This window comes from Dreissena polymorpha, chromosome 2, assembly GCF_020536995.1.
Source record: "Dreissena polymorpha isolate Duluth1 chromosome 2, UMN_Dpol_1.0, whole genome shotgun sequence".
NCBI lineage: Eukaryota > Metazoa > Mollusca > Bivalvia > Myida > Dreissenidae > Dreissena > Dreissena polymorpha.
The window spans coordinates 72,008,172-72,152,350 of NC_068356.1; the positions used below are offsets into that span (position 1 = coordinate 72,008,172).

Below are 144,179 nucleotides of genomic sequence, written 5' to 3' on the forward strand. Positions count from 1 at the left end.
GAAGTTTCTTTGTCTACAGAAACGTTAATCGAGTATCATGTCAGAATATGAATTTGCTATTGGACATTTAGAATTTTGCTTTCGTTCTGACCATGTCGAAGTTGCTTTTGTCGTTTTAGTTGATATTCGTAATGCTTTTGATCTCAACAAAGGCTGTTGTTTTACAAACGCAAACACCTCACAGCATCTCATTTCCGTATGTTGATGTTGTTGGTGCTTTTCCTGATATTGTTGATGATGGTGATGATGATGATGATGATGATGATGATTATGATGATGATGATGATGATCTTGATGATGATGATGAGGAGGAGGAGGAGGAGGAGGAGAAGGACGACAACGACGACGACGACGACGATGATGATGATGATGATGATGATGATGATGATGATGATGGTGGTGGTGGTGGTGGTGGTGGTGGTGGTGGTGATGATGATGATGATGATGATGATGATGATGATGATGATGATGATGATGATGATGATGATGATGATGATGATGATGATGATGATGATGATGATGGTTGCGACCTTAATTACTACTTGCGTCAACGTAGACAAGTGAAATGATAATGCTTATGTTCATAACATTTGAGGCTTTATCACTGTAATAGAACACCTGAAAAATTAGTTTCTAATTAGTCGCCATTTGCATAATAAGAATAGACAAACTTTATAAATTACATAGCATTGTTGAGTCTTTGTTTCCACAAGTCATTATTGTCAAATCTGTGAAAAAAAAATGCTTCTAGTTATTCACAGGTGCAAACATTTATAACGCTCGACAAGTCTTATTCTTCGCATCTTCTCTGAAGTTTTTATAATCGCACTCAGGCTTGTCATAATAATAATGTTTTGCTGTTACCCGCATGGACAACAGTTATTAGCAGATGCGATATCATTTTCAGCATGTTTGTGATAAATATGATGCTGCATTGCTTTAGCGATTGTTTCGATCACACGCTATAGCGAATTCATGGTCTATGGATAACATCCTGGCATCACATTTCAGGGGTTACAGGTTCGATTGCCGCCGCACCTTACAAATTAATCGCCGTTCTATGTAGAACACAGTATTAGTTCTGAAACGGGGTGTTTTTCTGTAACTGGGCTTAATGAATGTGCGAAAAGTGTCGTCCCGGATTTTTTTAGCTTGTGGAGTCCACGCAGGCTAGCAGGTACGACACTTTCCGCTTTTACTGAATTTTCGTTCAAAGAAGTCTATTCTTAGCACAAATTGGGTCGTCCCCAATTATACTATATAAACTGAATGGGCTAAACTGGGACGATATTTAACGCAAATTCATTAACCCATTTATGCCTAGCGTCTATAAAAAAAGGCCTTGGCAAACAGCGAAGACCCAGATGAGACGCCGCATGATGCGGCGTCTCATCAGGGTCTGCGCTGTTTGCTTAAAGGAATTTCTGTAAGAAATATTCTTAACATAGAAATAAATATACTAGACATCCCTAATTTTGGAAATAAATTGATCTTATTTAGAAGGATGGGAAAGTCTACTAGGCATAAATGGGTAAACGCAAATGAATTAAGCCCACTTTTTTCAGAACGCTCCACTGATGTACTCGATCACCCACAATCGGGTGGCCGCTCAATCGGATTTGACTGTATACAATACGACAGGACCACGCTCAATTACTCCGCGATAACCGTTTTACTTTTGGTCCATTTAAACATAACTAGAAAACTGAGCGATTCATATTCAATACACTTCACAAAAACATAACGGGGTACTTTATCTGAATAAAGTTGATCGTATTGTATACTTTGTTCAGGCATTCGTGCGAAAAAGGAGCATAATTAGTGTTAATGCCATGAAACAGCAACAAAAATGAAAGCATGGAACGTGATTTAACTAACAGGTGAAGGACGAATTTTAAATTATCGAGCGAGGATACATCGGATATAAGTACTCATTTAGAACTCGGTACACTCAGGCTACTAACATAGGCCACATATGACGATACTATTGGGTAAGTAAATACTTTTGTTCATATTTACTTATGTTGCAAAAAGCTTTATAGGACGAATAGTAAGTCAATCTTAAGTCATCTATATGTTGGTTAATATGCTGCCATTAGATGAATGCGAAGATTCTTGCTGAAAATAACAGTTTATGATGCAATAACTTATTCATAGCTGCCACGCACGTACTATTATTATATTGAATATTATATTAGAGAAAATATAATTAAATACTAAATTGTTTATAATTAAATACAAAAATTATATAATTATAATATAATTGTGTAAATAAATGAATAACACATTAAATATAATTATATATAATATTGCATAGAACTATATGGAATATTATATATAATGGCATTAATTTTCCTCAAATTGTTCCTAATGCGACCAGTTGATACATACTTTGTGGTCGTCAATTTTTATGTTCAATTTGTTGTTACATAAAACTGTCAATATTATAATCTATTCAACAACCATATTTATGACAGGCATAGTATTATTAACCAATTAAATATTCATACACGGTTTTAACTAGACGTTCATTTTAAAAAGCTGTGTCGTTGCTGTTGTTTTTTGCATAATATGCTATTCTTTTATTAGAAACGTATTATATATTCCTGCTGTAAAACTGAATGCTGTCAAAACAGATAATTCATTTCGTATTATTTACATGTACATTTCCTTTACATTTGATATTGGGTTACGCCTAACTAATACATTATAAAAAGTCACGAAATTTATTTGCCGAATTATTTATGACCTTCGTGTCTGCTTAGTTATGTCAATTTTCTATAATTTATATAATTGATCTTCTTTTATATGTTTATTTTTCGATGTATCCCAAAAAAAAAAAACAATTCCAATATCAAAAAAATGCGTTCTTTTTAGAAGTAAGATATTTCATTACAATCATAAATGAATCACTTTAAATTATCGTTATGGCATTTCAATAAAAGGATACAAAGGACGATCAAGAAATGTTCGACCCAGATGAACCAAAAATATATTTAAGAAACCTGATATTTAGTATATAAAAGTGCATGCAATAATATGCAATGCGCGCATATAAGACAGCTGTGTAGAGCTTTTGTTACGGATAAGGATAGAATATTTTCAAATGTATTGATGAAACTCCACCTCAGTCATGACCGATATACTGAGTGAAAGCTTAAATACCTTTCTTAAACTTATATTAACGTGCAGCTGCGCATACATTATCCTTGTAGTTATTATGTTAATTTTCCTTAAAAAACATACTATTACGATCTTTATAACTAGTATATTGAATGTATAAAACCTGATTTACAGATGATTTGGTTATTATTGCAGTTCAATTCTTCTGCTAATATATTTATAGCACAATATGTAGGCAAAGAAAAAGTTAAGAATGTACTTCCTACCAATCTGACATACAGCGTCTCGTCGCATTATAAGGGTGCAGAATCAACGGGGTTTTCAGGAGTTTTCAGGGGTTTTCAGGTTGGACATAATGTAAACACACCGTTAAGAACTTAGTTTTTATTTAAATATCTCAAGTTATTGAAATGCATTTGCAAAACTCATAAGTGCATAAAAGACAGGGATTTTTTGCAGTTTGTGCCGATATCTTTAGGTATAAGAATAAATCATTGAATACGTCTGAAATCGGTGAACAGTTCACGTTTCGTAAAGCATAACCTTGCACTACACATGCATATTAAATAAAGAAATTCTGATGTACATGTATTTCACTTTACCATAAGCAGCATAAAAATCGATCGTTTATGCACTAATTGAAATTCTTAAGATTTTTTTTATGGATATTTGAAAACAAAGCACCACTTACCGGCGTTTTTGCATCCATTAACGTTTAATTGGGAACCCCACAAAGTCACGTGATCCTGCACCCGATTATGACAACCGATCGGTCAGCCCGAGAACGTTGAGCGGACCGAAACCGATGGAAGCCAAAGAGCCGAAGTAGTCCGTGCGATTGCTTTACATAAGCCGAATATTTAGTGTACATGTACTTTCGTGAACAGAGTATGGAATAAAACAAGCATTAAATATAAAGCTTTTGTCATTTCATTATTTCGCGCTAAATATTCAAACTGCATGTTAAAAAAAAACAAATAGATTTACTATTTTAGAACTGCGGTTGCAAAACACCAAATAGAACTGAGCGTATACCCTATTTGAAGGTGATGGGAAACGCTACGCGGTAATTTTCTCAATCTCTCACTTAGTATCAACTTAAATATCGACCAATTGTAAGTTTTTTGTATGCAACAATATGTGGTCAACAATGGCACATATTTACGATTAAAGATAATATACAGTTAAACGATTTTTCTGTTTGTAGAATTTGCCTGTTTCCGTACTGTTACAGATCTACATGACGTTCAGCGTCGCATACGTAGGCTTCATTGGAAATGTATTTTAACATGAAATATAAGTCTGTTTGTGATTGGTGTGGTCATCAATATATTTGAAAACACAATTGTGCCAGCCAGTTCCCCCATGGTAAATAATGAAATTAGAATAGAATATATCCCGTGGGTTCATGTCAACACGCTAAAACATCATTCGTTGGTGTGCGCTTAAGAACTACAGTTGCAGTATTTTATTCGCACTCATTTTATTAGCTCGGCTGTTATCGGAGAAAAGCCGAGGTATTGTCATAGCCAGCTCGTCGTCCGCCGTCCAGCGTCTGCCGTCCGCCGTCCGAGTCGAGCTAAAACCTTAACATTGGCTCTAAAATCAAAGTGCTTCCACCTACAACTTTGAAACTTCATATGTAGCTGCACCTTGATGAGTTCTACACGCCACATCCATTATTGGATCACTAGGTCAAAGGTCAATGTCACTGTGACCTCTAATATAAAACTTCAACATAGGCTCGAAAATCAAAGTGCTTCAACCTACAACTTTGAAACTTCATATGTAGCTGCACCTTGATGAGTTCTACACGCCACACCCATTTTTGGGTCACTAGGTCGAAGGTCAAGTTCACTGTGACCTCTAATATAAAACTTTAACATAGGCTCTAAAATCAAAGTGCTTCCACCTACAACTTTGAAACTTCATATGTAGATGCACCTTGATTAGTTCTACACGCCACACCCATTTTTGGGTCACTAAGTCAAAGGTCAAGGTCACTGTTCTTCTCGCCACTTACATTTCTTCCTTTTCTTCTGGCAAGCTTTCATTTATTCAAAATGCTATGCGGTGCTCTTGTTTTATTTGTAAGCATGGATGACAAACGTTAAAATTAAATGAGTTGAACAACAAAGACAATTGATTAGTTGTGTGGATAATTCTCGAACGAGCATAATCCGTTGACCATAATTTCATAAATCATATCAATCGCCAAATACCTATATTTGTTTTTGTCTATTGACCTTTATGGAATCCCTATTGAAATCTTAAATAAGTTGTTATTTATCGCTGAGGCGTTATTTGTCTTGTATAACCTAAAACAGAGTGCAGTTTTGTAATGAATTAGGCCATTCGTACGTTAGCTAGATCAAGTTGTGGCCCCAGTTATCATTCAATCAATAGGTTGCGTACTATTTTGTACTAAATAAATCATGAGTTCTTTTAATCGATCGTTCAATTGTTCAAACGCAATGCCGATATCACATCTCAGCTATCCGGGTACGATACGATAGCATGAATAATTCTATAATCTCGTAGACTGCCATTGTGATAAAAGATAAATAAGGGTATACGATTACTATCCCTTACCGTATGATTTCCCATTATGAAAATTATATAAAACAAGATGTGTTTGTGAAACACTATGTCCCCCCATTTATTTGACCTTTGACCTTGAAGGATGACCTTGACCGTTCTCCATTCAAAATGTGCAGCTCCATGAGATACAAGTTATGGCCAATGTTAAATTTTGACGCAAACAAACCAACAAACCAACAAACAGACAGGGCAAAAAAATATGTCCCGTATAGACTGGGGGGGGGGCATAAAACATAAATAAATAAAAAGCATAACCATGCCGGGCATGGTCTACGGAAGTATATCGACAATCAGTTAATGATATCATGTGTCACTATGCTGTTATGAAGGTCTGAATACAATATGAACACGTTTTGACAGATGTCAAAGCAATCGTTTGTGAAAATATCGATGCCTTCTCGATATAATAGTGTGTTGTCATCAATAATGGGCCTGGTCTTTTGTCATAAAATGATTTAAATATTATAAATGATAAAACTATCAATAATTACTGCTCACCTTGAAAACGACACTACATTTACTGTATGTCATTTTATTATACTAACTGTGCGTTAACAACAAACATTTATACATGTACTGTAGCGTGGTGTTTGAGTAATTTTATACTCTAGCGGAATACTGGATTGCTGCATCGGTCATTATCTTAGTTTATTATTATATAATTTGGAATAAAATGTGTTTTAAAGTGTAACATTTGAATTAAAATAAAAACACGCGGTTTACAAACAAGTTAATAAATCATCATATGATGAAATCTATGAAATAGATTGCAATAAAGTCTCAAAAACAGAAAACTCCAGATCAGCTATCGTAATGCGCTTCTTCTAATAAATTATTATGAATTAATTGTAGTTTTTTATTGACTTTTATGTATATATGTTTATTATAAGAAAATTAATATCAACCCAAAAAATCACAGCATGCATTAGCTATAGAGCACACCGGGTGATTTCATGTCCAAAAAGATATTTCATCTTCAGTCCAAAAAACGTTTTATCATAGCCTAAATAGACGTTTATGGTCAGTCCAAAAATACGTTTCATCATCAGTCCTAAAAGATGTTTTATCTACAATCAAAAAAATCACATTTTATCATCAGTCTAAACGACGTCTCATCTACGTCCAATAGACGTTTCGTCGTCAGTCCAAAACAAAAAAGACGTTAACACCATTCCCCCCCCCAAAAAAAAACAAAAACAAAAAACGTTTCATCTGAAGTCCGAAAAGACGTTTAATGTACAGTCCAAAAAGACGTTTAATGTACAGTCCAAAAAGACATTTAATGTACAATCCAAAAAGACGTTTAATGTACAGTCCGAAAAGACGTTTAATGTACAGTCCAAAAAGACGTTTAATGTACAATCCAAAAAGACGTTTAATGTACAGTCCGAAAAGACGTTTAATGTACAGTCCAAAAAGACGTTTAATCTACGTCCAAAAGACTACTTATCTACAGTCCAAAAATACGTTTCATCTAATGTCCAAAAAAGACGTTTCATCTAGAGTACAAAAAGACGCTTCATCTAGAGTACAAAAAGACGTTTCATCTAGAGTACAAAAAGACGTTTCATCTAGAGTACAAAAAGACGTTTCATCTATAGTCCAAAATACGTTTCATCTACGGTCTAAAAAGACGTTTCATCTGCGGATCAAAAATACGTTTTATCTAGAGTCATAAAAGATGTTTAATCTACAAACCAAAAGAGACGTGTCATCATCAGCCCAAAAAGTCGTGTCATCATCAGTCCAAAAAGCATTTCTTGAAAAGGAATAAACGGAGATTCATTTCAAACTAGCCCAGCATCCATACTGTTTCCATAAGTTTTACTGCGATGTAACTTATTTTTATTGCATGTCATTTGCCTGCGTCAAAAAAAAATAAAGACGATAAAACACATCAATTGAAGACTAGTTCGTCTCCGTTGTCCACCCCTGCCACACATTAGCTTGGGTGGTAATAATGTAAATATTTTGGTAAATGCGATGAGGTAGAAACATTTCCGGTAAATATCGTGGCAACTAGGTTACATTTCGGTATCTAACAACACATCCGCGACATAGCAGGCGATTATGCGAGAATGTGCATCACAAGACGAACGGTTTCATGTATGACCTCATCCATTTTCACTCTCATATGAACAACAAATATCTTTTTATTAAAGTTATTATATTAGCAAGTGATACTGTGACGTCATTAGAGCTATAAAGAACGTTTACGATAAAACGAACGGATTATGTAATTTAAACAAATTTTGAAAAGCAGCAGCAGTAAAAAGTTTCAAATAACTCTAACAAACCAATTTGTTTACAAATAACGTGTATATTAAATGTTTAGCAACAACGTCACATAAATAACTGGCTCTAACAATTAACGGCCGTTACCTTAACTCTTTCAGTGCTGGAACCGAATTTTGAAGGCCTTTGCAAACAGTGCAAAACGTGGCGTCTCATCAGGATCCAAACTGTTTGCTATTCAGAGAGTATTTTTTGAAAACAAATCGAAGAAAATGCTTATTATAGAAATTCAGCAGACAACATTTTAGCAGACGACAAATTTCCCAGCATGCAAAGGGTTAAAATGTTTTGAGCAATCTGGCGCTAATTCGAACTAAACCTGTTTATTTTAGCTCTACTGAAAAGAAGGCCAACGGCTTATTTGAAACGCTGTCTAGTTCGTTTCCTGAAACTAGTACCAGTACTTGGTGTCTGTGAGAGAGATCTAAAGAACGCTCCCACGGTGGGGATCGAACCCATGACCCCTCGGACGCTAGGCGGCCAACATATCCACTACGCCACCGAACATTATTAGAGCATATCATATTTTATATAAGCAATCCACGTACTGTCACAAAATGTATCGAGAACAACATTAACACGCCAAATTAGTCAATAGTTTTGCGTGTGCAACGATGTTTAATTTTATCAATTCCGAATGATGATAACTTATAAACGAACCAAAAATCAATATAATTATATGTCTTATCGTTATCATCTGTCCTCGTGTACGTTGTTCTTTTTTTGTCTGTGACAAAAAGTTGGAAAATTGTCAATTCGACAATAATGTGAATAATTCCCTTAAATTAGCAAAAACTAGATCGCTGCTGGATAATTATATGATCGTTATTTTGTTAGTTTGTTAATTCTCCTCGTTTAAGTTTAAGGATTAATTTATGTCGTGCCGAGGTTTTAATCTCCTTTACTTATGGCTTTTGGTCGACCCAACCTCACAGAACAATAAAACATATCTGAGATCTTTAACAGGTCGATAAACATTTAAGTATTTATTGAATGAACAATATAACAACTCATGATTGAAATGGTGTAACCCTTGTTAAAGCGTGTACTGTTCATGTATAGTTACGTTTTAGTGCATAAATACATGTACCATTTTTGAAAGGTTTTCTTGAAGATTATGTACCTTCCTATTTTTGATTTGCGACACGTTTTTAAGCGTCACAGTTTCTTCTTAAAGTGACGCGCGCTCCGGGAAAACGGGGCTTAATGAATGTAATGAAAGTAAAGTGTCTCCCAGATTATATTGTGCAGTTCGAATAAGGGCGACACTATTAACCTAGATAAGAAGGGTGTGTAGAGGAGACATCCTTTAAACGAACAAGCTCCGTTCTAACGCTGCGTTGTACCTATAGCATCTTCCGTGCGCACAGACAGCAAAATCATCGTTATTTTTCTAACACGTGGACTCTTCATTTCGCATGTCACTGGCTTGTTACTCGCTTTTGGTGAAAGAAGTTGTCGAGTTAGACATTTAAAATAGCGTACATGTCCGACAATGACTCGACCCATTTCGCTTATTGAACTATTCACTGGATCGAATAAACGCCCTTATGCAGTTTGAAGTGGTAAGAGTCCATAGTGTCGCAGTGAGATTATACATAGATTTATACAGATTGTATACGGCGGTCAGTTAGTCATGATTGTAAAGGTCAAGGACGTGACAGATAGAACAAATATCATCATACCAATCTTTGTAGAGTGAACGTGAGAAACCGGGGCTCGGATCTTATTTGGCGCTCTGACGGCTGACCAATGTGGCATTATACCTGTACTGTTATGGCAACTTCAATCTTGCGAAGCATACTTGTTTCATGAATGTTTCGTACATAGGGCCTTTAAATATTTGTTGTAAGATTATTTAACGGTGCTCTTAAAATGTTTGCTATTCTCGACGACCCGATCCCGCCACACAGAAAATTGCTCAGATTTAATACACCATGCACTGGACACTTAGATGGAGGGTGGCAAATCGTGATGGTGGCGATGCTTTTTGAAGTTCGAACAATAATATAATTTTTGAAAATATAGTACCGTAGAATGCGTTATAACTTCTTTTGGATGATAAAAAACATAGCGATGTAGTTGCAACGCTTAATTTGCAACTATGTTTGGCTGATAAATATTGCTTGAATTTCAAAGCGTTAAAAACTTATCGGAATCTAGATAACATTCCGGTAATTTGCCATACCAATTTTATCTCGTCGAATGCAACGGCATCGGATAATATTAATAAATATACCGCACGAATATGTACTTAACATTCCAGTTCCTACGTAGTTGTAGTAGTAGTTGTTATTGTTGTTTCTGCTGCCTGTGTTGCTGTTATTTCTTGCTTGCAAAATTTCGATTGTTATCACGAGCTACCTTTATCAGCCTTTCGTTGTTCAAAGTCTTTATCGTTAATCTATTAAAGTCTTTGAAAAGAAGTTTATGATAAAAACTTAATTACTTCAACATAATTTGTATTTGCGATATTACATAATTATATAAGTATTTGTCGTTAAGGTTAAGAGGTTATTTTTGATAGAGCCAAGTTTTAATCTTCTTAGAGGGTTAAATCCACCACACCCCGCCACACAATGCCGTAGATGAAATATTTGACAAGTCTATAAACATGTAATTATCGACGGAATGAATAATGCTGTCGATATAATAACATTTTGTTACTGCGTTGCTATTCATTTTAAAACAGGATAAATGCGTGTTCATTACGTTATACTTCATAAATCTGCGTGCCTTTCTGAACGACATTATTGACAATTATGTATGTTCTTTTTTTATCTTATTAATTTGACAGCTTCTGAAATATTCAGCCCAAAAAGTCGTGTCATCATCAGTCCAAAAAGCATTTCTTCGAAAGGAATAAACGGAGATTCATTTCAAACTAGCCCAGCATCCATACTGTTTCCATAAGTTTTACTGCGATGTAACTTATTTTTATTGCATGTCATTTGCCTGCGTCAAAAACAAATAAAGACGATAAAACACATCAATTGAAGACTAGTTCGTCTCCGTTGTCCACCCCTGCCACACATTAGCTTGGGTGGTAATAATGTAAATATTTTGGTAAATGCGATGAGGTAGAAACATTTCCGGTAAATATCGTGGCAACTAGGTTACATTTCGGTATCTAACAACACATCCGCGACATAGCAGGCGATTATGCGAGAATGTGCATCACAAGACGAACGGTTTTATGTATGACCTCATCCATTTTCACTCTCATATAAACAACAAATATCTTTTTATTAAAGTTATTATATTTGCAAGTGATACTGTGACGTCATTAGAGCTATAAAGAACGTTTACGATAAAACGAACGGATTATGTAATTTAAACAAATTTTGAAAAGCAGCAGCAGTAAAAAGTTTCAAATAACTCTAACAAACCAATTTGTTTACAAATAACGTGTATATTAAATGTTTAGCAACAACGTCACATAAATAACTGGCTCTAACAATTAACGGCCGTTACCTTAACTCTTTCAGTGCTGGAACCGAATTTTGAAGGCCTTTGCAAACAGTGCAAAACGTGGCGTCTCATCAGGATCCAAACTGTTTGCTATTCAGAGAGTATTTTTTGAAAACAAATCGAAGAAAATGCTTATTATAGAAATTCAGCAGACAACATTTTAGCAGACGACAAATTTCCCAGCATGCAAAGGGTTAAAATGTTTTGAGCAATCTGGCGCTAATTCGAACTAAACCTGTTTATTTTAGCTCTACTGAAAAGAAGGCCAACGGCTTATTTGAAACGCTGTCTAGTTCGTTTCCTGAAACTAGTACCAGTACTTGGTGTCTGTGAGAGAGATCTAAAGAACGCTCCCACGGTGGGGATCGAACCCATGACCCCTCGGACGCTAGGCGGCCAACATATCCACTACGCCACCGAACATTATTAGAGCATATCATATTTTATATAAGCAATCCACGTACTGTCACAAAATGTATCGAGAACAACATTAACACGCCAAATTAGTCAATAGTTTTGCGTGTGCAACGATGTTTAATTTTATCAATTCCGAATGATGATAACTTATAAACGAACCAAAAATCAATATAATTATATGTCTTATCGTTATCATCTGTCCTCGTGTACGTTGTTCTTTTTTTGTCTGTGACAAAAAGTTGGAAAATTGTCAATTCGACAATAATGTGAATAATTCCCTTAAATTAGCAAAAACTAGATCGCTGCTGGATAATTATATGATCGTTATTTTGTTAGTTTGTTAATTCTCCTCGTTTAAGTTTAAGGATTAATTTATGTCGTGCCGAGGTTTTAATCTCCTTTACTTATGGCTTTTGGTCGACCCAACCTCACAGAACAATAAAACATATCTGAGATCTTTAACAGGTCGATAAACATTTAAGTATTTATTGAATGAACAATATAACAACTCATGATTGAAATGGTGTAACCCTTGTTAAAGCGTGTACTGTTCATGTATAGTTACGTTTTAGTGCATAAATACATGTACCATTTTTGAAAGGTTTTCTTGAAGATTATGTACCTTCCTATTTTTGATTTGCGACACGTTTTTAAGCGTCACAGTTTCTTCTTAAAGTGACGCGCGCTCCGGGAAAACGGGGCTTAATGAATGTAATGAAAGTAAAGTGTCTCCCAGATTATATTGTGCAGTTCGAATAAGGGCGACACTATTAACCTAGATAAGAAGGGTGTGTAGAGGAGACATCCTTTAAACGAACAAGCTCCGTTCTAACGCTGCGTTGTACCTATAGCATCTTCCGTGCGCACAGACAGCAAAATCATCGTTATTTTTCTAACACGTGGACTCTTCATTTCGCATGTCACTGGCTTGTTACTCGCTTTTGGTGAAAGAAGTTGTCGAGTTAGACATTTAAAATAGCGTACATGTCCGACAATGACTCGACCCATTTCGCTTATTGAACTATTCACTGGGTCGAATAAACGCCCTTATGCAGTTTGAAGTGGTAAGAGTCCATAGTGTCGCAGTGAGATTATACATAGATTTATACAGATTGTATACGGCGGTCAGTTAGTCATGATTGTAAAGGTCAAGGACGTGACAGATAGAACAAATATCATCATACCAATCTTTGTAGAGTGAACGTGAGAAACCGGGGCTCGGATCTTATTTGGCGCTCTGACGGCTGACCAATGTGGCATTATACCTGTACTGTTATGGCAACTTCAATCTTGCGAAGCATACTTGTTTCATGAATGTTTCGTACATAGGGCCTTTAAATATTTGTTGTAAGATTATTTAACGGTGCTCTTAAAATGTTTGCTATTCTCGACGACCCGATCCCGCCACACAGAAAATTGCTCAGATTTAATACACCATGCACTGGACACTTAGATGGAGGGTGGCAAATCGTGATGGTGGCGATGCTTTTTGAAGTTCGAACAATAATATAATTTTTGAAAATATAGTACCGTAGAATGCGTTATAACTTCTTTTGGATGATAAAAAACATAGCGATGTAGTTGCAACGCTTAATTTGCAACTATGTTTGGCTGATAAATATTGCTTGAATTTCAAAGCGTTAAAAACTTATCGGAATCTAGATAACATTCCGGTAATTTGCCATACCAATTTTATCTCGTCGAATGCAACGGCATCGGATAATATTAATAAATATACCGCACGAATATGTACTTAACATTCCAGTTCCTACGTAGTTGTAGTAGTAGTTGTTATTGTTGTTTCTGCTGCCTGTGTTGCTGTTATTTCTTGCTTGCAAAATTTCGATTGTTATCACGAGCTACCTTTATCAGCCTTTCGTTGTTCAAAGTCTTTATCGTTAATCTATTAAAGTCTTTGAAAAGAAGTTTATGATAAAAACTTAATTACTTCAACATAATTTGTATTTGCGATATTACATAATTATATAAGTATTTGTCGTTAAGGTTAAGAGGTTATTTTTGATAGAGCCAAGTTTTAATCTTCTTAGAGGGTTAAATCCACCACACCCCGCCACACAATGCCGTAGATGAAATATTTGACAAGTCTATAAACATGTAATTATCGACGGAATGAATAATGCTGTCGATATAATAACATTTTGTTACTGCGTTGCTATTCATTTTAAAACAGGATAAATGCGTGTTCATTACGTTATACTTCATAAATCTGCGTGCCTTTCTGAACGACATTATTGACAATTATGTATGTTCTTTTTTTATCTTATTAATTTGACAGCTTCTGAAATATTGTTAACATTCACTTTGTGAAAACAGAGCGATCTTAGTTATTTTGGAGCGCTTCAAAAAGTCTCATCTCTATATCCGTTTTGCTCATATTGAATTGCAAACGCTGAGTCATTCGTATATATGGACATTTTCCCGATATGGAAACAATTTGAAAACCGCGGGAAAATCAGAAATGTTACATATACTAAAATGAAATAAATTTCTTTTAGGTATTTATGCCTCACAAATAACGTGACTATTAACTAAATAAACTATTAATATCTCCCATTTCGTTAAGGTGTTAATGAATGTACTTCTACAATTTACATATAAACGTTGAAGGCAAGATCCTTTTTTATTGTAATTCTAAAGACATGTGTATGTCTGAATTTAAGTTAAGCTAAGTTAACTTGGCATTTAAAAAAGACATCCGTATCATCAGTATGTTCATGAAAAATAAGACACGTGAAAGATACAAATGAATTCATTTACTCACAATCAACAACGACGCGTTTTGGCGCTTGCTTCTTCAAAACTGATATTCGTGGTTTAAACATCGCATGTAAAATTAAGAAGGGCACAGTTATCAAACCGGTCTTCGTTCACCGCTGGACTGTTCGCAATTAATCGACAGCAACGCTTGTGACAGATGTTGAAATTGAACTAACTGTGCCCATGACTTTATATAACGGCGATCCGTCGCTTGTGAAATACGCCGAGATTGGGCTTCGCACGCCTATTGCCTGTTGTGACCGCCGAATGCAGTTCTTGTTTCATACACCAAAATCCGAATGCGCACGCTCTGGTTTGGCGCGACTGGAGAAATACACGCTTGTCCAAAACGTTGAAACCTGCCTGAGAACTTTGGTCCCTGGTTTGTTGCAACCGTAAAACGCTTGTTATAGATCTGGCCTGTTGTCAACGAAAATGTATTCCTCGCTCCTCATTGACGCTGACGATGTGACCTGATAGCATTCCATTAAACCGGCAATGACTCGGCACTTTTCGCGCAGTTTTTACAGTTCATTCACATTTTCGCACTCGTTATCCATGTTTTAATCAGCATATTATATCGAGTGTCCGGCGGTCAGTGGGTGGTGATATGAATCGTTTGGTCGGACAGGTGACAAGAATAATATTATTATATTGAATGGATGAACGAATGAAAGCAGGACTTCGATCTTAGCCTGACTATGACTGACCTTCGCGGAATTTCATGGGCGCTGTTATACCGACCTAAACCTCATTAGACATACTAGTATGTGTGTATGATTTCTTAATGTGGCCTTGGTTATATGACGAGAATTAAAACTTATTCCCCGAGACTGGGCTATTGCGATGAGCTATTCCTCAAATCGCCTCAAACTGGGCTATGCGATGAGCTATTCCTCAAATCGCCTCAAACTGGGCTATTGCGATGAGCTATTCCTCAAATCGCCTCAACGACGCTTTGAGCGACGAAGGCTTAAACATTTAACAGACGATCCGTTATATTGTGGTGCTGTATATATGCAAACAATAAATGATTGCTATACTAAATATTCAATCGTGAGTGGCATTGAAAATTCGAGGTTAAGAGGCGCGGGTCGCTTAAGAGTGATAAGCTTATTGACGGATACATTGTAAAATAAAAATAAACAAGGGTTATGTGTGGCCTCTTTTTATAATCCGCGTTGTGGAGTGATAAGTATTTAACGACAGTTCACGTGAGACGGCTATCAAATCTCGTACACGGACAACTTTCGGCGAGCGTTGAAATCTGTCCACTGCCGCCTAAAGCGCGTGAGTCTGATTGTTCATTATAATAATAATAATAATAATAATAATAATAATAATTATTATTATTATTATTATTATTATTATTATTATTATTATTATTGTTATTATTAATTGTATTAATATTTTATGATTATTATTATTATCATTATTATTATTATTATTATTATTATTAGTAGTAGTAGTAGTAGTAGTAGTAGTAGTAGTAGTAGTAGTAGTAATAGTAGTAGTATTATTGTTTGTATTATAATTGTTGTTGTTGTTATTGTTGTTGTTGTTGTTGTTATTATTATTATTATTATTATTATTATTATTATTATATTATTATTATTATTATTATTATTATTATTATTATTCGTAGTAGGAGTAGTAGTAGTAGTAGTAGTAGTAGTAGTAGTAGTAGTAGTAGTAGTAGTAGTAGTAGTAGTAGTAGTAGTAGTGGTAGTAGTAGAAGTAGTAGTAGTAGAAGAAGTCGTAGTATGAGTATTAGTATTAGTATCATCATTATTAGTATTAGTATTAGTATCACTTTTAGTACATGTATTAGTATAAGTATTAGTACATGTATTAGTATTATCATAACATTTAACAATATTAAGCTATTGTTAAGCGAATATATCTTTCACAATAGGAATTGCAATATCAAATTTTATTCAATGTTGTATAACCTATTGAAAAAACATAACAGAGTTAAACCAATTTAGAGATAATTTCAAAGTCTAGTTGATCACAACTAAAAAGTTGCCCATTTAGATATTCGACTTCAATAAGAGTTTCGATTTATATCGGCCCCACGAATGTGAATTACGCGTGAATTAAAATTGCAACTTCTGTCCGGCTAGCGCACTAGTTTGTTGGTGCACGCTTCTCAGCATGCCGACCCGGGTTCGTATCCCTCGCGCATTTGAGTTTTGATGGTTGTTACCAAACCGGAAGTGATTGATGGCCTTAAGCCGGTAACTATTGTTTTCCCCACAGCGTTTGACCTTTCCATTGAAAATTCAAAAATTAAAAGCTTGCAGCAGCTATGATTTTATTCAAATTTATTCCCATCTTTAGTGACTCTCTAGTAAGTGACAATCACCCGAGAAGGTCTGAGATTATACGGCCTCACGAACCACATATTGTATGCATGGTTCAGATTTTTTTTTAATATAGTTCATATCCATACGGAAACATTGATAATTAAAAATGTTGTTGTTGGTGTTGTTTTTAAGCGTTAAGTTTTTGAATACATTTACATGTATATGGGATATTTATCCTTATTTTGTGTGTTTACTTTCTTGTATGCCCGCCTGAATCGGTGGTTCAGTCGATACTAGAAAGGAAACGATCAAGGAGATGAAAGTTCGATTACATTTGAGATCCTTTGCTTTCAATTGATGAAGTATCCTTGAACAGACCGGATTTGCCGAACAATAGACTTTAGTTGTACTTTACAAACAAGGGTTTTTGCAATGTATTTATTGATTATCCTATTAATCGCTGGTTTTATTTACCATCCAGATTTAAGAAGAATATATTCACGTGTTCTAATCAATATGGTCTAAGGTCTAAGTTTGCTCACTTGTTGAAAGTTCAAAGCGGTCACGTTTTGTTGCGTAAGTTATAATTCCTCATGTTTGTCCACGTCATTATTTAAACATGTTCTTTTAGAGATAGAAATGTGCTACAACACGTTTGGAAGCGGGCGGTGTTTCCGACGCATGTTAAGTTGTTGTTGTTTATATAAAACAATAAGGACAAATAATAAGGGCCAACCATGCATGTAAAAAAGCTAACTTAGCATTAAAATTACATAACATACAATGGTCAGATTAATCGCCGTAGCTCATATCTTAAAGGGGCCTTTTTACAGATTTTAGCAGGATTTGAATTTTGTCATAAAATCTTTTATATTGATAAATGTAAGCATTGGATCTAAAAGCTCAAGTAAAAAAAAAAGAATAAATTTAAAGAAAGAGTAATCCTCATCAGGGCTCGAACTACTGACCCCTTGAGTAAAAGTCTATCGCCTAGACCACTCGGCCATCCGTGCTCATACAATGAGTGATGTATTGTATACTTAATATAAGTAATCCTCGTAGTATCACAAATTTTAAACGCTTTACAATTTTCAGGTTTTAAAATCGTCAAAAGATGCATAGGGCATGGTAAATGTTCAGCATTACTGTTTCAGCTGTTTCCGCTCAAATATATGCGAAAATGTGCGAATCTGAAACACAGTTTTTTAATTTTGTCAATTTACTAAAAAGTGGAAAGGCCCCTTTAAGGGTTTACAGGCCACGAACAGAGCTGTTGAAAACGACTGACTTTGGCCAGTACATGGCTTTTTACATATGTCATTTTGATATCTTCAAATGGGAAAAACGTAAACTTTCTTTTGAGGAACAAAATATTGATTACAAGATATTGCATATCAGAACGCATGCGCTCACTGGAATACTAACAATTTGGTCGTAACCATACATGACCCAGTTCCCACGACTAAGTAACAAGTGGGAACGACGTAACAAGTTCGTGGGAGCGACATAACTAGCTCGTGGCAACGATTCAGTAAGATGTGGGAACAGCTTAGTGAGAACGCCCATGCCTAGCGTCTGGAAAAAAAAGGCCTTTGCAAACAGCGTAGACCCAGCTGAGACGCCGCATGATGCGGCGTCTCATCTGGGTCTGCGCTGTTTTCTTAAAGGAATTTCGGTAAGAAATATTCTGAATATCGAAATAAATATACTAGACATCCCTAATTTTGGAAATAAATTGATCCAATTTAGAAGGATTGGTGAGTCCACTAGGCATAACTGGGTTAATGGCGTGGACTTTATACATGTAATAAAAAGGAAACACTTGTGACCGAGATAACTAACTCATAGCATCAACACAATTTACCAATCTGAATACACGCAGTCTGAAAAGCTAATTAGGTGATTAAAATGTTTGTTTCTTTAAGTGTCATCCTCGCTATAAATGATTGTACAGCTTGACTTATGAGACGTTACTAGCTGCTCGATGGGCAGAACGTGTCCCGTGTAGGGCTCAAACCTCCCGCTCCGTAGGGGATCGCATTAACCACTTGGCCAAGCAGACGGTTTGAAAAGCATTTCAAAACGCGAATCTGTTCGAAATATGTCAGCTTCGTTTGTATCCGTCACTTGCGTTCAAACAACGTGTTTCGTAATAAGCTAACTCACCACTTTAAGCGAGATTATACGATTGTTTATATGTGTTAAATTGTAATATATTTATAAAATATTTTACAATAACACATAATAGGCAAGAAAAAAATACATTGGAGACGAATTTCATAAAATGCAGAAAAGACAAATTAGTGCCCCGAGCCGATTCCTACAATAACCGAAGTATTCGTCTTTTTAGTTAGTGTTCGTGTGTCGTATGAATAGATATTGTTGCTGGAATTTAAAATGAATCGTTAAATTAAATTGAGATTCACATCGTAAATTAGACTGTACAGACATTTTCGATTTCAGAATTAAATATCTGGCTTATTTCGCATTTTTTCTACACTGTTCTTCTTAACTTTTATTTTAATTTATATTGAAATATATGTTTAATACGTTTTTTACACATGTTATATAAATTAATAAATATTTGACAAAATCGTATAATCTCGCTTTAATGATCTAATTCAATCGACTTGTTATATCGTTACCGCGAGTTAGTTTACCTGTTTCCACGAGTAACGAAGTCGTGCCCATGAGTAAGCCTGGCCCCTACCACGGCGTCTCATCAGGGTCTGCGCTGTTTGCGTAAAGGAATTTCTGTAATATAGAAATACATATACTAGACATCCCTTATTTTAGAAATAAATTGATCCAATTTATGCCACTAGGCATAAATGGATCAGAGCTAGGCGTGGATTGTATTGCGCTCTACATTATGATTGTTTTGTTGTTGTTGTTGTTTTGGAAACTGTGAAATACAAATAATTTAATTTACGTTGAATCTATAATTAGTTCATGTCACTTAAAAACAACTAATAATATCACATATAACATCTGCATTTTTGTACATTTAAATAGTACATGTCAACTGGTTTCAACATTTTTTATCGTTGCTTATAGATTGGAACAATTACCAGCTTGAAAGATTTCGATCTACTATATTAAATTGTCTGCATTTCTTTTTATAGATTTTGTACGGTCAAATTGACATTTTAAAAAATAACGCTGTGTCATTAGGCCATTTTAATTTGATCACAAGTTTAGCGCCCTTGGGCTCGATTTTTTTCCAGACGCCTGTAAAACACAGACACACGTCAATTGTGTCAATATGAACTAAACAGCTTTGGAATACAATAAAATCTAGGAAAATAGAACACATTAACATAAAGACCCTTTATACCAACGTAAACGTTTGTTTGCCTTTTCTTACCAAGTTTATAGTTTCGAAAAAATATCTGAGACGTAAAAGTTTTGTATTGGCCTTAATACTTGTAAACGTGAGATTCTAATGCCAAACTATGCACGTTAATTGGCCGTCGTCGCCAATATTTGTAAAACATAACAAATGACCCGTGTAGTTTTCATATGATATTTTATGAAATGATTTAAAATCAGGTCATTAATTTAAATTAGCTCTCCGTAAAATAAGAATACGACTTTTCAATTTGTCCACACGGGTCAAGTGATCAAACGGGTGTCAAGGTCGTTTTTTTATAATGGCGATATGTCATATGAATTTAACACCAAGGGTTGTTCCAGTTTGTCTTAAAGGGGCCTTTTCACAGATTTTGGCATGTATTGAAGCTTGTCGTTAAATGCTTTATATTGATAAATTTAAACATTGGGCATAAAAATCTCCATTAAAAAAAAAACAATAATACAATTCAAAAAAGGAAAAAAAAATAACTGGGCTCGAACCACTGATCCCTGGAGTCCTGTAGTAAAAAGACTCCCGCTTAGACCACACGACCATCCGTGCTCATGCTATGAGCCGATGTATTTTTTACTTATATAAGCAATCCTCGTTGTTTCCCAAAATATAACGACAACAACAGAACTCTCCAAATTATTAAATCGTTTCGCGTTGCAACGCTTTATAATTTTCAGGTTTTCAAATCGTCAACAGATGCATATAATGAATATTTAAGAGCATGGTTAATGTTCAGTATTACTATTTCCTCACAAATATCATAACTTAAACGAAAATTTGCGAATCTGAAACAACATTATTTAATTTTGTCAATTTACCAAAACGTTAAAAGGCCCCTTTAATACGAAGCGAAGCCTTTTTCACTGATATTCGTAATTTAGAAAAATGTACTTTAATGGATTCAATAACAAAACTGTTATATTTAAAATAGTTGAGATTAAAACATAAAAAGATGAAAATAACAAACGTGGATGCCTTGTGTTTCGACACGGGACCATAGCGGCAAAATACCGACGTCGATTTGAAATTTTTAGCGAGGCATCATTTGCGGTGTCATTGAGTTTTATACAAAAAATCGGTAACCAGAAAAAAAGACGGCTGTTTGTGGAGAGCATGTGAACGGATCTGATATATGCATACGAACATATGCACATACGACGTATTGCGTACAATACCATGCTCCTTTGTCACATTCATGAATCGGTTGCGACCATGAGTCGTTCAAAATTAGTTTTGTATCCCCTAGGCAAACCGAACTAAATGTGTTTGCCCAAATAAACTTTTTGTTGGTATTCCAGATCGAGTAATATTTCTTTTTTTTTCAGAAAGTCACTTAAATAACAATGAAGTGTTTGATCAAGTTATCTTCATTCGACCTTATATCGGTAATTTAATTATATATCAACTAAAATTAACTGAAGAAAGCATGTAAAAAAGACGTCTGAAAGATTCTGCATTTCATTGCATGTTCTTATAAATTAATTATCATAACAAATGCAAAGGGATATAACAGTTTAGCTGACCCACCAACCCTGGTTATGATAGTACAAATAATGACTACTAGTATTTCTGTTTGTCTCTTCCAATCGTCTTCTGCTTGCTTGTCAGGTCAATCTGCATTACGTTTCAACGTTCTGAATTAATAAAACCAACTTTTGCCACAGGAAATGTAACTGCTTTTGTTAGACCTTATTGTTTCAACGGCATTTCTTTATTTTCGTCGCACGGACCTCAACTTCTGGCGCGGGGCAAGCACTGAAAAGTTTGTTCATACTTATTGAGTTTTTCATCTGCATTAATAATAAACAACAGTTTTTAGTTAATTTGCGAATGAATAAAATTATATCATGGCATAAACCCGAATGGTACAATATGTATTCACATCTGGTTGCAATTAAGCTGAGTGGCATTTAGTAAATGCGTACATACGTGATTTGCTCATAACTGAATATGGCAACAGACGCATCTAGTGTATAACGAAAAAAATCAAGTTATTAAAAAAGCCGAACTTCTGAAAACGGAACATTTACTTTAGCTGGCCATTTTACAATTTCTACCCACGATTGTAACCTATTTTTATAAACACTTAATAACGCGAAAGTGTTGCGAATCGCCTGTGCAGGAATTGTGATTTACCGTGAAAATCTTATCACTGAACGATTTTAAACGATTTTTTAAAGCGTCATCTTTACTTTGTACCTACGGTTAAGTGAGTTTTTCAAAAATCAAACCACTACCGGAGTAAGGTTATTACGTGATTGTCATCACGTGTTTTCATATAAAATACAATATACAAATGTTGACAGCATCTAAAAAATATGTATTCCGTATTACATAAATCGAATTCGTGAAAACAAAACTAGTTCATACAAAAACCACTGGGTAAAGTTTGCGATAGAGGTCTAGTCGATTGAGGGGAATGGATTTGGTAGAAAAGCTAGAAAATACACTAATCAAAATTTGCTAAGGATCACTTTTTACTTTTACATTATCTTCAATTTTGTATAACGTTAATTTTAAATTGTTATTTTGCAGGTTTTGGTATTAGAATGTGTGTTTCATTTTATTTTGATGTATTGATTTATCATTGATGCGTGACGCTGGCTGAAATTAGAATAATTGCGAACACGAAATAATTTTGATTCGAAAGTTGCTTACTCGGCCATGTCCCGTTATTAATCCCCATCAAGCATGACAGTTATAAAACACGTCCTTAATCAAGACTGATGGTACGTGACGGTAGAATAGTTAAATCACCTCGATGACACGGCAAAATACCCTATAACAGTATCGGTAACTTTTGGTCGCATAAACAATTACCATAATGGGTTATTTAAAACGTGTTATCGTGTAAGGTGACACAGCAATAACTAACATCGTGTACATGTGACACATACATTATACTGTGAGTCGATATAACACCGAATGTGGATCACATATTTGTTGTTATTGTTGTTTTACCGGGAAGTTATTTGTTAAGAAACACAGGAGTATGTCAAACAAATGATATTATTTTTGATCATACATCGGTACAACGACACATTTCAAAGTAAGTGCTTTTTGCCTTTATAAATATATGGACATCATAATATTCATATCGTTTACTGTAAATGTAAACAATAAATTATTACATGAAATTGAATAATTACTTAACTTTTCGTGCACTGTAACTAAGATGTTGCCATCGATACGCGCTGTCGTTTGTATTGCAGATATATGTGTAGATGTCCGAGTTTGCCGTTAAAGAGACAAGTTCCCAATTTTCTGTTTAATTTTGAACGATGGCACTGCATGCGTCAACTTATTGTAACGAAATAGATCGACAGACGCAAGCAAGGGAGCTGTAAGGCTCAATATCAAAACGCGATAAATATTATATTAAATATGGTTCCTTAAGTAGTTCAAACCGGTAACCGCCCCAACCTCTTGAGCAAAATTTGATTACCGGTAATCATTATTCGTATTTATTATCCCCTGCCATAGGCAGAGGGATATAGAATTGGCGTACGTACGTCCGTCCGTCCGTACGTACGTACGTATGTCAATCCGTCCGTTCGTCCGTCTTCCTGTCAAAAACAAAATGTTTTGGATATCAATTCAAAGAATTCGTTTGTGTAAATACATATCGTCTTTAAAAAAGTAACAGCATTGTTTTACATGTGGTCAGAAATTCAGCTGTTGAGAGACATAATTATACCAAAACTAGACCCGTTACATCATTCCAAACGTTACAAACACTCTCGAATTTTCTCATCTGTTTGTTAAACTTCTGGAAAATCAGCCAATAAATTTGAAAAAAAAAATCAATTTGTCGAAAATGACTCTTTACAAAACATGACGCAAGGGTAACAAGTTCACTGCATGTTTCCTGTTGACGCGATACATAGAGGTTATTTTAAAGCAACATTGACCTATCTACATTATTTATAGAAATTAGATATCAAGTTTGTTAAAATGACAAAAGCATTAAATTCGTATAAGGACCAATCCATGTCAACGGGTGTGATGACGCGCGGTACGGAAACGTTACTTAATATTTACTTTAGATTTATAGTGTATTTTTACAGACGCGTAGTTTTTAAAATACTGTACTATTGTTCAATGAAAAATAAAATGGTTGAACGAAAAACAACAACTGAAAAATCCCCAAACGGAGTTTGAAACTGCCCAAAATGATATGTGTTTAATTGAATTTGTGGGATTTGCGTGTTTTGTTAGTAGAAGATGATCAGAGAGTTATATATTAGTAGTTAACCGTGTGTTGTATAAAAGTGGTGCGTGTATTTACACGTATTTGTTTTAAACAAATACTGTTATATGTTTATTATAAAAAGATGCATCATTATTAATGACCTTATCATCAAACTGTTTATTGTGAGAATTTAATGATTTTATATGACATTCTTCAAGAACAATAACACATGTGTCAAATAAGAAGAATTATTTACGGTGAATCAAAATGTAAATTATTATATGTGCGCAAGTCTGATTAATATTAACATTTCAAAAACTTTTTGAAAATGAGAAAAATATGTTTGGGAACATATTGAATTCAATAAAAAAAATTAAGACTCGAAATGTAAAGAGCGAAGGAACAATTTTCTGCATTTCTGTGTTGAGGAAAGTACACTTTATTTTCTACATGGCGACAGAATTCCAGTCCATGAATTATATTTTGAATTGACTTGCATCACTACCATGTCTGCTACTTACATCCGGGTTATAATCAACGGATACGTGTCCTTTAGTATTGTGTTGGTTTGTAGAAATCCATTGTGTTACAAGAGATCCGTTACCGTTGCTCTATTAACCCATGTCCAGATATCAAATTGAGCATCGCGTTACTTCAGTTTATCATGACTTTGGATCGCTATGACATTGACAACAAAGTTATACTTGATTCCCTTTTTACTAAAGGTATCGGTAACACAGTTATGTGTGTGTGAAAGATCAAGACGGGCATGGACCATTGTCGGAAGTTCTAATTCCCGTACCATAATGAACAATCAGTTTGTGAAGCCTTCTGGTTCGCGGATCAAAAGTCTCTATACCGCTCAAAATCAACGAAAATTTCGTTAAGTATTTCGTAAAATAAAGTTAACACCTTAACAATCAGTGTTTCTTATAGCAATAGCCGAAATTTCAACGCTAGATGTGGTATGATTACATAGATTTTTGTAGATACAAAATGCTCGTTTTTATTTATTTGTGGCCACAATTAATTTCCGCGAAAATATCTATTCATACGACACACGAACACCATATTAGTGTTCATGTGTCGTATGAATAGATATGCAAAACAATAATAAAAACGAGCATTTTGTATCTACAAACATATATTTTACCAGACCACATCTGGCGTTGAAACTTCGGCAATTGCCATAAGGAACACTGATTTTTAATTGGTAAAGTTTATTTTACGAACAATTGTACGAAATTTTCGTTGATTTTGAATAGTAATGTTATTTTAAGAGTCCCAATACAATGTGTCGGGTGTTTTTATTATTCAGTTAGAAAGTGCCGCCTTATTTACGAAGCACGTTGGTGAAAAACACGACCGAAGACAAATTAATGCTGAACGCTTGGATGCAAATTAAACGACACGTTCTAGTTGTCCATCACGTGCATCCGGGAATGGTTGATTCCGGTATTTGTTTTGGCGTGCGAACGTGATGGAACGGTTGACTGCGTTTTGCAGACTCACCCTTTGAACGCCGTTGATATGTGCGAGTGTCATGTTTCCGCTGCCGTTTGACTATTCTGTTAACCAACAAGCGTTGCGAATGTAATTGATTTAAATATTCATTTGATACGCTATCATATGATACGCTATACACATATATACACATTTTTTCTCAATTCATCATCGCTTTCTTGAGATTTGTGTCTGCTACTTTTTTTATCGATTAACATTAACGTGATACTGTTTGCAATGGCATGCATTTTAATTAACCCATTTATGCCTAGCGTCTAGAAAAAAGGCCTTTGCAAACAGCGTAGACCCAGATGAGACGCCGCATAATGCGGCGTCTCATCAGGTTCTGCGCTGTTTTCTTAAAGGAATTTCTGTAAGAAATATTCTAAATATAGAAATAAAAATACTAGACTTCCCTAATTTTAGAAATAAGAAGGATGGGAGAGTCCACTAGGCATAAATGGGTTAATAAACGCGGAAATGGTATCATGTGGGATACTATAATAAACTGAACTGTTCAACAGAAAGTATTTAGATACATTACGTTAATGGTAATAGAATAATGAAAATGTTCTTTATCTCGTTTATAATTTAAAATAATTTTAACAAAAAGAGCGCGTCAACTGTTACTGAATTGCAAGCGGCGTGCATTAAATCCGTCGCACAAAACGTGGGCTTACAGTAAACGTCGACGGACGCTTACGTCAGGTATTGAGAGTCGCTTCCGGCGGCTGGTATATTGAAAATATTAGATGTAAACGGTCTTTTCTAAGCCTTATATAAAGGAGTATTGGTCGACCACGTTAAGCCGTGATGAGCATGGTTTGTTAGTTTAGTGTGCCGGAAGCGTTTTTCCTCTTTCAGAAAAAGCGATTCTTTATAATTTAAATTACCACATCGAGGCACTTTCGCCTTTTTAAGCGAACGGATAGTGGTTGAATAACTTGTGTTTCGATCGGCGTTGTTTTTATTTTACTAAAAGTTCATGTTAGTATTTCCGGTGTTGTTTGTTAATATTGCGTCTTATTCTTTTAAGTACGATTAATCTATATCGAAGTAAATGAGTTAGGAATATTTCACTTCAATTATGCATGCGTGAATCTAATCCATATGGCGCTCTTATATAAGCTTTTGGCATGTATTTCAGTTAAGAATGCTTTTTTATTTTGGAAGAAATGTAACGAAATAAATTGCATGTGCTCGTTGGTCGGATTAGTCGAGACCAACAACTTGTTTAAGGTCGTAAACGGAATGATGCCAACTTTATACAAAATGGTCACGAAACTGATTGTAACTGCATGAACGCACGCCTTGTTGGGTGCTTATTGGCGATAGTTCTTTCGTTCTTGTGGAAGCATCGACATTTATGCCAATGACACAATTTCAACATTGGATAAGGAGCGTTTTCCGTTTGAGGTGGTTTCTTGAATGCCAGTAATGTTCAAAGTGAATTGGTGTGATTTGCGCGTGTTGTTGATGGAAAATGATTAGAGAGTAATATGTTCGTAGTTTACATTTTGTGTATAAACAATGTGCGTGGATTAACATACATTTGTTAAAAATACGTTAAAATTTTTGTTTTAAAGGGTTAATTATTGTTAATCACCTTTAAAAGGTGAACTTGATGATATTGTATTATATTCTAAGAGAACATAAATACTCGTTTCAAATGAAAATAATTATATCAGCGAATCGAATTGAAAATGGCTATATGCGTGTGATTCATATTTGAATGTCAAACACTTTTTTGAAAATGGAAAACATCATTGTTAAGAACTTAACCCATTTATGCCTTGCGTCTAGAAAATAGGCCTTGGCAAACAGCGTAGACCCAGATGAGACGCCGCATGATGCGGCGTCTCATCAGGGTCTGCGCTGTTTGCTTAAAGGAATTTCTGTAAAAATATTCTAAATATAAAAATAAATATACTAGACATCCCTAATTTTGGAAATAAATCGATCCAATTAAGAAGGATGGGAGAGTCCACTAGGCATAAATGGGTTAAATTATATGAACAATAGATTGACGAGCCCTTTGGTTTAAAAGAAGAAGAGCAAGGAAAATGTTCCATTTATTATAAAATGACAACTTATTTTATTAAGAGAATTTATTTTTATTACTAAGCGGATAATGTAAATACTTTTTTCATAACGAGAAGACAACTGACCAATACAAAATACCAGCATTCTTGTTTTGGACTTAAAAATGTTTAATTAAATATAATAAGCAGGATGATTTATATTCGCATAGAATAAAAACTACCAAACGAAACAAAATAGCTGGTCAAAACTGTTGTATTGCAGATGAACCTGCGACAGAGGAACGTAGGTACCGGAAATAGCGTAGACAACTCAGCAAACACGATGAGCGATCCAATATCCAACGGAAACAAGATAAAAGACGTCGGCATATTGCCGTACATTACACCAGAAACAGACCGACACACCATTTCGGAAAAGATCGGAAGCCATGGTATCCATGGTAACAAGTCGCCCTCCATTTCCTCTCTGGACAGCAACGCGCCCCTCGTTTCAGACGTCGATGACGAAGCGGATGTCGGCTGCTGTGAAAGCGAGAGTAACGCATGTTTGGCGGGAAAGTTTTTTATCTGCATCGCGTGCGGGATTGTGTTCGGCATCATGTTCGTGAAGAGTAGAGGTAGGTTTAAACAATATTACCTATTTATGCCTAGCGTCTAGAAAAAAAAGGCCTTGGCAAACAGCGTAGACCAAGATGAGACGCCGCATAGTGCGGCGTCTCATCAGGGTCTGCGATGTTTGCTTAAATGAATTTCTGTAAGAAATATTCTAAATATATAAATAAATATACTAGACATCCCTAATTTGGAAATAAATTGATCCAAATTGGAAGGATGGTAGAGTCCACTAGTCATAAATGGGCTAATTACGTCCATTTATGTGTATGTTCCCTCATGCTTACGTATTTTAATCGGACCCAATCGTCTGTACTTTGTCCACCCGTCCGTTTGCTCGTTCGACCAAGGTTAAAGTAAGACCAACATTTTGAATAACATGGATCACAGCTCCCATAAATCTTGAACATTTTACTACTGGTAATATGTGCGTTGAGCTAAAGTTGCCATAAGCTTTTGTAGAGCCGCCATTAAAACAACGAATGACTTAGGGAACATAAATTCATTTGCAGTTTTACGGCAAGTACAAGTGGAGAGTTGACCATGTTTATAATACATATACATGTATACACATGTACTTGTATCTGAAAAACATTCACAATCTGTAATTACACACTTACCCGGTTGTTAGATTCAATGTATTATGACTGTTATTGCATTCGTGTAAGTTAGCCTCATTACTTTAATGGCAGTCACTTCGAACGTTTCCAGATATTTTGCGCGAAACGCGTTTCGGTGAAATAAAAAAACTTTATAGCGGTTCCCATACGCGGAGATCTGGGTAAAAAGCCTTTGTTGTGTAAAGGTTAGAGCATAGGCTTACCGCTAGAGGTCCCGGGTTCAGATCATGCGACAGTCAAAATTTTGCTTTAAAGTTTTTTTCTTGCTTTTATGATTATTTGGACTAAACCAAATACCGAAGTGTTGTAAATAAATACATTAACTAAATTACGCACTTTTTAATATTGTCTGTCGGCATGGTCGAACGAATATATTCTCTTGAATCTATCTACATAGTTTAATGATATGGTAAGGTTTCGATGAGTCGGTGCGATGTTTGATTGCATTGGGTTCCGTAAGATGTTGTCCATAACCAGATTTTGCCTGCGCAGACTTATATTTATTAAAAAATGACGTACTTATCGATTTTCTTTTATTGGTTAATGATTGTTTTTATTTATGTTACATACAACTTTTATTACCTCGTGGAAAACTACGTGATTAAAGAATGAATCGCTGTTACATCCAAATATGTACAGTTTTGTTTCTTTGTCAATTATTTGACGCATTTGTTTGTTCGATTTTAAACTATGCTTCGAAAGTCTGGGGCTATACTAAATCTAAGGAGCTTGAAAGAATACATTTGAAATTTTGCAAACGATTATTAAAGGTTAGACTTAACACATGTAATGCATGTGTTTATGGTGAACTGGGCAGATATCCCATGTATAAACACAGATATGTCCCTATCATTAAATATTGGTTTAAGATATGTAGATCTGAAAATATCATTATTAAAACCATATATATTTTGGCCGTCTCAGATTATCATAAAGGCTGTCATAATTGGATATTTAATGTTAAAAAAATGTTTGATGATTATGGTTTAAGTTATGCATTTGATGATATAAATACTATTAATATTGAGATTAACTCATTTGTAGAGGAATTTAAACGCAGAGTATATGATAACTTTACACAGGACTGGTATAGAACGTTAAATAACAGTTCGATGTTAGATGTTTATCGAAATTTTAAAATCAATTTTGAATATGAGTCCTACTTAGACATTTTACCAAGAAGTATGAGATACTTTTTCACCAGATTAAAATTGTCAGCCCTGTCGGACCGTATTTGGTACAAAAACGAATATGTACAAGTTTGTACCATATTCGGCCGAATATGGTACAACTGTCTAATTGTACCATATACGTATCTGCAGTTTTGGGGTAAAATGCCTGACCGAATATGGTACAAACTTGTACCATATTCGGATGAAAAATGTACCACATTCGTTCCGAATATGATACACACTCATCATCGTAATCATCATCATCATCATCATCGTTATCTCATCATCATCACCATCATCATCATCATCGTTATCTCATCATCATCATCATCATCATCATCATCATCATCATCATCATCATCATCATCATCATCATCATCACATCAATTATCAACACCCCAATGATCATCATCGTTGTTATCTTTACCAACACCACCATCATCATCACCATCAAAACCAACATCATCATATCCATTATCATGATCGTAATGGTGATCACAAAAGTTTTTTTTGTGATGATAATGACAGCGATGTTTTCGGTCGATAATGAGGATGTTGTGATGATGATGACGACGATGAGAATATCATCATCATCATCATCGGCCAATAAACATCGCCATCATCATCATCACAAATATGTTGTTATCATCATCATCATTATCATCATCGTCGGCCGATAAACATCGCCGTCATCATCATCTAAAAACTTATCATCATCATTATAACCATCATCATCGTCCGATAAACATCGCTGTCATCATCATCCCAAAACGTTTGTTATCATCATCATCATCATCATTATCATCATCATCATCATCATCATCACCACAATCATCAAACCCCAATCATCATAACCACTGTCATCATCATCACCACCACCATCATCATCACAATTTTTTTACCATCATCATCATCACAAATGTTTTGTCATCATCATCATCACATATTCATTTTACATTTTGTATTTTATAATTTGTTTCATTCAAGAGATTCAACAAACTTGTACTTTTTTCATTTATTGGTATACTGACAGGATTTTTCAAAGTAATATTGAAGAACATAGAACAGCATTTACATTTTAATCCAACTGTAGCATTTTGACAAGACATAATATACATATATACATTCATTTTAGTAGCAGCCAAAATATCCCAAATGTGCTTCGTAAAAAGTTACCAGTAAATGAGCAAATGACAACAAATTTCCGGTAGAAGAACATAATCATCAATCACAAAAATAACATAACAGGTTTCCAAACACCGATATACATGTATATTTCACCTGTAATGTCTGTACATGACATCTATGATATCATACCAACCGATTCCACTAACACGCAAACGCAGCCATGCGTTTGCCCATTTTGGCCCCTTGATGATTTCTTTTATTGCCGAAATAAGACCGCTGTTTCTGCCCGCTCTTGTTAATAGGAAACGAACGCTAACAGGATTTCTGTTACTAGTATCTAGTCCAATATCCGGCCGAATGTAAATTCTAGGTGTTTGCAAACTCATTGACCTTATTAAATCTCTAAAGGGTTTGCCGACCTTCGCCAACACAAACTGGATTGACGGGTTTGATTGTATGCAGAACTTAAAAATTTCAACTTGAATGTGAAGTGGTAACATCAGAAATGGAAAAGTCGTTCGCTTCTGTGCCCTCCTATTGTTTATCATATCTTAAAGCTCTTTCAGGGCTGAACACACAGAGACGTCACCGTTGTCGCCAGAGTCACCGTTGTCGCCGGAGTCACCGTTGTCGCCAGACGCAGCGTTGTCGCCGGAGTCACCGTTGTCGCCGGAGTCACCGTTGTCGCTGGAGTCACCGTTGTCGCCGGAGTCACCGTTGTCGCAAGAGTCACCGTTGTCGCCAGACGCAGCGTTGTCGCCAGATGCAGTGTTGTCGCCAGACGCAGCGTTGTCGCCGGAGTCACCGTTGTCGCCAGACGCAGCGTTGTCGCCGGAGTCACCGTTGTCGCCGGAGTCACCGTTGTCGCTGGAGTCACCGTTGTCGCCGGAGTCACCGTTGTCGCAAGAGTCACCGTTGTTGCCAGACGCAGCGTTGTCGCCAGATGCAGTGTTGTCGCCAGACGCAGCGGTGTCGCCGGAGTCACCGTTGTCGCCAGAGTCACCGTTGTCGCCAGACGCAGCGTTGTCGCCTGACGCAGCGTTGTCGCCAGACGCAGCGCTGTCGCCAGAGTCACCGTTGTCATACGACTGTTCTAAGCGTGATATTATGTCCTTGTACACGCGTTGATTGATACGGATACTAACGTAATGCATGCCAAATCCTTCTGGGAAATACCCCAATGCAATTGTTCCAACATCACCATCGAACTTTCCATCTGCTGACACAATTGATGAGTGTTCTAGTCCTCGGGTAGAAACTACCAGGCACTGCAAATTATATTCTCTCATAAGTGCAATGAGCGTGAGGTTGTCGCCGTATGTCCCATTCTTAGACATATTCTTAACGTATTCATCAAATGTTTCATCATAGACAAAAGTTTCATAGAAATATCTGTTTTCTACAATGTGATGGACTGCTTCCTTACGTAAAGCATCTACGTCTTTGTATATACCAATTTTACCAAGTTGATGCGATATAGCAGCAAATTGACAATTTCCATCCGGATTTGGGTCCATGGCAATATTCACCCCATCCAACAACTGCAGATTTTCATGGTGTGTTAAAACATGATAGTACTTAGTTCTGTGATTTTGTTTCTCTGAGCGGTTCTGTTTTAATGAATGTTTTTTAATTTTTCGTTGTTTCTCTAACGCAACAGTTAGGCTAGTCATGTTTTCGACCCCAACCGATTTGCTTACGAATCCAAGTTCGGGTTTGTTCGGTACTTGAAATGACACGATATAAACACCATTTCGTTTTACTTTTTCTACCTTGCCTTCGATAACATATCTTTTGGTTGGCACCCTGGATTTTCGAAAGGGATAGCGAATTAATACTGTCTCTCCTACTTTGTACTTGCTTGGGGAAGTTGCGTTTTTCAACAGCGACCTGTAAGCCTTTTTATTTGCTCGCCGTATGGTTTTCTTTATTTCACGAGAACTATGACGTTCTTTGGTAAAAACATGACTTCTTCCGTAGTAGGCTTCAAAGGGCGTGAGACCCCCAAGAACTCGTTTGAAACTTGTGTTTATGGCATAGGCTAAATCTTGAAGCCCTTCGACCCAGTTAAATCCACGTTTACTTTTTGTTGCAAATAGAATCTTGGCCTTTATAACACTGTTTGACCTTTCACACTTGCCCTGTGATTGAGGATGATACGGCCTACTATTGATCATTTTGATGTTGTACTTGTTCAACAAAAGTTTTATACTAGGGCCTTTAAATTCCAGTCCGTTGTCACATTGGATGATGTCAGGGGCAAGGTTAACCATCAACACGTCCTCTAATACCTTTGCAACTTCACGCGAACTCTTCGTTTTCAGGGGTTTTGGCATAACGTACCTAGAATAAACGTCCACGACTTGTAGAATATAACTGTATGTGGACCCCTTGTAGCTAACACTTTGATTTTTCATGTTAATTATGTCAATCTGCCATCTTTTGCCTGGTTCCTCTTCTGTAATTGTCTTTGGCTTTGGCTTGTTTGTAAATCTCGGATACTTCTCATGGTAATACTTGCTATTGTACAGTATTTCAAGGATAGCTTGTTCCGAGAACCCCGTGTAATTTACTTTCAGTTTGTTGTAAATAACCCTTGCTCCACATCCTTTGTTTTCCATGAACATCTTCTCAACAAATCTAGGAAGATCTTCTTTCACAAGGACTTGCTTTCCGCCACACAATAAAGAACCCCGGTCACCAAGCTCGAAGTCCTTACGTTTTCTAATCATGGCCAAACAATTATTCTCTTCAGGTGTCCGTTTCTTCACAGGGACATCGAACGATCCGTTTAAACATCTGACAATAATGTCGTACTTCGACCTGGGCAAGCACCCTAATTGCTTCCTTTTTCTCCTAATTGCTTCCTTCATCTGAAATAATATAATAAGTTATTATACATTTATACTTCATTAGTTAATAGAGCTTGTATTGAACACCGCGTGTCGAAAACGAATGTCTCACGACATGAGCTGAGCTAAAATCACTCGTCTGATAGCTCCGCTAAAATTTACAATCCGAACTTCCGGGCAATATGCGCAATGAAAGTAGCAAGTACTTCATGTAAAGTTTCATTGAAATCCAACCGAATTCAAATTCAGGGGAAAAATAGCGGGCAAACTTATGGCGGTCAACGGACAAACGGTCTGTAGAAACCAATGCTACGTGGATGGAAGGGATATAAAGAAGGGGCCCTGGGGGCCTAGGTCGCTCACCAGAAGTCACGACTAGGCAGGGTTCGAAGGTCAAAGACCTATAAACTCCATAAAATTTAAAATGTTCAAATCTACAGATTACAGGAGCTCGATCTGATTTTGGTGGAAAATACACTTTCGAAAAAATGACTGTAGCTTAAATATTTTAGCAGTTTAGGAGTTACGCACCCGGAAGGAATGCCACGGACAATTGGATAGACGTACGGACAACTGCAAATGCACTCTGAGGGGGGGGGGCATAAAACATAAAAATCAATGCATGTTAAAACATCAATGCATATTAAGACAACTGAAAATTAAAATTATGTACAGTACTTACTGTCAAGAATTCTTTTGAAGTTTGAAGAAAGTTTGGATTTCAATTCTTTCTAGTCGAAAATCACAACTTTTCTTGCCGACCGCCAAGTCAAATATGGTTACTGACTTCTGAGTAAGACTCGTGTGCAAAATTCCCGCCTTTTTAAAGCGGCACGTTATCAAAGAAAAAATCGGAAACTTCAAAGCTTTGTCGGCTTCTCAGCAATATGACGTCGGAACGACAAATCAACTTTACAAAGTAATGTTTAGGAATACAGTCACACCTGTCTAAAGCAGCCAGTCAAACATCCTTATTTTTGGAGAGATATATTCATTTAAAAGAGCTCAAAATCTCTTAAATCGGATTTTGGTGAAAATACACTTTCGAAAAAAAAAGTTTTAAAAATTTGAAAATTGCTATTAATGATCTCCACGAAAGTATCTGGCCCGCCCGGGAATCGAACCCAGGCCGCCTGCGTGCCAATCTGACGCGCAACCGACTGAGCTAGCCGGCGAAACAGTTACACAACCAGCAAAATCCATGTAAAGTGTGGTTAGGTTAGCTGTTTCTGTTACTGCTAGTTACGACGACGACGACGACGACGACGACGATGATGATGATGATGATGATGATGATGATGATGATGATGATGATGATGATGATGATGATGATGATGATACTTTTGTCACTTCCAATATTAGGTTAATACAATGTATTTGAGTTTGAAAAAAAGTTTACACATCGGCAGACTATTTCATTTATAAAGAAATACATAATTTATGTACCATATACGTAGGCCATTTTCATTTTTATGAGTTTTTTTGGTATGTACCAAATACGTTTTGGCGAGCATAGAAAAACTTATTCCAACCGAATATGGTACAATGTTTGTACCATATTCGGTCGAAAATTGTACCATCTTCGGTCCGAGTATGGTACATTTGTACCATATTCGGCCGAATATGGTACAAATGTACCATATTCGTTTTTGTACCAAATACGGTCCGACACAGCCCATCCACTACATATTCAAACCGGTCGTTATGCAAGAGACGTTGCTAGAAATCAGCGATACTGCATGTGTTGCAATTCGACCGATATTGAAGATGAATTTCATTTTATTTGCATTTGCCCGGCGTTTAAAAACATTAGAAAAAAATACATAAAAACATTTCATTACAAAAGGCCATCTATGTTTGAATATTTAAGTTTATTAATAATAAAATAGAACATATAAAAGTATGCCTTTTTGTAAAAGAATCACTTAACGTACGAACATCTATTATTAACGCAATAATGCTTTAAATGTTCATCCTCTTTTCTTTTTTTTACTTTTTTTTTCTTTTTTTTTCTGTTGTTTTTATATATATTTAATTTGTACTCACTTCACTTTGTTAGCTAAGTAAATGATTTGTAAATATGTGTAAAACTTTGTGCCTATCACAATTGACATTGTACTGTTTTCATTATGTGTTGTTGACGATGTACATTGTACGAGTCATAATAAACTGTCTGTCTGTCTGTCTGTCTGTCTGTCTGTCTGTCTGTCTGTCTGTCTGTCTGTCTGTCTGTCTGTCTGTCTGTCTGTCTGTCTGTCTGTCTGTCTGTCTGTCTGTCTGTCTGTATGTCTGTCTGTCTGTCTGTCTGTCTGTCGTCTGTCTGTCTGTCTGTCTGTCTGTCTGTCTGTCTGTCTGTCTGTCTGTCTGTCTGTCTGTCTGTCTGTCTGTCTGTCTGTCTGTCTGTCTGTCTGTCTGTCTGTCTGTCTGTCTGTCTGTCTGTCTGTCTGTCTGTCTGTCTGTCTGTCTGTCTGTCTGTCTGTCTGTCTGTCTGTCTGTCTGTCTGTCTGTCTGTCTGTCTGTCTGTCTGTCTGTCTGTCTGTCTGTCTGTCTGTCTGTCTGTCTGTCTGTCTGTCTGTCTGTCTGTCTGTCTGTCTGTCTGTCTTTGTTGAATCGTAAACTAAACTTAAATTTTACATAAATTTTAAATTCAATTTTAAGATTTCATTTGCTTTTCTTTAAGTTGTTGCTACGTATTTAAAGCTCACAAATCAGTATCTGTGTTCGCTCCCAAAACTCTTCAGCCCTGTAAAAGGGTTTCTTATTACGTTGCTTACATATCTATGTGTACCGCTTATTTAAATATGAGTAGAAGTAACGCCTCATTATTCTAACGTAACTCATGATTTGGAATGCATGTCAGTAAGTTTTTCCCTCCCTTCATCCCCAACCCCCTTACAAGCGTAGCTCTTCGATGTTAATAGCATGCCCTTAAAAAGGCCTTGGCAAACAGCGTAGACCCAGATGAGACGCCGCATGATGCGGCGTCTCATCAGGGTCTGCGCTGTTTGCTTAAAGTAATTTCTGTAAGAAATATTCTAAATATAGAAATAAATGTTCTAGACATCCCTAATTTTGGAAATAAATTGATCCAGTTTAGAAGGATGGCAGAGTCCACTATGTATAAATGGGTTAATGACGAAATAACACCAATCATGCGCCGTTGCATATCAGAAGTAGTGATTACTTTTTAAAACAGACTGTATTTTCCATGAAACAGTCAATTAATGGATCGGTTACTTAAACTCCACCTGCCTTCATTACATTTGGTACAGATTTCATTATTTTCAGTAACACTTGTAAAATGAGGAACAAAAAAACGTGTTATGTCGAGTGTTGTGCCGCAATATAAACTGTTAAAACGCGCCCCTTCCATGTTTTCCATCTTTGCATTTCTTGTAAACCTGCTAATAATAGTTCACTTGTAATAAGAGTGTGCATGTGTGAGAGTCTGTTTTTTATTTTACTTATTCCACTTTAAATTTAACGTCTTTAAGTCCTTTTAAAGTAAGCGCTCCTGAGAGTGTCATCGTGTGAAATTGCTGAGTCATGGGTTTAAGTAATTTAGTCCCGTTCACTGGAGTATATTGATAGATACGCTGTAGTACCTGTTTGTTAAACGTGAGACGGGTCGTGCGTATCTAGTTTTCACGCTACCTTTCGTGTGTCGCGAGAGTGAGTCGGCTAATTCTTGCCCGCTACCGTTGAAAGGATGAAACTGAAATAGATGAGATTATATAGAAACACGACACAGTGGGAAAAGTGGGTTTTCTGATGAACGGAAATTTATTTGAAACGGCAGCGGTTGGAATGCAACTGAATATGCTATATCAAACGTACAAGACAACACCGAAGGAATGCACCTGCATGTAAATGCTACGATGCGAGTTTGAATAACCGCAGTTACATTTCTTCGTCGTTGATAAAGGTGGCGCTGCGATATCTCCCTTCGCAACCGGAATTTGGAAGCATATGACCTGAGATTGGTGAATGCGAACTACATGTACATGAATTAGTGATCAAAATGGTTATCGAAAACGTGTATCTGGAAAACGTAACTCCCGATTCTTATAGTCGCAGACTAGTTCAATAGTTTTCTAACCGCGATCAGGCTGTGAGCACACACAGTTTGCGACGTTTCGAATACTCGGTGCAATGATTTTGGAGGACTTTTTTGTTGAAAGTTCGAGCATCTGCGTCGCAGAACATATCCCCTTGTGTTACAACGTAGCAAATGACCAAACTGCCGATTTGTTAGAGAGGATTCAGATGCCATTTATGTGGGTGCTCTTCGGTTTAGTCGAGTCGTTTTAAATTGGTAGCGAAAATTGAAATTTCACTGAGTACATATGTCTGCACGTGTGGTGTTACAGTAAACAATTGTATTACCATGTTTACTTAAATGCAAAGTATTACGTTTTACAATACATTTTTGAAATACTTACGTACTGATTATCAGGCGTTTTAGTATTTTGATCTTGCAGTTATAAGGACACCAATACAACGTTGATGCATATACAATGGTGTTAAAAAATCAATCAACTTACCTTAATAAGACAATACGTCAATGGTCACGCAATGAAGCAAAATCACCTCCGGGTATTTATTGATCCGTGAAACGCGTCCCCGGGGCTCGTCATTTATTCGTAGTTGCTACCAGAAACAAACATTGGTATTGAAAAAATATATTAATGACGCTATTAACCTTTTGTTGAAAACATTATGTTGGGTGCTTTCAAGTATATAATTAATTGGATTAAGCGACTTAAGGCGCAATAAAAACACCACGCTTTGTTTGTGGAATATATATAAAGGAATATATATGCAATCATTTATCATCGAATACAATAGATTCGGTCGGTATTTGAGGTTGGAAGTAAACATCTATGTGGTTTATATTATAGGAGTAAACTAACAGTGATAAATATTTCTTTCTCGACGGTGAAAGTGTTTCATCAGTCGGACTACAAATCATTAAGGATGCCTATGGTGCACAAGAGAAGGGAAAGTTCGTTAAGGCATTTGGTGTTTACATTTTAATTATTAATTATAGTGTGGCCGTGTCGACTAAATGCAAAAATTCTTACTGAGAAATGGTGATGTCGAATATCAAGTACGCGGAACTTCGTGATTTCTTTCGTGACGTGGCGGTCTTTTGAGTAAAAGGGACAATAGGAACATAGAAGGAAACTTTCGATATTTTAAGCCTTATTGTGCACATGTATACAGGTACCATGCCATGTTGGTATTGCATGTAAAGGTTCGATAACTCAGTAGAATTAAACCGAAACACTAAAACGTGCAAAATTCTTACGATACTTTGCGAGGTGCCGGTTTATTGGCACATGTTCATAGATTTATGAATACCGTACCTGATCCCAGTCGGAATATATATTTGTTTTTATGCCAGTGTAGATAAAACAGATAAAAGGTTAAACTAAACGGAAGATAACACTCGATTTGAACATTCCACCCAGAGTTTTGTTGAGGCACAAACAGATTCAATGAAACTTACGAGTTAAACTGGATAACTGAATTCTGCAGCCTTGTCAACGTTTAAGGTATTATAAAACATGTGAGTTTTGTGCTGTCGATGACCGTTAGAAGACGTGCAAATATGACCGATGGCGGAGAGGAGCATTCGGTCAGCGCACCGGAAGTTGACGTGTCAGATATTCTCGTTAGGACGGTGGAACCGGAAGGGGTCGCGTTGGGCGAAGACTTTGTGAACGAAAAGGAACGGGTGGCGAAAGGACGCTGCGTGTTGGCGCTCAAGAGTTTCCTGTGTATCGTGTGTGGCGTCGTGTTTGGAATATGTGCCCAGAAAGGCCGGGGTAGGAAGCTTGTTTACCAGTCTAAGAAATTTAATCGAAATCCGTGAATTCGTATACGCAGAAATCCGACCTCATATTTACATATATGTGATCAAGTTATACTTGTTTATGTAGTATATTGTTGTCATATATAAGCACTCGAAATTAGTTGCAATATTCAAACGCCCAGCTATAAGACAATTATCTGTAAATTTAATTAATTTTATACTTAAAGCAATTACGAAGAAAAATATACTCAAATATACTCGACATGTGCTAGTGATTCAAAATAATAATACTTCGGAATTTCTTATTTGCAGCGCTAGTTTTCCATGTTGGCTGTTCTATGACGCGTGGTTTCATGTTATACAATCATCATATCATTTTATCGTCATCAACATTCACCATAACCGCCGTTTTAAGCATTACCATCTTGTTCATATTTTGACTGTACCGTTTGCATCATCACAATTATTATCATGATTGTTGTTTGCATTGAGCTATCTTGAAGAAACTTTTGATATAGCAAGCGTGCATGAAAATGTGACGTGTCGAGTCACTGACACTAAAACTATTTAAAAAATCAGTCTTCGCTCAAGCACTTGTTTAGTTTTGACCAAAGGTCTATAAATACACACACAATTTTTCTTGATAGAGGTTTCTTTTAACGGAGATATTACCCTTTCAGCGCTGGAACCGTATTTTAAAGGCCTTTGCAAACAGTTTGGATCCAGATGAGACGCCACAGAATGTGGCGTCTCATCGGGATCCAAACTATTTGCTATTCTGATAGTATTTTTTGGAAAAAAATCTAAGAAAATGCTTATTTTAGAAATTCAGCAGACGACATTTCAGCAGACTACAAATTTCCCAGCATGCAAAGGGTTAAATAGTGTCTGTAGGTTGCTTACATAAAGACCCAGCTCGGAATTGTATTAAGAGCCTATTGGGTCAAGTTTAAGGTCACTGTTACTAAGAATAGAAAAAAAAATCAAATATTTGGTCGCCGGTAATTATCTTACTTATGCATATCTGGATGAAACGTCGGTGGAAGAAAGCATGCATGGAGACCTAGCCTGCTATTGTATTTTGGAGAACCTTATTTGGGATTGTCGGGTAACGATCAACGTCACAGTTACTAAACCGGGAAATACCTTACCCTCAATTACCTCAGTGTGAGTGGAGGTGTTGCTCTGACATTGTATGTGTTGGTAGCTTACATGCAGCCCTAGCATGGGGATTCATTAGAAGCCAGACGATTTGTGGCCAAGGTCGCTAGACCTAAAATTAGAAAATCAGCTGTCAAAGAACATGAGTTTGGATGGAGATATTGTGATGACTATCCCCATCTTGGTATTTTACATCCGTGTCAAGCTTATGATTCCATTGGGAACAGGTTGATCCAGATCCAAAAGAGAAAAACAGTTTTCCGTCATTGCCTGAGTTTTTATTATGTATTGTTCCGAAATGTTGTACGCAGGTAACTTACATGAACACTTAGCTTGTGATTGCATTTTGTTAAAGTTTGATTCCACTAGTTTCTTTAAAACACAACTGTTTTCTACTAAATATATTGTGTTTGGATAAAAGTACTGAGAACACATTTTCTGTCTAGGTACATAACATGCAGAATTTAATTGGGATTGCATAATTAGTAAAGTTTAATTGATAACTTAAAGGCTTAAAATTCTGGTTTCGTTGCGTCGCCGTGTTTTTGTCACTAATAAGATCCAAATCTTTATGTTGTTTAAACCGATTTATTTAAGATTGGTTGCATCGAGAGTTTAATTCTTTTGAAACGCTCTCGAGTCCATTTTCTGGGTAGAACAAGTACTTGGTGTGTTGGGGGGATATTTCAAGAACGCTCCCACCGTGGGAGGCCCTCCCGTGACCTCGCGCGGACGACCTACAGCATTGTTTGACTAAATAGACCATTATGAGCGTAATCAATATTATTATTGTTATCTACAAAACGTAAACTTGTTCTCACCGCGAACATATCATTATTTTACACATGAAATAAATGCACTGTAGATCTTTGAGCACGCTATATATTACATTCCTCGACGTTTATTTACCTTCTGCAGCTGTTGTACTTTTTTATTCACTACGCTAGTATAGGTCGCATTGTTGCCGCTTACCTTGAAGTAAAATGATTTATGTTTTTAAACGCTCCATTAATAACGCTACTACCGATTCGCTCTGTGCGTTCTATGAAGCGATTGATAGGTACTACGTGCCTGGAGTGGAGCAGTGGGCATGCGCGGGAATTTCATTCATGAAACCCAATGAAACGCATTATTCGTAATTATTTGGATATTATTAACGCACAGTAATTACTGGTAGTTATTGTAAGTAGGCTGACATGGCACAATTGGTATACAAGGCTCATGCGGCTATGACCGCATTTAACCTCTTATGTTTTTGACTGCATTATTCAACGATAATAGGAAGATATCTCCTTACATGACGTTACTGAATTCACTTAATATGCGATATTTCAGTGCGCCGCGATCATCAACCTACTCATTGTCAATTTAAGTGAAAGTCAACACCTATTTATATATACATGTAAATTGAAATCGGACTGCAGAGGCTAATCTGGGACCAAACTTGAGGCACATGTGTAGTACATAATTGTGAACCACAAAAAATACGGACAAAACTTTTCTTTCCGATATCGATAGATCTTGGTTAAATTGTTTTCAAAATCTTACAAGTTTCAAATTAAAGCCTAGCAAACGTTTGTAAAGATTTTGATAAAACTTAGTCATAATTGAATAATTTTGTTCTCAAAGGTCTCGTTTTGAAGAAAGTCTTCAGTCGAAATGTAACTTCGAAGTCCAGTTCAAGTGTAATGCTGGGTTTTCTGAAATTAAATGGTTATAATCAAAGTCAATTATGAATTATGTTTAGAGTTCTGCAAAACATACGTGATTTTATTTTATTTTGTGTCTGAAAACAGAAGCATCAACTTTTGGGTGATTCTCTCCATCTTCATTCTAACAATTTCTAAAAGAAAATTGATTTCAAGAGAATATATTTTCTCTGAAAATATACGGAATAATGTGTCTATAGCATACAGGCGGGTAAATGAACGGGCTGATGAACATAACGGAAGTCCGATTGCTATATTCACCCTCCCTCCTAACAAACCATGAAGTTGTGCGATGGTAAAACAGATTTGCTAGTTAGAATGTATTCACCCATTTATGCCTAGCGTCTAGAAAAAGGCCTTGGCATGGTGCGGCGTCTCATCAGGGTCTGCGCTGTTTGCTTTAAAGAATTTCTGTAAGAAATATTCTAGATATAGAAATAAATATACAAGACATCCCTAATTTTTGGAAATAAATGGATCCACTTTAAAAGGATGGGAGAGTCCACTAGGCATAAATGGGTTAAGTATCGTTTATGCGGTGTTGTGCATTTTGCCGCGTTAACGGTGTCCTGTGTATGCGGTGACAAGCCTTGCATGGGCAAAACCTGTCACGACCATACGGGCTCAGTCCGGGATCACAAGAATTGCATCATCTTTATAACACATGAAGTAAAAATCGATCTTCCACACTAAGAAGACATAGTTTCTATTTTGATTGTATTATTTTAACCCCAGAGTCAAATTTCGACTAAAGATCGTTCTATTCTTCGCTGTTTGTTGTATGAAAGATTTATTAACACATATATTCAGAAAGCAATCTTAAAAATGACAATATTGAATGAACTCCTATTTTATTAACAATGAGCATGATTATATACGACTGATTTTATTTACGCCCAGACAATATAGGCGGATAACCGTAAATTGTATCAAAATATCGGTCACACTATACTAAACACGTTCTGTTGCTGATAGTGTCACTGGTATTTAAACGTTGTATCATGACTCGGCAATTTTTATCGCACGCTGACAAGTTATCAGGTCATTTTATCAAGCTTATGACAAAAGGTAACCCTATGTATAGTAACAGTTAGTTTAAAAGAAATGCACTATACAGAAAAGTATTGGACGGATTTCGTTTCTTCAAATCTCGTCACACGTATTCGTTTATAATATTTTACACACAATTGAACAATACAATAATTACAACTACTACATGCGTTTCCTTGTATGTGCTGTTATGACTAATACAACTATCGAAATGTCAACCATGATGAATTATAAATATTTTGTGAAAAATTTTCGCTATGAAAATCAATATGATTGATCTGTAATGATTACATTTAGATATATTTAAGCACAAGCAATAACACTTCCGTTTCATTTGCAACGATCTGTATTTTCCGCAATATCATCGTGGCAATACCTGTAATAATAAGTATTATTACTATTTTAGTTATGTTAATAATGCAATTAACCCATTCATGCATAGCGTCTAGAAGGCCTTGGCAAACAGCGTAGACCTTGATGAGACGCCGCATGATGCGGCGTCTCATCAGGGTCTGCGCTGTTTGCTAAAGGGAATTTCTGTAAAAATATCCTAAACATAGAAATAAATATACTAGACATCCCTTATTTTGGAAATAAATTGATCCAATTTAGAGCATAATAAAATAATAAAAATGGGCATTTTATTTAGAAAATTCACGTATGCGCCAATCAAGATACGTTCGCATTCTGGCGTTTGTATTTGAATATCATATATGTCCATTGAATAGGGAAAGTCGTATTTTAATTGTATATATGACTAATTTTTGTCAAAATATTTATATGTATTTTATGTATTATGTAAAATTGCTTATTCGAGTTGTACGACCAAAGTTCTATATGTATGATATGTTGGCTGAAGCATAACTCTTACCAGCTAATAAGCAAAATTATGTCACATTTGTACTTAGAAAATTCAGTTAATCGTTTGCTTGCAACTATATTCTATGTATCTGTACCTACATCACATATTGCACTGAAACGTTCTATAAGTTATCATGGCCTTAACAAACAATTACTGACCAATACTTATAACTGTGACAAGCTTTTGAGCAGAATCATGCCCTCTTGTGTACTTATCAATATCCAGTTACGGTTTGCTTGCAAGATGAAATGTAGGTTAATGTTTGCGTACATTAAGTTCATATCTCTGTTTTGTGGATCATCATGCGAAGCTACAGACCAAGGCCCATAACTCAGACCCGAAATTAAGCAGAATTAAGCCCCTTTTGTACAACAACTCCTACCTCTCGCTGACATTGATAACTAGCATGTGATTTAATCGGTCAGTTTGGTCAAGGTCAATGTCATTATTGCAAAAATATATAGGCCGTGCTCTGTGCAAAGAGGGTTTAATGCTTGTGCGTTAAGTGTCGTCCCAGTCCGCACAGGCTAATCACTGTAATCAGGGAAGTCACTTTCCGCTTCTATGATATTTTTTGTTTCAAGAAAGTCTATTCTTAGCAAAAAAAACTAGTTTAGGCGGAGAGCGTCGTCCCTGATTAGCCTGTGCGGACTGCACAGTTAATTCAATTGAAGGCAGTTAAATAATTTGGTAAAAAAAATGAAAATCCAAGGTATTTTCATTTCTTGTGTTAAGGCATATATTATAAATTTTACATCAACTATATTGAAATTCATTTCCAAATATGTCTTTTTTGTAATTTTATACGGTTATTGACAGAACACGTAGCAGGAAGAATAGTCTTGGGCCAGCTCTTGTTTATTCTGCTTTTGTTTTGCTACTATAAATATTTTAAAATTTTCAAAATATATAATATTTGTTAGTATTTTTTATTTTTTTTTAAATCTGTGAAAAAAATCCCTTACAGTTATGACACTATAAAATGTATTTTCTTCTGAACGATGCATTATTCATTCATATGTGTGAAACATTTGGTAATACGTGCGCAAACTCATATTAAAAATATATTATTTTCTCTCTTCAGTGTTTGAGCCGAGGTCAATACGAGGACAGATGGTGTTTGAGAACTTTATAATGCTCAAGATGTTCCTTTCGGCCGTCTGCTCAGGTGAGTACTTTCGGTAGCCCCCTTTTGGGCACACGAGTCTTGTTCTGAGAAAACTGGGTTTAATGCATTTGCGTCAAGTGTCGTCCCGGATTAGCCTGTGCAATCAGGGACGACACTTTCCGCCTTAACTGGATTTTCGTGTAGAAGATACTTCCTTTAAACGAAAAATATCACAACAGCTGAAAGTGTCGTCCCTGATTAGCCTGTGCGGACTACACAGGCTAATCTGGGACGACACTTTACGCACATGGATTAAACCCAGTTTTCTCAGAACGCGTCTCATATGGTCTGGTCGCACGTGCAATCACTTGCACACGTTTGATAACCTGTTTTTGACGTCTCATGTGGCCTCGAAATATCTACAATTACAACATCCGGTCGTAAGCTTCTAGCTTATATGCGCGGTCACCACTTCCGGATATCGCGTACGTTTGCAAACTGATGCTACGCGACAGAAGTTCTGTAATCAGCACCTGTGTGATAACGGATACAAGATATGTGGTCTATTTATGATAAATGGTAAGCGATAGGTTAGTAGGGGATGACTTGGCGATTTTCTTTGTATTGCGAGGGATTGTTAAGTCAGATGTTGAAATCAGTGTCAATGAAGACGGCGATTCATCGTGATTACAGGAAATTTGGAATGATTTAGTACTATATGAAATTGTCATCAATGTCGATTTCGTAAAATATATTACTTATCGACCGATTTATTATATTTTTATACGCCCGTCTATGACGGGACGTATTATGGTATACCCCGCGTCCGTCTGTCCGTCCGTCCGTCCGTCCGTCCGTCTGTTAATGTCGTACGCTACGTCAAATATCCTTTGACAGATTTTCTTCAAATTTTAACACAATCTTAATATTGATAAACCCTGATCCCCTTTCGTTTTTGACGGAATTCTGAATTGTCGTTCCAGAGTTATGGGACTTTGTTTGTCAAAATTTCGTGATTTCATTGAATGTCCTACTGTAGCTCAAATATCCTTCGATGGATTTTTTTCAAATTTCAACACAATCTTAATATTGATAAACCCTGATCCCCTTTCGTTTTTGACGGAATTCTGAATTGTCGTTCCAGAGTTATGGGACTTTGTTCGTCAAAATTTCGTGATTTCCATGCTCATGTACTTATAAAATAAACCATGTATTCAAATACAAATAAACTGAAGTAAAAAAATGATTCAAAGGGTTATTTATTACCTTACTACTTCATTGGCGAACGACGGTCGTATCATGCGCTCATGGCGCAGCTTTTATTGTCAAATATCCTAAGTCAGTGAGTCAAACATTTCAGATGATTTCTAACATGTATGCCGTTGCAACTCGGTTATTGCTCGACGACCGCTTTATGACGAGGTCAAAGAGTGAGCTTTTGTTTTTGCCGATCGATTTTCCGCATCTCGTCTTGCACAGGTTACTAAGTCAATCCACTTAAAGCCACATATAGTAACCTCTATGTATTGAGTGAAAGGAGTTATTTGAATAGACCAAACAAATGTACTTCGAATATAAATATGCAGACCTAGTTTTCAACTATATCAACTTATCACATTTATGAATACAAGAGTCAACACTCGACGCCATTGGCAGAATAAGTTCGTGTTATATTTTGTTGATACTTTATCATTCGCCTTATAATATCGTGTTAAAACATAATCATTTAAATGTGTGATATCTTTTTGAAACTAAATCATTCACACGTGTGATATTTGTGGAAACTTTATCATTCACACATAAGATAAATGTGTTGAGACTGAATCATTCCCAATTGTTATATCATATTACAAATTCTTTGATATCCTTGCCGAGTTGTGAACACGTCGAAACACATAGTATAACCACAGTTTTATGAAAATCACATGGACTATTTTCTTCAATAAAATATTGCGTCACTGCTTAGATCAGATCGAGTATCTCTTGCGTCACTGTTTTAGGTTCGATCGTGTATCTCTTACGTCACTGTTTTAGGTCCGATCGTGTATCTCTTACGTCATTGTTTTTGGTCAGATTGTATATCTCTGGTGTCACTGTTTTAGGTCCGATCGTAAATTTCTGACGTCACTGTTTTAGGTCAGATCATGTATCTCTGATGTCACTGATTTAGGTCAGATCGTGTATCTCTGATGTCACTGTTTTTGTCAGATCGTGTATCTCTGATTTCACTGTTTTAAATCAGATTGTGTATCTATGATATCACTGTTTAAGGTCAGATAGTGTATCTCTGATGTAACTGTTTTTGGTCAGAACGTGTATCTCTGATGTCACTGTTTTTGTCAGATCGTGTATCTCTGATGTCACTGTTTTAAATCAGATTGTGTATCGATGATATAACTGTTTAAGGTCAGATAGTGTATCTCTGATGTCACTGCTTAAGGTCAGATAGTGTATCTCTGATTTCACTGTTTTAGGTCAGATCGTGTATCTCTGATGTCACTGTTTTAAGTCAGATAGTGTATATATGATGTCACTGTTTAAGGTCAGATCGTGCATCTCTGATGTCACTGTTTTAGGTCAGATAGTGTATCTCTGATGTCACTGTTTTAGGTCAGATCGTGTATCTCTGATGTCACTGTTTTTGGTCAGATCTTGTATCTCTGATGTCACTGTTTTAGATCAGATCGTGTATCTCTGATGTCACTCTTTTAGATCAGATCGTGTATCCCTTATGTCACTGTTAAGGTCAGATCGTTTATCTCTGATGTCACTGTTTTAGATCAGATCGTGTATTCCTGATGTCACTGTTTTAGATCAGATCGTGTATCTCTGATGTCACTGTTTTAGATCAGGTCGTGTATCCCTGATGTCACTGTTACAGTCAGATCGTGTATTCCTGATGTCATTTTTTTAGATTTGATCGTGTATCTCTGATGTCACTGTTTTAGATCAGGTCGTGTATCCCTAATGTCACTGTTTTAAACCAGATTGTGTATCTATGATGTCACTGTTTTAGGTCAGATCGTTTAACACTGACGTCACTGTTTTAGGTCAGATCGTATATTTCTTGCACTATTTTAGGTCAGATCGTGTTCAGTATTATATCGGTGCTGCCGCCCACCAAGTCCATCTTCCAGAAAGCGGTGGTTGAGTACATCGCTTGCTTCACACAGAAGGGAATCCTTACGAGCGCCCTGGGAGCCTTCGTTCTGGGCATCGGAATGACGCTGTCCGCCGCGGTTAGTAATCCCCCGATCGTCGTTAAGACATTATATAGAAGATCTTGACTCGTTTTTGTATTTTGTAAGTGAACAAATGTGATTTTTACAGATGTTCGCGTCCAAAATATGTTCAAGAATGGCAAAAATGCCAATTTATTTTTATGAAATAACTTTATTTAGGAAATAAATTACTAAAATAATCGAGGATGGCTTATACGTCACTTGTCTGGGTGTATTAAGGGGTCATGATAAACTTTTCTGTTAACCATTGCCTTGTTAGCTGAGAGATACGTTTTATGAACTGCTGACTTGAGCTTTTTTTTAAATTTCGCCTCAAGGTCGATATCTATTGATTTGCCTCGACGCTTAAAATTTCCATTAAGACTTGGAGGCGTTGAATCAATACGCTGCAGTTATACTGAACCAATATGTCCGTGATTCCATTGCATTTGATTTTACGTATTTAATATGATTAGCTTGTAAATAAACGAGAGCGGACGTGACATTTTAGATAATATGTTTTATTTTCTTGTACTCGTATTTATTTGATATTTAAATGTCACGTCAATGGTTCCCGTCTCGCGAGGAGACATCCAGGAGCTAACGCCCATGAGTAAAATAAAGAACGTACAATCATACACTCGTCCCATGAGTAATGATTTATCGACGTGTTACAAGTGCATTATAGTAAAACTTAAACAAATCGTGTCAAATATCATAACGGGTTATAGAAACAAAATGAAGTTCTTTCAATAATAATCACACATATATATATGTGTGTGTGTATGTTCCTTGTTTGTAAATTAACAGTTTACATGTATTATATCTGCGTTATTGTTTGAAAATAATAAGGTTTTCTAATTACACTGAATGCAACGTATCCAACATTTTAATATAATTATCGTAAAGTGAACATCACGTGTTATTAAATTCGTATCACTTTTTGTTGTCTCGAAGTTCAACGTTAGACCCATTGACGCAATTGTTTGATACATGATTTATCTATATAGTTGGCATACTGAAACTTATGCCTTTTGAAATCTGTGAACATGTATGTTATTGTTCTATGCTAGCGCCATAGAAATATTTTTGTTGTCATTATTATTATTATTATTATTATTATTATTATTATTATTATTATTATTATTATTATTATTATTATTATCGTTATCATCAACATCATCATCATCATCATCAGCAGCAGCAGCAGCATTATTTACATGTATATTATTATGATAATAGTATTCGGAGTTGAAATAGTAGTATAAGTAGGAAGAATATAGGAAGCAGTGGCAGTAGCAGTGGCAATAGCAGTGACAGCAGCAGCAGTAGTAGTAATAGAATTAGTTAAAGGAGCAGTAGCAGTAGTAATAGTACTCGTGGTACACTGTTTGATTGTATTGCACTGGAAAGCAAGCTTGCCTGAATTTCTATGAGTACTTAATACAAGATGCTTTATCGACGAGCGATTACAGAGTCCAATAATCGATGTTTAACCAAATTTCACTCCCGTAATATTAATTATTAACTTCAAATGTAAGAAATGCCATTACGCTGAAAAGTGCATTGATACTGTTCAATCGCACGATTCATACAAGCGCGCTTGCAAATAAATAGTGCTCTTCGTAATAAGCAAAATAATGAATAGCCCATTAGCATTTCTGTTATGTCACCATACCCTGGCAAATTGATGGTGTTGCTTTATAATTCTGGAGCCTTTATTACGATTTTTGTTGTTGCTGTTGTTGTTGTTTTTGCTGCAAATTAATACGCGAAAAAATAAAACATAATGTAATTGCATTAGGCTACTTTGAAGGTGATTGTTTTTGCAATTATGTCTTCTGTGGTTATTGTCGTTCATTATCAACTGAGGGGTTTATCAGCGTAATTAATGTAATCAACGATTTAAACAAGCCCTACAGAATAGTCTCCCTTATAAAGGTCCTAGACGCACATTAATAATTTTGGAGCGACTGTCTAGAGGCTAGATTAATGTAGGCATTAATGTTTGCGTCCATGCCCGTATATCAATGTCCATGTGCCAAAGTTGTGTAGGAATACATCGGGGTGTCATTATTACGTATACAAATTGCCAGCGCCGTTAAATACTGTATGAACCAATGTCCGGGTCGCCATATACAGTAGTAAACAATTTCCGAGCTGTCAAATACTGAAGGATCAATGTACGGAACACCATATTCTGTAGGAACCAATGTCCGGGCTGTTGTCATTACGAAAGCAACACTGTACTAACCATTGTGCTAAAAAGATATGTGTAATCCGAATTGACTACTTAGAATAAATCAAACAATAATATCTTGGTATTTTCAGTGTCCAGGAATGGTTCTTGCTCAAATCGGCTCTTGGGTGCCAAACTCCAGTAAGTAGATTGCTTGATCATTAGTGTTTGTTATAACTGTTTTATTTTTGTGTTTTCCATTGTTTCTTTCCCATATGTTTTTGCCTTACGTATGAACGCTAACGCATGCTTGCATAAATGAGGTCACATTGACACGTGCTTTAAATTAGTTTTGCTGATTTTGTCTCTCGTGTCCAATATGTGCAGTTGTTTAAAGTCCCCGTTCGCGGGATATATCATTGTTTTGCATATCAATCGTATATCGAGAAATAAACTTTACATAAATTCATTGAAATATATTTTTATCGAGGTTGACATCGAAAACCTGGTCAAAATCGGTTTTGAATCGATAAAATAATATATAAATGATCATAAATACATGCAATAGGCGAAAATCATTGCAGCGTCACGAGTTATGCAAATTATATCTATATTTAGCTTTCGCTAAACATTATTAGCATATGGAAGATAAATACATAGATTTAGCAAAAACGTAGCGTTGCAACTCAGTTTTCGTCTGTAACAGATGTATTTGCATTTGTTCTTACCTTTTCTCCGCTAAATTCGTCCGTATCCGCAATTTTGTTTGTTTAGGTTTGAATTTACGTATCGAATCATGCATATGAATTAGGACGTTTTCGTACTTTACCTTACTCGACCCCAAAATAAAAATCGCTATATTGTTTGTTTTCAACCGATTTCAACCGGATTTTCAATGACATCCTCAATAAAAAAAACTTTTATCTTACGATTCTACCCATATATATCTCCGCGAACGGGGACTTTAATGCTTTTTTACCATAAACTGATGCGCTCTTCCATTAATGATGTTAAGTTTAACTCAAGTATTGCGAGTGATTTTTACACGTTTTATATTGAATTATTTACTTTAATTTTTACACGTTGTATATTGCAGTATTCACACTGATTGTGACACGTTGTATGTTCCCCTTATGTTGATCATGGTATATTTTAGTATTCACGCTCATTGGGTGTCTGGTCGGGGCCCTCACGTACGGGATGGTAGCCCCCTATATCCAGAAGTTAACAAAGCCTACCAAACCATTCAAACACACGACGTACGTAATTGATTATGTACACAAGAGTTTATTATAATTTTTTATATTATTACTGTGAATATGGATGATAATATTATTATTATTAATGTCGATACATATAATAATAATATTAATGTTATAATTAGTATTACTATTTATTTATTTGTATTAATATTTCAAATGTAGTAATTTATTATTTTATGTGTCACATGTGATTTTTTAAATTTGCATGTAGGTAGTATTGAAATATGGCCTGTTTTTGTCATCAAAATTACATGTGTATTGTATTTGCTTATAACCCCCGTACCTCTGATTACAATAGGGCAGTAGTAAGTTTCTGGCATCAGTATAAGTACTTTGCAATGGTCAACCCGTTTAAGTCGTCCAGGTATAAGTGCTAGCAGTTAAAACTAATACCGTTGTACGACTGAAAGACTGGCACAAAACGCCGCTAGATCGATCAAACAAACAAATCGAACAAACACACAATTCGTAATTCACCACCGTGTCTTATATAATGATCTTAATAAACTCATTTAATTATCAAAGCTCCTTTTGTACCTTTATATTTATAATTGCATATATACAGAAACGTGGTATATTGTTCTCCATTGCTAGTTCTGTTAAAAAGCTCCCAGATTGCTACATAGAAGTAAGTAAAACCGGCCACAAGCTGATTAAACGAAAACTTCAAAATAGTATATCCGGTCATATGTTTAACTGAACCTTATAAACGGTCTTATGGACACACTCCAGTCACTTGGGTCAGACACTGAAACAAACATTGCCATTGGTGCGTGTTGTTGTTTTAGATTCTCCGAACTTCTCCAGAAAATTGTATTTTTTTAAGTATGAGTGGTACATTTGAGCATCGTTTTGGAACAACCTGGGCCAAACGCATGTTCGTAAAATGTCGATTTGTCTCTGCAGTCGGCGCACAGGGGCGACACTTCGCCTAAACTCGATTCTTGTTTAGAAGAGAATGCATATAAAAGAAAAAAATCCTAAAGTGCGGAAAGTGTCGTCCCTGATCAGCTTGTGCGGTGTGCACATAATTTTCTGGGACGACCTTTTACGCTCATGCATTAAGCTCTGTTTTCCCAGAACGAGGCTTATTTGTGCTCGCTGTTTCAGAGTGAACCAGACGTTAAAATGGCCGTTCATAGCAGTTGCGTTACCTATGGCGGCAGCTCTATTGGCAGCGATCGTCGTACTCGAGGTGTTCTGGGACTACAAGAAAGATATTGCCAATATCAAAGTGAGTTACCAGTCTCGTGCAATCTCCCGCGCTGTTTATACGAACGCTTAATTTTCGGGTCTGATCACGGACGAAGGTGCGCGTGTGCAATAAACTTCATGGCATGCGCTGTGAACTTTGATAAATAAATAGCTTTGCAAACCTACGTTGGTTTTATGCAAATTTTAGTAAACATGACACATCTTCTAAACGGTTATTAAACTTTTCCATGCACCTAATAACAAAGGCCATTCACTTTTCAAATATTACTGTCTGTTTACAGACAGAGAACAAAATTACCGTTGACAGATTACAGAATGTAACAATGAAAGGACAAGTATTGCCTGACAGATGGATATTTTAGAAACTGTTACCAATTAAGATGACATATACTATTAAATATGATTTTGACTCCAATAATTTACTGTTCCAACGCCGATAAACAACGATACATAGTATTATACTTATTTTGATATCCGCCTGCACCATAATCATCGCTACTGTTGGTACTGTTTCAGCGCGCTCCACCACCGTACTCCAACATAGTGACCGCCGTTGCCTGGCCACCGTCCATCTGCGGTGAGTTATGACGTCACTGTATGATGAGAACAAACACATCACACAAAGAAGTTATAGAAGAGTCCTTAGCCCGCACATTTTAACGATTCAATTGGGCACGCCGTCGTTTTTATAGATATAAGCATATTGATAATTATTATAGAGAACGTTTTATCTACCTTAAGTTCTTAATGAAACTGACAGAAAATTCATCATCACGAAAACATAGTTCAATATTGGTGTATTTTTTGTATTTGCCGAACTGTTTTTCGGATTAAGTTATTTTAATTAAATTGCCATATTTAAGTATCCATATTTAAATAATCGAGATTTGTTTTCTGAATAAAATTCTCTGTTTTAGGCTATTACTTATTATCTTTAAGTATACGAAGTTACTTTTCCATCCGAATTTTAGTATCCGAATTGAACAGGTTGCAGGTGCTATTATACTTGTTATCTTTTACTATAAACCCATGTTGCAGGCGCCATTATTGGCCTGCTTCAACTGCCCCTCGTGTTCACCGTGCACGACACAATGGGCGGGTCGTCGAGTTACGTCACCGTCGTGTCCCAGTGGGTTGTCACCGAGCGCCTTCAGACGATGTTCCCCTACCTCAGAGACAAGCGTTGTGGACTTGGAAACTGGTGGCAGGTACCGGGCGCTTGTTGTTATTGTTTTTGCTGTTGTTGTATGTTCTACGATCTCGCCCCGTTTCCGACGGTTGATACTTATCATAGGGTGATAGATCACACCAGTGTTTAATTGTGACAATTATTTATAGTTCTATACGACTGAATAGGCATCATGTTGATAATCTTACTCGAAGAACTTAATAGTTTTGGTTTGGAAAAAAAACTTGAAAAAACTTGATAAAATGTTATATGTATTCTACACTTATTTTCATGTCTAATAAGTATTAAGGATGCGTTCCACTCGGCAAGAAAGGTAAACGCAAAATCATTTAAAGGGGCCTTTTCACGTTTTGGTAAAATGGCAAAATTGAAAAAAGTTGTTTAAGATTCGCAAATTTTCGTTTTAGTTATGATATTTGTGAGGAAACAGTAATACTGAACATTAACCATGCTCTAAAATAACCATATGTTGCATATGTTGACGATTTAAAAACCCGAAAATTATAAAGCGTTGCAACGCGAACAGAATTAATAATTTGGAGAGTTCTGTTGTTGTCGTTGTATTCTGTGAAACTACGAGGATTGCTTATATAGAGTATATAATGCATGATCTGGCATGGCATCCGGAAGGATGGCCGAGTGGTCTAAGTGGTAGACTTTTTACTCCAGGACTCCAGGGGTCAGTGGTTCGAGCCCTGCTGATGGTTACCTTTTTTTAAATTTTATTCGTGATTTTTTTCTGGAGCTTTTTATATCTAATGTTTACATTTATCAATATAAAGCATTTTGTGACAAACTTCAAAACATGCCAAAATCTGTGAAAAGGCCCCTTTAAGATGTACATTGCTTAATTTAAATAATTTGACAAACAATAAATGCATATATTCTAATTAGGAATCTTGTAGTCCTTTTGATTTGCTAAATCTCGTTCTCATGTTCATACCTTTTTCGCATTTTCAGGTGTTTTACGTGAGCGGCGCGATTGTCGGCGCAGCGGTCGCCTCCCTTGCCTCTAACACAATAGCTACCTCGCAGGGCGTCAATCTGCCGACGGCGCTCGTCGGCGGTCTGCTCATGTTGTGGGGCGCGCGCTTCGCTGCCGGCTGTACCAGGTACGCATTTCGCTGGGTCAGATTATTATTTGATTATTCGTTTTTATGAGTACATATATACGCCCACAGTTTAGAGGGGTCAATATTGGAGTTCATCAGTCTGACTGTCGGTCTGTCTAACTGTCTCAAAACTTGTCCGGACTTAACAGAAGGTTTGGCACGCCATGCGGCTACCTTTAATATCAAAGCAATACTCAGAGGTCAAACTACAGCAGATTGTTTTAGAAATAAGGCTTGGTTACTCTATAACCTTGGCATTCAACAGTTGAATTTTATAAGACGGTTTTCGCGTAAAACAATCACATCAAAGGTCATACTTACAGATCGAAAGTCAAAATGCAGCACTGGTTTTCAAGTCTTTATGTATATCGTTATGAAAGCTAATTTAGGGGGGGGGGGGGGGGGGGGGGGGTGGTAATAGACTCTTTGTGATAGTTAGACATGTTGGAAAAGGGCTTGTATGGTAGTTTATGTTAATTACATGAACTAAATACTTGTAATTATAACCGCAACAATGCCGTAAAAGGTCAATGGTGTAACATATTGATAACGAATTATCTCATTAAATGCACATATTTGATGTTGTGAATATACTAGTATATACTTTTTGTTACGTGAACATTTGAATAATACAAATTTAGTTATGCGAAGAAAAAACGTTAGAAACCCCGTCAATGTTCCAATCGACTAAAAACTAAAACTGTGCAAATATTCAAAACAGATTATGTCTACATGTATTTTCTTAACCATATTTTTTATGGTTAAGAAAATTATCAAAACTGTAACTCCGGATTTAGCTAGTTTTTGCGGGGAAAGCCCTTATAATTTGTGGGTACAAACAAAGCTAAATAAGATAAGCTTTTCCTTAAGTGTGTAGAGCCGAATAGCAACTTTTTTGTATACAAGTCATATACTCACTCTGCTAAACTTTTTCCAGCGGCCATGGTCTGTCTGGAATGGGTCTGCTAGCCTGGCTCTCCTTCATCGCGGTGCCGGCGATGTTCGCCGGCGGCATAGTGACCGCGTTCTCCATGCAGGCGACAGGCGCCCTCTACCACTACGTCAACACCACCCTCGACGTGTGAAACTCCCGCTATATCACACCATATGCAGTGTGCACATGTCTTCATAGACACGTGACATCATTTAAATATGACGTGAATTATGACGAGAACCAATGTTGGGAACACCGAATGTCTATAAATAGCTTGATTTGAATCAAGACTGTTGGTTGGTTCGTGGATTCTGTATTACCAGTGCAAGAACTTCGTGGTGTGATGAGTCCATTTATTTGACACGCGACACAAACGGCACGTTTAACCGTCAACATGGAAATCCCAGGCGTCTATTAATAGCGCGTTGGAATTCAAACTAATTAGACTTCATACCAAATACTTCTAGTAACAAGTTCTGACGATGAATGTTAAAATGACACACAAGAACGTACTCACTCAGATTAAATTCTTTAAAACTGATCTTTAGTGTAATACTATACAGTTGTTACAATCTTTTCTAACCGATACAATCCTGCTCTGTTCCAGTTATGAGACCATTTCGGAGCATCGCCCTGCCATTTTCTTCTTGAAGTCTTTCATTTGCTTTAAATGGCACTCTTTAAAGATTGATAGTATGGTTAAGATTGAGTGGGGACAAGATTTCAACGAACAAAATGGCCACTTTGGAACAAATGTGGATGATCAGCAAATGTTATTTGATTGCGGGTATTGATGTATCGATTTATCATCTTGGCGATATCGCTTGTAAATGATACAGTGCAATGTATAGATGACATTAGCGAATATAGGCTAGCTTGTATTGGGTATATTGATATTCTAGAACACTAGGACGAATAGTCAAATATAAAACTGAACATGATCATGTTAGAATTATAAAGATATAAACATGATAGTACACTCATGCCTACATTAGTTCTTATACTGGAATAATCGTGTCAGTTTGTGTAAATGCCCAGAAACACGTGGTGTATCGACATCAAAGTAACCTTAAATAAATCATCGCCAATGTACTCTGAACTCTGCTGTTTCCGAACAACGACGTGCTTTTCTCGCACAATTGTTTATGTACGAATGCTCTTTCATATTTTGTCTATTGGGTTGGCGCACACCCTGTATCTTGCCTGAAGCATGTTTGGCGCGCCATCGTGATCATCTGTTGATATTATACGTACCTTTGTATTGTAAATATTCACTGCATGCCTGTTATAAGATTATCTGATCTATTGTTTTCTTGTATTATCATTTGTTTTTCCATTATATAGACTAAAGGACTAAACTCAGCCATCAAGTATGTTCATATAGTGACCAACATCATTGTATATGAAGTTTTAAATAATGAGTTGTAGTAAGATAACTAAATTGTTTTTAAAAATAGGTTATTTAAATCGTTAGTACATTACATAATTATATTCAAACCTAACTTGAATAACCAAATTCTATTTTTTCACTAAATATCATAAAATATTTTGTTAAAACCTAAATTACATACAAAAATGTAATAAAACCTAAATTGCGATTTCGGCGTTCTGTGAAAACGGTATATCCAGTCTAAGTATTGAACAAATCAGATTGGTTGCTGAAAGTGTTTTTTTTTTAAACTGTTTAACAATTGTTATTTGAATGCGGGTATTATCATCTTTATGATACTAATCAATCACATGTTTGTTTTTTTTATATTGATTTTGTTTGTTTTACCTACACATAAATAATGCCATTAGCATGTACATTCTGTTCGATAAAACCGTGTTAGTGTTAGTCAATTTTTATTGAACATTAACTTCAACTACCGGTGGAGTTAAAAAATATAGTATTTGTTTCATCGCCATTTGATGTATATACCTGAATACTGTTTGAAGCGAAATTCATAAATATGATGAAAACACGTATTTTTTAGAAATCATAACATGCCTAATAAAAACAACAAATTAATCGGTATATAAAAATGTTTTGCCAACTTTGCATTGCCAATAACATTAGTAACAACTAATGATATTACGAATACATGCAATTATTTTGTGTTTTCCTATTTTCGCGATGTACTTTCGATTTCACATTGCGAAATTGTATTACCGAATATACTGAAAATATGAACTTTTTTTAAGCAATGTTATATACCAGTCGTGATATTTTAATAAATATAAACTAATAATTGTAAAAAAATACGGCATTTTAGAACTATTCTTTTTACGTCAATCTGGTTGACGGGCCCTTTAAATGGCATTTAATCTGTAACGTGCGCACAATTTGGCCATTTTTTGCTTCTGATAGGTTCTGATTATTATACACAAACTGTGATAGTTTGTTAAGGTTACAATCGAAAATGAAGTCTTTCGTAAAATGGCATATTTGACCTTTTTCTGTAACAACTCTAGTTGTACTGATGGAATCTGGTATCGAAGTAACCCCAATCGAGAGTTTATGGTTATACATACTTATACATGCAAAGGGTAGTTTTGATTTTTAAACAAAACGTCAAGTTTTTATCTCGAAAACTGTTCTCTATTGTTGACCACAGACAACGCCAGAAAGGTCCCCTTTACAAACAGCTCATGCTCAAGTAGGGTAGAAGTTTATAAAATGGCGACATTGGATGAATGGCTACGTGCGACCGTGTGACGAACTTTGATGACTGTATTTGTAAGTGCCTGTATCAGCGTTGTAGTGCCTTGCAAAAAAAACTCAGTCAATTAGACGGAAAACCTCTTGATGCGGACTTTTCGACTTTGGGATATAGGCACTGGACGTTCAAAAGTTTATAAAATTGCAAAATTTGATGAATTGTCACGAGCACGTGATGCGATGAACGACATAGAGGTAAATCAGTTGTGTAGCTGTTTGGGTACTCTTAACCCATGTATGCCTAGTGGACTCTCCCATCCTTCTAAATTGGATCAATTAATTTCCAAAATTAGGGATGTCTAGTATATTTATTTCTATATTTAGAATATTTCTAACAGAAATTCCTTTAAGCAAACAGCGCAGACCATGATGAGACGCCGCATCATGCGGCATCTCATCTGGGTCTACGCTGTTTGCAAGGCCTTTTTCTAGACGCTAGGCATAAATGGGTTAAAGCACGTTAAACTCTCTAGTGCGGGAAAACTCTTGTAAACGATTTTGGACACTGCTACTTGTCTTGTGCAGTGGACGGACGCCTTGACGAACAGGGCCTGTATTTTAATCTTAAAATGTTCTACATGAGCTCAAGTGAGCAAATCGGTTGAAGTTTTTATCAGATTGAATAAAATAACACATGTTTCTTTACCTGTAAATCGGCTCGACTGGGAACATTCGCTAACGTCATACACATGTATGACATGGTTGTCCGAATGCCATAGAACGGTATTTTGGTTACAGTATACCTAATATTTTTGGTGAGCATTGCTAAAAAATGAACATTATTTGTTTAAATACACAATACTCTGTATGGTTACTCGCCATTACTTTATTTTTGATTAGCTCTTTGCAGATATGCCAGGAACATATTGTTGTGTACTTTGAATTCAGTTTTGCTTGAAGGTTGGGTACTACATGAGACTTGGACATTTGGCGGTACACCTTCAGCAAGTGAAGAGTATTCGGTAAAAAAGATGTAAATCAGTGAACTTTGATTCGCATCGAGTTCTTTCTTACGTACCGCATGACCTATCTTTTTCTTGTTTAAATAATTGCGGCTTGGAATGCTCTGTCAGAAAAAGTTTCTATGTGCAAAATATTGACTTTATTTTTGTTTAAGTTGTTTCTTTTACATTGAATTTGACGAGGAAATTTTCTAGAATATTGTGACCTTTACTGACTGCAAAATATTAAGCCTTTGGACATGAAACACGCAAACATAAATAGGTAAGATACTCTGGCTTACAAAAGCTTCAAATGTGTGAACATTAATATCGCATTAATTGCATATAACAGTATTATTATTCATCTTGTTTGCGAGTTGAGTTATCGAACCCGGTTTGAAATTCGGCATTAATCACATTATGTTATGATCTAAATTCTTTTCACTTAAAATCCGAAAATCATACACCAAATGTTCGTTCTTCAATATCATTAATTTCTTATGATAAATCAGCGGCTTATTCTAGTATTGGTATGTAGACAACTGTGTAAAAAAATAATGCATGTTTGAACAAAACGTTATCAGCACGAAGATATATGCTTAACCATAAATCAGCGTTTGTTTACACACCCGAAAAATTGTACGTGCGTCGATCCAATAAATGAAATACATGAAGTATAAAATGACGCAACTCTTGCAAACAAGATCGGAATTAATTGCGTTTAACCCTTAACCCTTTACCACTTAGATATGTATTTTGACGCATTTGTTGTCTCTTAGAAAGTTACATTTAACTAAAGGCCTTTCTTACTAGACCCTATTGTTAACGTTTTCAGATCCAAGTCTCAGATACTGATGAGCAGCAAACAGCATAAAACCTGAACAGACTGCGAGTAACTCGAAGGCTGTTCTGGTTTTATGCTGTTTGCACATAGCCATTTTCACTTAGATTCTAAGTGGGAAAATATTAAATAGTTTCATATTTTAATGCGCACGATGTAGCAAATAGTTTAACAACAGTTTATTAAAGGTCAAACTTATTTTTAAACTACACATCATCAAAAAAGATAATTGTATGATGAATTCAGGACATCAAAAGATACACTAGTAATTCTAGGTTGACTTGCATACGGTTGCGCTGATGAATGTGGAAGATTGAAATATAGTTGACAAAGGGAAGCAATACGATTATACTGTGCAACATTCACATGAATTGGTGTCCTGAAAATCCAACGAATTATTCGGCTTTATTAAAGTAACACTCCCTCATGTCGCATAAGCAAATCACATTTGAATTGATTCGTTTTACTTTTCAGTCCTCGCCTTTGGAGTTAAGATTTATGCTCACGTGCTATGTGTGTGTGATGTATTAAAGCTTATGATGCTATTGTTTTTATTTGAGAATGGACATTCATCCTTGAACATTAAGGTGCAAGTAAGTAACGTGTCGCCGAAAGAAAGTGAGTAAACAAGTTGTTAAATTGTATCCATATACGCGATCATAATTATGCGACAAAAAGATCAAAGTCGCTGAATATCCGATGTCAATTTAAGAACAATGTAATGTTCTTAAAATTATGTTATGCAAGGGTCAGTTATGCCTCCGCTCATGTCTATGCGACGGCGTGCATGTTCGGTGTTAAAAACGTGAAAAATGAGTGCCTCCGGTTGGGATGTACACTTGTATCTTTTTTTAACAAAGATTATTATTATATGTTTAACAAAATATATATTTCACATTTCACAAAAAAAAAATATTGTCACAAAAAAGGCCAAATATATAATTACCAAGATTTTTCAAAACGTATATTTTTCTCTAATAGATTTTGTACTCTTTTTCAACAAAACATACTTTGTATAGAGATTGTTTATTAAGTAATTATTCATTACACGCCTCTGAATATAATAATTGAATTGCCACGGTCGACCAGTCGGGCAAGGAATGGCTCAGTGACAAGCACACGAGTGTGTTGTGTACACAATTCTTTTTATTCTTCCACATCAGTGAAGGAAGGGATTGTTTATTAAAAGTTCTTGATGGGCTGCTACGTTGACCTGAGACAGGCGTTTAAAACATTGACTGCTGCGAGAAAGCTTGGGCACTTCCGCCGGTCCCCATGAAGGTCGACATCCCGAGGGCGTCTGGACAGCACACTCCTCGCCCGAAACCTATACCGACGCACCTGTTAACAGGCGAAACGAAAATTATCCTTGTATAGACCTGTTGAAAGATCGGTAGTCTCCGAAGCAACCTCTTTTTGGAGATGCACTAACAAACGAGCTCACGATACATCGTGGCGCTTTGAGGTTTTTGGATTTCTTCAGCAATTGTCTTTCGGTCGTTTTAAATGCGTCGCCAAAAAGATGTGGCTCTAAAGTTTTCTGGCCGTGCATTGCATATTTTTTGTAAAATAAAATCATATTGTTATGTTTGAATTTGAGAAAACATAATCCTGTATTGTAAACAAAATCATGTTTCAAATTTTTCTTCTGATTTTTTTTTCCATCGCATACATTGTTTGCATCGAAATCGTACAATTATGTTAACCTTGTTCAGACAATGCACACTTAAAATGTTTCAAAAGCAATGTACATGGGGAAATATACCATCCTCACTGCACAGATACAAATTGAACATATATATATTGTCAGTTCGATATACGATTTTCATCGTATTTACTTGATTCAATTTCCACATGTCTATCTTACAATGTAGCCTACGTTTCTAAATAAATGTTAAAAGTATTATGGATAAATGGCAGATATGAACAGAACGCAAGTTCATAAAACACTTTACCGTTGCCCGGTGGAACATGGGTTAACAGAACCGCAATATGCTGTTGGTCGGGTGTCGCCTCCACATGGACTCACGGTGCGCGTCGGTTGCTCTACCGACGTTTCCGTTGCGCTTTGAAAGCCCGTCGTGTCCTGTGATTGAAATGCTCCTCCCTGTATGCTGGTTCCGCCACGACTACCGATGATTCTGCGCCGGGCCGCTTCAAATGCTACTAAAGCCGGGCTGCTGTTCTCTGGCAAAAGATATTATAAAGTACTATTTATTATTATTATAAATACTATTTTTCTTCTTATTCGTCTTATTCTCCTTATTTTTCTTATGCTTGTTATTAAAATCATTATAATTATTATTATTAGTATTTTTATTATTATTATAATAATTATTATGCTTATAATTATTATTATTATTAATCATTTTCATTAAAATTATCATATGCGTTGTTGTTGTTGTTGTTGTTTGTGTTCTTTGTGTTGTTGTTTTATTGCGTGTTCAATATGCGGCAAGGGGATGATACAAGCCAAAAAAAATCGAAATGTCAATTTTTGAAGCAAACAATATTAAGTTATTAACAATGATATACATTTAGCCCTAGAAATTGCTAAAACAAAATGCGACAGTCGAATGAAGTTTGTTACAAAGTCAGTTCATTTCATGTTGTATGCCATATGTTCTCATGAACTTATATCCGGTCTTTATCCCTTATTACCACATCCGGGTCTGGTGACCTGCGGACAGCAGAGCCCCATGTTCATCCCCTGAGACCCTACCGCCTCGCACGTGTGACACGAGCCGGGGCACGTGCTGTCCTGACCCGGCGTGCATTGGGTGAATACACCGCTATTCACCATCGGGTCATCGCACGGCGCTAAGCGATGAAAAACAGAATCAGAGGTTATAATTGAAACAAAATCAATAAATATATATTTAAACTTAATTGATGAAACTGATTCGTTTTCAAAGCTCCAATCTGGCACTGCAACTACCTAAATTCTACATTCACGTTCCTCAAATTTTAAATAATTATTGGCCACTCAGAATGATCGTTACATCTGATCTGTTATTTTCATTGGCTCAAATTTTCCACATTGTGAACAAGATAACCCCAATGATTTTTAGCTTTCCTGGGGCCAGTTCGTGGGTTCCGTTTTGGTAGAATGCCCTCGCATTGGGGATCAAAGCACCCAATCGCTGGACGACTGTCAACCACGCCACCGGACATGGTCCAATGGTCCAAAGTCGAAATTTGACTGGCCAATTACGCTCTTGTACATTTTATGTTAAAAGGGTGATACAACGATGGAACGATATTTATACGTGGGAAATAATTTCATTCATAAGATAATAAACTAACAAAAAGTTAAAGATGATGCTCTTGTTAAAAAATAAGCATGTGACAATCATTTTAATGCGATTATAATTAATATATTGTCCAAATAAACTAACAAAAAGTTAAAGATGATGCTCTTGCTAAAAATAAACATGTGACAATCATTTCGGTGCGATTATAATTACCGTATTACATTTACAGTGGACGTCAATGACAATGAACGTGCTTTGATCAGTGGTAGTTTTCATGTTGTTCTACTGAGCCATGTAATGTAAGCACGTCTGTATCACCACATAAAATTAATGTTTGACTACGGATTCTACTGAATATCGAGACATGAACTTGCTGTATTTTTCCAGTGCACTTAAAATAAAAACATACACACCAACCCGCTATTGATTTATAGATACCAGCATAGAACGATAATTAGAAGCTTTATTTAAAGCTAACATGACATCACATAAATCAATTTCATCGAGAAAAATATGTTAATGTTTCGGAATTATTGCCTCTACGTTGTTTACGTGAGCTTTAAATTTTTGCTTCGAAAACGCATACAATATAACATAAGAACACCAATGTATCAAGAATATCCCGCAATTATTGACGGAGCAAATGGATTTTGGTATAAAGGTGTTTCAGCATTGTAAAATGTTTCCCGCTTGTGATCGGAGGGCGTAAGTTTCTCTTTCTGTAATTAAAAATGATGCTTCTATATTTATTGAACGTTTTAAGTCATAAAGAGCATGGGCGCTAAAACATCATTAATTACAAAAGTCGGAAAACTGCTTCATGAGTGTTCGAATGGCTTCCCACAACATATGCCTCAATGTCCGGGATGAACTACGCACCAAGTTGGAGTATACAAAGAACTAAAGTAAATGCGTTTAATGTATTAAACTTGAAACGAAAGACGATATTTATCACACTGCTTCACGTTCCGACCTGCGCCTGGTGTTGTCGCATCCCAGCAGCAGTACCGGTGGTCTCCCCCGGGACTGAGGACGCACTGGGAACCAGTCGGGCACTCAATGGAGCCGCGGCCGCCGCCGCACGTGAACCCATCTATCCTGCGGTCCGCTGGACAATTTTGCCCCAGGGCGTCTGAAATAAGCCGAGTGGAGAAGAAGTACAGCGCATCGCACATTTCAATTATGTTCTATTAGGACAAGTAATTAAATATTATCGCGAACAATCTGTCTAACAAACATAAACTGCTAAATAATATGTTAATATTGGTGGCGAAAATTATGTTTTTGTACTGATTTGCTTTTTTTCGACTTCAAACATCTTATTGAAATGGTATCTCTTAGTCTTACACGAATATCGGTGATACAACGAGCAAAATAGTGACTTATATATAACAAAATAAACCCTGCATAATGAAGCCCTGATTCTGACCGAATCATAGCTTTTTTTCTTCTTTCAAGTGCAAACATATTAAATAGATCGTATATTGTTGCCGTAAATGCCAGTCTGTGTCAATCGTATTTCAGGACAAATCGCACGCACATCATGAGAGATTCACAGCCACGAGTCATCCAATTCCTCGCAGTGCTTACCACCCCATACAATTTGACGGTGAACTCTGCGTTCCCAAGCAAATGCCTTCCATACCCTGAAGGATTTCTAGCTTTAAACTTTCTCTTATTTAATGCAAATCCGTGCTTCTACATATATGAACTTGTGGATAAAATTGATGAAACTGGGCTTAAAAAATATAAAAACAACAATAATATTTGAGTCCGCCGCCATAACTTTATGTGTGAATGCGAAAGAGATTTGATAAAGCATTGATGAAGATATGCTCCGAACCAGTGATACCGAGGCTGGCGCCCTTTTATAGGGCTGTAAAACATCATTTCGGTCATGTTCACCAGGGACATGTCGGAGAATGACAAGGACGAAATTGACGTGCAAAACGTCCACATGAACACGACAGCTTCAAAGAAAAACATCATGGGGACATGATATTTAAGACGAATAAATAAGTTATTTTTCTAGCTTGAACGAAATTTTGAAACGGAAACGCGCGCAGTCTGCATTCACTAGTTTATGTATACTGTGCGTTTGTTGCAATGGGTAGGAATGGAAATTATAACAACTGGTAATGACTTGCAACGTCGGTGCTAGCAACAACAGCAAACAGCTTATTATTTTATATATTTTTAACTATTTTTCAAAAGAAGATGTTACTATTAAATGTGTGCTTTGTGTCGTTTGTTCATTTTAAAACGCTATAGGGAAGAATAGCTCTACTCATTTTTACTTTATCCGCCACCTCTTTTAGAAACGGACTGACTGACAGACTGATAAAAATAAATCAAACAGCGCATGCTTATTAAAACGACCATTCAAAAAGAATGTTTTTCACTTAGTTTACAATAATATTATAGTTGGTATCAAGTTGGAAGCAAGACCATATAATGCAAACATGTCTGTTTTCGATTGACGATTAAATAAGCAAAAACTTTTTTTGTTGACCATTAAAGAAGCAAACACGTTGTTTTCGCTTGACCAGTAAAGAAGAAAGTTGTTGATTTTTTGCTTGATACATATTGAAGCAATCACGTTTAAGTAGAGATTCCACATACATTCGCTAAATACCACTGATGAACAAACTATGTTTATTTGCTTTATCATAATGGAATCTACCACGTCAATGTGTTTGGTGTATTCAGAAGTAACGCCCATTTTTGCTTCATAGGAAAATCAAAATTCACTAATTCACTTTTAGCGACGGTTCAATTTATAGCCGGGATTATAACCTGATACCAAATTCATCTTTATTGATATATAACAGCTTATAAAAAGCGCATTGAAAACATTCCCAGTTTATTGTTTAAATTCTATAAAATAATTTAAGTTATATTGTTCTGTCGATAATTGTTTCAGGCGAAAGCGCTTTTAAAGTTTCTTCGAGGAGGTCTATAATTTCAAAGGAATAAAATAAACCCTGTTCTGCACATCAACAAAAGAAAAATATTTACACGAAGTTTATTTGCATTGACATCATTTTTTTAAATTTTATAAACGAATTTAAGAAGATAATAATAAATTATTGATGCACATATTTTGTATAAATTATATATAGTTACCCGTAACAAAGCATCCAATTAAAATGATTACAAGAAACATTTCTGGCTTAAGATAAGCTTCTCCACGTCAGACGTTGAAACGTTCAATACAGCTTCAGCTGCTTACAGAAACCGACTGGCTCTAAAGAAATATCAAACGCCAACCTAACGTTTGTTGGGTTCCGTTACGTAACATGCATGCATACGTACGTCGTCGAGAAAAAATTACGCGAGAAAGCAAACTTGTAGCGCAATGGTTGTCAAAGCATACGTACGGAATGCCGTTAGGACCATCGTGGTTACACGTTAAAATCCAGAGGGCGAGAATGCGAGAACGCGATAGTACGATGGCGACAATGCGACAATATGATGACGACAGTGCGACAATACGATGGCGACAATAGGATAGTACGATGGCGACACTGCGATGATACGATGGCGACAGTACGATATGACAATCGCATTGTCGCCGTCGTACTATCGCACTGTCGCAATCGTATTGTCGCACTGTCGTATTGTCGTCATCGAACTATCGCGTTATCGCATTCTCGCCATCGTACTATCCCATTGTCGCCATCGTATTGTCGCACTGTCGTCATCGTATTGTCGCATTGTCGCCATCGTACTATCGCGCTTTCGCCCTCTGGATTTTATTGTGTAACCGCGATGGCACTAACGGTATTCCGTACATACTGAAAACACCTCGCGGTGGTTCGTTTGAACTTCATTAGCTTGTCGAAACGGGAGATAACAGCGTCAGCAAAAGCAGATTCGCAGTTATACAAATAAACGTCAACCGCATACCATCACAAATCGTTTAAATAATTTATATTTTATTCATTAAGTCTTTACTTCGTCATTTGCTTAGTTTTTCGTGTGCAATAGGGTCCTGAAATGTTTGTGACTTAAACAAAAATAAAATATTAATCAAACATATTAATCTCGAACGACTGTCTCAGATTTTCAATTAAATTACATGTAAATGTATAAAAAAAATATTTAAAAAAATCTTCGCCGTTGTGCTTTATCAAAGCGAAAGCGGAAACGCTCGCACGAAATTTCAGCGAGCGAAAACATGCCTTATCCTTGCTTGACCAGAGCCGTGAGTGAGAACCAGTGCCGTGGCGTATACCGTGCGGGTCGTACGTCAACTTGACCAACTTTTAGATGAATATTGTGTTTAATGCTTGTTCAACATCAATTGGACTACCAAAAAAGGATAAGCCAGAAGCTCCATGTGTTCAGATAAATCACGATTGGTAATTTGTTTTTACAAAAAACACACACACTCGGAATCAGATATATTTACCGATGATCCATAAACATGAATATGCTTCGTCAAGTATTGGTTTAGTCTTCAAAGTCTTATCGAAATCTTGTTCGGTAAAAGGACAAAGGTGTTTGATTCATAAAATATTCATTATCAACAATGTTTTCAGTGTCAAACTTTGTCTAGAATGGTAATAACGTACATTATTTGGCAACATGTCACATATTGTGGATAGTTACCGAGGATTATTTGATACTACTAGAGTCATACAGAAAATGAATGTATATTCATCAGAGTGCCATTTTCTTACATCTTCAAAACTTGATTCATACTTCAAGATAATGATTTTAAAAGATTGTATTGAGTTTTCAATTATTTATTTATGCAGCAGGTTTGTATTTTAATAGCATTAGTAAAGAAATCAATCGACCTCTCATGTTCTCTGGTTTCCTCTAATTCAGTCGTATAAAATGATTCAGGACCAACTTAAAACAATAGTAACAAGTGATTGGTTTATATATATATATATTCAATATTACATTTAAAAGCATAACATCGTATCATTTATTTCAGGCTGATAAACAATTGTTTCTTAATTACTTAATGAAACTTTTTAACCTTGCACAATACCACAGTACATAATATAAATTATGCATAAAACACGTTTTATCCAAAACGTAACATTATTTTCAGAAATCGCAACCGTTAACCTGTCTATTGTTTCTATTGCGCGGAAACATTCGAATCAAACTGCAGTAACAATGTACAGCCAAATATAATAGAGTACGTAGGGTGAAACAGCATATAGTATTATTGCTGGTTGCACTTGCCGTTTTCCCAGTTACAAAAACAGAAATGCAGTGAGAAAATAAATACAACTTCCTCCGATAAGAAAACGATTCAGGACATTCATAATTACTATTCTTTTTTCGAACAATACTTTATGTAAGCGATGCAATATATACATGCAATAGACACATGGTTTGCCTATGCAGACATAGTAAATGCTTGTGACATATATCCGCTTGTAATGAGAGGGTATTTCGTAGACTATTTGTAAATTAAACATTAATATATAATATGCATATAACACTAATATTATACTGTATACATGTAATGCTGTGCTTGTAATTTTTATAGGTTCGAGAGCGCATTCTAGACGACACTACCGGTTAATAAAGATACAAAACTATGTCCTGATATTATACAAAAAAGTTTCGTCGTCGAAAATGAATTTGTGGTTGTCAAAAGTCAACACACATTAATTTTCCAGCGATAAAAACGCCAGCTTAGTGATGCCCGTGAATGACATTATCCAACAAACAAACGTTTCAAGTACATGTGCGCTCATTGTGATTTTCAAATAAAGAGCATGGGGCAAATAGTGACCATAAACAAGATGCGGATGATCTACAACAAATGTTCAAATACATGCAAAGGCGTAGCTAGACAATGTTAATCCGGTCTTCAAGACAATTAAGGAAGTTAGATGTGCATCATTGTTACGGTAAATGCTATATGTATGCACGAATGTTCCACCACCCTCGTCATCATTCCATCTTTGATAGAGTTTGTGATAAGTGTTTGGACCTGCGGAATAATGTGAACCTGTAGCTGAATATGCTTCAACTCATGGACCACCTCTTTTTATGCAAAAATGTGTTTACGGGTTTTAATTTTAGATTTTCTTATCTGTTTTGTGAATTAAGACCATCCATTTTTCATGTTTAGAACAGAGAGGCAGCCGAGAATGAACAGAGAGGCAGCATTTTGACAGAGAGGCCACCGATATGCATCTACACCGTGATACTTTCTACTCAACGTAAGACTTCCTTTAAGAAATACACGAATTGAGACGTGACTGTATTGGTGTTTTTTAAAACAAATTATATTATTTTATTGTCTTTTTTTACAGAATTTAATTCATTATTTTACTTTTAATATGTATTGTGTATGAGTTGAAAGCTGCATTTCGTCTATGAGATATTTTTATTTTTCAACTGAAAGGTTTTGATTGACAAAGAAGTTAATTTATGATTGCTTAACATACGTTTAATGATAAAAACGTCAAACTGACATTTAAATTAGCCTTAGGTTACACAAAGCATATGTTGACGAGAAAAATGATTGGTAAACAAGGAGCTAATTATTATTTACAATTAACATGTCAAGGAAATATTTTGATTCAGATAACAACATACAGTTTATCCTTGAAACATACGGAAAGTTCTCAAGATATCGTATTATTGTCGTTCTGTCTTGTTAACACGACTGTTACGTCATAACAAACTCACGAACATGTTTCTGTCTAACCGACGTCGCTGAAGCACGTCAACGTTATTTTACGTTGAAAGCGTAAATAGGCAATTAACGTTTGCTCGTCGACTAATCTACCAGAAGTATTTTTTGTTTTCGAGAACAGCTGTTCGAATAAGATTATCGACGTGTTACGGTCAAAGACATTGTGAAGATAAGACATGATATTAATATTCATTGGATGCCTTATTGTTGGTAAGTTTAATTTGTATATATTCTTGATGTGATCACTTGTATTTCAGTTGCCGTTTTTTTGACAGACCTGTAAAATGGTCAAATGGATAAACATGGTAGTTGCACTAGTAATCAAGCGAATTCTTTTGGTTACTGCAATTAAGATCAACAGAATTAACGCGGATGCTTCACTAATATTCAAGCGAATACACGTGGTTGCTTAACATATAAACGTGACTGCTGCACTAATGGTCATTTGAATAAACGTGGTTGATTATCGAATAGTCAAGCGAATAAACGTGGTTGTTTAACTAACAGTTAAGCGTATAAACGTGGTTTATTTACTATTATTTAAAGCCTCTATAACGCTCAAAATCAACGAAAATCTCGTACAATATTTCGTAAAATTAAGTTAAAATTAAAAATCAGAGTTCCTTTGGCAATTGCCGAAATTTCAACGCCAGATGTTGTCTGGTAAAATAAATGTTTGTAGATACAAAATGTTCGTTTTTACAAATGTTTTGCATATTTAATTCAATTTTTATTTCCCGCAACGATATCTGTTCATACGACACATGAACACTTATATGGTACCATTTTAGTGTTCGTGTGTCGTATGAATAGATATATTCGCGGGAAATTAACATGGAATTAATTGTATTACAAATAAATAAAAACGAGCATTTTGCATCTAAAAGAAATCTCTGAAATCACACCACATCTAGCGTTAAAATTGTGGCTGTTGCTATAAGGAACACTGATTGTTTAGGTGTTAACTTTATTTTACGAAATACTTTACGACATTTTCGTTGATTTTGAGCGTTATAGAGGCTTTACGCGACTTAGTGTGCTTGCTGCACTAAAGTCAAACGAATAAAAGTGATTGTTGCACTAATGATCATTTGCATAAACGTGTCAAGCGAATAAACGTTGTTTATTTCCTCATATGTTAGCGACTAAATGTGGTTGCTATACTAATAGTTTCGAGATAAACTTTCATGTTGCACTGATAGTCACGTGAATACACGTGATTACTACACTCATAATCAATCTAGCAAATACACATGGATTTTGTGCTAATTGTCAAGCAAATAATTTTTAAATGGTTCCTCACTAATAGTCGACAGAATGTTAATTGGTTGTTTTATTAATGTTCAACCAATTTATATGTGGTTCTCTCAATAATGGTCTGACAAAGTGAAGGTTCAGGACTGAAGCGGAGAGTTGCGATTTCTTCGCCAATGGTGGTTGTTGTACAAAAAGAACCGAGCATGATTGATCAACATTTTGGTTAAGAGAATGAACGAGATTGAATATGCAGAGTATACAAGAATCTGGGTTGAATGGGAAAATACGAGTATGTCTATTTTATAAAAATGTCGATACGAAGATTTGAAACATAGGGCCAAAGAAAGTTTGAAGTAATGATTTCTAGTGTGTTTTTCTTGTATATGAATTCTAGCATTGACACCTCAAATTAACAACCTATATTTAATCACCCCTCCTATAAAACCTATATTTAATCACCCCTCCTATAAATGGTCTAGCGAATGAGCGTGTTTTATATACATGTATGGTAAATTTTGCGATTAATGCGGTTGCTTGATTGATAAGCACATATAACATTGATCACAAAGAACATCGCTAGATCTATGGTAGCACGAAAAAAACGACGTCGCTTAATTATCGTTCGCATTAATGTAAAATTCATGTTTTTTAATTATCAAAGAGAAAGCATTGTTGCGCATTTTAATTACTTAATTTCTTACGAAATGGTGTTGCCTCATCAATCAATTGGACGATTTAGTACGTGCACGTGTTTGCTGTATCGCTGTGATTGACAAACTGCCATTCCTTATCGTGTGACAAATGTGTTTTAAATAGTTGTAGCCACACAACGATTGGACATGCTGCATTGTTAAAACATGTATTATGTAAATTAATTCAAATGTATATGTGATTTTGATACAAAAACAATTGATAAACTGCTTAATACAAATACAGACGCTGATAGCCGCCTGTTGTTAACATACACATAATACGAATACACAGTAACGCCCTAAACCAACCAACAGACACACACACGCGCACGCACGCACGCAAACGGAAGCGAACGCGACAGCCTTTCAGCGCAGGAGTTGCATACGTTAAAATAACAATAAGGTATGACAGACGGACGGCGGACATTAACTGACCACTATAGTTGTCAATTCAACAAGGAAAACATATGATCACGGAAGCGGTGTTAATAATGCTTTAGGAATGTAATTACCTACCATAGCCTCTACCACTATGTTTCGGGAATATTATTACCTACCCTCCCATCTACCCTCTATCTTTTAGGAAAATTATAACCTACTCTCGCCTCTACCTTCCTGATTTTAGAGTGTTATTACCTACCCTGGCCTCTACCCTCCATGCTTATTTTAGAGTGTTATTTCCTACCCTCGCCTCTACCCTCCCTGCTTTAAGAGTGTTATCACCTACCCTCGCATCTACCCTCCGCTATTTCAGGCGCCCTGGGGCAGCAGTGTCCGGCGGACCGCCGCATAGAAGGGTTCACGTGTGGCGGCGGTCTAGGCTCCACGGAGTGCCCGAGTGGTTCCCAGTGTCTGATTAACCCAGGTGGAGGCCCCCGGTACTGTTGTTGGGAAGAGTCGTCCCCTACGCAAGGTGACCAGGCGTTACAAGTTTGAGACATTTCAGGTTTAAGCAAAAAACTCGCTGTCGATGTATAAAACAATTATGATAATTATTAGACCTGTGTGCATTCCTCCACCTAGTACGCGTTGTTTTCACATAGTTTTATGATGAGTCTAAATGAAGTTGTTGCTCGTCAGACATTTAATGATGAGACTAAAGCGAGCTATTGTGGATCATGGAGCTTAATATAGAATTATCGGACTTTAATTCGATTTTCCATTTAGATAACATGTACTGCAGATCAAATGTAATTTTATAAGAACATTTCCATTTACAGCCATTAAGAGGCGCATTCGTTTAATATAATTAGTTTAATATGTATTTCGATTAAGGGTAAATTAAGACATGGACTTATTAATGTTATTTGTTTAACCCATTTATGCCTAGCGTCTAGAAAAAAGGCCTTGGCAAACAGCGTAGGCCAAGATGAGACGCCGCATGATGTGGCGTCTCATCAGAGTCGGCGCTGTTTGCTTAAAGGAGTTTCTGTAAGAATTATTATACATATAGAAATAAAATACTAGACATCCATAATTTTGGAAATAAATTGATCCAATTTAGAAGGATGGGAGAGTCCACTAGGCATAAATGGGTTAATGGTGACCACTTCATTTCGTCAATATATCGCCGATTCCGCGTAATTACGCTTAACGCTGCTGTCGCTTAACTGGTCAAACAGGTTTAAAAAGCAAGTCTTCCGTTTTTCTTGTTTAGCACCTTGCGAAGACCCACTGGTAAATAATGGTGTCTTCACACAGTGCACGCCGGGTCAGGACAGCACGTGCCCTGGGTCGTGTCACAGGTGCGAGGCGCTCGGGTCACGGGGAATGAACATGGGACTTTGCTGTCCGCAGGTGTCAAGACCCGGATGTGGTAAGGAAGAATACTTACCTCAAATAACTTATCAAGTCCATGTATATGTTTTAGATATAGTACGAGGAACCTAGTATGGGCATTCATATATTGATATACATTTGCGTTACTTTGACCACTCTTTGTTCACCCAAGAGACTTACATGATCATACATTAATAAAAATGTGTACCTATTATCAACTACATATATTAAACACTATCTTTATATAATGCAGAAAACTAATAGGTAAAGCATCATTATACAAGGAAGTTACCAAGTGCGATAATACCGTCTCCTTATTCTTAACCCAGAGAACAGCAGCCCGGCTCAAGTAGCGTTTGAAGAAGCTCGGCGAAGAATCCTCGGTAGTCGTGGCGGAACCAGCTCCCAGGGAGGCGACTTTGGCTCGCAAAGTTCAATGGATACGAGTGGGTTCCAAAGCGGAACAGATATGCCGGGCTCGCAAAGTTCATTCGATACGAGAGGGCTCCAACGCGGAACGGATATGTCGGGCTCGCAAGATTCATTCGATACGAGAGGGTTCCAACGCGGAACGGATATGCCGGCTTCGCAAGGATCCTTCGATACGAGAGGGTTCCAAGGAGCTCCGGATATGATGGACCCGCAGGATTCTCGAGATATGCGAGGGTTCTCGAGAGCTCCGGATATGCAGAGGCAGCAGATGTCGGCTTTTCCGAGCCAACCTAGAACACCCGAAGTGCCGATGCGCCCAATGAGTCCCTGCGGCGGTGTCCCACCGACCGGATATTGCGTCATGGCTCCATTCCCGCGATGTCCCGTTGCACAGCGGTAAGAAATGCATACAGTCATTATTGCAAAAGGTTTTAATGAAATTGCGTGTGTAGGAGTTACAAAAACAATCAGTTTGATCATTATGTCCACATGTGTCGCTACCTAACGAACATGTGCGTTCATGTGTATCACAAATGGACTTTTTTCAAGAAAGATGCATACTCGTTAGGAAGCATTATTCCGAAACGTTAATTGACAATTTATACGTACAATAACTTATCAATTTAATATGCATGCAATTTATAACATACATCCTTATTGATGATATTCGAATAGTTTGACTGTTTGGACATATTTATTTTCACCCGCTATGTGTGCTACTAGGTGTGCACAAATTTGCCAAAAAGTCGTGTATAGATGCATAAATGCAAAGAAATTGCACTATGATACCGTTTTGCCAAACGCATAAATGTGAAATTTAAACACACCAACGCTCAACGTATTGATGTGCAGTTTCAATAGTTATGTTCAGTTTAAAGCAACATAAATAGTTAAAATCAAAGAATACTTCGTAAAATATTTCGTAAAATAAAGTTAACCCATAAAAATTAGTGTTCCTCATAGCAATAGCCAACATTTCAACGCTAGATGTGGTATGGTAACACAAATTGAACGACATACAAAATGCCAGTTATTTTTTTGTGTGGCGCAATACTTACTTTGTACATGAACATGTCTTGAATATATTGTCCCACAAAAACAGAAAAAAGAGCATTTTGTATCGTGTTAAATATATGATACCAGACATCTAGCGTTGAAATGTTGGCTATTACTATAAGGAACATTGATTGAGTACGAAATATTCGTTGATTTTTAAGTATCGGCACTATAGTTGAATATACGTTCACATATACATTAATACTTCTTTTTGCCCCAAGAGTTGCATGTTTTTCTAATAAAATGAGTTAAGGTGATAGTCTAACGAATTTACAATATCTCACAATATCTATCCACTTACAATGCATGTGTGAAACTTGGGATCTTATTATTCAGTGAACACAGTTATATTTTGAAATCTTTAGTAAAATTTGAAATGCCGTCCAATTACGACAGAGGCGATGAAAATCATAAATTATAATTACGTATTTTGTTGTCATCATGATTTCGTTAAACGGGGAAATCACAAAGAACGTTAAAAGAACGTTAAAACCAGTGATCGTGTTCTGAGAAAACTGGGCATAGTGCACGTGCGTTAAGTGTCGTCCCAGATTACCTTATGAAGTCCGCACAGGCTAATCAGGGACCACACTTTCCGCCTAAACTTGATTTTCGGTAACGAGGCTCCTTGAAACTTAAAATACAATAAAAGCGGAAAGTGTCGTCCCTGATTAGCCTGTGCGGACTTCACAGGCTAATCTGGGACGATACTTTACGCTCATGTATTATGCCCAGTTTTTTTAGAACACGACACAATTAGATCCTATGCCAATTAGGTATGTGAAAATAATTCTAAATATCATGTCATACCAATGTTAAGTCTATGTTTTGCGATTGGGCGGGTTGTTTTTCGATCCCCTCATCAACACCTCATCCAAAAACTTAACAATGCGGAAAATGGAGTTAAAAAGAGTATGATAAAGCCTGCAACGGCATTTCCCATTACTATGTGTTCGTAATTGATTATTTTGAAAGAGGTTGCATAGGCCAGGAAAAGACAAGGGGACGCTACACACTGAATCAACTTTTTTTGGCCGTTCGTGTTAATTACTCTTATTCACATGCATGCGGGTATCTGGTTGGGACGCGGGATGTGAGACGCCATTAAAATATTCCCTAAATTTCCTTTTCACGGGTGAGTGTATGTGTGTGTCAATTGCGTGCTGACGCGGATTGTGCTATCTATAGACGCCGTTATAATATTCCGTATACGTCCTGATTACAGGTGCGTGGGTGTAGGGTTCGGACGCGGGGTCTGCTGTCCATTGGCGCCGATGATGGGTATGCCCCCGGGTATGCCGCCCTTTATACCAAGGATGTCGCCCATAGGTCCAAGAGGTATTAGTGTTCACTGATGTAGTAATTTACAGAAATACGCCTTATCTTTTGTCTGTGAAGAACCAGTGCTTGCAAAGAACAATGTGAGAATGCTACCTGAGTGGTGGTCATACCTGTGCCTTCCTGGTGTCAGAACGGACATGGTCCTCTAAACAATGCTTCTGAATAGCGGTTAAATGCGCGCTTTTTAATCTATATTTTATACAAAACATTCCCAGTACCAGTAGGTCCCGTTAAAACAGAAAAAAATAAAACCTTCTATATAATACTAGTACCGGTATAATGTATACGTTTCTGGAAGTAAGGCTTGTATCGATTCTATTTGAAATCTTGTTTCCTCCATAACGATGAAGAAGTTATTAAAGAAAAAATCACTCCTACCTGGATTTCAGAAGACTGGAATACATTGTGAGTAGGTTTCTAATTCCAGACCGATGTCCCCGTAACGCCCCCTGTGTAAGGCGCGGACGTCACGAGTGCTACACGGACACGGACTGCCCTGCCCCTCTCGCTTGCTGTCACATAGGAGACGGTTGTCAACGACGCTGTCTCCCATCACCATAGCAACCCAACTAGCACTTTTTAATGGGTTATTTTTCAACAATCTGATATTATTCGATATTTTATCCATAAAATCGCAAAGGAAACTTCATTTGATCATTTATAATAAGTTATTAGAGATTCTGGTATTTCCGTATATTAAAATGATATTATGGGCATTTTGCACTGTTGAATTGAGCTGAAAAGAATTAACAGGTCAAAAGAGTTAGTTAAAATGTGGTTATTGACCAATTATCTGAAACTCATCTTGCTACCAGTTGTTTATAAAAATATATTATATATTCGCTATTCTTACGTGACCCACCCAGTCCTGTAAGCCGAAATGATCCGTAAAACAAAATTGTGTCTCTGTGTCGTATGAACGAATCTGCACTAAAACTTAATTTAGGTTCACATCGTACATGCATGACCAGTTGTCAAACGAAAGTACGGTTGATATTCAAATGCAGTATTTTTCTCTTTCCGGGATATTGTTTTAGTATGTTGATGCTGCGTTAACAAATATAAGTGTATATGAAGTGAAAACACCAAAAATAAACAACGGTTGCGATAGACACCTATAAACTGTTAGATGCCCATAATATCACTTTAATTAATAAACAGTCAATTATATTGGTAAATACAAATACGTCTTTCAACATAGTGTGTATATAACAGGTGCATGTTTGTTGTATAAGTTATTATTATAAAACTGTATAACATTCTCTTCAGCAAAATGTGTTCTATTTAGAAGTGTCCATTTCTGCCATACCTTAAGTTATAATATAATAATTTAAATCTGAAGCACAGTTATATTTGTATGACTATGGCAATATAAAGAGTGTGAGTATTTTACTACATCTTTGAACGTACAAAAATTGTCAACGATGTTTTTTTCTGAGTTTCAATATCAGTTAAGGCGGGCGTTCGGAGTAGCGTGTTGCATATTTGGTGATGGTTCATGGAATATCATTTATTATATTGCAATATAATCATCTGAATAATATCACATTCTTGCAATAAAATATATGTATTTGTAAAACATGTATTCGTTATTTTTTATTCTTAGCAATTATAGGGTATGCGTTGTTCTGAGGGGTAAATCACTTGACTATCAAGATGGCGACGTCCATGCCGAGACAGGTATTTTTCGCCGTTTTATACCCTTTATCACTTTTATTATTTGTTTTAATGCCGCTCACTTTCCAGACATATGAACAAGAAAGTGATTCGAGTTTAGTGCGCCTAAACATATCTCGACTTTACTCCGTACAAAATTTCTTAGAGGAATCACAAAATTACATCTCCTGCTAAGGAAATTTCCTACTGAAGAAGTAGAAGAAGAAGAAAAAGAAGAAGAAGAAGAAAAAGAAGAAGAAGAAGCTTTAAAATGTGTACATATGTAAACGGGAAACGTGTAGTCTTCAACATCATATTCATTGTGTAAATTAAATTTAACAATAACTTATTTATTGTATATTAAACAGATTGTATTCGTAACCTGGACCTGTTTATAAAATACAAATTCAATTTATCTTTGGACGCTATTTCTTGTTGACAATAATGTTTACGTAAATAACATTAACGCGAACAGCCATCATCAACGTTAAACATGTATTTTCCTGAACGATAGAAAGTGTAAGAGTTTTTTTTAATCAACCCTAAAACAATTTACGAAGCCATTTAAACAGCGAACTACATGACAATGATCAATTGTAATTAACCGTTGAAATTTAACTTTACAATGAAACAATAATCATCTTTTGTCCATTATGCAAATGGATTATCCTTTACATACATATTTTATTCTTTAACCCATTTATGCCTAGCGTCTAGAAAAAAAAGGCCTTGGCATACAGCGTAGACCCAGATGAGACGCCGCATGATGCGGCGTCTCATCAGGGTCTGCGCTGTTTGCTTAAAGGAATTTCTGTAAGAAATATTATAAATATAGAAATAAATATACTAGACATTCCTAATTTTGCAAATAAATTGATCCAATTTAGAAGGATGGGAGAGTCCACTATGCATAAATGGGTTAAAGAGGTGATTGTGATTTATACATGTCTAACAGTTGTAATAATCAGTTGTCTTTGTTCTCATAAAAAATTAATGCCCCGACAATGGTAATATGCAATTACTCGTTCTAATGATGTTGCTTCCAACATTGTCGTATAGTACGTATAATAAATTTTCGTGAATATAGCTCGACTTTTAAAGGGATCTTTTCACGCTTTGGTAAATTGACAAAATTGAAAAAAGTTGTTTCAGATTCGCAAATTTTCGTTTTAGTTATGATATTTGTGAGGAAACAGTAATACTGAACATTTACCATGGTCTAATATAGCCATTATATGCATCATTTGACGATTTTAAAACCTAAAAATTATAAAGCGTTGCAACGCGAAACGATTGAATAATTTGGAGAGTTCTGTTTTTGTCGTTAAGTTTTGTGAAACTACGAAGATTGCTTATATAAGGTATAAAATACGTCTACCAAGTGTACTCGGCGGAATAGCTCAGTTGGCTAAAGCGTTTTTACTTCAGGACTCTGGCAGGACTCCAGGGGTCACTGGTTCGAAACCTGGTCCGGGCAATGTTCTTTTCCTTTTTTTAATTTTATTCTTGATTTTTTACTGGAGCTTTTACGATCCAATGTTTACATTTATCGATATAAAGCATTTAATGAATAAGTTAAAAAATGCCAAAATCTGTGAAAAGGCACCTTTAATGTAACGGATAACTCTTGGCGTTCGTTAGTCTAGAGAGACAATGGTGTTGCGTCCCTTAAGGATATCACAGATATTTGTGGAGCACATGTTGCATGTACATTTTGGTTTCTTTAGCAGCGTTTACTGTGGCTGTGCAAATACTTTAAATGTTAAACAGAAAGATTTACAATATTAAAGATAAATAGTTATTAAACTCTTATGATTAAACTGGCTAACATCTAAGTATAACGATACTTTCTTGTTATCAGTTATAAAAAAAAAATTCAATTTTTACAAAAGTAGTTTAAATCCATTTTATTTTCCAGTTTGACATTTTGTTAAAACAATAAATTAAAATAATAACCCATAAAAAAATCCGTGCAGTTCTGAGCTCTTGGTCGTTCCAGTTTGTCATATGTTTAATGAAATCGGAATAATCTAGATTTGCTGAAGACAAAGAAAGATTGTTTGCATTGGAAGTGTACCAAAGCTGGTTGAGGACAGCGCAATTTATTTTTTATTCTGGCCTTAATGGTGATAACTTCTTTAGGGACATTGTTTGAATGACAAGCTTAAATGCAAACACATCAAGCGCTCTTTCTTATATCATAAAAAAACATGATATGATGAATGTTTATTCGTAAATTATAGTGTTCACGATTAATTCAAACTAGCTCTACTTACATAAGTGATTAATTATTGTGATTGAATAACTTTTTATAGATACAAACAGCCCTGGCATTGTTGTACTTGTGTCACAATATGAACTATTAAAAGGCGCCTCTGTGATGCTTTGCGTCATTTGCTCCTTTGTGTCATATCTTAATGACTCTATTTCTTGAATAACTGTTTGGTTCCAAACTTATTTCATTCAAAAATAGTTGATAATCCATACCTAATGAACTCGCCCATAAGTCAAACGCATTCCCCTGTCAAAGCCACTCATATTCTTCCCTATCACTATTTGTGTCATCCATTTTCCTAGATTTAGAAAATTCAAACAGTACAATTTACAGTCCTTTGTTAAATTCTAAAATAATTACTTGGTAATTGCAAAACATATCGACTAAAATAAGATTGTGTTAAAGACTGTAAATGTTATGGTCACTTTTAAAGGGTCCATTCTAACATAACAAAGTCTGTACCATTTATAGCACGTGGATGATCCAGAACAAAATGGAATTACCGGTACACAGATGAAACATTCTGTTCTTCGTGCTGTTTGTGAGTTAAAGTGATATTATGGGCATCTAACAGTTCATAGGTGTCTATAGCAACCGTTGTTTATTTTTGGTGTTTTCACTTCATATACACTTATATTTATAAATGCAGCATCAACATACTAAAACAATATCACGGAAAGAGAAAAATACTGCATTGGAATATCAACCGTACTTTCGTTTGACAACTGATCATGCATGTACGATGTGATACTAAATTTAGTTTTATTGCAGATTCGTTCATACGACACAGAGACACAATTTTGTTTTACGGATCATTCCGGCTTACAGGACTCACCAGTCACGTAAAATATCGAATATAAAATATATTTTATAAACAACTGGTAGCAAGATGAGTTGCAGATAATTGGTCTGTAACCACATTTTAACTATCTCTTTTGACCTGTTAATTCTTTTCAGCTCAATTTAACAGTGAAAAATGCCCATAATATCACTTTAAGTGATCTTTGGAATGAATATGTTACGGAATCCGGATAGTGCTATCTTCTTTCATCAAGGGCGACACAAGACACACGAAGCGATATACGATATTTTGCGCGACACACGAAGCGACACATTATATTTTGCGCGATACTCAAAGCGATACACGATATTTTGCGTGACACACGAAGCGACACACGATATTTTGCGCGATACAAGAAGCGACGCGCGAGAATGAACCACGAAATATCGCCCTTGTGTAGGTAGCACAACAGGCGAAATATCGTGGTAAATATCGCGTGTCGCTTCGTGTATCGCATCAAATATCGTTTGTCGCTTCGTGTATAGCGCAAAATATCGTGTGCCGCTTTGAGTATCGCTCAAAATATCGTGTGTCGCTTCGTGTGTCACGCAAAATATCGTGTGTCGCTTCGTGTTTTGTGTGTCGCCCTTTGAACGCGAGACACGATATTTTGCGCGATACTCAAAGCGACAAAACTTGAGTACCAATGGTTAAATGTGTGTAACAAAGTCTCAAATCATGTAAAAACTTCACCTATCTTTACAAACGTCAAAGAACGAAAAGACCGTCTCAAGGGAAAAATCGACTCAAGTGCGGGTTTTTCGACTTAGGTCTTTAACAGTTTTCACTTTATTTTATGACGTTGTCCCTCTACTTAAGTATGTGTTTACCTTTTCGCTAGGCTTCAGATAGTTATTAACCTTTTAACTAGACTATATGTGCTGGTGCCGTCGCTTATTTCACCACTGTCCTAAATCCGTAATTCCATCCAAATAAGATTGTAATAAATGGCAAAAATGTGTGTGATGGTCTTCACCATTACAGACACATTCCGTTACAACGCTGACCAGTTTTATCTTGATCCTGCAATACAATACTAGTATTTAATGTACAGAGGCGTAGCTATCCCGTTTACTTGTTGTATGCCATTTCATGAGGCCAAGATGCACAATATGATGATAATTACTCTACCGGTAAATGCTTTAATAAAAGCATGTTATTTGTGTCTATACATGTACACTTTTTATTTTTATTGTATTTCAATCGATTTCTTTTATTGGTTTTAATCGCCCCGCCTTCATCCGAGTTAGCCTCAAATTTTAGGATAATCTGACAATGTATTATTGATTAAGGTACGTCTTTAGCTTGACTTAACAAATGCAATCCACCATGGCAACGTGAGGAACAAAGATTAAGAAACTGTATACATAATAACACATTAATAAAATTTACTCCAATAATTGGCAAGAGAGAAACCAAAGACACAACACACACAATTATGTCAACTTTCACGTTTAAGCTCTTGAAAACTGTTTTTACTATGTAATAATCAGAGATGGATCAATTGCAAAGTAAACAGTGCAATAAATTGATATGTACCTTATCAAGTTCACAACACGTCCATTCAACTCGAAATCCCAGCAATACATGTTTTAAACTTTTTCAAGTGACTTAGTTCCCCGCCTAACTGTACCCACTTACCAGAACTAAAAAGGGGGCAACATACAACAGGCAAATTCAACAGATAAAGGAGACGTATACACTTGATCTCTTGATAGACAGGGCATATGCCATATAATATTAAGAGCAATTCTCAGCTTATTCACACGACGTATTAAGTGCATTAAACAGCGAAAGCATGATTGTTTACGTAGTGGTATTTTCCGGGTTCAAGATTTTGACAAACTCGTCGGTTGCGCTCTTTTTGCAAATATAATAATAATAATGATACAAAGCGTTGATCCCGCGCAATGACCGCCGAATTCACTCGTCCATGGTTGATCCGCTGCATGCGGGCAGTATTTTTAGACATGAAATGTAACGATATATTTTAAGGCATTGAAACATCGTTTTGTTATTGGAAAAAATAATAAAATATCTGTAGACAAAGCATACCATGATTATCAATCAACGTTTTTGACCATGCCAATATAAAACACTACATATATAATTCAAAATAAACAAATATTGTTTGTTTGGTAATTAAATTCGAGATACCGGTGAGTTGCTTTGAAAAACTGATTAAATGTATAAATATTATTTCCAAGAAGTATGCATTTTTAAAGAGGAATGTCGGAGTAAAGCTCTCTCTTACAATTCTCTCACCATTATGGCTTTCAATATTGCTGAGTATTTTTCATTTGACATTATTCTATTAAAATGTGAGAGGGTCGGTTATGCATTATACCAGCTTTCTAGATAATGTGTTGGTAAGTGCAAATATTTAGCTTATTAAATGCACATGGAATTTACAATTGGTCATTTTTCACACGTTATACTTCCGACACACGAAAATATTAGAAATAACATTCAAGTCATCGTTTATGAATGTCGACAACAGCCCCCACTACTTAGCGGACTGGTTTGTCTTCTTTGTTTGGTGTAGCAAAACCGGACCAGTCTGAGACAAGAACAATGGCGATCGAAACATATCGCCTAGTGAAAACAAACAACTGAGAAATGCAATTTGTATGTTTCCAATTTGTTTGCATGCCTTTTCAGCTAGATTGTTATGAAGCAAACATATTTATGAACACAAAAACTGCTAAGAATTCGCACAATGTGAGGCTGTTACTCTGATAAACATAAAAATTTGCTCAATGAAAACTAAAAGTAGAACAATGAATTCCCATATCATAACATTACTTGAACCATTGTGAAAAAACATACATGCCAGAATTTTTCAGGTCCAAATCGGGACTTTCCTTAAAAATTGTCTGGACATTTGACCAAAAAGCGGGATACCTAAAACGATCAATCATTTCACCTTTTCTTTAGTCAGTAATCATTATATTACTTACAAAAACTCTTAATGTGTGCCCAGAATTTCATGAACGCATACATTCTCCATTTTCCAGAAGTAAACACACTCCATGAACTGAAATGTTGGGTGTCCCCATTTGCCTCGATTTGACATCCAATTGGTGCAGGGATATCCCCTTGAACCTATGTGAATCGTGTGACAGGATGTGAGCGCATCGAGCACTATTCTTATTCAACCAATCGTAAATTAACTCTAAATTTAGATTGATGCAATATGTACAAACTATTTTTTGAAAATCCGTCGAAAACGAAAGGTAATTTTTGAGAAACAATGTGTATTGGACATTCAATTTGTTTGATGTACAAAATCGGTGTTTTGACAGGTTTTATAACTTTTGGTTGTATAATACACAGGATAATATTATTGTTGTACTTGATTGGGCCATGAAATACAAACGCAGGCGGCGTTTATTTCTGTACGATACATATTTGGATAGCAATTAGCGACTCCTATCATTAAAACACCATGGTGTGAATGCTGATTAAATCAATAAGTTGCCAATAAATCGCTGATAAGGTGTCAAAAACAACACTGGTGCACTTGTAGTAGAAGTGGGTTGTAAATTGGGGGCAATAAAGGGATAAGCGATGATAAGTTTTAGCCAGAAAGAGCTTGAAAAGCGAATTTTATTGGGAACTTATAGACCTTACATCATTTTTAACGAATGTCAGGACAAATTGTCTCATATCGGGATGCCGGGACAAGGAGCCCAAAAGCAAGACTGTCCCGCGGAGATTGGGACGTCGGGCATGTATGTTAAAAACTATCTTTAAGATAACATTCATATTGTTGAAAAAAATATAATTTATAAATGGATTGCTCTGGATAAAATTAGATAAAAATGTTTTTTCTCACAACACTGATGTATATTTTCTCATGTATATAGGTCACCAAATGTAGGAAAATGTTTTCGAGCAGAAACCGATGACTTCGATTTTTTTGAATATTTAGAATATTCAATTATAAAGTATGATTATTTAGGACATGTATTTATCACCGGCGACATGAACAGTAGAACATCTAATGAATGCGACTATATTTTGTTTGACAAATATCTAGATGAGAACCAGCCATTTGTTTGTAAACATAATAGTATCCAACGGCGTAGTAGTAAAGACCCAGTCATTGATGCGTATGGTAAACAATTGTTACAGTTATGTCATGCTACTGGATTTGTAATAGCCAATGGGCGCTTAGGTAACAATAAAACAGGAGAGTTCACTTTTTGTAACTCTAGTGGTGCAAGTGTAGTTGACTATCTTTTACTAAAATATGAAACGTTTCAGCTGATCGAAAACTTTTTAATTAATGAACATAATGAATTTTCAGACCATGCTTGTTTATCGTTTACTATGAAAGGCCTTATAGAAAAAACATACATTGAACCACCCACACACAAGTGGAACGATCCATATATTGCCTTCGACATCGATTAGGTTGATTGGTTCCGACAAGAGTTATCCCTCAAATTAGAACCTTTGCAACCGGTCATCTCACCGGCGAGCAACGGTGATATGTCAGATATTACGAACAAATTCACACAAACTATATCATCTATAGCAATGTTCGTGTTCGGCAAATACAAAAAGATGCCTTAAACTAGTTGTAACAAATCCCGCAAAACTAACAAACCATGGTTTAACAAACAATCTGCCAAGGACAAAAATTACTTTAAAACAAAAATGAATAATTATAACCGTATCAAATCAACGGAAAATAGGATCTTGTTTATCAAAGCAAGAACAAAATATAATAAAAGTAAGAAAAAAGCATTGCTTGCTTACAGGTATAAAGAAGGACAGCGCTTGGATAAAATGGCATAATTAAACCCACGTAAATTTTGGAAAACACTCAAAAGTAAAAACAAGAAAGGAGACCTTGATACGAAATCTTTACATGCAAATGATTTGTTTCAACATTTCAAAACATTGTTCAATTATATAAATGAAAATCACACTCCCATAAGTGACGTATCGAGTTCAACCATAAGCGATCACTTATTAGATTCTGATATTTCTGAGATTGAAATAAAAATAGCTATTAATCAGGAAAATAACAATAAAAGCCCCGGCCCTGATCAGCATCAATCAGAGCTATTTAAACACACTGCCGATATAATCATTCCATTTCTTAAACATATTTACAATCGAGTATTCAAAACGCATGAATATCCACAGGAATGGGGAAAGGGAATAATCACACAGATATATAAACAAGGGGATGCAAACAAGGCAAAAAATTATAGAGGAATAACACTTACCAACATCATTGCAAAAATTAATTTCCAAATACTATTGAATAGGTTAAAAAAAATTGGTCAAATTTCAATAAAAAAATTACTCCAAATTGATTTGGATTACAAAAAGGAAAATCAATATCCGACTGTATTTTTATTTTGCAATCAATTATAACAAAGATTTTGAGTGAAAAAGAAAACTGTATTGCATTTTCATAGATTACCAACAATTTTTTGACCGCATAGACCATGAGTTCTTGTGGCACAAATTGATGAAGGAAAAAGTGAGTAATCATTTTATCGAGTCCCTAAAAGCTATGTACAATACGGTCAAGCTATGTGTAAAATTTAATGCAGAGTTTTCCCCCTCCTTTAGTTATAACACCGGCGTGAAACAAGGAGACCCGAGCTCTCCTTTATTAGCAATGTTTTTTCTCAATGATTTGATTGACAATATAACTTCAGACAGACCCGGAATTATAACCTTAGAAAATATTAGGCTATTTCTAATATTATACGCTGATGACATGATATTGTTTGCCAAATCACCAGAATGTCTACAACTTTTGTTAAACGAAGTCGAGAATTATTGTAACCTATGGGGCTAATTATTGTAACCTATGGGGCTTAAAAATAAATGTCTTCAAGACAAAATCAATGGTATTCGAAAACAGAAGGTCACATAGTATTGATCTATCTTTTTTTAACACAAAGATAGATTTTGTTGATTCCTTTAAATATCTCAGTGTAGTTCTATTTAAGAATGGGAATTTCTCCAGGACACAAAAAATAATTGCACAACACGCCTTGTTCTCTTTACATAAACTGGTCCAAATATTTGAACAATTTGAATTTTCAGTATCCCAAAAAGTTAAACTTTTCGACATATTAGTTGGACCTATACTATATTACTGCGCTGAAATATGGGGCTCAAACCCGGGCACTGATGTTGAATTTATACATACCAAATTTCTAAGATATATTTTAGGAGTAAAAAAATCGACTACTACAGCAGCGCTCTACGGAGAATTGGGAAGAGTGCCATTATCAGTCCACCGTAAATATATTATGATAAAATATTGGAAAAAAATTATAACTTTGCCAGGAAGCAGTCCTGTAAAAAAGATATATTATCTACTTAAAACAGATGATTTGAATAACAAAACATACAAAAATAAATTTTAGCTACACAAATAAAATCAATATTAAATGAACATGGTGTGAGTTCAATATGGATTTCTGAGGAAATCGATGACAACTGTTTATCTCTTGTAAGACAAAGGATATATGACCAATACTTTCAAAAATGGAACTGTGACATAAATAAATAACCGAAACTATCAACTTATTCAAAATTTAAACATACATTTACCCATGAAAAATACCTAGACATAGTCAAGGAAAATTACCTTAAACGATCACTTGCTCAATTGCGAACGTCATCACACCAGCTTGCTATAGAAACTGGGCAATATTCAAATACTCCGCAAAATGAAAGGCTTTGCAATTATTGCAATATGAACGCGGTAGAATCAGAATATCACTTTTTGTTAGTTTGCCCAAAATACAAGGAACTCAGAACAAAATTCTTCAAACCATATTTATGCAGATGGCCTACTGTAAATAAATTAATCGCACTTATAATCTCAGAATCAAAAGTTGTACTGAATAACTTAGCAAAATTATTAATTAAGCAATATAAAGTAATAATAATTATTATTCTAACAATTTAATTAATTTCCATTAACTTAAAAACATGTGTAAGAATAATTAAACAAAAAGCGTATTGTTGCATGCACATGTCAATAAATACTTAATAATAAGTAAATAAATAAATTGTAATAAATAATTGCCAATTGTGTTGTTGTCCACAATTCAATGTTACAAGTAAAGTTGTTATCAAGATATGTTTATGATGTCTGTTACGTAATACACGTAAGTTCAGTGACTTCATCATAGCAGACAAAGTCTTGCTAAACAAAAGAGCGTAGGTTCTTATATATACACGTATTATTATATAGTTTTTGCGTCTAATGGAACCTGGTTGGAACCCTAGAGAATGTGCATGATTATATTCCATCTTTTCTTCTTTTTTTATGAATTTTAACTATTCCACAAATTACAGTTTTGTTAGTTATTTCATTTTATGACATTTTTTAAAGGTATGACTATCTGTAAAAACAAATACTTATAGAAAAGTTCACATGTTCAACTAAGTTAGATGTAGAAAAGCATACTTTTATAACAATTTTTAACAAATACTTTATGTTTATTGTACATGGGTAAACATAGCATTAGGGAGCTGGGGTGGTATTCCAGAAACATCTTAAGTCATTTCTTAAATAATTTCACTTAAGTTCAAAATTACAATCTTTTGTATTTCATTAATAAATAAGGAAACACATGTTTTTTTGGTATTCCTTAAATAACATTGGCCTAATGATGTTATTTAAATGTATATCGTGATGCCAATCTATTGCAATATGAAATGAAACACTTAAGAAAATTTCCCAATTTAAGGATAAGAATAAAATTTTACTTAAGATGCTTCTGGAATACGACCCCAGATCTCACCTGGAACCAATTTACTCTTCTCTCTAGACAGAAATGACAATAGAAAATAAAAATCCCAATTTAAACATACATACTATACAATTTGGCGAAAAAGTTAGTTATTTTTTACATTTCAGTGAGTTAAGGTTACCACCACCATAATGGACCGGGAGTTGATGTCGGTTGCAGGTGACAATGTAGTACCATGGCAACCTGAGCTGACAGAGCGGAAGACTGAGGCTGGTGAAGGTGTGTCCGGGACCCCCTTGACCCACATTGCCACTGAGTCTAGGGAGTTGGCCCCTACCAGCCCACAGCTCCTGGAAGTGTGTGCAGAGGCCGTGGTGCAGGGATCTCTTGCAGGTGTGCGACAGTATTCAATTATGGCCACTTACACTCTGAGAAAACTGGGCTTAAGGCATGTGTGTGAAGTTTCATCCCAAAATTAGCCTTTGCAGTCCACACAGGCTCATCAGGGATAACACCCTTAGTTAAGAAGAGGCTTCCTTTAAATGAAAATTAAATAAAAGCCAAAAGTGTGAAAGCATGATAAGCCTATAAGGATTGCATTGACAACACTTTATTCACATACATGAAGCATAGCCCACCCAGAACTAGGCTCATAAGAGGCCGGGCTATCTCAGTTGTTAAAGTAATGGACTGTCAATCAAGTGTGGTTGCATAAACCGGTCTCAGTCCAGCGAGGCTTCCCTTTGACTCTAACCTTGACCTTTGGACCATCAGATTTTGTTTAGAACCATGATTTGTTTCCTTGCACTGAAATTTAGCGCCAGTGGCGATAGACAGCGAAACCCTTGCACTTTAACATTGTTTGAATCAAACAAATATTGTTATTCAAGTATTATAGAAAGGTAATTAAATCCCAACATTTGCATTATTTCTGGCACACTGGGAATAATGGGTTTTGTATGGGAATTAAATAAAACGTGAGACATTGAAATGTAATTAAATTATTTGCAATAGCTGTGGCTATTGCTATTTATACATTTGAGCTCTCCTTATTTCAATTTTTTAGAGGCGAAAACAAAGATATTGTGGTAAAATATGCTATGGAAGGCTTAATACAAACTGTTTGCCATAAATTACACCAGATGCTTTTAACAATTATGTCCATTGTAAATTCCCCTATATTGAATCAACAATATCTAAATAGACAGATCCCACATATTAAGCTTTCAATAATCAGAAAACATGATTCAAATTTAGTCTCCACTAGGCTAACAGGCATGTGCATGTTTAAACTATGGCAGTGTGTTGCTTTTGACTGTTTTCAGACCTGGACAGTGCCTCGGCTGTAACTGGTCAGGTCTGGGTCTCCCCATCACCGGTTGTCATGGAAACTAACAATCACCCCATCACACATACTAGTAAGATATATATTCATTATTATTATTGTTTAAGTTATTTTGTTGATTGCAATTGAAAAGTAAAAATTGGCTCTAAAATCAGTGTTAGTTAATGCACACATGATTCTTAACCTTAATATATCTGCAAATGGGGACTGTTTTTGGAGAACCCAGAAGGAGGTGTATGGTTTTTATAAAGGTATTTCAGTGAGGGATGTTGGATATTTCAGTAAGTGATAAAAGGGCATTTCAGAAAGAGATGAAGGCTGTTTTCTTCCCATTTGTATAATCCCACTCCTGAACATCAGCCAAAATGTGTATGTTTACTTATACCTCAGGTTTTTCCCCAATGGTGCAAGGCCCTGTGACTTACTGTGATGACACAGTGGCAACCGAGGTACCCAACCTCCTCCCATCAAGACCTGCAGGGGCCTACCTAGAGGAACCGGTTGACATGGCAACCAACTTTCGCACCTACATGAGCCACCTGTCTCAGCTGAGTCCCGACCAGGATGGTTCCAGGCAACCCTTGTACAGCCCGAGTGCAGGGCCAAGCAGAATGGGAACCGGTAATATGGTGGAAACGTGGCCAGATGTTGATATGTATTCTTCTGAAAGCGATGGAGAAGAGTATCTCTGTTCCATGCCACAGCGCCGGCCACATGTTCACGGGGAGGGGCGGGTTTGCAGCATTCACGGACACGGGCATGTGCGGCGTAACCCACACTTCCCCTATGAGTCATTCGGTACCCCTCGTGTGGCTTGGGGTGAGACACCCAGGGAGGCATGGAGTGAGCATGCTGATGAACACCTGTATGACTCTGCTAACCCTTATGCATTGTTCAATCTGCCCAAATCTCGACAGCGTGGAAAACGGAAGCAGAACAGTGGGGAGGTCTGCACATGCAGTGTGAGGCCAAGAGAGCAGCCATGTGCCGTCAATGCTGAGACTGGTATCCCACGGGGGCAGGGGTTTTGTGAGGGGGGGACTTCGCCGGTGCCCATGGAAGACAGGGTCTCATGCAAATACAAGGAGGATCGAGCATTTCATAGCAGTCACGAGAGTGCTGCAGAGCCTGGTATCAGCTCTGGTCTGATCGGAAGCAGTGGCGGGCTGGCACACTCCAGATCTTTGCCTATCTTTTCCTCGCAGGAAAGCATGGACACAATGAGTGAAACTGGTGAATCGTCAGACACTGATGTTGACCCGATGTCTGTAAGTCGAGGGACTTTATCAAACAACATTTCTTCAGCGGCTGCATCGGGCTGCAGTAACGCTGCCAGGTGCTCTAAGTGTCGTTCAGGTTGTGTACATCAGGGCGCAGACAGCCTGTATTCCAAGCAACATAAAGCCCATGGCTTAGGCTCCCGAAACCATGAGCATTCCGGGGTCGTCCGCCCAAAGGCCATAAAGCTAGAATCAGGGAGACGGTATAAAACCCGCGACACTTGCTATTGCGACCGAGAAAATGTGAATGCAGGACGGGCCGGCACTGGATGCTGCAAGCACTTGCACAGATCTCACCCTACCTCAGCAGGATCAATCAACACACGAGCCAAACACATTGGTGCCAGAACCGCACCAGATCATCATCCGGGACTTGAGCCGGAAGCAACTGAGGAGACCCGGACAGTTACCCCGGGGTCCCATAGACACTCTGCTTCCTCATCAGCCTCTCCGGCCAGCCGGAAATCTCTGAAAGACATTCACAATTCTGTGATAAAACAGCGCCTGTTCAATCAGCCCTCTAGAACAGAGCAGATTGATCTCACCGGGGGCGATGCAGACAGTGGTCACCATGGTGATGAAAGTGGGACGGTGTCCCCGGTAATGCCTGAAGTCCACCTTCCGTCTGATGACAGTGATATAGAGGTCGTGAAAATAGACAGGTACGGAAACATTTAAGTCTAGTTCTGGAAAAAGTGTGCTTAATGCATGTGTATAAAGTGTTGCCCAGATTAGCCTGTGAACTCGGCACATGCTCATTTGGGATGACACTTTCCGCCTTAACTTGATTTTTGCTAAAAAGTGGCTTTCTTTCAACAGAATATACTATAAAAGTGGAAGGTGTTGTTTCTGATTAGCCTGTGCGGATCGCACTAAAAGCACATGCATTAAGCCCAGTTTTCTCAGGACGCGGCTTAATCAAACATTTAAACACACATTTAAAGATCATATTACAGGGCTAGAAATGAAGTAAACATTCAATGAACAAAAATGTACCCTCTAAACTAATAATATAGAGAATAACCTCGCTTTAAACCAATAACATAGAGGATAAAACTTGCTGTAAAACACCTACATAGACATTTTGTTCAGTTATGCTCTTAGAGAAGTATCTGATGCTTGAGCCATTGAAAGTTTGTTATATGTTGTTGATGTATTCTTTTAGACCCATTCGAAGGCGTCCTGATCCAACTAACAGAACCACTGTGGTGGTAGACCTTACAGAGTCAGAAGACTTTGAAGACCAGAGGATAACCCGAGCTGATCACCATGCCAACCCACCTACTGTTACGCCCCAAGTCTCGGACACAGCCCCAGTAAGAACCTGTGTGGAGCGCGAGCCAGTGATTACGAGTTCTCAGTCCGCAAAGCCGGTTCCCAACCGGTCGTCATGGTCCCCGCCCACACCTGTTGCTGTGAAAACTAAGCCTAGAGAACAGGATCCGACTGCCCCCAACAGATCTGCTGCCTGCCAACATTATTCAGCAGTGAATGAGGCTGTATGTGCAAGGGTGAGTTTTCTTGAAAATGTGGCTTGTTAGGCCAACAATAATACGTTTTTTGATTTGGCTGTATGGTCATAAATTTAACTCTGGTAGGTTTGGAATGAGTTGATTGAGGTTTGTTTATCTTTCACAAGAGTCGGAAAGACCCATATATTGTAAACTAAAATGAAAAAATGTACAAGTATCTAAAATCTTATGGACAAAGATTTCATGCTAATTCATCATCACTTAAAAGGGTCAAGTTTTTTTATTTCATAAAAGGCTGGGGTAAAAGAAGAACAGCATAAATCTTTTGGCATTTCAGGCAAATGTGACTCTGTCTGTAAGTAGGCAGTAATTCCAATTCCATAGTACATTTTTGATCAGAGCGTATACATTTTGCATGTTCTGTTATATGTAATTTAAATGACAGTGATAATCAACACGTTCTATTGATAAGGCATAGTTTCTTGTCAATCTGCAATTTGTTTGTATGCTTCAGCACGTACACCAAGGCAGCTGTGGAGAGCGTTCCCACTGTAACATTGGCAACCCCCCGGGGGTGGGGCCAGACCCCGTACAACCGTGTCACAGTCACGCCCACACACACCCGGGCCATCACACCGAGCATGTGCATGGTAGGTTGTCAGTTGTTGCCATGGAAACTACATGTGTTGTTTAACAGGGGAGCTACTCAAAACCTGATGTCTTTACCCTTGCAGGGAGGGTTTAGATTTGAGTCACACTCTTGGTTTTTCTCTGGTAGATTTTTCGGTCTGTCTGCAAAATTTGTTGTGCTCAATTCTCCACCTAATTACAAGCAACTACAAATAAATATTCAATATATCTTCAGTGTTCTCTGGAAGCACCGGCAGCCGGAGATTTCACCGGTTACATTCTATCTAGATGCCGGATAATTTCCCAAAAATATCAATTGAAATGGTGCAAATACAACTGTTTTATTGCTTAGTCGCCATCTACTTTGAAAGTATATCTGGCTTCTGAATTTTTTCTAAAGAAAACTGTTCAGTGTAGATGGGAAAGCTTCTATTTTTCATGTCCCTTTATCAACTCTTTATGTTGCATATTACTGACAAAACACTGAAGGGTTGGTGAATAAAGGTTTATTGTTCAGACTTATAGAAACTTGCTTCATAGAAGTTAATTCTGCATAAACCCCCTAAACTGGATCCTCTCTAAACAGAATCCTCTGTAAACCGCACAATGTATCCAGTCTTGTGTATTCCCTTACAGAAACAAACATCCAAAATCTTTTCAATACAAGAATCCCCTCTGTTCTGCTTACTTTGATTAAAATCAACCATTTCAAGGGTAATTGTACACCTCTTAACCTTTCATTTCACATCAGACCAAGTGTCAAAACTTATAAATTTCGGATTAAAAACGCCTGTAATAAACAAAGATGAGTGAAAATGTTAATTAAAAAAAAATAATCAATTTAAGAAGACAATTAATGCTTGGTATGTATTTATTCAAATAGAAGTGCTAATATTGATCCTATTTCTTGATAATAAACATACCCTTCTTAAGTGATGTTTCTTTGCCTTAGTGTACAGAACAGTGTTAAATCTTTAATGATGTTAAATTAGACATTATTTATTGTCCCCTACCGGTGAAACCGGAGGGGACCTATGGTTTGCGCTCTTTCTGTCAGTCTGTCCGTCACACTTTTCTGGATCCTGCGATAACTTTTAAAGTTCTTCATAGTTTTTCATGAAACTTGAAACATGGATCAGGGCTTTCCTTAGACCTCAAATCTCAAGAGTCAAGGACTCTTGGGACCATATTTTCAAGAGTCAAAATCAAACTTATAAGAGTCCTAATAATAACGCAGGAGAGTCAATGATTTTTTGCAATTTAAGCAAATTACTGATATATAATATATAAAAAGCTACAAATTAAAAGATATGTTAACATTAATTTCTTACATTGTACTGTCACTACAACACTATGCATTTAACAACAATATCTGAATGATTAATAAATACAAAACATGTATTCTAATACAACATTTACTTCATGTATACAGCAGAGTAATATGTCATATTTTCTAAACAACATCTCAAAGAGTAATATGTCTTACACAACATCTCAGAGAGCAATATGTCATATGTCCTACAAAACATCTCAAACATTACATACAAAATATGTATTCTAATACAACATTTACTTCATGTATACAGCAAAACAATATGTCATATGTCCTACAAACTAACAATCATTTGAGCAAATAAATAAATCATTCATGCATTTAAAGAGTGATCTCAAATGGGTGCCCTAGTAAAGAAAAGGTAATAAAACAACACTTTGACTACACACACGCACACAACTAGCATAAAACAAGCAAACTATCACTTTCTTCTCTTGCACATGTCCTGAAACCTGCGCAGCACATTCTGGGATGGTATAACAGATTCTGGGATCCAATAACTTGGTTTGACCGTTTCGCTTGGCTATTAAATTAAGAATGAAATACACAATGTTAAAAAAAACACATTTCTGCTGGCTATCACAAAAAAACATACGGGTGGCACCTTAACACAATAGCCTATATAAATCGGTAAACTATAAAAGGAAATTATTTCTACTCACCGATAAAGGTGCCTCCGTATTTAATCCCATTAAAAATTCCGACACCCTTTAATTATTTCATGTGCCATCTTCACTGAAGACGTGCGACAAACACGCCGTTTTCTATGCTATAAATAGCTATAAATAAGTCCTAAAAAAATGTTTGGCGTGAATATTTTCATGTAAGATCTATAAACACTTCCATAAAACAGCAAAATTGAGAAGAATGGTTTATAGTATGTTCATCAAAACTAGCAAATTACCCAATCAAGCCAGAATTCATGTATTATCACTTGAATGGGCTTTATCAAGGTTTACAAATATAAATTTACTACATTTTTATGTCCCCCACTATAGTAGTGGGGGACATATTGTTTTGCCCTGTCTGTTGATCTGTCTGTTGGTCTGTCTGTTGGTCTGTTTGCGCCAACTTTAATATTTTGCAATAACTTTTGCTATATTGAAGATAGCAACTTCATATTTGGCATGCATGTGCATCTCATGAAGCTGCACATTTTGAGTGGTGAAAGGTCAAGGTCATCCTTCAAGGTCAGAGGTCAAATATATATGGCCAAAATCGCTCATTTTATGAATACTTTTGCAATATTGAAGATAGCAACTTGATATTTGGCATGCATGTGTATATCATGAAGCTGCAAAGGTCAAGGTCAAGGTCATCCTTCAAGGTCAGAGGTCAAATATGTGGCCCAAATCGCTTATTTTAAAAATACTTTTGCAATATTGAAGATAGCAATTTGATATTTGGCATGCATGTGCATCTCATGGAGCTGCACATTTTGAGTGGTGAAAGGTCAAGGTCAGAGGTCAAATATATCTGGCCCAAATCGCTTATTTTATGAATACTTTTGCAATATTGAATATAGCAACTTGATATTTGGCATGCATGTGTATCTCATGGAGCTGCACATTTTGAGTGGTGAAAGTTTAAGGTCAAGGTCATCTTTCACAAGGTCAAGGTCATCCTTCAAAGTCAAACGTCATAAAGGGGGACATTGTGTTTCCCAAACGCATCTTGTTATTTTTTTGACGTTGAAAAAAATTTACTTTATTGATGTACAAGACAGTAAAAAAGATGTAGTAAATTTATATTTGTTAACCTTGAGAAAGCCCATTTGGGCGAAATATTGGAATAAAAAGAGTGTTTTTTACCATGAAAATATATATCTTTATCCCTACTGGATATTAACTCACTTGAAACCAAGAAAATCCAAGCCCGCCCATACAGTAAGATAAACATGAGTAAGTCTGATTCACAATTTTTCAATTCAGAGTATTTTGGCTTTTGCTAATTTTAATCACTGAACTTTGCTTGACACAAAAATGCGAACAATACACTGAGGCTTTAGGATCAGATTTTCTAGTGTAAAGTTAATAAACGAATCTTTATTAAGGGCTTACTGGTATCCATGAATATCAATTTATTTGCTATGCTGTTTTGCAGGTCGCCGTGACCATGTGCATAGCCACCACAGAGACACGTTGCACAGGAATCACGTCCCTCATGACCATGGTTACCATGGCAACTGGGCCCCTGGGTACCCCGTCCCCTCACACCCGCTACCTCAACGTGGCAACCAGACACCTAGCAACCAGGCCACTTGCTCATGTAAGACTTAACATTGTTGAAGTTAACCAAATTTAAAAGGGTTTTAACCTGTGCTAAAACAGTGGCTCTAGCCATAAAAAAATAACGAATTGAAAACCAGATGTGTTAATGATTGGGGAATAAATTTTCTAACGTTAAGTTTTATTTTGGGTGGAAAACTCCATGATTTTAAAGGAATTTTCTGAGAGGATGTAGCCAATACATGTACTCGGCTAAAGCTTTAGAAAAATATAGCCCAGAATAATATGTTATGTATTACTATGTTGCTAGCCTAACTTTACAATTCCTCACATTTAAACAGCTAATGAAAGAAGTTATTCCATTTCCTATAGCAATTTGGCAAGTTAACTGTTTCCACCTACTAACTTTCACAGTTTTTATCATATCTTTTTGAGCCTTTTATCTAGCGATTATCTACCATGTTACTTTAGGAAGTACAGAGAAAACACGTGAACATAAAAATTAGAGACAAAATTTAATCCATATGTACATGCCCTAAATCAATGTTAACAAACATTTTCATTTTTTACAACACATTTATTTGTAAATACAATTTAAACAAAATTGATGTCAAAAATTGAAAATAAATAGATGATTGTTTTTCCAATATTACTATTAGACCCTGTAATCAAAGTATCGCGTGTGAGTCCATTCAGTACTTCTGTCCACACAAAATAATAATATTTTCTAAGCAATCAAATGAATCTTAAAATATATCATCCCTTTGAACATAGTATTTGTGTGACAGATACTTGTTTCATGCCCAGTGATGTTCCTGGTTTATTTGCCCTAGAACATGGCTGACAAAGCTGTGAAGGGGTCCTGGTCCCAAATGCTATATTGTATGTTTCCAGGTTATGAGACAAATTTTATCCACATGAATATGCTGTTAATTGATGTTGATATAGATCTTTTATTTTTATGCCCCCTTTCGAAGAAAAGGGGGTATATAGTTTTCGCACTGTCAGTCAGTCTGTCACACTTTTTGTGTCTGATCTCTAATTCAATTAGTTTTCATCCGATCTTTACGAAACTTGGTCAGAAGTTGTATCTAGACAATATCTAGGTCAAGTTCGAATATGGGTCATGCCGGGTCAAAAACTAGGTCACGGGGTCGAAAAAACTAATCCAAGGGAAGTAATAAGCTTTAAAAAGACATAATTATCTGACCTACCAAATTATATATTTTGTTAAATAAATTAAAGCGGCGCAGTAGGCAGCATTGTGTTTCTGACAAACACATCGTGGTAAAAGGTCAAGGTCATCCCTCAAGGTCTAAGGTCAAAAATCCAAATCCAAGGGAAGTAATCTACAGACCCCCCCCCCCCCCGTTGGATTGGACAAAAGTAATAAGCTTTAAAGGGAGGTGATTTCTATACCTGCCAAATGATAAATAGAAATTTTATTTCAAAGCGGCGCAGTAGGGGGCATTGTGTTTCTGACAAACACATCTCTTGTTGACATGACATCAAATTTATTTGTAAAAAAAAAAAGATAATATTTATGTCAAACATTGAAAATAAATGGCAAATGTTGTGTTGTTTATGTTGCAGGTTGTGTTCGTGGTGCGGGTCACAGTCACAGCTACCACATGCCCCCAACTCCTTCCCGCGGCCCCATGCCCCCTCACGTGACCCATGTCCAGTCCTCAATGCCTGCCCCACCTCACCCACAGCGGGCACACATTCACCACCACCACTACCATCCCGCCCCCTTTCATGTGCCACCCTCCCCGTTTCCACCGGTGACGGCCATGGCCCACTCGGGACGTCAGCTGGTGCGGCCAATGCATCCGGTTCCCCCGCAGGACACACGCATGCTGGACTTCATGAGGGCACAGATGCAGCATGCTCAGCTTGTGCAGGGATCCAATCTACTGCAGGTAGGCAAGCTGGTCGGGTTTACAGTTAACATAGTCAAACATAAGTGCTGACGTAAATTTGGAGATTTTTAGATGTTGCAAAAATGCATGTTAGGCCATCCTTAAAAATTCTTTTGTTTGGCATAACCCGACCGACCCACTAAAATCGGCCCGACTTAAAAAAATGTTTTGTCACTTTCCAAAAAAAAATGTTTTTTTCTTCGCCGAAAATTCTTTCCGCTTAATTTTGCATTTCCGCTTTTTATCCTTTCCGGTTATTTGCATCATTTAATTGAATGCTCTTTCAAGGATATCTAGAATAGCAATGAACAAAACGCGTACCGGTATTTATTTGAGTTGCCTATTTATATGACATATGCATATGCGATTAATTAGACTTAAAATACAATTAAACTGCTCCTGTTTTCCTCGTATACCTTAAATTAAAATACGCTGCTGTTGTTCAGACTAGTTTGGGAGTAAAAAACAAATTGATTAATTATCACCGTTTAATTTAATTCGGCAATCGGCAGAGATGTGTAATATTATCGCCATATAACTAATTATTTAATTATCACTCTTTAATTCAGATCGATAAATTTTCGGAAGAAAGATGAAAAGTGGTCAGCTTAGATATATTTATTGACGGGTATTGTCACGTTTTTTTTTTCATTTGTTTATCTCTAGCGACCGGCTGCTATTTTGAAGGCAGATTGCGATATTAAATGTGTATTCAAATTATACAACATCTGCGCATAAAATGCCCAAAATAATCCGATTGCTCCACCCTTTCTCACGTTTCATTCGACAACGTCATGTCATGTGAAAGCGAGCTCAATGTTCATTGGCCAGCTACCATGTGCACTTCAATAAAAATAAGGTCAGGTCAAGCGATGTCTAATTGGATACAGACCGGGTTTTGTTAAATGTTCGAATTGCGAACACTTTCATTGAAACAAAGAGACAAATATAGAAAACCAGCACGAGCATTGGCAACATGTTATTATTGGAATAAATGCTTACTATTACAGGGCTCGCGCGGTCGTTCGCCATTTGTGAAAATATAGCGAAGTTGGCTCAAGAAAAATATAATTTGCGAATATGCTAAAATCTCGTTAAATTTTATTGAAAACATCCGCCATTTTAATCCAGATAGTTTATTTTAAACTATTTTTTTCTCTTTGTTTCCATGAAAGTTTTGAAGCGCATAAGGTAGCTGGCCAATCAGCATTGAGTTCGCTATGGGGTAATATTGGGTAATTCATTCGCAGATAATGGAATACGCAGTTGAAACTGTCGTCTGCATGCAATATAATGGCCGATGGCAAAAGTCGTATAAAAAATTAGCAAATGAAAATAAGCGTAACACTCAATAAATTATTTTTAAGCTGATCACTTTACAACTTTCTACCGTCTATCGATCTGAATTAAAGGATGATAATTAAATAATTATTAGTTACATGTCAAAGATGTTACACCTTTCTGTTCTTGATTGAAATTAAAATGTTATAATTACTTTGTTGTTTTTTACTCACAAACTATGCTATTGTAAAGTAATATGTCAACCAAATAGTATATTAATTACGTATTTGCTAGGTTTCTTGTTTTCATTTTCTGTAGTCAAACGATATGCATGTGCAAAATGCCTATAATTTTTAGGACTCTCGTTTTCGGATAAAGTATTTTTTGTCTATTATATTATATTTTCAATGTTCTTTATATAAAAAATAGACTTACGAATACACTTGCGGTGATACGGACGGTGCAGAAAATATTTACCAATTTCCTTTCATGAGGCAGAAGACTTGGAGCTTTATTTGATGATTACCTTTCAGTTTGGTATATGTTGGAGTTCAATTTCAGAAAATAAATACTATAAAAAAATAAAATCCCTACCTACCTACCCACCCAAATTTACCTGGGTCGGGTTATGCCAAACTAACAATTTTTTAAGGATGGCCTTAGGTGTTGAGTGCAAAACTATTGTATGTGCTTAACATGTTTGTATTAGATACAATTGTTTTATTCTTGACCCTCTATTAATATCAGTCTTGAAAAAGAGGTTTAATAAGTTTTTTTAAATAAACGCCATTGTTATTAACGATTTATTATCTGTTTTCTTTCATAGCTAGAACTAATAAAGCTTTGTTAATTATCTAATGCTGTTTGACTGTAAGTTTTCTGATCACGTGTCACACTATGGTAGAGGAGTCAGTAATTCTATTGAACGGTACTTTACCATGCAGGGCTTCCACTGGCCCAAAAATTTCTGTAGCCAACATTTTAGCCAAATGGATTTTTTTGTAGCCAAATTTTAGAAACTGTAGCCAAAGTATTAGCAAAGCATTCGGAACCACCTGTTGTAAGTATAGGCTACAGTAGTGTAAAAGAAGAAATTCAACAAAGAAGCTTTAATATGTTTATTACTATAATCATCATGTGTGCATAACAAAAAAAACACTGTTGTGCAGCAAAGTACACATTAGTCATAGCCGACACTACAGCCCCTTCACTTTTGGATTTTGCTGCAGCCTGCGCATTTGTCATGGATGTTTTCAGACTAGACGCTTGTGAGGCCTCTTTGTGATCTGAAATAAACAAAATCAAATATGCTAAATTTCAAAACAAAAAACTCATTTTGAAAAGTGTCAATATATATTTATTATGAACATAAATTATTATTGTTATTTTTTATATATTATTAATAATATACAAAATATTCATGTATATACATTTTAATATTAATGATTGTCATTTTTTTTATTACCTTTAGATTTTTCGTGTTTTGAAATGTTGTATTTTTTCAACATAATACACCCAGGTGTGAATGAATTTGATTTTTTAAACTGTATGCATATTTTGCAATACATCGTTTTTGATTTTGCATTATAATCTAACCACATGAATTCTGAAAGCCAAACATCTTTAAATGATCTATTATCAGATTTGATTTTTTTTGAGACCGGGTCATTATATTCGTCAGAGTCCAAAGGACGCTTATTGCCTATGGTCGCCATTATGGCAGTCACAATTTCCGACTCCTTCGCCGTAAATGTAAAGGGTTTTATACCCCTTCATCTATCGTCATTCACAATTGTTACGCATTTAGCCTTTAATCATTACAAACATTACAAACTTCTCGAAATTAAAATCAATTATTAACTTCTTTACTTACGTTTATTGTGTGACTAAGTTGATAATTCGCTAACGGCTTTTACTCAAATTGATTGAAATCAGCAGCAATCTTTAATCAGATGTAATTGTTTATTTAAGCCGATAAGATCGACGGTTACAACAGTCAGTTTCCTTCGTCTCGATATCCGGTTTCTGACAGGTGTTAATGCAGACTGCGTATCAATTTTGCGGGTCAATAATACGGCGATGTATTGAAGCACAGTCTAAAGCTGAAAAAGTTTGCTATCTGGAATGGTATTTGTCAGGAAAATAATCGTTTGGCAAAAACGTTTGGCGTACGATTTTTTCCTGACAAAAATCGTTCGCCGGACGTTTTCGCCAAACGATTATTTTATTCGCCTATTTTGCTAAATTCTCGCCATTGGCGAATCTGGCGAACAGCAGCGGGAGCCCTGCCATGTATTGCATGCAGTTTTATGCCCAAATTTCAATTTAAAAAAATTGGTGTGCATTATTGATTCAAACAACGCAATTCTGAGTGCTAACTTGCGATATTATTTCTGCTATCCTAAATATCCATAATAGACACCAAGTTTGGCAATACAAAATTGATTGCACTTTATACATGGTTGAGCGCAAATCAAGGTAAAGTGTGACTGATTATTTTCAGATCCCCCCTCACACGATGGTAGAGGCCCCAGTGCACCTGCAGCACGCCCAGAGTGCCTGTAACCTGGATACGGCTCCTCGTCTCCATGGCAACATGCAGACTCCAACCTCCAACCCTCACACACAGAAGTAATTTACCTGGCCTTGTTACTCGCATGAAATGAAATCAGCAAAGACTGGCCCGGTGACTCCCATGAAATGAAATCAGCAAATACTGGCCTGGTTACGTTCATGAAATGAAATCATAAAATGCCCATTGTTTGCCCTGTCAATTTTCGGCATCCATTGACAAGAAAGGGTGTAGCTGGAAATTGATGAAACTTTTTAAAGTTAGACTAGGAAGAAAAACTGTTATACAAGTATTTTTTCAGAATTATAGTTGCCAGTTTTTCCTTACTTCCTTCTGTCAAACTTTTGTTACAGTTTCTCAAAGCACCTTCAATACTTTACCGATCTTTCATATTTGGCATGTAGGTACCTTGCATGGACCTCAATCTTTTGATGAGGTTTGAGGTCACTAGGGTCAATGTCAAGGTCACCGAGGCTGATCATAGATTTTTCCGTCACACTTTTGTTACAGTTTCTCATACCACCTTCAATACTTTACCGATCTCTTTCATATTTGGCATGTAGGTACCCTGCATGGAATTCTACCTTTTGATAAGGTTTGAGGTCATTGGGGTCAAGGTCACCGAGGCTAATAATAGATTTTACGACCTTTCTTAATAGATTCAAGTTTTTAAGGCTTCATCTCAAAACCTTAGATACTGATGAGAAGCAAACAGCATAAAACCTGAACAGACTGCGAGTTACTCGCAGGCTGTACTGGTTTTATGCTGTTTGCACATAGCCATTTTCACTTCGCTTCTAAGTGGGAAAGGTTTAAGAAAAGTTATTAAAATATATCATTAATGCTGTGTTCAGCCCAATAACAATAACATACCAAAATTAACCCATGTTATTAATAACTATGTGATCACATTGAAAACAAACAGATTGCCTCTACAAGTGTGTAGTGCCCATTGCTTCTGTTTCAGTGTCACTGGGTCTGGACAGCATCAGCACCTCCACCACCACCTGCACCACTACCACCACGCCAGCGTCCCCCGCCTACACCACTTCACGGCAGCCCTGCCCCCTGGCATGCACTATGGCATGTCCCTCATGGTGAGTACAACATTCAACAGGGCTTTTTTGTGGTATAATGAATCTCTATGGATGAGCCACTGGCCTCACCAACTGGCCTATTTTTGGTATCTTGGACTCCCCCCTTCTGCTGCCCTTTTTGGGCTAGCTGATGATGGTATGTTGAATACTTTTTATCTCACCTTTTACGTTTACATGCTCATGGTCTACTTAAGTGATCGCCTTTTTCCATAGTTTGCCATGTTTCCTTTGCCCGTCAACATTTTCATTGTTAACACTCGAGAGGGCATATTTATCGTCTGATCTCCATGAAACTTGGTCAGAAAATTATATCTTGGCTGACTTTGAAACTAGGTCATGTGTGAGGTGAAAAACTAGATCACCAGGTCATATTTAGAAAATAGCATGTGAACCATCTATAAGTCACATTCGTGAAACATGTTTGTATTTAATTATTTTTCAAATTTTAGCATGTGAAATAAATTAATGAATGAAACATTATTAAGCGATTCAGGTAGAAGTTATAAGCTAGTTAAAAATCCAAAAAATACATTGTACCTGTCAAGTTACAGCTTGTCCAGAGTGAACCTTGAACTCTTTTATTCGTCAGTTCTGACACTGAATCAAGAATTTCATGCTTATTGCTATATATTTTTTGTGTCAAGCGTCCATTCCCGGATTTCCCGGCCATGCCTGACTTCACACCACTTCCACCGCCTCACTCCTTTGGCATGCTGCCAAGGAACATGCAGATGAGGATCCAGCTGGGACGGATGATGTTCAACCCTCATAGACCTCCCACTTATGAGGTAGTATTGGTAGTGAATGAAAGGCTGCCATTGTTTTTCTTCGCTCTGTTCCCTTTTACCAAACTTGCTTCAATGAAAAAGAGTTTTGTGCTATGATAATGGGATGGGCATACATTATTCCCTGTCATTCTGTGTCCTAGTGTGTTGTGTGGGATGTTCATATAGAATTGATGACCCAATTGTACATCATGGGATTATAAAAGACTTGGCTAAGATGATCATCATGTGACGAAAACGCTTCACATGCAGCAACCATGTTGCTTGCTTCATTGAATCAAAAAGTCAAGTTTACAGCTGACACTTGTGCAAATCTCATATATCAAGTTGTATAACAAGGTACACAGATGGCTCACAAATATTTCACTGGACATAATAACCAGTGTTATGTATCAGAATACTAAAAGGAGGTTATTTATAGTTGTGTGGCATGTTGTTCACACCAGTTGTATCCCTTGTGACAGGAGCTACTGCACCTTGAGGAGAGACTCGGGAACGTGAACCGCGGGGCCAGCCAGGACACCATTGAGCAATACACTCTGCCACACAAGTACAAAAAGGTATGTGCATCTCTGTTATCAAAGCAATTCACCCTGCAACACAAGTACACGTAGGTATGTGCATCGTTGTAATCACAAGTATAACAAAATAGAAAACTCAGTACTCACAAACACACTAAGTACTAAAGTACTGAATTTGCTATTGCCTTGAAAAATGCCAAGATGGTTTTTCATTTTGACAAAACCTCTTAAGAATCTCCCAAACTGAAATCATACTATTGTGGTCAAAGAAATTTCAACTGGAAAAGCTTCATGTAACTTACAAGTTCTTCAACACAGTGGTGCTAATGTTCAATAGTTATATTAAAGTTTGAGTACAAATCTATGTTTTGCGTACTGCATATTGGGGGTTTCAGATGATGGTAAACACACAAACATTTCTTTATAAATTGCAATATTCCTGTAAATTGCTAAAAAGTGCAAGCGGTCATAATCAACACAGGGTTGAGGGACATGCCGTAGTGCAAGGTTGGTGTTGCATTGAAACAATAAATTTAGCCTCATTGGATTTTCGGATAAAATATCTAATAAGTGCTTTGCATTTATGATTTTCCAAAACCACTACTGATCAGACAATAAGTACAAGAAAGCATGAAATCTGGAAAGGTGTTGATAAAACTGTATGTAATCTGGAAAGGTGTTTATAAAACTGTTTGAAGATGTTATTTCAGTTTTACACTGCGTGTCCTATATAATATGCTCTGTTATAATACAGAATCTAATATAACGCAGGTTGGGGGGATATTGAATTCTGTTTTTGGCCAACCCTACATTTCTGATTCAATTCCAGGTTTAACAACTTCATGCATTTTCTGAAAATTCAAAGATGGCATTGCTCGCAGCTTGCTTAATTCAAGCCGTGATAAGTTTATCTAAGCAGGTTTCTGTTCATGTTTATTTGTAGACAATATCTCTTGAAGTATTTTCTGCTTAACTGTAATTTAAAATGTAACAGGAAAAAAGAAATTAAAGAAGTTCTTAAGACAATTTAGATACATGCAAATGCAGGTTTATTGTAAACAGAAATTTGCTTGTACTTTCAGCAGATTTTCAGAAAATATATACATGTTGCATTTAATCTTAATTTACATTCAGTCATCCATTGGTTGCTATGGGTTGTCATTAAATCAGAACAGTGCCTGATTTGTGCATTGCAACACAATCCCTCTAGAGTTTTGTTGTGAAACAATGCCTCTAGTGGTGTAGCGGTTACACAATTCAACTATGGGGTGTTATGTGATACAATGCACCTAGGAATGTGTTGTGACATAAATACTTGATGGATTTGTTTTGATATCATGCCTAATGGCATTTGTTGTAAAACAATGCCTCAAGGGTAATTTGGTGAGATGATGCCCAAATTTATGAGCCTTTACTCAATGCCTCATGTTAGCATGATGCCGCAAGGTGGGATACTATGCCTCGAAGGATGTGTTGTGAAACGATGCCTCAATTATAGTTTGTGTTTTCAGGTGAAGCGACTAAACGAAGATGACAATGACAACAACCACATGGAGAAATGCACAATCTGTCTGTGTGAGTTTGAGGATGGGGAGGATGTCAGGTAAAGAATTGGTGGAATGTAGTCTGTAGGATTTAGTGGTTTGTAACCTCTAGGATTTAGTGGCATGTATCCTTTAGAATAATGACACTGACAACATTCACATGGAGAAATGCATTATCTGTTTTGTGTGAGTTTTTGGATGGGGAGGAAGCTTTTTATGCCCCCTTTCGAAGAAAAGGGGTATATAGTTTTCGCACTGTCCGTCAGTCTGTCTGTCTGTCAGTCCTTCACACTTTTCGTGTCCGCTTACTAATTCAAATAGTTTTCATTCGATCTTTACGAAACTTGGTCAGAAGTTGTATCTAAACAATATCAAGGTCAAGTTCGAATATGGGTCATGCCGGGTCAAAATCTAGGTCATGGGGTCGAAAAAACAAATCCAGGGGAAGTAATAAGCTTTAAATGGACATAATTATCTGACCTGCCAAATTATTAATTTTGTTAAATAAATCAAAGCGGCGCAGTAGGCAGCATTGTGTTTCTGACAAACACATCGTGGTAAAAGGTCAAGGTCATCCTTTAAGGTCTAAGGTCAAAAATACAAATCCAAGGGAAGTAATAAGCTTTAAAAGGAGATAATTATTCAATATTGAACATAGCAACTTGATATTTGGCATGCATGTGTATCTCATGGAGCTGCACATTTTGAGTGGTGAATCTACAGTCACAGTAGTGGCTTTTAATTATTTGCTACTAAAAAAAGAGATTTGTTAGAGACAATTATTTTCAAGGGAAGTAATTTACATAATTAGATTATATATTTCCTAACCAAGAATTTAAGAATTTAAGCACAGTTACTGTACAGATTTTTTATAATTATTATACATAACTCAAATGATTGATTTGTCAAAGTTTTTTTTAATGATATAATTATCATTTCTTTCCTGTACTTATTTGTGAATGGTAGGGTTCATTACATACCTGTGGACCTATGTCCATAGATACATGATGAACTCTGGCTATGATCTCTTTGATAAACCACAGGCCTTGGTTGTCAGTTGGATTGGACAAAATCCAAGGGAAGTACTAAGCTTTAAAGGGAGATGATTTCTATACCTGCCAAATGATAAATATAAATTTTATTTCAAAGCAGCGCAGTAGGGGGCATTGTGTTTCTGACAAACACATCTCTTGTTAGGTGTGGATTTGGTGAAATTAAATATTTAGGAATTAGTTATGTGTAGTCTATATGATTTAGTGGCATGTAGCCTGTAGGATGATGATAACTACAGCCATATGGAAAAGTATATCATCTGTTTGTTTGAGTTTTAGGACAGGGAAGATGTTGTCAGGTGAGGATTTGGTGGTGTGAAGGGTATATGACTTAGTGACATACATCTTTTATTTAAGATAATTTACAAAATAATGATAATGAAAATGATGGCAGCTAATTGTTTACAAACTCAATCATACATCCCAAATGGAAATCTGAAAGTCATTAGAAAAATAATACCCGGTAAGCACCTGACCCCATACACTGCTGCATAATGTGCTTCAATCAAAGTATTTATAACAAAATAGTCTTGAAAATGTATACATGTTATGTGTTTACCTTGATCATGTTTTCAGACGCCTACCGTGCATGCACCTGTTCCACATCGTGTGTGTTGACCAGTGGCTGGGAATGAACAAGAAGTGCCCCATTTGTCGCGTGGACATCGAAGTTGGAAGCAAGGAGCAGCCCCTGCCTGAGGGCGTGGCCTGTTGACCCCTCCCACCCTGCCCATAGCGCATCTGGCTATAACCAAGAGCCTTCCAGTGACTTGCATGGTCAGATATGTCTGTTACAAAGAGCCTGACAGTGACCTGTTTTGGTGGATGTGTCTGAAACCAAGTTCCTCCTGAGTGTTTCAATAAGCCTAAGGCTATTGATGCAATCTAGCTAAAATATACATGTGTCTTGTTCTGAGAAATCTGGGCATAATGCATGTGCGTAAAGTGTCGTCCCAGATTAGCCTGTGCAGTCCGCACAGGCTAATCAGGGACGACACTTTCTGCTTAAACTTGATTTTCGGTAAAAAGGGACTTCCTTCAAACTAAAAATACCATAAAAGCGGAAAGCGTCGTCCCTGATTAGCCTGTGTGGACTGCACAGGCTAATCTGGGACGACACTTTACGCACAAGCATTAAGCCCAGTTTTCTCAGAACAAGACACATATGTTTTAACTAAGTTCCTTTGAAGTGATATTTTTTACAGTAATGGCTTCCAATAATCAAGTGTCTGTCCGATATCTTTTATACAGTTACGCCTTTCTGTAATTAAGTTCCTTTAAAGTAATTTTTTGGTAGAGTTAAAACTTTCTGTATACAAGTTCCTTTGAAGCGATATTTGGTAAAGTTAAAACTTTCTGTAGCCAAGTTCCTTTGAAGCGATCTTTGGTAGAATAAAACTTTTCTGTAACCAAGTTCCTTTGAAGTGTTATTTGGTACAGATCAGACTTTCTGTAACTTTGTTCGTAGCGTTAACATTTGTTTACAAGTCTGCATCTAACAATGTTCTGTTTAGTGATCTCCAGTGTTTTTACTGAATGTGGCATTTTGTATTTTAATGAATTATGGTATAAAGCATTTTTTTCAAGAGAAGAACTAAACTAGCTCAGTGGTTGTTAAAGAAAAAATTGTCTGATGACTCCAGATATTTGTTAGTGTTCATGTTATTAAGTGTTAGTCATTATTTATATAACTGGAGTTAAGTAGTATTTACACATATTGTTCTGTATTGTTCATATATTTAAGAATGTATAGTTTCCCGAGAATTTCACTCCAATCATGTCTGTTTTATAGATATTTTTGCTGTTTTATACAGAATTAGTTAAAGTTTGTCTGTGGGCAATGCATGTAATGTAAAATCATGACACTTTAAAACCTAAAACCTAGTCTGTTTACACAATTTCTTGAAGAAAACAACACATATACAAAATATAAGTGTTTATTTAATTTTTTGAAATTCTGTAGAAAATGTGTTGTTCATCATGTCTATTGTAAATTGTGTATAAACCATTTTAAATACTGTTCTCACCACATTCATGTTCATGGTTAAATCTAGTTTTGCAATTTTATCTGTGAACTATGGGGAGACTGGTATATAGGACAATACGGATACACGTAGTTTAAGTGAGCTTGTACACATCTTGTTTTGATTTCAAGTAACAGTATTTCTTATAGTTTTCTTATAGTTTTTTTGTCATTTTCATATAAAGTTTTCCTTAAAAAGGTCCCGGATTTGGTAGTTTTCTATGTATGCTTTCATAGTCTGGGTTGTTTTCTTTCATAATTGTAGACTGTTCTTTAAGCTTTTTATAAACATTTTGCCTTGAGAGTCTTTTCGTGCTAGACAAGTGATCTTATATATAATTGTAGTCTTTAAATTGGTATATATCCCTGGACAGTTTGCTCTAGTGTTTCGGGACAGGCTTCTGACAAATTTTGGATAGTTTAGTTCATTAGTTTTATGTTTCTTACAATTTATGGATTTTTATGCTCCCCAAAAATTTATTTTGGGGGGAGCATATAGTCGCCGCTTCGTCTGTCCGTGTGTGCGTCTGTCTGTCTGTCCGTGCACAATTTTTGTCCGGGCTATTTCTCAGCAACTAATGACCGGAATTCAATGAAACTTTATGGGAAGCTTCACTACCAAAAGGAGATGTGCATATTATCAGCGGGTTCTGGTCGGATGATTTTTCACAGAGTTATGGCCCTTTGAAATTTTCTATAAAAAAATTAATGTCCCCCCAACTTCTGTGCCCTCAAGACATTTCCTTTTATCTGAATATATAGTGCAATATTGTGACAAAAAAAAACTTTGGGTAGCATCACCCGTCTCCGACAGATTCTTGTTTTCATTAGTTTTGAATGTTTTTTTTACATAATTGTGTAAAATGTCATTTAGGCTTGGAGAGTTGTTTGTGTCTTAGTGGTTTCCAAATGTGCTGTTCACACACATCTAGACGCTGTTTTTCAAGTTGGTTTGCTCACCATTCAGTATGAAGTAACAATTTGCATTATGTATACAATTCATAAAAGGTGGTTAAAGTATTTTTGTCCATTGGTTTGAATTAACTGGTTGAGTGGTTGCTTTTTATGTCCCCCACCACTATAATGGGGAACATATTGTTTTTGCCCTGTCTGTTGCTTTGTTTGTTTGTGCAAACTTTAACATTTGCCATAACTTTTGCAATATTGAAGATAGCAACTTCATATTTGACATGCATGCGTATCTCATGGAGCTGCACATTTTGAGTGGTGAAACGTCAAGGTCAAGGTCATCCTTAAATGTCAAAGATCAAATAAATGAGTCAAAATTGCTTATTTCATGTACACTTTTGCAATATTGAAGATAGCAACTTGATATTTGTCATGCATGTGTATTTCATAGAGCTGCACATTTTGAGTGGTGAAAGGTCAAGGTCATCCTTCAAGGTCAAAGGTTAAATATATGGGGACATAGTGTTTCACAAACACAGCTCGTGTTTTTTCTCAGAAATGTATAATCAGTTGTAATACGGCAAAATTGTATAATATTTGCTCCTGTTAACAATGTCATTGGATTGTAAATCTATGATATTACACTGAAATATAAGTGTAAACCAACGATGTTACACTGTAACAGGAATGTTAACTTATGATGATACCTGGTGAAATAAGTGTAAACCTATGAGGTAACACTGTAAAAGGGGTGTAAACCTATAAGGTAACGCTGTAAAATGGGTGTAAATCTATGAGTTAACACTGTAAAAGGGGTGTAAACCTTTGGTGTTACGCGGGATTAGCAGTGTTAGCCTGTGAGAATTCACTGTATAATGAGTGTAAACAAACAATTTTACACTGTAAAAGGATTGTAAACCTATGAGGTTACTCTGTTATTAGAGTGGAAACCTTTGCTCTAACACTGTAATAGTAGTGTAAACCTTTGCTCTTACACTGTTATGAGAGTATACGCTTTTACTCTAACACTGTTATAGTAGTGTAAACCTTTGCTCTTACACTGTTATGAGAGTGTAAACCTTTGCTCTTACACTGTAATAGTAGTGTTAACCTTTGCTCTTACAGTTATGAGAGTGAAACGCTTTCTCTTACACTGTAATAGAAGTGAAAACCTTTGCTCTTACGCTGTAATAGTGATGACTGAGTGCTAGGAATACGGGTATGCATTTTCCAACAATTCACTGCAAGTAAAGTAAAGAAGGTGTCTTACTGTAGAATATTGCTTGCTTATAGGATTCAACTTGTTCGATTTATATGTGACACTGTTAGGCCCAATACAAAGTAGAAGTCTATGCTTATTATCCTTAATTATATGCATTAGAATAAGACATTCCTTGGATTTGCATTTAATTGATTGTTTGAAATTATCACCAGACTGGTCCTGTTCCCCTTTGACCCTTTTATGATACAAGGTCTTTCCATAATAAAGGTCTGTGTGAACATGATACTGCATGGAGCTGTCTTACTGCAGTATTCTCTCGGTGTGTTTGTAGATAGTGATGGAATTCTGTGTTAGGTATCTATAACCTTTTGGGTGGCTGTACATGCAGCTGTGTGGATTAATGGTATCTTTACTAGCTTGTAGTGAGTGTTATAATCATGAAATATGTGTATTCATTTTTGTCTCAAAATGTAATTAAATCAGTGTAAATTTCATGAAATAAGACAGACGTGTTTAAGTTTTCAAGTTGCTTGGTAAATATTTTAAATAAGCTTAATAAAATTGGGTTATGTCATAGTCTTATCCTGTCACATGCCTTTAAATCAGTCATATAACAAGGTAACCTAATAACCCAAAAGATATTAGGCTAGTTGACCACGTGACCTAGAATATCCGTCAGTTGCTCTTCGCGCATGGGCATGCCTTTACTATTTTCTATTAATAAAATATACTTTTTTCTATTAAAAAAATTCCAAATACATGTAAAGTATTGTTTGTTTAAACATTATTATTTAAACAGCATAATTTCGTCTTTGTGTATTGAATTGATAACGATTAACTCGATTTCTGTGTTGTTTAATAAGATGGAAGCTAGCCTAAGCGCTTTGCATGACGTGACGTCACAATGATTATGTTCGCGCGTGGTTTTTCCCATATTAAATATTTTAAACACAAAATACTCGGAAACTAAATATTTTAGAAACATTTCAACAAATGTTGTAAATGTGACAGGATAAATAGATATATAATAGGTTCGGCTCACCGGATAAATTCCTCCTTGCCAGATAACCATTCTCCATCCACATCACCAACCTATTATTCTCTATTTATACGATTTAGTGTTTGTTGCTTTGCTAGATAAGAAGAAATAATATTTATTTTTATATAAATTACATTGTATCATGTTGTCTTTTATGTAATTTGTAATCCTGAAGCCAAAATTAGTCATCAAGATATGTTGAAAAAAGGGGGATAGCCCAACCTGGCTTTCTATAAAGGAGTTGATACATTGCTTTTAGTAATAACATGTGTTTAAATATGTGTGCAATTTTTCTTGTATTGATTTACATCTGGTAAAAAGTACACATCTATAATCACCTTGTAGTATTATTTTAATTAATGAACCAGTCGGTACATGCATGCTTTCTGTATATTTTTCTTAATTATGTATTAATAATAGCTAATTATTTTTGCACGTAATTGTATAAAGCATATTTTAACTTTTGTATTAATTAATTAAATATTTATATTAAACATAAAAATGTTGATGTTGGTGCAGAGCTTTTTTTGAAAGATTTTTTTTTGTTTTGCCATACACATTTACATTTTTCTGTATCTTTGCAAAATACCTGTAACTCTTATGTTTTGGAAATCCAAGAACATATTATATTGTATGTATCTTTTGGACTAAATATATAGCAGTACTTTTACAATTACAGAAATGTGAATGTTTAGTCATTTGCTACATCCTTTATTATTATTTGCTGTTAACATGACTGCATTTTTTTTAAATCATCATTTAGTCAAGGAAATGTTAATAAACTTTCCAGGTACTAGTATTTCAAATCACAAAAACTGTACTTTCTTTCCTATTTATGTATCTTCTCTTATTTAGACAAACGCAAATGTATCGTTTGCGTTAATTTAAAAAAAAATTAATACAAATTGTGTTTTTTTGTAGACATGTGGATTGCAATATTTTATTTACTGCATTTCTTTCATAGATATATTTCTCCTCATGAAAAATTCTACTTTAGATAGGGTATTACTCACATATTGGTATAAAATTGTTTACATATCATCTTATATTGATTTTTATTTGTGTACTATCTGGGCCAAAACTAAAATATATATCAAGTTATTTTTTTTATATATACCCTGCATGTGCAAAATTGTTGCTTTGTGTGTACATTTACTTTTGGCCCAAATGGTATGCCGTACATTTCAAACACTTTATGGAGGGTTCAGTTGATCATGGTTAACAGAGAGCTTCCGTTGTAGCTAGAAAATGTGTGCTTTTCATTTTGTATTTGTTTATATCTGGAATGTAGAGGATTTATCTTTAAGATTAACATATACCGGGGTAGTTGTGGTGGAATTAATATTTTATATTGTATTAGTTTTGATGTTTTGTGTTTGCATGTCATATTAATTTTATCACGGAGTTTTCCGAATTTTCAAGAGAGAATTGTATCTTTATTTATATATTATTGTTTTTGTTTCTGTTTTGTTTTACTTGATTTTTAATTGATGCATATATTACAACGTAATTTTAACAAAATTACCAACATTTGTTTCTAAACTTAAGTCTTTTGTTTACTGTGTATCAATCAGTGAGAAGTCTAATTGCTGGTTCTTTAATTGTTAAAAGTTCCTATAATCTAGCAACAAACTATACAGTTTACGACTAATTAATAATAATTAGCAATTTACATTGCCATAATAAGCTTAACTTCTCTTTCATATCTTTTATATCACGCTTTTTAACGACAAACAACTCTAATAAAAATGCTTGATCAAATGTAATAATAAATGTTCTTTAAATGCGTGATATTATACCACTTTGGTGACAATTTAGCTCAAATACCAACAAACGATTCAAAGAAAGGGTCACCAATCAAAACGCTAAAAATTCATCTTAAGATTAACGGTCATTTTTGTTCTCGCGGAAAAAAGGCATACCATCATATGATACAAATAGTGGCAGACTCGATTCACAAGAAGTGTGAGATTTAAAATTAATTAGTCAAAAAGACATTGCAACATGATTTACAAATAATTTACTTTGAATTTAAACCTGTAACTATTTAGACTGTAATAACCCATTGTTATTTCCTTTTGCTTTGTATTAACAACTTGATAGTTTGAAATAAGTATCATAGTTTTATATGCACGTAGTGATATTTTGTGTACGGTGAAATGTCATATTCGCTTTCTGGTATGTATTTATTTTATTTTCGCCATATAGATCAGGGTTTTTACTTAGCTATAGGGGGCACTCATGCCTCTGCTTTCCCGAGTATTGTGTCGGTAGAGGGTGTGTTTAACACAGTATTTTATAGAGACTGTATTTCAATAAACCTCTTCTGCATGAGATCCGACTTGTGTTGTGACTGCGTTCAAATTAAAATATAAACAAAATCTGAAAATATAAAATATAAATTACATAAAAAGAACAAAAAGGCCATGAGGGACCTAAAGCGCTGACCCGAGTAACCAATTATGGAAGACGAAGGACGTGATATAGGTTTTGACTTCAACTGATCCGGATCCGAACTTGGCCTTTATATATTCAAGATAAACATTCTGGCGAAGTTTTGTCAAGATTGAGTCATAAATGCGGCATTTAAAGTGATAACAAGGTTCTAAGATTTGTCTCGGCAAACTTTTTTCCGCATGTTACCCACACAAATCATAAACGAACCGTAATATACAAACAAAAATGGTTTTGCACTTTTACTTAGTTCAAACAACACTTCTATAAAATTTCGTTTAAACCCATTTATGCCTAGTGGACTGTCCCATCCTTCTAAATTAAATAAATTCATTTCCAAAATTAGGGATGTCTAGTATATTTATTTCTATATTTAAAATATTTCGTACAAAAATTCATATATTTAAAATATATTAAAGGCCTTTTTTCTAGACGCTAGGCATAAATGGGTTAATTAACATAAAACTGAAAGACATATTCGCTTTACAAAGAACACTCATAATTAGGTTATTATCTAAATCCTAAATGTGCATACGTTCAATGGTACAATAATCTACAAAGAATATCGCGACATCTTGCACCTTTACATGTCACAAACAACATATAAAGTTCCATGTTGATACTCAGAAAGCTGATGGAATAGTTTGTTACACAAAGTGCATATTAACCCATTTATGCCTAGTGGACTCTCCCATCCTTCTAAATTGGATTAATTTATTTCCAAACAAAGGAATGTTTAGTATATTTATTTCTATATTTAGAATATTTCTTACAGAAATTCCTTTAAGCAAACAGCGCAGACCCTGGTGAGACGCCACAAAAAAAAGTTCAAACGCACAGCACATAACTGTGCAAAGAATATCGCGACACGCGCGTCTAAATAGTATATATAACTCCCAAATTGAGGTACTAGTTTGCAACATCAAGTTCGAAATTGAGGTGTAACATACAACCATGAGCAACGCGAAATACTAACATTTGTAGCGTGACAGACCAACAATGGCAGAGCGACAGACAAACATTTGCAGCTTGACAGACTAATATTCGCTGTGAGACAGACCAACATTAGAAGTTGAAAGACAAGCATTTTGCAGCGTGACAGATCAACATTTACAGCGTGACAGACCAACATTTGCGGTTTGACAGACTTACATTTAGAGCGTGACAGACCAAAATTTGAAGCGTGACAGACCAAAATTTGCAGCGTGAAAGACCAACATTTGCAGTTAGACATACCAACATTTGCAGTACCTATTCAGTTTGACAGACTAACAAGTGCAGCGTGACAGACGAACATTTGCAGCGTGACAGTTCAACATTTTCTGTGGGACTAACCAACATTTGTAGTGTGATAGACAAGCATTTGAAACGTGACAGATCAACATTTGCATCATGGCGGACCAAGATTTTCAGCGTGACAGATCAACATTTGCAGCATAACAGATCAACATTTGAAGCGTGACAAACCAACATTTGCAGTTAGATATACCAACATTTACAGCGTGACAGACCAACATTTGCAGCGTTACAGACGAACCTTTTCAGTTTGACAGACTTACAATTGCAGCGTGACAGACCAACATTTGCAGCGTGACAAACCAACATTTGCAGTTTGACAGACTTACATTTAAAGCGTGGCAGACCAACATTTGCAGCGCGACAGAAAAACATATGCAGCAGGGCAGACCAACATTAGCAGTGTGACAAACCCACATGTGCAGCGTGACAGACCAACATTAGCAGCGTGACAGACCAACGTTTGCATCGTGACAAACCAACTTTTGCAGCGTGACAGACCAACATTTGCAGCGTGAAAGACAAACATTTGCAGCGTGAAAGCCCAACATTTGCAGCGTGACAGGCCAACATCTGCCGCGTGAAAGACCAACATTTCCAGTTTGACACGCTAACATGTGCAGCGTGGCAGACGAACATTTGCAACGTGACAGACAAAATATGCTGCGTGACAGACCAAAATTTCCAGTTTGACAGGCTAATATGTGCAGCGTGACAGAACAACATTTGCAGCGTGACAGACAAACATATGCTGCGTGACAGACCAACATTTGAAGCGTGACAGACAAGCATTCGCAGCGTGACAGACCAACATTTGCAGCGATACATATCAGCATTTGAAGCGTGGCAGACCAACATTAACTATGTTACAGACCAATATTTGCAATGTTACAGACCACCATTTCCAGTTTAACAGACCAACATTTGCAGCATGACAGCCCAACATTTGCAGAATGACAGACAAACCTTTTCAGGTTGACAGACTAACAATTGCAGCGTGAGAGACCAACGTTTTCATCATGCATTTTGACGGACTACCATTTGCAGCAAGAAATACCAACATTTGCGGCGTGACAGACCGACATTTGCAGCATGACAGACCAACATTAGCAGCGTGGCGGACCAACATTTGCAGTGTGACAGACCAACATTAGCAGTGTGACAGACAAGCATTTGCAGCGTGATAGCCCAATATTTGCAGCGTTAAAGACCAACATTTGCAATTAGATATACCAACATTTAGAGCGCGACAGACCAACATTGGCAGTGTGACAGACCAACATTTGCAACATGACGAATCCACATCTGCAGCGCGACAGACCAACATTAGCAACGTAACAAACCAACATTTGCAGCGGGACAGTCCAGCGTTTGAAGCGTGACAGAGCCCACATCTGCAGCGTTACAAACCAAAATTTGAAGCGTGACAGACTAACTTTTGCAGTATGACAAATCAACATTTGCAGTAAGACAAACCAACATATGCAGCGTGACAGACAAACATTTGAAGCGTGACAGACCAACATATGCAGCGTGACAGACCAACATATGCAGCGTGACAGACCAACATTTGAAGCATGGCATACAAATATATTTAGCGTGACAGACCAACATTTGCAGCGTGACAGACGAACATTTTAGTTTGACAGACTAACAATTGCAGCTTGACAGACCAACATTTGCACTGTGACAAACCACTATTTGCAGCGTGACAGAGCAACATTTGTAGGTTGGCTGAAAATCATGTGCAGCGCGACAGACCAACATTTGCAGCGTTACAGATCATCGACTGAAGCGTGACAGACCAACATGTGAAGCGTGCGAGACCAACATTTTCTGCGTAACAGACCGACATTTGCCGCATTACAGACCAACATTTGCAGCATGAAAGATCAACATTTTCAGCATGATGAGACAACATTAGCAGAGTGACTGACCAACATTAGCAGTGTGACAGATCAACATTAGCAGCATGACAGACCAACATTTACAGCATGATGGATCAACATTTTCAGTGTAACAGACCAACATTTCCAGCGTGACAGACATTCATTTGTAGCGTAACAGACCATCATTTGCAGCGAGACAAATCAACATTTGCAGCGTAAAAGACTTACATGTGCAGCGTGACAGACTAGCAAGTGCAGCATGACACACCAATATTTTCAGCGTGAAAGTCAAACATCTTATGCGTGACGGACCAACATTTGCATCAAGAAAGACCAACATTTGCAGCGTGATCACATCAACATTTAAATTGTGACAGACCAACATAAGCAGCGTGACAGACCAACATTAGCAGCGTGACAACGCACATTTGCAGCGTGACAGACCAACGTTTGCAGCGTGTTAGAGCAACATTAGCAGCGTGACAGACCAACATTTGCAGCGTGACAGACAAACATTTGCAACGTGACAGACCAACATTAGCAACGTGACAGACCAGCATTAACAGCGTGACAGACTAACATTAGCAGCGTGACAAACCCACATTTGCTGCGTGACAGACCAACATTTGCAGCGTGATAGATCAACATTTGCAGCGTGACAGACTTACATTTGCAACGTGACAGACTACATTAGCAGCGTGACAGACCAACATAAGCAGCGTGACAAACCCACATGTGCAGCGTGACAGACCAAAATTAGCAGCGTGACAGAACATCGTTTGCAGCGTGATAGACCAACATTAGCAGCGTGAGAGACCAACATTGGCAGCATGACAGACTCACATTTGCAGCTTGACAGACCAACATTTGAAGCGTGACAGTCTTCATTTACAGCTTGACAGACCAACCGACCGATCAGTCAACCGACCGACAGTTTGATGCCAGACTTCGTTTGCGGTGTATAAAATGAATAAAATACCTGTAAACATTAAAAAAAAAATACACAACTAAAACAGTTTTTTTATTGTATCTTACAAGTTTGCAAGTCGGTAGAAAACACTTTTTTAACCTAGGTGATATCGATTCCCAAAATCGACTCGGCTTTGACATGGAAGGACCTCGTAAACCTCATACTTACACAAGCATGCAAACAACGTAAGAAAAACCCGAGATGGAACATTACAGTAATTACAATCTGCCCGTGTACGGTACTCCAAAAGAATACGCAAGTTTTAAACGCTTTCAGTCCATTTCCCATGGTAAGTTTGTAAAAGAAAAGATCAATCGGTATTAACTAATACATACTTTGTATAACAAACAAATTCTAGGACTTCGATGTACATTATAGATGTGGATGCATGTTAAATAGTCTATATACACATACATCGGGTCATGAGTGTTACAATAAACAAGGAGTGAGAACGTCGAGGTATGCAACAACTTCACCGATATCCAGACAGTTTCTTGGTGATTTTGAGTCGCGTATTCGCTTAGAAGGGGCCTTTTCACAGATTTTGGTATGTATTTACGTTTGTCATTAAATGCTTTATATTGATAAATGTAAACATTGGATATAAAAAGCTCCAGTAAAAAAAAACAAGAAACAATTAAAGAACGAAAAAAGTAACCCTCAAATGGGCTCGAACCACTGATCCCTGGAGTAAAAGTTTATCGTTTAGACCACTCGGCCATCCGTGCTCATACCATGATAGATGCATTTTACACTTTATATAAGCAATGCTCGTAGTATCATAAAATATAACGACAAAAACAGATTCTTCAAATTATTCAATCGTTTCGCGTTGCAACGCTTTATAATTTTCAGGTGTTTAAATCTTCAAAAATGCATTTAATGGATAATTTAGAGCAACGTATATATTCAGTATCACTGTTTCCTCACAAATATCATAAGTACATGTACAATGAAAATTTGCGAATCTGAAACAACATTTTTTATTTTTTCAATTGACGAACATGTGAAAAGGCCCCTTTCAAGTAGGGCGTCGTCGTTTATATAGAACCAAACATTAAGTTGGAAGCATCATTTCCAGATCATATTGTTAGAAATAGGGCGTTCTTTTTTTCTGTGTTTATTGTTGCCTAGCGGTCAAGACGTAACTCGTCGTCAATCTAGGGCTTGGACTCACAACCAACCGATTTGACTCAGTCCACGTGGTTTAGTTCAATTATTAATACTAGTATCATATCCATCACATAAATTGTGTTAATTGATTATTAAACATCAATTGTTAACTATACTCTGAACAACAATTTGAATCTGATAACTACGGAATACCGTTAGGGCCATTGTGGTTAAAATCCAGGAGGCGACAATGCGATAGTGCGATAGTACGATGGCGACAATGCGATAGTACGATGGCGACAATGCGATAGTACGATGGCGACAATGCGATAGTTCGATGGCGACAATGCGACAACGCGATAGTACGATGACGATAATGCGACAATACGATGGCGACAGTACGATAGTACGATGGCGACAATGCGATAGTCATATCGTACTGTCGCCATCGTATCATCGCATTGTCGCTATCATACTATCGCGTTATCGTACTGTCGTCATCGTATTATCGCATTGTCGCCATCGTACTTTCGCACTGTCGCCATCGAATTGTCGCACTGTCGTCATCGTATTATCGCACTGTCGCAATCGTACTATCGCACTGTCGCCATCGTATTTTCGCACTGTCATCATCGTATTGTCGCAATGTCGTCATTGTATCATCGCACTATTGCATTGTCGCCATCGTAGTATCGCACTGTCGCCATCGTATTGTCGCACTGTCGCCATCGTACTATCGCATTGTTGCCATCGTACTATCGCGCTGTCGCATTGTCGCCATCGTACTATCGCATTGTCGCCATCGTACTATCGCACTATCGCATTGTCGCCCTCTGGATTTTTAATGTGTAACCACGATGGGCCTAACGGTATTCCGTAAAAAACTATGTATTTATATTTTAGTTGTATAGTTGCTGTTCATCTTACCAAATATTATATTAAAAGATATTTAAGTATTTTCACACTGTTTGAGCTAAATGGAAATAATATGTTCTGAAGGTGAAATTATATATAAAGAAATGCATTTATTTTCTAATACACGTGATAAAATTATGCTTCCATACCAATCTCTTCAGAAGTACGTTTTTTACGCAAAGATAGCATAAACCCGCTATATTCTAATATTGATCACCATACTTTTTAAACGGCTCTTTACTCCGTGAGGAAAATGTTTATGGCTATATTTTACATATATTAAGATAGATGGACATTAATGTTTCTTTCGACTAAATCTCAGTCACAAATACAGACCGATCACCGTCCGATCAGCGGTCGACGTATTTTTACGCTCATCGGGCTTGAGCCCGGTCGATGATCGCACGGACATCGGATCATTTTGTAGCATCGGGTGGCGTCCGTATTGATTTTAAGTCTGACTTAAAATTTTACCCGAAGGGCCCGTAAAACATGTAAACGATCAAAAGTTTTTTTGGCGGTGGTAGTTGAAACAAAGAAGATAAGGCCCAGTCTCACTATGATGCCGGTGGAGCGCCGGTGCGTGATCCGGGATCTACCGGGAAAAACCGGGGACGACCGGAATGAACCGGGGACGACCGGGAACAACCGGGGCTCCACCGGGAAAGTATTAAAATGTTAAATACCACCGGGATGAACCTATAGTCACCGGGAAGGACCGGCAACGACCGGCGCGGCACCGGCAACAACCGGGACGGCACCGGGAACAACTGGGACGGTACCGTAGCTCAATCGGGGCCCATACAGACCGCGGCAGAGCTACGGCAACGCCCCGGTTGTCGCCGGTGTTGCCCCGGTGAATGCCGGCAGAGTCCCGGTATAGCTACGGTACATCGGTAAACCGGCGCTCTGCCGGGACGCCACCGGCATTTACCGGGGCTCCGCCTGGGCATAACCGGCGACGACCGGGGTTAAACCGGGGCGTTTCCGTAGCTTTGCCAGGGGTCTGATGCCGGTATAGCCCCGGTGAGTGCCGGTGGAGTTACGGTTTACCGGGGCTCTGCCGGGACGCTGCCGGCTTTCACCGGGGCATCACCGGCGACAACCGGGACTCTGCCGGGGCTTCACAGGGATAAACCGTAGCTAGTCCGGGGTTGACCGGGACTCTGACGGGTTGTTGACCGGCTTCAACCGGGGCGGCACCGGGTAATAGTGTGACCGCGTTAAAAAAAAACTTCTACGAATCATCCCGGTTCGCGCCAGTCGACCGGCGTTAGCAAACCGGGAAGGACCGGGGCTCTACCGGCAATAGTGAGACTTGGGCTATAAAAGTTTTGGTCGCAGGATAATAGTTCTATGTGCGACGTACACATATTGAAGTACTTTATCAACAAAACGCAGAAAGTTATAATATGCAGCGCTAAAATTTTAATATAATTATGAAAAGCGAACGCCTGATAGCTTGTTCGTTGGTTCCATGTATTCAATTACAAACATTACGCAGCGGGCAATATCAGAAGATCGTGGCACATGCATGTACAGCACACATGTATAAAGCTTTCAACAGGTGATTAAACATACAACTAAATACAAGTTGCACCTTCACTTGTTAAAGTTCATTTTAAACATCATGCACAAAATAAGTTTGAGCGTAATGACAACATTTCAAATCTGACAATGTGACAAAGGTAAGACATTGAACGGAAAAGTCAAAAGATATCCCAAAATTTCACAGGTGCGAACCGCAAAGCATTGTGGGACCACATGTCAAGGCCGCCATTGAGAAATTGTTCGCGAAGTTCGCGGGAAAAGACATGTTACGATTTATTAATGAAACGAGGTAACTATTTATCATTTTGACTTTCATTAAAATCTCTACTGTACTCATTTATGAAAATAGGCCTGTGCGACGTTGTAACTCGGGTTAACTAAGTTTCTTTTTATACTTAAACCTGTCGCTTACTGTAATGTCTTTGTAAAAAGTAGGGCACGGCATGGTCCATATTTCTGACCGTGTTTCTACTCGTTGCGCCCGTTTTTATTGGCAAAAATAAATATCGTTCACTTCTTTTTAATACGATAAATATTTAAAATTGCAGTTTTGTTCCACACAACAGTTTGTTAAATAGTTGGATGGTGGTAACTAAGGAATTACAAAGTTTTCGAAGTTATCCGGACAATGGTTGTGTTGTGTTTACATTGTTTAATGTTGAAATGTAGATAGTTGTGTGTGTCGGTTTATGACATCAGTGTAGGCATATGGCTTAGTTTTTTTGTTCAAGCATTTAGCTGAATAACCTTAGTATTAAACAGTGCTTAACGGCTATGGGTAAACTTTTTAAAGTTCAAAAGTGAACATTTATTTTTTTCTTCAAGGTTAAACTAGTTTACATTGAAAGCTGAAATTGTCTTGATGTATTTGCCCACTGTAAGTGAGAAACATCCAGAGTTTAACCTTGGTGCACATTATTGTTACTGCCTGTTGTCTCATCACTTGAAGCGTCAATTTCTTAAAAAGCTTCATCCATTTAAGGAACTCAAACCTTGACATAGGAACCTAAGCGCAGCTTTCTTGCCATTTGAGCTTATCACAGGCATCTACATTAAATGTAGGAAGACATATGCAATAGTGGAGAAATATTTTAAATTTGTGAATACAACGTTCAAAGATAATATTAGTATACATTGTAAAAAACCTACAACATAAAATGCAATAATCAAAAGCATTGCAAAAATAGATGTAGATCTACATGTGAGCATTTTCAAGAAACTTGTCTGTAAAGAAGAACATTGATTAGTGTTAGTGAAAATTGCTCACATGAAATCAGGGCCCTCGTTTTGCACTTTTTACCGCCGAATATCGGCGGCTTCCCCCGTGAAAAAAGTATACTTTTTTCTCCCCTTTTTTAGCTAAAAATTCCCCCTCCAAAAAACATTTATTTTTATTTTTTTGTATACCTTTGTACTTATGTTGCCAGCTGGTATAGTGCTACTAACCTTTGATTAAATGTATATTTATATAACTCACATTAAAATATAGCAATTTAAGTTGTTGAATGGTTGGTGAAAAGATCTTCTAAAATTCCCCTTTTCGCCCAAAACGACGCGAAATTCCCCCTCATGAGGGATGTGGGTGGCTTCCCCTGGCGGATAGAGAGGGCCCTGGAAATAAAAGTATCCAAAGTTGTTTTGTTTTGCTTTTCCACTTCTGTATTTTGATGGTTGAATGTACCTGTATAAAATCTCTTGTAGTTTTCATTTTTCTTACATGTTTCAGTGAGGAATTTTTTTTTTGAGCTTAGGCCGTTTGGGCCTTCTGTCTTTGCAAAGTCAAAGGTCCAAACAGGTTTTCATTGGCCCAAAATTGACTGTGCAAAATAAAGGAAACACTTGATTGTTCTCAAGAAAAGGTGACAAACAATTAAAAACAGACCATCAGACTAGAGCTGCAACGATTCACCAACAGTTCGATTCGATTCGATTTCGATTTCAGACACTCCGATACCGATTTTTTCGATTCGATTCATCTTCAAACCTAGTTTTATCATATATTCACTCGTATGCCTCAAAATTAACATTTCTGTTCAAATGTGATTTCAATAAAACACATATAAAAGAATAGCAAATTAGGACTCAATTTTAATTTTAAAACTTCTGACTAGATTACACAATAATATAAAAAATAAATAAATAATCATAAAAACGTATCTGGAATCAGTTGAATGGTAGTACTATCACTATGATTACACCTTTACCCAAAACCGCTATAAGCATGTCTACCACTGTGCCATGACAGCATAACCTGTTACCTGTATGACAAATCATATTTTCTAATAAACTTAACAAAACTCCAACAGAAAAAGAACTACTTTTCTGGCTGGCGACTTGAGTAGTTGCACTTGTGCGACCTCTTTGTCTTGCTAAATTAACGCTATGTTTGCGTTTGACATATTGCATTAAATTAGATTAGTGGTTGAGCCGGACTTAGCGTACGCCACATCCGTGAAGCACAGTTTACACTTAGCTTTATTGGTAGGGCTACCATCCCGAAACCCAAAATACTGCCACACTTTTGATTTTAGCTTCTTAGCCGCATCTGATAATTTCAATTTGTCGGCAACAACTTGTTCAGCCATTTTGACGCTTTTTACGAAAGTAGACCGTAACGGGCTTATTGATTGGATGACTAAAGTAATAAGCAACCAATCGCGCGTGTCGTAATTACAGGTAAATATAAAACCTACACCTCCCTGTATCAATAGTCAGAATACAGCGCGCTTTACGTATCTATGTATATATATATATGTATATATTTTAAAGAATCGAATCGAATTTGGTAGGTTTGGTATCGTAATCGAATCGAAGCATTTCGAATCGATTTTCGATGAATCGGATCGAATCGTTGCAGCTCTACATCAGACAGGGATTTTAATAGATTGTGAAAATCAGGAGTCAAAGGACCCATGTGCTTGAAAGGTTCAGGGGTCAAATTAAATGCTCATGGGTCAAAACTTAGTTGAAGAGTTTTTATGTTTCTGCATATTTGTTCCACTCTTGAATCTTTTGTTTTGTATAAAAATTAAATGAAATACTATTCAAACAACAAGATATTAATTTAGAGATTTGGTTCTTAGTCACATTTGTATCCATATTGCGTTATTAATAATGTGTAAATCGTTATGTCACCTATTTTCGCGATGTACTTTTGATTTCACATCGCGAAATTTTATTACCGAATATACTGAAAATATGAACTTTTTTCAAGTAATGTAATATACGAGTCGTGATATTTTAATCAATATATAAACTAACAATTGTAAAAAAATCTGGTATTTAAGAACTTTTCTTTTTTCGTCATTTGTGGTTGACAGTCCCTTTAATAATGCACACATTCATTTTTAATCCTATCGAAATATTTTTGTTGTTTTTCAAAATTGTCAACAACAGTAGTGTGATTTTTCCATGGATCGGGTTGTCCAAGGGTCATTTCAGCGATTTGTGTAAATTCGTTTAAAAAATGGGGAGAGGTTACGACCGATTCCACTGGTGTATTTCATAAGCGGCCCAACAAATCCGCGGCTTGCGAAACCATTCCGCATATTTATGATTACACAGGCAGTGCTTTCCACAGGAATTTTTTCAGGTGCCCCGAGGCTTATAGGGGTGTCCCCTCCCGATATTGATTAAACATTTTTTTTTGTCAATTGACGTTTTGTGGTGCGTTATAACTCTTAAGAAAAACGGCGTCAAAAGATGTCATTTGGTGTGCTATGACTCTTCAAGAAAACCCCCCAGCTATAAAGTCATTTATAAAGACATATTTTAATAATTGTTTTAAAACTTTCCAGCAAAGAAAGTAAAATCCAGACTCGAAAGATTCTCCAATACATCCGTATCAACCCGACTATTACTGCATACTTACTACTTTTCAAGTTTCTATTCATTACCCTATAATCCCATTTTAAAAAGCTTTTCCTGGTAAATATTGACAATAAAAGTGCTCAATAATTTCTTTTACAACAAACGTTGCCATTTTTCTCAAGTATCAAATTAATTTCTGCATAAGTGACAATTTATAGATTTGATGAAATATTGCCACTGAACATGTGTAAATTGCTTGACGTGGCGTGTGCTTGATAATACAACGCTCAATACACCCACGCTTTCTATGCACATGACGCGACATTGTACATGCTGCATAATTTTCCCGCCCATTTTATTGAGACAAAGGATCAACACAAAATAAATTATCACTGTTTATTTGAAGCAAGAAACTGTTTACGTAGAGTTAACATTTACATTCGGAAGTGGGTTTCGGATTACAAATTTAACTATGCTCATTTGAGACTTCAAGAAAACATGAACAGTTGCGAAATTAATTCAACGATAATTTGTTTAAACACTGTACAAGTCAAGTAAATGTTTTGATAGAAATATTAATGAAAAGCACAACTTCCACGAGGATCATAGCCATCATCAGTCTTCTAAGCCAAGATTTTTGTGGCAATTACATGTTCGTCAGGAGTTGTCTGCATGATTTAACTGCAAGAAGTGCCTGCCTACTAGTGCTGTCCTTTATACAAAGCGTACGCTCTCATTGGCCAATATTGATTTTCCAATGCAGCAACGCACCGCCCTTAAGCGGGCTTAAGTTTGGTAAAGCGTTATATGTAGTTTATAAGGGACTGTAAGTTGGCTTTCAAAATTTTCGGCAAAGTCGATATCGCTTTGATCTTAAGAATGGCTAGTTGCGATAACACCCAAAATACACTGATCAGAAAATTTCAGGCGCCACGCAGACTCTGATTTCGAAATTCAAGCGCCCCGGTGAGGGACCGTTAAATGACCGGTGGAAAGCACCGACAGGTAGATCCTGTATAAGCGTTTTTTTAAATGAGCGTTGCCATTGGTTGTCATTTCCCAATCTTCAAATTTAAATGGGTCTTTTAAAATGTGCCTCATATTTCTTTGCTGATTTGTTTGCACCAGGTTTTTTTTACCTTATATAACAGACGCCGAATATCAGCGTCTTCCCCCACCAAACTAGGCTGGTTTTTTCCCCTTTCAGAACCAAAAATTTCCCCCTTTTTTTTTAATAGAAAGATGTGTCTCATGATTATGATATCTCAATTCTATTTCAATTTAATCTTGCCAAACGAAATAAATTATGAAAAAACAATAAATATAGTGCAAAAATGTACAAATGTATTGTAATAATGAGAGAGTAAGTAAACAAATCCCCCAGAAAGGGAAACGCCGCGAAAATTCCCACGCGCACAATTTTCCCCAAATTGGAAAATCCCGCGTAAAATTTCGCCCACATAAGGGCTAAAGGCCCCTTCCCCAACAACCAAAAAAAAAACCTGTGCACAGAACAGGACAGAATTTTCCTCCCCTCTGACTTCTCTTCAATCACACCCGATGGTCCCCTGAACAAGTCCTTTTAAAATATCAATTACATAAGAAATGTTTGTAACTATTGAGGATGCTTCTGAAACAACCTATGAAAAAGTGACCTAACATTCAAGAATAGAGTATTTGAAGCCGAATTATGACCACCATGGTTTTGTCCAAACTTGAATCTTGGTCTAATCTTCATGAGGCAAGTGTGTCAATATGTACTATTTGTGGAATCAATGGAAGTTTTGTACATTCCACCAACTTCTTTGGGATTAGACTTTTAGAATTGATATATTAATCACAGATGCAGGAGCTATCGTCATATGCTTGGGTGAAAGTTCTTGTACACACATTCGTATCTTAAATCAACTATACTTGCAGTAATTGTACAGTCATCAATTTACCAGCAATCACGATAATCTGCTTAGTGTAACCAGTAAAATAGTTTGCTTACATTTCATTGTTTGCCGCAATACAGTATAAGGGCATTGCAGATAACCCAGGGGTTGCCAGTAAAAATTGGTTTCCAGGCTTTCTTGGGTACCTGATAGCCAAGTTGGGACATTTATCAAGTCACAGTTCAGTGTAATTCTTCTAGGACAGATAAGACTGTTTGTACACAGTTAGCAGGCTCTAATATAGACATTGGGAAAATATGCAGTAGATTTCTAATGTACAGTATAGGTGCCTAGACCTGATTAATATGGGATTAAACTTCTTAATCTTTCCTGCAAGATTAGACATCTATAGTCTGTAATCCTGATCAACCATTGATTTTGGTCTAAATCAGCTGAGCAAAGAGGTGATAACTTATTTTTACTACCAATGTTTTGTGTTGTAACAATTATTATATTTTCCTTTAAAAATAATAGATCTTACACTTTATTTATAAAAAAAAATCTTTATTTTGTTTCTCTGTTCAAAAGTAATGTTATTTTATTTGTTAAACTTGAGCTTTTCACTCGCCACTTCTCCCTCAATTGTCTCATTTTGTTTTTTTTGGTTTGACTCTCTCCTAATAGCCTGTGCAATAGTTGTGGTCAAAATGTCTGTGATTTTACTAAAAATATTTTATTGAAACTTCACACATGTTTTGGTGGCATTGTGTGAGGTCGCTGACCCAAGTTTTATAACCCAGCCCTGCAATTAAGCAGAATTATGTTTCTGGAGCTATTTCATACACGCTTTAGATATTTAAATGACTTTTTATGTGAGTCTACCTGTGTTACTTACAGATTAAGTTCGAGTTTTGTTATGTTCCATGAATTTTTGCTGATATTACGAGCCATGGACTTAAAATTTTCTCAAGAAGAACAGCTCCGGACTGTCTGATATTAGCCTCATTTTGGGTGTGTGATTCTACCTTAGTGTTTTTTCCATGAGGGCAAAGGGGCATGGCGCAGTACATAATAAAATGAGCATTTTAACAAGCAGTTTATGCAAAAAAGGTAAAACCTTTGTTGAAAACTTGGTTTTGGGAGGAGCTTTAAAATGTAAACAAGCACACTGAAGTGTAATTGATGTTTTTAACTTTCTTTAATAAATATGAATATATTTACCTTGCAATGTTTTCCTTTTAAGTTCCATGCTGTTTCCAGGTTTTTTTTGGCCGATTTTATAGCCAAAATTCTGCTATGTTCCCAATCCCAAAAAGTATACTTTCCCCCCAAAATGTGGCAAAAAATTCCCTATTTCAAATAAAAAAAATTTTTTTTTTTGTTTGGAAATGTCTTATGCATATTTTATTTCAATTTTAATTCAATTACATCTAACAAAGTATTATATGATTTTGTCCTTTTAATTTGAATGATTATAAAGATTTATATCAAATTTAGTATTTCCCTAATCAGTGGACTTTTCGTGTGAAAAAATGGCTAATTAATTTATTTTCCCAATTTCATGAAAATGCCGCTAAAATTTCCAATTCCAAAGCCATGGGCTATCTTCCCAAAAAGTGGAAAAAAAACCTGGTTTCAGTAAACTGTACAGCATGAAAAACATAATAAAGCAATATATGCATGTCAATCTGATTTTATACAGATCCACTAACATATAAATGAAACCATGCTAGTCTTATCCTATTTTCTTGTCAGAGGTTTTAAATTTGCAAGTAAACTGAACACCAATTTGCAAATACTTGCTTTCAAGACATAAATCCACTGTGTTTGTTACCAATTAAAAATGTATGTTGTTTGTATCTAAAACGTTTCATGCATCTTTAATGATCACAGCAGCGAATGTTTTGCCCAATTGGAAAAAGTACCGGTACCAGTCCAATTTGGAAAATAGTGCGCGAAAAACCCTGAAATTGGGAAAATTCACGTTGGGAAGTCTTCATATTGGGATATTAGTGTATTTGACTTTTTGCTCACAAATGCTTTAAAATGATAACTATATGTTGTCAAGTTGTCAATATTATATTTACTTAGACTCAAGCAATTAGCTGCATAGAGAAACTAAATGTTGCATTTTATTTATTAAAAAAAACAACAGGCAAATTACTGGCATTGGACCTAGCAATTTCTCTAAAATAGCTGCTGTGGTGCTTAAAAGTGCTATCGTGTTTCACATACACAGCTCTTGTTTTAAATGAAACTGCATTCCATGTTGATAACCTAGTTGTTTGTAATACAATTAAATGCCTATTATTTCAGATTTCATGATTTTCATAAACAATAAACAAATACTTGTATTTATAACTCTGAAAAATTACTGAATCATTTTCAAAAATAATCTTTATTTTGTATATTGACCTGCTGAATGCTCTCGTATGCATATTCTAAGATACAATTTTAGTGTGTAGTTCTATCATTAGCATGTGTCATTAGAGAAATGTTCAACAATTATAGAGGGTTTGTTTAAATGTGTATATAAGAATTTCTGCTTCATGTCTTAGCTTGAACTTTGTGTGCTCAGAGAAAAGTGTCTGAAGAACAGCCTTGGCTGTCCAAATATTGACTCAAGATTATTTGCAGAGGTATAAAATGGGGCAATATATAGTATGGTCTGTGACACAGTGAACAAACTGAAGTCAGTGAGGGAGTTAGTGTGTACAGTACCTTGTTATAGCTAGGGCATCCATATTTTATGATTGTTTGGATTAATTTTGTAATAATGGATCTGGAATAACGCCCTCGCCTTTGGTAGGTTTTATGTACATGCATGCTTAGTAAATTGAAGAACTGGCAAATTGATAAATGAATTATTTCACTCGTGACTCTAGTATTCTTTATCAAAGTGAAACATGGAATTTTGTTCATATGTAATTTTATATAGCTTTTATTTCTAGAATTATTTTATTTTTTCATTGCATATTCTTGAAGCTAGGAAACTGTTCAGTGTTTGAAGTGCTTGCCAATCCTGATGCGTTGCTTGTTTGGTAATAACATGTATTTCATGCTTACAAGTACACAATTGATTAATTAATCTTCTTTTAGAGTCTCTGGTATATGTCTTCACTTAGTCATTAATCTACTGGTCATTTATTAAATGCACAGTTAGTGTTAAAATAATCAATGACTGCAGCATATATGTACATCTTTCTGCACTGAAGTGCTGTGGGTGGTGTAAATCAGTTTATCTATTTATAAAAGTTATAGTGTCATTTGTTGTTATTTCGAATAAAATTTATTCCAATTAGTTTGCTATTAAACATATTAAAAAAGCAAACAATGTGGAATACATAACAGTAAATAAAGAAATTGACAACTTAAGTCTCAAAATGGTGACAAAAAGCACAGCATGATTGAAACTGATATGAGTTATAAAACTTAAAAACTCCAGGTATCCTTTCAATTGATAGTGTTTTTTAATGCACAGGAAGTTTCAATTGGAAGCATAATTGGATTATAAGCCTGGTACATGTACTTGCTAGGTGCATTGTGTATGATGAATGTTGACTTCCTGGTCAGCAGCGTGTCAAAATCAAAGCGCTGAAGGCACTGAAGTTGTTCGCTGTTGTCGTCCTTGATTAGCTTGTGCGCATGGCACAGGCTAATCAGTGTACACAGGCTAATCTTATTTGAACTGCATAAACATGTTTTCTCTGAAAGCAGCCAATATGTACAGATTTCAATGATAAACACTAGACTGGCCAATGTCGACTTACAAGCTGGTATATTAACTCACTGCTAGAGTGTATATATACTCACTGCTAGATCATAATCATTTGTTGTCTGCTGCAGACAGGCAGCGGTAATCGTCCCTTGCAGAGTGAGTTGTTGTTCTTACCGTACTTAAGGTAGCGCACTCCTAATGGGCACATATCCAAATATAATTTAATTAATTATTTTCATAATCAGCATCATTTCACTGAACCACATGCAAATTTGTAGGTAGGCTTTCCATGCTTTTTAAAAAAATAAACCGATTTTTTCAAAACCACCCTCACGCTCAGCTTTTGTCCAGTTTATTTTCACCCCTGGGGTATATAAAAGTTCCATAATTCATTAAAATTTCCAAATATAGGCATGAAGTTGGTGTGTACAGATGCAGTAAAGGTGTTTTAAGTTTAAACAAGATGAAATAAGTATTCTTTTACAGACATTTATTTTTTACAAATTTTTATCTATGGAATAGCGCAATGAAACGTAAGTGATTTCAGCCAAGTAAAAATTAGGTCGGGTGTCATAATATTCAAAATAGTATCATTTAGGTTATATTTTAAACTGAGTTTTTATAGAAACACTATACAGGGTTTTTTTACTTTATATAACAGACGCCAAATATCGGCGTCTTACCCCACCAAACTAGGCTGGTTTTTTCCCCTTTCAGAACCAAAAATTCCCCCTTACAAAAAAAAAAAAATTTTTTTTTTTTTTTTTTTTTTTTTGTAATAGAAAAATGTGTCTCATGATTATAATCTCTCAATTCAATTTCAATTTAATCTTGCAAAACGTAATAAATTATGAAAAAAACAATGAATATAGTGCAAACATGTACAAATGTATTGTAATAATGAGAGAGTAAGTAAACAAATCCCCAAAAAAGGGGAACGCCGCGAAAATTCCTACGCGCACAATTTTTCCCCAAAGTGGAAAATCCGCGTAAAATTTCCCCCACATAAGGGCTAAAGGCCCCTTCCCCCACAACCCAAAAAAAAAACCTGCTATATACAGCAAAAATACCAAGAAATAGACAGATTTACTGTTTACTTTTTGAAATAAAAATAAAAATGCAACATGCATCATTCGTATTTTCAGCAGTAAATTACCCAATTTAGCCATAACGTTGTTTTAATTTTAAAAATTGAAGGATGTGCATCCATTTTTCAACTTATTTAACAATAAACATAGCTTATATGCTATATTAAATCAAATTACGTTAGAAAAGAAATAAAACACGTCGCAAAAAGAATGCGATGTCGGCACGAATCTGTGCGGGGAGATCCCAAAAGATTTCAATTCCATCGCCTTAACCAATCGGCCACGACAACTTAACTTTGGTGCAACCTTAAATTAGATATCCATAAGTAAGCAGGTAAAAAGGCTCGTCGATATTTGAAGAAATCGCAAAATCGTATTGTTCAGATGATAATTGGATCAAAGTCAATATTTACAGTGAAAATGATGTATTCTAAATGAATTAGGTAAACACATATTAAAATTCGAAGTTTGAAAAAAATAAAATGCATCTCTCGGAAATAACCGATCATTGAAGATCGGCAATGATCGTAAAATAAATTGCGGGAAATCATTAGAGGTGCGCTACCTTAAGGCTTCTAAGCACATACTGATTTGCAAAATATGCTCTGTAAATTTAGCTGGCCGCTAACGTGACCAACTAAAAATGACCTGGGGATTTGCACTAAACAAAACACAAATATTTCCATTTTTGTGCTTCAAAATGTGGGAAAATGTCTTCAGAAATCACAGTACAATATGAAAATAATATCTGTTAACACAGTTTTAGTTGGATTTCAACTCGTGCCAACAGAAATCACGAATTTAAAAAAAAAGTTTACAGCTTGACAGAACCATACACTTACAGTTATGAGTATAAATAGTGTGTTTTAACCTACTTGTACTAAAATTACTTTTCATAACAGTTAAATGCTACTTCTTATTTTCTTATTATGCATATTTCCAATGTTTTCTGCTTTCAGAGAGCAATGTGTGTCCAATGATGGAGGTTGCAATGCTACTGCAGTGGATCTCTTTCACTGGTAAGAAAATCTTAAAATGAACGAATTCAATTTATTATATCAAACAGCAATAAATGTTTGTTTGATCCATGTGGCTGGCTTATACTCATTCAACATTCAAGGCCTAGAATACAAACTTCCTGAATCCCTCAAAATTTCTAACTTTATTTCTGTGGACTCTTGGCTGAATTTGAATTGGCCAGGACACCCATGATTAAATCAGAATTGTGTTAAAATGGCCAAAGAAATTATTCCATGACCGACCTCCACGCCAGATATGAATTTTTGTGGTTTGTCACTTGGGATTACAAAATTGATGGTCAAGAGCTTTCTCAACAGAACTAGCTGGGCCAGGCAGATTTATACATGACACATAGATGATGTTTGGGGTTTTGTGGAACGGCTGGGGTGGGTGAAATGCATTGTTGAAGATGTCTGTATTGCACTTGCCCCGGCCTTTCTGCAACCTCTGGCAACAACACAACATTTGTGCAACCTCTAGGATCAACACAATCCCTATGCCACTTTGGTGAACAACACTTTTTTGCAACAACTGCGGTCGACAACAATGAAATACACACTAAGTGGAATCTGCAAGGGCCTGTGGATACAAATGAAAAAAAGAAACAAAGATGCAAGAACCTGACATTGGTAAACACTGGAAATGTTTATACCTTTGTTCTGAAGGTAATCAGTGGGCACAAATGAAAGATTTTCCAAGAGGAATCTGCAGGAAATAGTGGATACAAATGAAACAAAACTCAATAAATCAAGATAACTACTTGTCTGACAACATATTGATAAACCAAGGAAATGATGAAATTGCTGAATAGAATTTTTTTTAAGTACAAAGAACAACATTTCACTGTATTGTATTGTTACATGCATTTAAAGTGATATTATGGGCATCTAACAGTTTATAGGTGTCTATCGCAACTGTTGTTTATTTTTGGTGTTTTCACTTCATATACACTTAGATTTGTTAATGCAGCATCAACATACTAAAACAATATCTCGGAAAGAGAAAAATAATGCATTATAATATCAACCGTACTTTTGTTTGACAACTGGTCATGCATATACAATGTGAACCATAATTGAGTTTTAGTGCAGATTTGTTCATACGACACAAAGACACAATTTTGTTTTTAGGATCATTTCGTGGTACGGTACTGGGTGGATCACGTAAGATATCGAATATAAAATATATTTTTATAAACAACTGGTAGCAAGATGAGTTGCAGATAATTGGTCAGTAACCACATTTTAACTTACTCTTGACCTGTTAATTCTTTTCAGCTCAATTCAACAGTGAAAAATGCCCATAATATCACTTTATCTTTGAAACAAAACAACACTGAACAGCTTAACTGAAGAGAACAGAACAAATCACTTTGTGATGTTAAAATACAGGAAAAATGGATAAAAACAATGAAAAGAAAGTGGAAGAAGGGAATGTAGTGTAAATAAGAACTACTTTGAAAATGTTTCAGATTTGATTATATATTTTTTTCCATAAAAAATTGATTTGGGCTGCTTGATAAGAAATGTATGATTCACAGGACACTCAGGAATGTCCCAAGTCTTTGTTACACTAGGACAAATCAGTGTCTTAACTTGTCCCAGGCCAGAAAGATGCCAGATACCATTATGGTATTGAACCCATATTTTGGTTGCATTATTGAACATAGATTAACAGCTCTAAGTGTAAACCAACACCTTTGTTTCAGTTTTTGATGGAAATCAAAGTGTTCATGTATTGGATTTTTATTGAAATCTAACACCAATTATCTTGTTATTGTATCTCTTTATCAGTGTCCATAGACAAATCCAAATAACTTGTATGTACTACCGGCTGTACTTAAAATGAATATTCTTAAAATATTAAATATTGCAGCTGGAATTGGTACTTTGATAATATATGTGGCTATTTTGTTTTTGTTTTTTTGATATTATTCCCCTACCGGTTTCACCGGAGGGGACTTATGGTTTGCGCTCTGTGTGTCAGTCAGTCAGTCAAGTCTGTCACACTTTACTGGATCCTGCGATATCTTTAAAAGTTCTTAATATTTTTTTCATGAAACTTAAAACATGGATAGATGGCAATAAAAACATTATGCACGTCTTTTCATTTTGTTCCTACATGTATGTCAAAAATCACTTTTCTGCATCCTGCGATATCTTTTAAAGTTCTTAATATTTTTTCATGAAACTTGAAACATGGATAGATGGCAATAAGGACATTATGCACGTCATATCATTTTGTTCCTACGTCAAAAAATTTGGTTGCTATGGCAAAAAAATAAAATAATCTGACAATGTTGGAGCCAGTAGGGGACTTATATTGCTTGACAATAGTCTTCTTGTTAAAATTATTCAAGGTATGTTAAATTTCCATAAGTGTTACCAGTTTAAATACCAAATTCTATGAAGGTTATAAGAAAATCCAAATATTAAGGGTTATAGCTGCCTTTAATGGTGACAAAGAAGAGAAAATAGTGAAAACATATTTGTGGAGTTGTCATGTTTGACCTAATCACCATGTGTTGTGAAGCATTAAAAGAAAGCATCTTGAGTTTTCATGTAAGTATTCTACACTTTTTAGGATCATGTTTTTAACTGTATATATTTTACTACACCAATGTGGATGCTAGATGATAAGATCCCCATCGGGATGGACAATAATTAGTATACATGTTGGTGTGTCATTGCAGATACATGCAAACCTTGTGTATATAGAGGTTGCTGTCGGCGATTGTCCAGGTGTATGAAGGTGAAACATTGTGATCCCTATCCCTAGTGACATCTTCGAAGGACCCCAAGTGATGCTTTTCTTGAAGTTTGAGGTATGTGTGGCATCCAATTTCAGTTCTTACTTTTACTACAAAAACAAAAAGCTGACGCTTATCACCACGCCGCATGTTTGACCCAGGGGTGCCCCAGGGTTGGTAATGGGGCCATGCAAAGTTGAGAATGACCGTAATGTCATAAGAGATTTCCAGTATAAATTTGAAGTAATTCGGTGTAGAAATGAAGAAGTTAATGTAAAATAACCTAAAAAATGAGTGAAAATCTATACCCTAATTTCTCCTCATCCTGCTCTCCTAACAAATCTAATACTGAATCAACTTCACTGACGTCCATTATGTACATGTCATCCTAATTGGAATGACTTATGAGATGGCTGAACATGCTCTCTAATAGCCAATCTTCTTGCTTCTGTTTTGGAAAAGTTATGTTTTGAGGTTAAATGGTTGACTAAATAGTACAGGGCTCAACATTAACCTAAAAACCAACATGCCCTGCCGGGCAAGTACTTAGAAAATCTACTTGCCCTGAACGTAAAGCCACTTGCCCAAACATGAAATATCACATTAACTGTAAACCTGATATGTTTTAATAACGATCAAAAGGATACACCACAAAACCTTTTTTTATTTTTGCACATTTAATAAAATTATTACAGTAATTAAAGTCTAAATGTAGATTTGTGCCAATATTTGATTATTAAACATTGCTCCTAACAATTCATCATACATGTATCTCAACCATTCAAACTGACTTTTCCATTATGGACAAGGGAAACAATCTTGCTTCAGGCACCGTTTTATTAGGAGGCGCTTCATCTTCCTCTGAAGAACTACTCGAGGGCTGAACGGAAAACTGTCATATCTCCTTCTTTATTAGTCCCCTACCGGTTTCACCGGAGGGGACTTATGGTTTACGCTCTGTGTGTCAGTCAGTCAGTTAAGTCTGTCATACTTTTCTGGATCCTGCGATAACTTTAAAAGTTCTTAATAATTTTTCATGAAACTTGAAACATGGATAGATGGCAATAAGGACATTATGCATGTCATTTCATTTTGTTCCTACGTCAAAAATTCTGGTTGCTATGGCAACAAGTAAATTAAAAAAAAAAAAAATTCTGACAATGGTGAAGCCGGTAGGGGACTTATATTGCTTGACAATATTCTTGTTTAATATAAATTACAACAGTCTACTGTTCACCCCTTGTACTGCTTTCAACTTGTTGAATATCAGTCGGGCTTTTTCTTTTGGAAATCAACGATGACGAGATGCAAGAGTCACTTGTTATTAAATTACTGTCATTAACAATGGAAGGAGTTTCAATGATAGGACTTGTACTAGTTGTCAATGTTTGTTTATTTTATGACACTTGCTTAAAAAAAATCAACAGTTTTTGTTCGACCAGAATTTTTCTTAGGCATCTATTTCACGTAATATTTTGAAATGTGGGACATATTTGTTTTCCATTCAGTCGAATCACAAAACGCTTGAAATTCATCGCAAATATAATAAGAGCCTGAACATCACGGAAATTATCGGGAACACAAATAATGCATACATTATCCAAATCAAGGTATAGTCTAAAACCCGTACAAGACCGGATCGGACTACGCTTTGTAAAAAAGCGAAATAGCTGATATGTCATGATAGCGCTTTTTTTCCCGATTGGGAATTTTTTAGCAAATTTTGGGATAAAAAGTATATTATTTGCTAATGGGAATATAGCCGAATTTTGGCTATAAAATCGGGCCAAAAAAGCCCTAAAATAAGAGTTATTGCCCTTAGTTAAGAATCCACTATACATCAAGGGATTTGCGCCTTTCCATAAAAAATTGGGGTGATATCAATTCAACAAAATTTCTTTTGCATGTAAAGTGTAATGTCAGTGCATAGCTGCCCTGGTATGAAGCCCTTCTACTCCTCAAGGATCACTTCACAGGATTAGGGCTATTGATTTAAGGATCTTGTTAATGTTTGCACTAGACCACTAGGTCCACAACATATTGGGAATGCTAAATCCGCCCCAAAAAATAAGGAATTAGTTATTGCTTTGTACATGCTCTTAAATCGAAGTATGCCTTTGTTATGTTCTTTGTAATTTATTGAACTTTGGTGTTTTTTTTTTAAATTCTTATACAAGTGGCAAGTTGAAAAAATTCACACTTAATTTGTATGGCAACTGTCTGTAAATTTATTATTTGTCGCCAGTGTACCATGAGGCCCCATTATTTGTTAGTTGTCTGTGATGTAGATTTTTAGTTGGTATTGTCATAGCCAGCTCATCGTGTCGTGTCCGCCGTCCGCTCAAACCTTGACAGTTTGTCAAGGTTTAGAACATTGGATCTAAAATCAAACTGCTTCAACCTGTAACTTTTAAACTTCATATGTAGCTGCACCTTGATGAGTTCTACATGCCACACCCATTTTTATGTCCCCCACTATAGTAGTGGGGGACATATTGTTTTTGCCCTGTCTGTTGGTCTGTTGGTCCGTTGGTCTGTTTGCGCCAACTTTAAAGGGATCTTTTCACGCTTTGGTAAATTGACAAAATTGAAAAAAGTTGTTTCAGATTCGCAAATTTTCGTTTTAGTTATGATATTTGTGAGGAAACAGTAATACTGAACATTTACCATGGTCTAATATAGCCATTATATGCATCTTTTGACGATTTTAAAACCTAAAAATTATAAAGCGTTGCAACGCGAAACGATTGAATAATTTGGAGAGTTCTGTTTTTGTCGTTAAATTTTGTGAAACTACGAAGATTGCTTATATAACGTATAAAATACTTTAAGTGTATGTACTCGGCGGAATAGCTCAGTAGGCTAGAGCGTTTTTACTTCAGGACTCTGGCAGGACTCCAGCGGTCACTCGTTCGAAACCTGGTCCGGGCAATGTTCTTTTCCTTTTTTTAATTTTATTCTTGATTTTTTACTGGAGCTTTTACGATCCAATGTTTACATTTATCGATATAAAGCATTTAATGAATAAGTTAAAAAATGCCAAAATCTGTGAAAAGGCCCCTTTAACATTTTGCAATAACTTTTGCTATATTGAAGATAGCAACTTCATATTTGGCATGCATGTGTATCTCATGAAGCTGCACATTTTGAGTGGTGAAAGGTCAAGGTCATCCTTCAAGGTCAAAGGTCAAATATATGTGGTCAAAATCGCTCATTTTATGAATACTTTTGCAATATTGAAGATAGCAACTTGATATTTGGCATGCATGTGTATCTCATGGAGCTGCACATTTTGAGTGGTGAAAGGTCAAGGTCAAGGTCATCCTTCAAGGTCAGAGGTCAAATATATGTGGCCCAAATCGCTTATTTTATAAATACTTTTGCAATATTGAAGATAGCAACTTGATATTTGGCATGCATGTGCATCTCATGGAGCTGCACATTTTGAGTGGTGAAAGGTCAAAGTCATCCTTCAAGGTCAGAGGTCAAATATATGTGGCCCAAATCGCTTATTTTATGAATATATTTGCAATATTGAAGATAGCAACTTGATATTTGGCATGCATGTGTATCTCATGGAGCTGCACATTTTGAGTGGTGAAAGGTCAAGGTCAAGGTCATCCTTCACAAGGTCAAGGTCATCCTTCAAGGTCAAACATAATATAGGGGGACATTGTGTTTCACAAACACATCTTGTTGGGTCACTAGGTCATGGTCACTGTGACCTCAAAAAAAAAAAAATACTGACAAGCTTTCATCTATTCAAAACTGCACCCGCAGCCGAGCGTGGCACCTGTTATGCGGTGCTCTTGTTATAATCTAGAAGTGATAGTAAATTTTACTTCTTAACAGAGCATGTGATAATTATTTTACTCAAGGATTATGAATTTGTGCATAAAATATGAACAACAACTTTTTATGCCCTCAACGGGAGGCATATAGTTTTCGCACAGTCTGTCTGTCCTGTCTGTCTGTCCGTCTGTCACACTTTTTGTGTCCGCTCTCTAATTCAAGTAGTTTTTATCCGATCTTCACCAAACTTGGTCAGAAGTTGTATCTAGGTGATGTCTAGGCCAAGCTCGAAGGTGGGTCATGCTGGGCCAAAAACTAGGTCACGGGGTAACTTACACGATTATGCTTTTATGTAGTAACAAAGTTGGAGTTGTGGGCATCCGTGTCATGTTGACACATTTCTTGTTTTACGGGAACTTTATTCTGCTTTTCAAAATTGAGAATAACATTGTTTACAGCAGTATTATATTTGCTTAGGTTGAACTTATATGGATGGGAGTTGAACATATTGAGATCTTAGAAAAATATTGGGGGGGGGTTATCTTCCATTGGGAAATTTTAGCTCCCATTTGGGAAAAATTTATCCTTTTTTCTATTGCGAATGGGGCTGATTACCGGACCCAATTTTGAATGAAAAAAAAACATGATGGTAACTTTTTACTGTTCAGCATGTCCATCATATTTTATTATTAAAGTTTAAAGAAAGTTTAAAGAAACTGGAGGTTAATTTGATTGCAGTACAATGACCCCTGTTACTGCCTGTTTGACTTTCAGTGGAGTGTTACGTCAGCCAGAATAAAAGACTACATTGAACATCCTGCCTTTAGATTTACCTTTACCCTATGTGTATACAAGTTAGACATGATGGCCATGTGCTCCAATGTTCAGACATGTAT

General features: G+C 36.2%; 4 protein-coding genes and 1 long non-coding RNA gene across 9 annotated transcripts; 4 read left to right on the plus strand and 1 right to left on the minus strand.

The window, feature by feature from the left end:
• The first annotated feature begins 1,642 nt into the window (after positions 1-1,642).
• On the plus strand, positions 1,643-59,274 carry LOC127867572 (UPF0394 inner membrane protein YeeE-like). 5 transcript variants are annotated; one of them, XM_052408845.1, is made up of 11 exons: positions 1,643-1,991; positions 28,361-28,715; positions 46,167-46,250; positions 49,272-49,429; positions 51,743-51,791; positions 52,747-52,849; positions 53,963-54,086; positions 54,584-54,644; positions 55,106-55,275; positions 56,217-56,368; positions 57,306-59,274. In XM_052408845.1, exons 2-11 carry the CDS (start codon positions 28,361-28,363, stop codon positions 57,451-57,453), a joined length of 1,404 nt encoding a protein of 467 aa, XP_052264805.1. In that variant the 5' UTR covers positions 1,643-1,991; the 3' UTR covers positions 57,454-59,274. The 5 variants fall into 5 exon arrangements, with proteins under 5 accessions (XP_052264805.1, XP_052264807.1, XP_052264804.1 ...); XM_052408847.1 differs by lacking the exon at positions 1,643-1,991 and adding an exon at positions 15,816-15,975; XM_052408844.1 differs by lacking the exon at positions 1,643-1,991 and adding an exon at positions 21,690-21,746.
• A 3,521-nt stretch (positions 59,275-62,795) lies between these two features.
• On the minus strand, positions 62,796-68,308 carry LOC127867574 (uncharacterized). The gene is made up of 5 exons (XM_052408850.1): positions 68,166-68,308; positions 66,013-66,171; positions 64,447-64,605; positions 63,741-63,972; positions 62,796-63,126 (listed from the first exon to the last, which is right to left on the minus strand). Exons 1-5 carry the CDS (start codon positions 68,203-68,205, stop codon positions 63,012-63,014), a joined length of 705 nt encoding a protein of 234 aa, XP_052264810.1. The 5' UTR covers positions 68,206-68,308; the 3' UTR covers positions 62,796-63,011.
• Positions 68,309-71,153: 2,845 nt separating this feature from the next.
• Positions 71,154-78,921, plus strand: LOC127867573 (uncharacterized). The gene is made up of 6 exons (XM_052408849.1): positions 71,154-71,236; positions 74,419-74,577; positions 75,322-75,480; positions 75,773-76,271; positions 78,157-78,269; positions 78,700-78,921. Exons 3-6 carry the CDS (start codon positions 75,435-75,437, stop codon positions 78,831-78,833), a joined length of 792 nt encoding a protein of 263 aa, XP_052264809.1. The 5' UTR covers positions 71,154-71,236; positions 74,419-74,577; positions 75,322-75,434; the 3' UTR covers positions 78,834-78,921.
• A 6,668-nt stretch (positions 78,922-85,589) lies between these two features.
• On the plus strand, positions 85,590-116,353 carry LOC127867568 (E3 ubiquitin-protein ligase arkadia-A-like). Its single transcript, XM_052408840.1, has 14 exons — positions 85,590-85,672; positions 90,954-91,179; positions 92,112-92,204; positions 92,522-94,073; positions 94,577-94,922; positions 95,398-95,533; positions 98,950-99,114; positions 100,668-100,996; positions 104,781-104,908; positions 105,817-105,946; positions 106,591-106,734; positions 107,196-107,291; positions 108,764-108,855; positions 110,425-116,353. Exons 2-14 carry the CDS (start codon positions 90,978-90,980, stop codon positions 110,561-110,563), a joined length of 3,552 nt encoding a protein of 1,183 aa, XP_052264800.1. The 5' UTR covers positions 85,590-85,672; positions 90,954-90,977; the 3' UTR covers positions 110,564-116,353.
• Positions 116,354-125,452: 9,099 nt separating this feature from the next.
• On the plus strand, positions 125,453-139,856 carry LOC127867577 (uncharacterized). The gene is made up of 3 exons (XR_008043566.1): positions 125,453-125,518; positions 136,682-136,741; positions 139,435-139,856. It is a non-coding gene; the product is annotated as an uncharacterized LOC127867577 (long non-coding RNA).
• The last annotated feature ends 4,323 nt before the right edge of the window (positions 139,857-144,179 follow it).

What these genes read in the sequence shown, in the direction of transcription:
- LOC127867572 (XM_052408844.1), top strand. Translation starts at nt 21,705, where the DNA reads ATGAAGTGTTTGATCAAGTTATCTTCATTCGACCTTATATCG. An exon ending in CTCTTGGGTGCCAAACTCCA is followed by an intron (nt 51,792 to 52,746) that starts GTAAGTAGATTG and finishes GGTATATTTTAG; the next exon opens with TATTCACGCTCATTGGGTGT. An exon ending in TTCGCTGCCGGCTGTACCAG is followed by an intron (nt 56,369 to 57,305) that starts GTACGCATTTCG and finishes AACTTTTTCCAG; the next exon opens with CGGCCATGGTCTGTCTGGAA.
- LOC127867574 (XM_052408850.1), bottom strand. Translation starts at nt 68,205, where the DNA reads ATGTTTCTTGTAATCATTTTAATTGGATGCTTTGTTACGG. An exon ending in TGCGACAACACCAGGCGCAG is followed by an intron (nt 64,606 to 66,012) that starts GTCGGAACGTGA and finishes TTCATCGCTTAG; the next exon opens with CGCCGTGCGATGACCCGATG. An exon ending in CCATGTTCCACCGGGCAACG is followed by an intron (nt 63,127 to 63,740) that starts GTAAAGTGTTTT and finishes GCCTGTTAACAG; the next exon opens with GTGCGTCGGTATAGGTTTCG.
- LOC127867573 (XM_052408849.1), top strand. Translation starts at nt 75,435, where the DNA reads ATGAACATGGGACTTTGCTGTCCGCAGGTGTCAAGACCCGGATGTG. An exon ending in CGATGTCCCGTTGCACAGCG is followed by an intron (nt 76,272 to 78,156) that starts GTAAGAAATGCA and finishes TCCTGATTACAG; the next exon opens with GTGCGTGGGTGTAGGGTTCG. An exon ending in GTCGCCCATAGGTCCAAGAG is followed by an intron (nt 78,270 to 78,699) that starts GTATTAGTGTTC and finishes TTCTAATTCCAG; the next exon opens with ACCGATGTCCCCGTAACGCC.
- LOC127867568 (XM_052408840.1), top strand. Translation starts at nt 90,978, where the DNA reads ATGGACCGGGAGTTGATGTCGGTTGCAGGTGACAATGTAGTACCATGG. An exon ending in TCCAACCCTCACACACAGAA is followed by an intron (nt 104,909 to 105,816) that starts GTAATTTACCTG and finishes CTTCTGTTTCAG; the next exon opens with TGTCACTGGGTCTGGACAGC. An exon ending in ATAGACCTCCCACTTATGAG is followed by an intron (nt 106,735 to 107,195) that starts GTAGTATTGGTA and finishes CCCTTGTGACAG; the next exon opens with GAGCTACTGCACCTTGAGGA.